At 36.5% G+C, this 144,179-nt stretch overlaps 1 protein-coding gene across 1 annotated transcript; it reads left to right on the top strand.

The window, feature by feature from the left end:
• Positions 1-5,690: 5,690 nt before the first annotated feature.
• CABCOCO1 (ciliary associated calcium binding coiled-coil 1) lies at positions 5,691-116,505 on the top strand. Its single transcript, XM_036265559.1, has 8 exons — positions 5,691-5,774; positions 14,312-14,415; positions 22,681-22,850; positions 37,041-37,185; positions 41,656-41,728; positions 109,642-109,764; positions 110,224-110,364; positions 115,861-116,505. The coding sequence occupies exons 1-8, from the start codon at positions 5,691-5,693 to the stop codon at positions 115,933-115,935; spliced, it is 915 nt and encodes a 304-aa protein (XP_036121452.1). The 3' UTR covers positions 115,936-116,505.
• Positions 116,506-144,179: the final 27,674 nt, after the last annotated feature.

Below are 144,179 nucleotides of genomic sequence, written 5' to 3' on the forward strand. Positions count from 1 at the left end.
TACTTCCCTACAATCATAAACCTGCATGTACATCAGAAATATTTAATAACAGTAATACTGTGTATTTGTCAAAGTGAACGTTTCTGACAATGAATGCTTTGGGAAATTATATTGTAATAGAATGTTCAGAGATAAAGTTTCCTTAGGGATTATCCAGTGGCTTTCAAACTTATTAGAACTCAAAATCGTTCCTTCTGACAAAATTTACAAGAAAGATATTATGCAAGGCGGGTGAATTGGACTTGCTGTATTTAAAAGTGGAGTGAGGTAGGAGGTGTACATAGACAGGGGCAATGCTTGCTCCATCACGGCACTTTCCAGAACACCCCAGGACAAGTGTTCTCAAAAATAGATTCAAAGAGCACGGGCATCCCCTGACATTAATTGTCACTCAGTCACTTTTAGGTAGTTTTAAAAGAAAAAAATATTAGTGAAACTCTTTTGATCACACATATTTCACCAATATAAAACACAGGATAAATTTTGATTTTTACAAAAATTTAAAAATTTATGGGTGACTCAAATCATGTTTCTAAAGATTCTGCTTGCACTTTAATTTGAGTCCGTCTGCCTTGGTTAATGTTCTGAAAACAAGGTACAATTTCTTTGTCAGCTGAAGCATTTCACTCAATATATATGACATTGGTTAGGTTTTCTTTAAACTTGTATTTTGCATTAAATTACCAGTCCACAAATCTGAATCGATGTCTCGACCGTAGTTCACTGAAGCATAAAAGGAATGATAAAAATACTACAGCAAATACTACAATGAAGAACACTTTCTAAATAAAAATAATTTGTGTGCAAATACAGATTGTAAATTTCAATGTGCTGGGACATGTGAATCTGTGAACAACACGCATTTTCACCAGCAACCTCCCCTGCCTGGTATTTCCTTCCTGGTTTCCAGGTGAATGCCACAACATCACATGGCATAGGGTAAAGTTTTACTGGGAAAGGTCAAAACTTCAAGTCCAGGATCAGCAAGAAAGAGAGGAGGAAGGCACTATTCCTTCCCCACACTCCTCATCATCCGTGGAGAGGCATGCCAGGGCCCAAGGGACCTGTTAATTTGTCGTTTTATAGGTCAAGTTGTAAAAATGTCTTGTCAACAGGATTAAATACAGGCTGCTTGGCATCAGAAAGTTAGGACTTGGGGAACCAGCAGCTTTCACAAGTTGTCTGGAACAGAGCTGCCCAGGACATGGCTAGCATAGGTCCCATGAGTAGTTCCCCTCTGCCTGCCATCAGTTCTGAGAGTAGTGCAACTTGGGTGCTGTGCCTCCAAGTGGAAAACAGGTGGGGGTGCGGAGCAGTTCTATCCAGATTATCGTTCAAGGTTACTTGAACTGCTCATTGCACACCAACTAAGTGGTGGACAACAATGGTGTTAAACAAGCCAGACTTTAATCGTCCATGTTAAATGTTCTGGAGTTCATTTTTGCTTATCAGTCAAGGTACCAGCAGGAAACAGATGGCATAAAGATGGGAACTGATGAACAGTTTAGTAAAGGAGCTATTTAAAAATGTGGGCAGACGTAAGAGAAACCAACAAGGGAAGGGGAAGCATCCCCAGGCTAGCAGCAGAAGGGACCATTACCTCTCCTAGGCCTGAAGGGGCAAGGGGGTGGTGATTACCAAAACCCAGAGAGAGCGGTGACTGTGGAGGAGCTGAGGGACCGGCAGTGGACTTCAAGAGCTTTGCTGTGGAAACTCGCTAATCTGAACCTACAAACCTGAATGAGGGAGCAGGGAGAATGTTGACCCTGACCTCACATGTCCACTCTCCAATCTCCTGCTGGTGTCCCCATTGACCAAACCCAACCACAAGTCAAGGGCAAGGAATGTGGCAAATCCAGCTAATGGAGTTCATAAGGCTCAGCCTTCCAGGGCACATTGTCAAGTGGAGAAGGTAGAGAGTGGATAAGAGGGGCAAACAGAATGTCCACACACCAGTGAAGACAGGGCCCAGTGGCAACCTTGAGAGAACAGCCTTTGGAGAGCAAAGGAAGAGACTGACAGCAGGGCATGGAGATTGCTGAATAAGAGACCACTCTGTCAATAACTTGTTCAGGAAGAAAAGGAACCAGTTACAAAACTATCTTAAAGAGGTATCTGGATTAGGAAAAGAGAGTCCTTTCTGATTTGTGGGATAAACGTTGAATTTTCATGTGAAGAGCATAAGGATTCAGTGTAAAAGGAATAATGAGAGAGAAAAACAGATATACCCTCAATCAAAGAGTCAAGTTTTAAAGATAAGTTGTAGTGTTACAAGAACACTCTCAAAAATTGTACCAACTGTTTATTGGAAATCATTACCTCCCTAATAATAATTAGTCTGAGAATGTATTCTGCTACAGTAGGTTTACCATGACATCTCCTGACAGTATTTTAATAAGATTAGACTTTAAATTGTTCTCACATATGACTTGAACAGATTAAGGCATTTGATGGAAACAAGAAGACCAGATTTAAGGATTACGTAAAGATTTAAGAAAACTAAATATATTTCAAAATTGATTAGCTATTAGAATACTTACTTTGCTAAAATTTAAATATGTAACAAGGAATAAATTTTAATTACAAATTAAAATGTTTTTTATTTTTTTCTACATCTAACAGTTTCAATGTATTTCAAGGCTAAGATACAATGTGTTATATAAATTCCAACTCCAGAACTTTGTGGTCTCTCAGTACCATTTAAAGGACAAATTGGAATTTTTCCAGCCTGATCCACTTGAGACTATCATGGGTGTTACTTAATAGATTAAAAACCTCAGGAATTACAATGTTTGAACTACTAATAGGTCATTAATCACATTAGGGACATTATTTCATGTACTGTTACAGAATTTCATTTATACTTAAAATGACCAGTAACATAAGAAACATGAAGAGCAGAGTAATGTCTCCTCACATTAAGAAGACAGCTGAAATCTCAGTGTTCATTGTTATCTATTGCCATACTAACCCATCCATATCCATCACAGGATTATCTAGCCCTTTCCTAGATGTTTCTCTGGTATTTAAAAGTATGGTCTTTTAATTTATTTATTTTTAAAATATGTTTTCACTCATTTTTTTTAGAGAGAGAGGAAGGGACGGATAAAAACATTGAAGTGAGAAACATCAATCATTTGTCTCCTGCATGCCCCCTACTGGGGATCCAGCCCTCAAACCCCAACATGTACCCTGACCATGAATCAAACCAGGACCTCTCAGTCCAAGGGACAGATGCTCAATCCACTGAGCCACACTGGCCAGGCAAAAGTATGGTCTTTTTAAACATCCAGTACTTGAATTGGTAAAATTATAAAAATACCCCTCTTCAAGAAAATCTGATCCCATTTGTAAAATGTGCTACTCAGAGGTATATAGGTGTATAGATTGGATTAATTTCATTTGTACATAGACCAATACAATTGATGAAACAATATTAAGCAACCTCATATTTTGCTGTGATGAGGTAAAAGTCAGAGTTCTTTTTAAAAAATAATTGTAAACCACAACACCCATATATTTCCTTTTCTCTTCCAGCCCTAAAACAATAAACTAAGATAACAGATGGAATTTTTCAGGCTTTGGTTAAAAGTCTTTATCTCCAGAGACCTGAGAAGGAAGATTTAACTGACCTTCCCACGTAAAAACGCATATCATCTTTTGAGATATGTCTTCCTTGCTGGCAAGTCCCTATGAAAGAAGTGGGAGACTAAAATCAACTTCAACTTGTGAAAATTAAAAGTAACCTTCAGGCTAATGGGTTTTCAACACCACTCCTTACTGGGCAAAAATTAATTGTGCCCCATAATATTAAATTGCCTCCTCAAAACTGACTTCTCCAATAAATTACAACATTAAATACAGTAAAATTGGAATTCCTACAAAACAACCCCTCCCCGCCTCCATCTTTATTAAAATTGACTTTATCTTTAATGAAGTACTCCATCTACTTCTGGGGTCCAAAAAAGGGGAGCAGAAATCTAAAAACTGTCAAGTAATGTCAAGGACAATTAAAGGCCAGAAAAATAAATTAGATCTTTGAGAAAATTAGAACTGTAGTTCAAAGAAGTAAATGCGTTAGCACTTTACCAAATGCTAAATTTAAGGAATGGAGAGAGTTCTTCACCTAGCAGAAGGTGACTTGCTATTTTTAATGTCTTTGAAGTAGCGATCAGAAGGACACAATAAAATAATTACACATTGTAATGAGTTTATAAGGTGGTAGCTCTTGTATAAACTCTAGTGATCACTAAAAATTCACTATATTTCCACTAATTGAGACAGTTCTGATGTAGTACTTTTTAAATGGGGTTGGGAGTCATAAATGCATTGTTGAATGAATACTGTGCATTAAGAACTAAATCAGATTCTTTAGTAGTGAAAATACCACTACAATCAACTTGAAAAATTAGCCAAACATACAAAACCAGAGACAATTCATGAACATAAGTTACGAGTACACACTGTGAGGCAATTTGAAAGAAAGGCACTATTATTGAGGTTTTGTAAAGTTAAAGTGTTCGATTTGGTCTGAAAGGCAATGGGAAAATATAAGAAGTGGTCCATGATGAAATATTATCCTGGCAGCTGTATAAAGGATGGACTAAAGTCAGCACGAACAACAAAACTAGTACTAATCCTAACAATATCTAACACTATAGGTGCCAGACACTGCTCCAAACATTCCCATATATTAACGTGTTAAATACTCACAGGAATGCTGTCAGAAGATTATTATCCCATTTTACAGATGGCAAAACTGAAGCACTTAATGTCTAATTTTTCTAGTAAGCTTCCTGCACAGTAACTCTCATGCAGGTAATTAAAAGCAAAGTACATTTTATTTTCAAAGCAAGTATTATCCAGAAAAGAATACTCATATGGCCACTAACTATATTGTTTTTGTTTGTTTGTTTGTTTTGTTTTGTTTTTGGTACATACCCCTAGCGGGAACCAAACCCGGGACACTCTGGTCCGCAGGCCGACGCTCCAACAGCTTAGCCAAACTAGCCAGGGCACTATATTGTTTTTTAAATGTTTTTATTATGGAAAATTTCAAACCTATCTACAGTAGAAAGAATAATATAATGACCACCTCCCCTCCACCATGTACGCGATCTTGATCCATCTACTGTACCTCCACCCTTTCCCCATGCTCCTCCCCTGTTATGTTGGAGTAAATCCATACATTATATCATTTCACCATCAAAAAATTTTCAGTCTGCACCTCTGAAAGGACACTATTATCTTTCTGAACATAGCCATAAATAACATCACAGCACCTTAAAACAGCAGTTATTCCGTAGTATCAAATGTCAATCAATGATAAAGTTCCAATAATATATTTCACTTAAATATTTAATGAGAACTTAATGTATTGGCATTAGAAAACTTCACATATCAGCTCATTTAAATTGCTGTTGTTTAAATGGATTATTTTCTTTCTCCTGGCTTTCATTCTTATTAAAAAAGCGTCTGTCTCTCCCCGAAGACTCGAGGACCTTCGGAGCACGTCCGCGGGCCTCGCCCCAGCCTCCCGTGCCCACCGCCAGGGCCCAGCCCTTTCCCAGGTGCGGCCCGGGCTCCGGCCCCGGAAGCTGCTGGGCGCTGGGATCCGCTCCACGGCCCTGGGACCCCGGCCCCGCCCCGGTTTCCTAGGCGACGAGGGGCCGCGGTGCCGGGGCAAGATCATGGCGACTGCTTTGGGGACCACTGTCCGGGGGACAACCTCCGCGGCAGCAGTGGACCCGGCGGGAAACTCGTCCGAGTCGGAGGTACGTCGCCCCTGCCCGGTACCCGCGACCCCGGAGCGCACGCCGCCGGCCAGTCCCGGGCAGCCGGCCCAGGCCCGGGTTGGGCGAGCGGAGGCCGGGAGGCCTCGGAGCTGGGGCTGCGCGGGGGGCCGGGAGGCACCGCCCGGCGCGCCGCCCTTGGAGCCCCGGGCTGTAAACTGCGGCGATGCCTCCATTGGATGCCTGGGGTTCAGGCCCAGACGACCCCACAACTGCGCGCTTCTCCCTGATTCTCTGCACCAGTGAAGGGTTCTTGGAATTTTAAGTGGACCAGTCAGTCCCTTTTGGAAATTTCTACCAATTCATTTTCAGGGATCACAGTTCTGACTGTTGAAAGGTGTCAGGGAATATAACTCTTCATTGATACTGGATTGATTACTGTTTGAAGGCTGGGCGTGGTTTTCTCCTTATTGTTTTACCATTTCCCTAAATAAATAAATACACGATAAGATAAAAGGTAGGACAAAGGAGGAACACCTGGAAGGTCGACCTTAGGGTAACGTTCATCACCAGCTTGTCTTCAGGAAAGTTATGTAACCCCCTTGGGCCCCAGTTTCCTGTACACAATAAAGATTTATTTTTAGGCTCCTCCCAACATCAGCTCTCAGTAATACATGGGCTTTAGGTAATTTTACTTGCTCATAAGCTTAGTATCCTGAGATATTTATTAAGGACATATCTGCTATGCCAGATAGTACTAAAAAATGTTTGTCTTCACACCCTGAGTCCACCATGTTGTTCCTATGAATTTTTTAAAGGCCCCAAAAGTAAAAGTTCTAATTAACACTGTATGCTCAACTCCCATATTTGCCTAAACAATGTCCTGTATGCAGAAGAGAAGTATGAGCTGCAATATTATAAATGAAGAAACACAGAGCCAATAATTCTGTTCCTTGCTCAGAGATATACAGTCGTTCCCAATCCAGAGTCTGCCATTACCATATGCAGACTGCTAAGGCATGCTGTCTCCTATGAGCCTTTCGAAATTAGCATATTTTAAAAACACATTTTAATGTGATAAACTGGTTACTAAGCCAGTTACTCCCTTGTGATCTCTAATGTAAGTAATACAATTTCAAAAGTGGCATAGGAAAATTTCCAATAAAACTGTGTTAAATATATACAAAAACTAAGTTGTGACAACACACAATACATTTACATATCCTTGTCCAGGTAGATATCTTTTCTGAGAAGACTGATAATTTGAGGTCTTAATGACTCTGTCTTTAAGAAAGGGGAAAGAAAGAAACACCCCACTATTTTTTTAAAGATGCAAAGAAGTGCCATGCTCCAGGGGGAAAATTCACTTTTTATAATGGGTGATGAGTCAGATGAATGAGCTAGTTATAGACCTTAGATGATTATCTACCATGTTAGCACTGTCAGTAGACACACTTGTTAACTTCATGGAGGAGCAGTTTTCCCTATGATAATTCAGGCTACACTAAATCTTTCAGTTAGTGACGAATGGGAGAAATCCAGTGGGACCTTGGACTCAGCTGTGCTCAGTTACTAAGATTAACATACGCTGCATGGTGGAAACTCCGTTTTTTTTGTTTTGGTTTGGTTTTTTTCCCTAATGAAAGCAGAGTTCCTGTAGTTCACAGAGGAGAGAGTTAATCCATAGAGCTGTGTCATTCATTAGAAGGACAAGTTCTGCCAGCCACCCATTTGTGCTGACTGGAGGGGTCAGGGGTTAGATGGAAAAGATGGCGAAAGCCTCTCTCTCTTGAAGTCTGTTCCCAAGGCCACGGCTTTTCAGTTAGATACTGAAAGGTTCTTCTCAGATCAGATTCTTTCCAGAGTTGATCCCTGGAGACCTGGTCCCTATGGTGTCATTTCTAATAAATTTGGTATCCAAATTGACTTAACCAGTAGACCATGTAGTCATTTCAGCCAAGCAGTAGTGAGAAATCTTTCTTTTCTTGCCAAGTCTATTGGAAATAAAACATAAGCTTCCAGTAGTCTCAGGTTTCCCATTTGTTGTTTGTTGCCAGTACCTAGAATAAAAACAACCAATTATCCCAATCACATAGTAGGCACTTAATAAAATATAACTAGTTAAAATTGTAGGTGGTCTGACGTGTGCCAGGAGAGGTAGTTATCGTAGACTAAAATCTACTCTGTGAGACACTGTGAACAAGCAGATGGGCAATGCAGGTCCAGAAAAATATTTTTCCTATAACATTGCATAAACTCTTCTTGCCAACTTTCTGAATTTAACATTCCAGGTACTTTAATAATCCTGGAGTAAATGCCTCCCTCTAAAAGGTAAGACTAAACATGTAGCAGGGATCTGTAGAAATGCACAAGAACAGAAAAATAACAGAACTCTGAAAATAAATATTTGCTGTAGACATATGTGTAAATGAAAGGAGTTTACAAGTAAATTTGTAAATGAATTTACAAATGAATACTAAGAATTCAGTCATCAGTCTATCATTAGTTTGCTTATAAACTGACTATTAATAGCTTCAAAAATACTATTTGGGAAATATAATTATTTAAGTAGTATACTTAAAAAGACTATACTCAACTTACATTAGAGACCTAAAAGAAAATGTAAATGGTTATTTCCCACCCAACTGCTTCTTCTGAATAATGTCTTTTGGCATCACCATATCCCCGATAGATGACATTTACTCAATGCATTCAGGGCCTTACCAACCCAGGAGACACTTACATAATCTTGAGTGGAAAAATGAATGTCATTTGTCTTAGAGCGTGTCATGGAGGAGGCCATCGGCAATTCTGTGTACCTTAGATGGTCTCGACAGACCTGGAAGACAGCCCCCGCTCTATTATTGGCAGGTTGGAGAGAAACACTTTGGGCTCAATTTGAACAGCAAAATGATGAAGTTTCCGCAATTTCAAAATTACTCCAGAAGTATTTATTGAAGCCATTCATAGCACATAGTGTAGATCAACCTGTGCGGGGCCAAGGAGAGGATGCCAAAATATTGCTTAAAATATTGTTGAGAAACGGTACTAATGTACTTCAAAATGTTAATATACAGTAGTATCAGACACTGAGAAGGTCAGGGCATACTGGCTGTGGGCGTGGAGCTCCTGACAAACATGTGGGCTTGCCTTCCTTCTTACAGCTGGTCTTTGGGTTTCCTGTCTTATTTAAAACGTTCTGTTTCTTCTCCCCCCTCCAGCCTCTCTTTCAGGTTGCACAAATAATCTCCAATATTTTTCTAATATTTAAAGTTTTAATATACTAAAGTTAGGTTTTTAACACAGCTAACATTAATGTTTGATAGATGTATTTTGTTTATTTGAAATGAGATCTCATTTTGTTTTCTTCTAGATATGAACCATCAATTAAGTTAGCGTCATTTACTACATAAACTGTCCTCTCTGTTCTTACAGAGAATGAACTGACTGCCGCTGTCACATTATAACGTTTTATATATATATACTTGAATGGGCACAAGAATGGACAAAATAGTCAATGGAACAGAATGGAGACTTTATATAATATAGAACAGGTATTGCTAGAATTCAGCGACAAAACTTCAGTAAAATACAAATAGAAAAAGAATAGCTTAACATGAAGACATTGTTTGCCAAATATCATATCGAATGGTGAAATACTGAAGCCATTCATATGAAAACCAGGAAATAAAAAAAAAAAATTCTGGCTAGTAACATTATTGTAATTCAACATACTATAGGGGTTCTAATTAATAAAGTAAGAAAACAAAATATGTGGCTTAAATATTAGAAATGAGGAAATAAAAAAAAACTTTGAAGATTATATGGTTGTATACCTAAGAAACTTGACATTGTATTAACATACTTTGAGCTAATAATAAATTTGATGAGGTGGTTACATATAAATATATAAGGCCAGTTCCTTTTCTCTATATTAGAAATTAATTAGAAATGAAAATGATAAAAACTTGATTAAACTGCATACTTGGTTATAAATATAATAAGAAAGGCATAGGACCTATGATAAACTATCAAAAGTTTGATAACAGGAGTTGATAAAAAAGATTTATTGGAAACCTTCAAATTCAAAAAATTAAATCCTTCCCACATTATAAATGCAATGCAATGGAACTAAAGATTTTTTAATGTAAAATTTTAAATATATTTTTATTGATTTTTTGGAGAGAGATAGAAACATCAATGTGAGAGAGAAACATCAATCAGCTGCCTCCTGCCCAGCCCCCACTGGGGATCGAGCCTGAAACCCGGGCATGTGCCCTGACCGGGAATCGAACCAGAAATGCAACCAGGACTTAAACCGGGACCCTCAGTCCATAGGATGACACTCAGTCCACTAAGCCACTCCAGCTGGGCTAAAGATTTAGTTCCTACATACGATTATATACATACAAGATTACATTAGAGTTTTTTATGATGATCCATCCTTGCAGTTCTGAACTTAACTAATGCGGTCACAATGACAGTTTATTGTTCTTTTAGTACATTTCTGGGTTCAATTTTCTAAGATAGTATTTCAATTAGAATTTTTGCATCTGAATGTATTAATGATTTTGGTTTACAATTTTCTTTTTATGCTAGTTCAGGTTTTTGTGTGTAGATTATGTTGGCTTCTTAAAAATGAATTATCAACAGTCTATAATTATTATACTTAACAGAATGTGTGTGTTCTTGTTAGGTAGAATTTCAAGCATAAAACTACTGAGCATGGTGTCTTTTTAATAAGTAGACTTCCAATTTAGTTCATGTTTGGTCAGTTCCATTTTCTCCCTTACTCCTGGTCAAGTTTGATAATTTATGTATTCGTACAAAATCACCCATTTTCTTGTAATTTCTTAATGTATTTCCACTTATATGGTATATGTTTTTTTCTTCATTTTAATCACATTTGCCAAAAATCTACCTATTTTATTAACCATCTAATTAATTACTGATTATTAATTAATTAATTAATTTTAAAGAATTAGCTATTGCTTTAACTTACCCTTCTTTCAACTTTTTTTTTCTTCTTTTTTTTAAATTGGCTCTTTAGCCTGGTCAGGACTATGGTAAGGTGAATGGGACACTCTCCTTGGATACAAAATTTAAGAGATGCCAAAAAATTCAGTAGTCAAGACATTTTAATACAATATTTTTTAAAAAAATCAAAGTTAATGCCAAAAAAATCTCTAATGGATCGAAGTTTTAAATAGACAGCATTAGTTTTACCGATTTTTCCCCCTTTTGCCTCAGGTTCAACACAGTGCTGCTCCTTAGTTCTTTTATTTTCAGGCTTGAAGAAAGTCTTTAAAAATGTGGAAATTGTAGATCATTCTATGACAGTGAAACCCCTCTGTAGTCATCTTTGGTGAGATCTATTTTTCTTTGAATGAACATTCATTAAGAATCTTTTCAGACACTACCAGGGATAGATACAAAGATTCTCCCAGAACCTTTAAATTCTAGAAGGAAGACATATATACAATGTGGAAGGTTTAGGTGACTTGAGAGAGAAAGATCACAGAAAAGATTATCTGGCAAATAATATCAGGCTTTCAATTTTATTGCTTCTGGAATAACTGCTAAAATCCACCAGGTGGTGGAGTAAAATGAGTTACAGTGCAGTTTAGCTTACAGCTTTTCCTGGTAAAAGCTGTAATTTTACAGAGAAGGCCACAATTACATATCCACATTTTTATTAGACTATTTGTGAATTTTCTATTATCTCTTCAATTTGTACAAATTAGAATGTATGTATTAAAAGATTAAGGATTTTTAACCACCCTATATCCTTTCTAGTGCAAGGCAATGTATAAACAAACAAACAAAAAGCGCTCTAGTTTAAAATAGGTCCAGGAATTCAATTTAAAACAAAGAAACAAGAAACCAGAGGCAAACCCTCCTACCAGATGATTATCGTAAGCTATCAAGTTTTAGTAAAAAATGAAGCACTAATCCTAGGCATTTTAGCTGGAATTATTGTTATACAAAAGGTTAAGATTATTGTATTCTTTTTCATATAGTTCCGTATGACCTATTTTTTTCCTCTCCAGAAAAATTTTAAATCTAATAAAATTGATCTGAATGTCTGTATAATGTACTTTTCATGTATATCTTTATTCATTATTAATAATGATAGCAATCTTGTGTGTATTAAAACATATCAAAATGATTTTTAGCATGAATCCAAATTTAGGTTCAAATGACTTGCTGTAAGTCACAAAATTAATCAGTAGTCGAACCGCCTGAGATTTCCAAATCCAAGCCCTGCTTTTCCTCATACTGCATCATCCAACAGTGTCACCATGTGATGGAGATGAATTCAGGCAGCCTATTAACAACCCATGTTGACATAACTAGGATCTGCAGAATTCTAAAAGGGAGTAAAAGATGGAATGACTGTCCCTGAGGAATTTATAATCTAATGGGCTTGACAGTGCAGGAATAATTATACTTTACTGCTACTAATAAAAAATATATATGACCAAAAAACATTTAAACAAATCTATAGCCATATATTGTGTACTAAAATACTATCCTACCTAAAAACTGAGTGCATTTAACTCAATTTCCAAGGATCAAAGTGCCTACTAGATGCAAGGTATTATGTATTAGGTAATAAGGTATTTTTATCTTACTGAGATTATAATCTAATAGAATGACCTAGTTTAGGTTAATTTGCTAACCTTAGATTGCAAAATGATAGCTAACAAAGTAACTTATTTTATTTCTAAATTACATCTTAAAAATAAAAATATAATAACCTAATTTAAATACAAACATTAAGCGTTTTACCATTACCAATAATGGTAGCTTTGGGATTTTTCTGCTCTGGGAAAAGAATAAGGAAAATTTGGGGACATGGTCTTGTTTACTATAACAAAACATTTCTTTGTTTTTGTTTTTTATTTAGTGAAGTCTACATACATGGAAGGATACATGACTATTTGTTGAATTGAAAACATTTGCCCCCTTCTCTCCCCAAAACCTCACAGCCCTTGATTTTTATGGAGCTGCTGCTGTTACTTTGTGTCTGTCTCCTCTTCTATCCCTGTTCATAGCTCTTGTCTTCCTGCTCTGGCTTTGGACAGTTTCATCCATTCTCAGACTTGCAGTGACTCCTAAACCAGGATCTTCAAACTTGACCTGTCTGACTGTAGCATTTCTAATTAACCTCTAAACATTTCTTCCTTAAAAGTCATATTCCATCTTAAACTCAACCACTGAAACCAAACTCATTATCTTGCCTTTCTAAAACTAGTATCATCTTGAAAAACTCCTATTTCTATTCTGTGTAATGAGAGAACCATGTATGGTTTTGCAGACTACTGCGAACCACAGAACTTGACTGAGAGGTGAGCAGGAGCTGAAACTAGACTGTCTTCACAGGTGCTGCACTGGGCCCAGTTGTGTCGGCCTCAAGACTTTTAGTACTTGCTGCATCTGGAGAGGATGCTTGGTCTAGGTCATACAGAGGGGCATTTGTACTATTGGAAGCCCTATTCTGCTAGGAGCCTATTTCAGAAACTCAGAGTCTCCATCCTTTTTCCCTGTTTTAGTTCCCCATACAGAGTATTTTGCCCCAATTCACCCATTTCTTTTCACTAACACTGCATGGAGCCCAGTACAGCCCAATGCCTCGTTCCTGAACTGTTTTAACAATATTTTCATTTAACTCCACCTATGTGCCTTTTCTCTGCTTCTGTCTTTCCTTCACCCTACTACAGATTACCATCCTTCAAGCATCGTTTTACCTTGCCATTTCACTACTCAAAAACTTCACACTGCCTCATTGACTCTATGAGCAAGAACAAACTCTGTAGCCTGCCCTTCTTTAATCAGCCAGGGTCTAAAATATTTATGGTTGTTTGCACAGTATCTTACATCTTATAATCACTCAATAAATATTTTTTGAATTATTAAATTTAAGATATCCCACAATAGGTTTCCATTGGCAACTTCCTAATTAGGTCCAAGTAGTCCCCCATTGTACCGTAGGCACCATTATGAATTACTTGATATTCACAGAACTGGTACCCAACTGCTGTGTCTTCATCGCGTTGGCATTGTTGACTCATTCACCTGGGCCACTACCTACGCCTAATCTCATGACGTCTATTCCTGGACCTTCTGTCTGCAGACTTTCCTTGTCCTACCCCTGCCCTTGCTCCTTTCTTTAGGCTGAATGCCACATTTTATGGTTCACCATTTTATTTTTTTGTTTTAAAGTCACCCTTGGTTTGTTCCTCCCACTAGATGATAAACTTCTTGAGGCTAGCAAGTCGTTCTTATTCGTCTTTGCCTCCTCTTGAGCCCCAAGTTCAGTGAGGAATACATAGATATTTTTAAAAATATGTTAATTGAAAACCATCACCCAGTTTTAAGTATGCACAAAAGATAGATCGACTAGCCATTCAACTTTTACTTAAAAATAAAATAAAAATGATCATCTAGGAGACTGTTGTTTAAAAAAAATTCTTAATAGCAATTAGACAATAGTAAGAACAAATTTTGATATTGTTGGGAATAATATGTAGAGCATATGACTGAAATAACTCATTTTCCAATTGTTTTTTTGGTAGAGAGATGCTGAATTTCAGGAGCATGAAAAGATTCTGTCTCCAGATTTTCTTTCAGTTGCTCAAATCATTGAAATGCTAGCAGAGGACGTAGATGGCGTTCAAAGGTAAGCACTTCGATATTATAAGCAAATATAGAACAGTTCTAGTTCTGCATCTGTAAACGACCATGATATTCTATTACATATTTTAAACGTTTTTCTAAATATTATACACACATATCTATATATAGAGAGAGAGCTGTTCAGACTGTGGAACACAATTCTCAAACAACTAACAGCACTGCTCAGCAGTCTTCTTTGTGGGAGAAATGCATTTCAAACCAACTTGCTAATATTAACTAAGAGTATGGATTTATTGTTAAAAGCAGCCTTTAGCATATGCTGTCTTCTACTTCTTTTCTCTTTCATTCATGAAACTATCAATATTCACAAGAACCTTTGGGTCTTCTGTCTCATCATGAAAAGAATAAGTTGTAATTTTCTGTAATATTAATAATCAATACATTTTATTAATTTGGAAATCCTGAATATTAGCCATCCATCTGTGATTTTTATTGGATATGAAGCTATACCGAGTACTCTTATTTCATATATTTGCTTAAAAATGTGAGTGTAACTGAATTTATAGGCAATAATTTTAATATATGTACAACTTATTTTTAAGACCATTGATTTCTATAGTAGAGCATTTACTTTGGACTCTAGTCACATATATCCAACACACAAATTCCTAAATGGTGTTTTTAGTAATCGCTCATTTTAAAAATCATCAGCTCTAATAATGGAGTCCTGAGTGGCTGTAATGTGTGGAGAGACGAGACAATGTGCTGTGCTGGGCCATAATGTCCCAGTGTAAGATTTCTGCAGGCCAGTCCTCCAGATTTTAGCAGGGCATTGTGGACTATAATGGACAAATAGAAAATGACTCTGTCAGGGGTTATCATTTGCAAATCTCACAAATATTATGGAATAGAGGCGATTTGCTACTGAGAAGGAAATATATGACAGATGTACTGGATGGAAGAGAAATCGGAGAAGGGAAGGCATATTAAGAGCAGGTGAATGACACTGACAGGCCTTTTCCCAAGATGCTGTTCACCTCCAGTGCCTGTAAATCCTACTGGAAATGCTAGTGATGTGTGATTTGGCGATACTGCTGGCTGTCTGCATCTTTATAAGTATGAGTCAGTACAAAATCTTACTGATTTTTAAACAAGTATTTCATGGGGATTTTACCATTTTTGTAGAAATGAATACTAAATTGGGAATTCTGACTTTTAGTGTCAGAACTGATTAGTAGAATCCATTAATTTTATTAGCATCTGTGATTATTTATGCTTTAAGTAAAATATAATTTTCCATTCCTAGGTAATCCCGAATATTGTTGGTTATTGAAATGCGAAAGTTTGGTATTTAATGCTAGGCAAAATAATGTGATGCTAATGGCAGATATTTCAATAGTTTACAATTTATTTTTATTAAATATTAAATAAAATATGTTATAGTAAATGGAATTAATATTAAATAAATGTTATTGCAACCAAATGCTTTTAGACTTATGTATTACCACATCCTAAGTTGTATTGTGTATCATACCTTCTGTGACAATTTTTTTTTTCAATTATTGGGTTTTTTTTGTTGTTAAGGATCTAAATTCTAAAATTATTTTAATCTTTAAGAGGTGAGGTTTAAGTCAAAGAAAATGATACAGAGGTTGATACAGAAGTTATCAGTTTTAGTATAGAAACAAGCAGGTTCAACAGTGGATCTTTTTAAAAAATATGTTATTATTTATTTTTAGAGAGAGAGGAAGGGAGAGGGAGAGAGAGAGAAACAGTGATGTGAGAGCAAAACAGATTGGCTGCCTCCTGCATGCCACCTATCTGGGTTGAGCCCACAACTGGGCATGTGCCCTGACCAAGATTCAAACTGACAACCTTTGATGCACAGAATGACACTCAACCCACAGAGCCACACTGGCTAGGGCTACATAGGTTGACCTTTTAAACTGTCTCATTAGTAGAATTCACCTGAAGTAATCTCAGATTTTAGGACATCAATTTTGGATAAATGACACCAACGTTTCTTGAGGGTTTTTGAAAAATGATTTTTGAAACAGTAATACTGAAATATCTGCAATCAATCATTCACTTTCCAGTTAAAATAACACTACAAATGGGGATTAAATATCTTTCAATGTAACAGAAATATAATTTAGGTATCCTGTCACTAAGTGACAGAAGTATGCGAAAATCATGCAGTCTGCAAAGCTATAAACCTATTAAAATAAATTATAGGAAATTAACACATTTCTCTACCTTTTAAAAAATTAAAAATTGTGCTCCATGAAAGCAGCCAACCAAATAAAACATTAAGGTATCATTAAAACATGTTTGTGGAGTACACTTCAAGTAAAGTTAAATGTCTGAGTACATTTCTCATGGTTCCCTAACTACTATCAATTATGTTTTAATGTAACCCTGATTTTATTTATAGACCCACTCAAATCTTGTTTGAAAAGTGATAGGAACAAAATTAAAAATAACTATTTAAACACAGAAATAACAGTAAGAGATCTTTTAATAACCTTTCTATAATGGGGTTTCCATGAGCTGTTCAATTTTTGCCTTAAGGCTTATATCTGCATATCATCATATTTAAAAAATAAAATTCACTCCAATTTCATGAGCATGCAAGAATAATATAATATTTTTACTGAAATTATTGGTGAGATAGTTACATCACCTATCACTGTAGCAAAACTTCCTAAGTCACTATTAAGCGTCTTTCTCTTTTCCTGCATTTTCTCATGCTAGCTGTGACCATTTCTCCCCTTTTCCCTGTTCATCTCTCCTTATCCCCAGAGGAAAAGCTTACAAATTTGCCAGTAGGTATGGAATCTGCATTCAAACCACAGTAGTATCTTGCTCCAAATGCTTCCTTGCACAATCTCCTTTGGGGTGAAATGACTGAACAAAGAATTGAAATGGTAAATATTTAGCCCTGTATTTCAAATTGAAAGTTAAGATCTAAATGGTACTAGGAGAAGAGGTGCAGGGGGTATGAGGGAGAGAGAAAAGGTAGAAGATGTCAAATAAATCTCCCAAAAATATTCTTACACAAGTAGTTACCTTCATTCACATATAATGAAACACTTAAAAAAATTAAAATAAAAAGCAAAGAACACAAAACTATACAGGCCAAATATTTATTTATTTTTAAATACATAGCATAGCCCAGCTGATATGGCTCAGTGGACTGAACATTGTCTTATGGACCGAGAGGTCCTGGTTTGATTTCTGGTCAGGGCACATGCCTGGGTTGTGGGCTTGATCCCCAGAAGGGGGCGTACAGGAGGCAGCCGTTAGATGTTTCTCTCATAAAACACATTAAAAGACCTAGCATGGAGATGGCAGATGAAAAGTACACTTAGACGGAAAATTAACTGCTAGTAACAGAAGAAAGCGTTAGATCAAAGATGATTTGGTTCTGTAAAAGACCAGGTTAAAGAAAAAAAATGATAAAATATGTAAATAAAAAACTCTTAGAACTAAGGTAAAAAACTAAAGACTAAAACCAAAGTAAATTAAACAAGTAATGTGGAAAATATATTTATGAAAACTCATACAAAATGCAGATTAAAGCAATTAGAAGATGCTTGAATATACATCCAACATAGTGAATCAGAAAAAATTTCAATTTCATAAAATATAAGCTATGATTAACCCTCAGAAGAGGGTGTGGTGGGGGGAGGAAGAGATAAACCACAGAACTTATGTGCATGTACACATAACCAATGGATGTGGACGACAAAGCCGGGGACTGGGTGGGGGAGATGGGGAGGAGGGTGTCAATGGGGAAAAAAAGGAGAAACATCTGTAACAAAAATAAAATAAAATAAAATAAATATATTTTAGTAGTATAAAGTTTCATATATTACCTTATAAGTTACCTGCTGAGGAAAATAATTAAGCAGACCTCAAACTTTTCCTTAGCAACATTAGGTAGCAGAAATCAGTGGAGTGACAAGTAACCAAATTCAGGGAGTGAAAATATAGTGATTCCAGAATAAAATATTAATTTGCATTGTTGCTTTAGTTAATCCACCTGGATTTTACTTTAGTGTATTGGGTGAGGTAGCATTTTTTTTCTATATAGCTAGCCAGTTCTCCCAGCACCATTTTTGAAATACATTCTGTCCTATACCAAATTCCCATCTGTTTCCGAGGTTTCTACCTGTTCCATTGGCCTATTTATTGATTCTAAAATACTACAAGGTGGTTTTTTTTTTTAATTTTTTTTTATCCTCACCCGAGGACATTTTTTTAAATTTTTTGTTCAGATAGAGTGGGAGGGAGAGAGAGGAAGAAAGAGAGAAACATCAACATGAACATCGAGTGGCTACCTCCCGCACGCACAACCCAACCAGGGCCGGGGACAAACTGCAACCGAGGTACGTGCCCTTAGCGGAAACCGAACCCGGGTCTCTCTGGACCTCAGGCCGACGCTCTAACCGCTGAGCAAAACCGGCCAGGGCAAATACTACAAGTTTTTATTACCATAGATGTTTCCTTACTGACTTTCACTAAATGATATTGTACCTTAAACATAGAAAAATATATCTTGCTGATAGACAATGTAAATTGAAGGTGATTGGCTACTAAGGTAACCTCCCCTCCTTCAGAATGCTCGCCTATTCATATCTGTATCCATTAACTGAGTTGCGTGCTTATTAAAATACATTAGCTAGGATGCTTTCAGTTGCATGTAACATGAAAAACTGGTCACTTTGACTTAAAAAATAAAGAAAACACACACACCATGCTTATGTATACTGTCACGTGATAGGACATTCAGAGATTGACTCCAGAGCTAATTAACTCAAGGCTTCAATAATATCAAGAAATGAGCCACTATCTTATGGTTATAAGGGAGCTGCCAATAGCAATGAAACCTACTCTTTACTCTTTTGCATTTTTGTTTTACAGAAGAAAATGGACTTCATCCATAGTTATGAATTAATTAGAACAATTTAGGAGAGTACCCAACATGGACCAGTAGTTATTATAAAGAATGGCATTATACAGCATTATGGGAAGGGGGATAAGACTATCATGATTAGCTTAGAAGAATCAGAACTCACTTTGGGTGTTGAGGTTTACCCTGATCCAACTATAGATGAAGTGGGAGTTAAGAGAGTAGTTAAACACAGTTTTGGCTTTATTTGTTCCAAGACTTGTTTACTCCTGCTGTATTTATTATTCTGATCATATAATTTATTTTAATATTATGATTAATAAGGACTTCCTTTTTTGCAAATAGCAGTATAAAGTTGTCACATACACACTGTCTGAGAAATCACATATAAGCAACATGGGAATACTAATTCCATCTTTGTTCTAACAAGGAGAATGCTGAAAGCTCAAACCACAAAATATGAGGATGAATGCCAGAAGCATTTAGATCAAGCTGAAATATAGGAGAAAGGACTTGAGATTATACATATATATATTATATATATATATATATACACATACATACATATTTGAAGATCCTAGAATGAGGTAAAAATATATTTTGCCTCCTAGGTGAAGAGAAAACCTGAAATGCCATTCCAGGATCCCTGTGTGCAGCAGCAGGACTAGGGCATACAGGCTTAGAGCAGGCATTTCCCATAGTCACAAGGAACAGATTGTTTATGTGATAGTAAAGAAAACCTATCCTACACCCCCCCCCAATTAAAAAAAGCAAAACTAGAGTCATTGACATAAATTTATTTCATACAGAAAATAGCTTGTAACATGGCCAGGTCTGAGTACTAAACAAGGAATATGCATACAAAGACATTGCAAGGGAAATAACTGAAGAAAAGGAAAAAGAACTCATAGACATATTAAATATACCAGAAAAATACAGCCATGAACAGATAAAAAATAAAGTCAAATATGTATCATGAATTAAAGAAAGAAAAAAAAACTTGGGAAGCAATCACAACAAGAGAATAAAACAGAGATATAAAAACCCAAGGAAGAGCTATTAAGAAAAAAGGTGATGAAATGTGTAAAATAGAGTAGGAAAGAAACAATCTTGTAGAGATAAAATTTATGAGCAGCCCAAGGGAGAATTAACACTCTGAAAACAAAGGAACATAGAAGATAGTAATGAGAAAAGTATGTAAAATGAAAAGGAAATTGATTTTGAAAAATATTTGAAGGTTAAATAAAAAGTTATAGCTATAGAAAAAAATGGGAAAAATACATGTAATTGGAATTCTTTTAAAAAACAAACAAACAAAAAAGAACAAATATTTAACAATCTAGTTCTTAAACATTGTCAGAAAAAAAAGAAACTTGATTGTATCATAGAAAAAGACACTGAATTTCAGAGAAAAAATAATAGTAAAGCTACTGTATTTCAAAGATGGAAGAAGAAATAGACAACCCAGAAATTGACTCAAGACAATATGCTCAATTAATATTTGACAAAGGTGTCAAGAGCATACAGTGGAGTCAAGACAGTCTCTTCAATAAATGGTGTTGGGAAAATTGGATATCTACTTGAAAAAAAATGAAGCTAGAACACCAACTTACACCATACACGAGAATAAACTCAAAATGGATAAAAGACTTAACATATAACTCATGAATCCATAAAAATTCTAGAAAAAAATGTAGGCAACAAAATCTCAGACATCATATGCAGCAGATTTTTTACCGATACAACACCTAATGGAACAGAAACAAAGGAAAAAAATGAACACATGGAACTACATCAAACTCAAAAGCTTCTGCACAGCAAAAGAAACAAACATCAGAACGGAAAGGGATCCCACTATATGGGAGACCATAATCACCAATGATGCATCAGATAAGGGGTTAATTTCCAAAATATATAGAGTGCTTATACAACTCAACAAAAGGAAGACAAAGAACCCAATAAAAAAATGGGCAGAAGACCTAAATAGACACCTCTCCAAAAGGACATACAAATGGCCAAGAGACATATGAAGAAATGCTCAACATCACTAATCATCAGAGAGATGCAAATTAAAACAACTATGAGGTATCACATTACACTTGTCAGAATGGCCGCCATTGACAAATCATCAAACAACAAGTGTTGGCGAGGATGTAGAGAAAAGGGAACTCTAGTACACTGCTGGTGGGAATGCAGACTGGTGCAGCCACTATGGCAAACACTATGGTGTTACCTCAAAAAGTTAAAAATTGAACTGCCATATGACCCAGTGATCCCACTTCTAGGAATATACCCTAAGAAACCTGAAACACCAATCAGAAAGAATATATGCACCCCTATGTTCATAGCAGCACTATTTACAATAGTTAAGATCTGGAAACAACCCAGGTGTCCATCAGTAGATGAATGGATCAAAAAGCTGTGGTACATATACACAGTGGAGTACTATGCAGCTGTAAGAAAGAAAGATCTCTTTTCCTTTGAGATGGCAGGGAAGGACCTGGAAAGTATTATGCTAAGTGAAACAAGCCAAGCAGAGAAAGACAAATATCACGTGATCTCACTTATTTGTGGAATATAATGAACTAAGGAAACTGCTGAACAAAATTAACCCAGAGACATAGAGGTGGGGTACAGACTGACAAGCCTCAGAGTGGGGGGGGAGATAAACCACAGAACTTACATACATGTATGCATGACCAGTGAACATAGATAACAAAGCTGGCCCTGGCCAGTTTGGCTCAGTGGTTAGAGCATCGGCCTGCGGTCCAGAGAGACCCGGGTTTGGTTCCCGCTAAGGGCATGTACCTCAGTTGCAGTTTGTCCCCGGCCCTGGTTGGTCGCGTGGGTGGCAGCCACTCGATGTGCCCTTTTCATGTCGATGTTTCTCTCTCTCTCTCTCTTCCTCTCTCTCCCTCCCACTCTTCTGAATAAAAAATGGAAAAAAAAAATGTTCTCCTGTGAGGATAAAAACAAACAAACAAACAAACAAAAAGCTGGGGATGGGGTGGGGGGAAGGGGAGGAGGATGTTAATGGGGGGGGAATGAGAAACATCTATAACAAAAACAAATTAAAAAAAAAAAAAAAAGACGGAAGAAGAGAAAGGAGGGCTGGGAGAAGGAGAATTAGAAATGAATAAAGAGGAAGAAGACCAAAAAGGGTTTGCGTGCTCTTTCTCTCTCTCTCCCTCCCTTCCTCCTTCCCTCTCTCTCCATTTCTTTGTTTCTCTTTTAAATGCCATTTTAGACTCAGAATTTAGATATGAACAATTTTTAGATTATGGAATTACAGAATTTTCATTCCAGAAAAATATTTATGTTTTCAAAACTTAGAAAAGGAACTGTTCAATATTTAATCTCATTTTAATACCTGAAATTTTCCTTTTGTTTCAGAAAGTTGGCCATGTTTTTGAATTTCAAAAATCTTAAAACCTGTTTACAAGAAGACATTTTACTGGATTATTATGTATCTGGATTTTTGTGGGCTAGAGGCATGGACTTTTCTGTTACTCAGTATTCAAAATTTATGACTTTACTAGATATGTTGCTTCATAATCTTAGAAGTAAGTATTCTTCTTTTTAAAAAAAAAATTTAATTCACTGTCTAAATTGTGGTAGTAAGCAAAAGTTTCTAATTGTATTTATAATTCCTTCAATGAAAATTATATTTTTTCCTGGGTGTAGAAAAAATATAGTTCATATCTTTATTACGTTGTAAAACTTCAAATAATACTTAACAATACCAAAGGTCTCTTAATACTGAATTTACCAAAGATATGTTGATTTTATTTTCAAATCTTACCAGTGCCATTCATCCCAAAAATGTCATGTAGTTGAGACCTAGTTAGGTATTTTTTCATTGATTGAGCTGTTTTTATTTCATCTTACCTAGAAGTGTTACTGCGATATCTCAGGATGACTGGAAGAGGAGGCACTTTGATCAATCTTAAACCCCTATTAAATAGACATTACTCACATACACTTAGGTTTTGTGACTTTTTTCTTATATAACACTGTAATCAGTTACTACAGTAAAATTGCAAATTCTTCCACGGAGCAATTTTAAATATGATAACTTTTGTTTGAGAATAAATAGAATTGCTTCTTCGAAGCAGGAAAAGAAGGAAATATAATTTATTTAATGCCAGCTTGTGTTCTAGGTACTGTATTTGGTCCTAACCTCTATCATACATTATTGAACCTCAGAGCATCTCCTACAGGTTAGTTGTTACAACCACTGTTTCAGAGTTGAGCAAGCAGTCCAGAGAACAAGGTCGAAGAGCAAGGAAATGGCAGAACTAAAATTTGGATCTCAGACTGTAAAACAAATTAATATAAAAGTGTTTGTGCCTCAACTGAAAAACAAGCTTGTGCCAGTTGGGAGACTTCAACTTTCTTCGTTCCTCTCTCCCTCCCTTCCTCCCCACCTCCCCTCCACTTCTCTCTCTTTCTCCTTCCTTCTCCCCTTCTTTCTTTTCTATTTTTTTTTCTTTTTTGGTTGTTTGCCTCTTTTTTTGGTTTTGTTTCTATTTTTTTGTGTTTTGTTTTTTTTCAACTGGACAGGTAGAGGACCTTGCTTCCCCTAAAGAATTGTCACCATCATCCCAGCAAAATTTGTGGATGCCTTGTGTTCATACAGCACCTAGTCTGTTCTGTGTATCAATTTCTAGCTACACGTGTACAGGGGACGTTTTTAGTGAGTTAGCAAGACTATAAAGAAGCCACTCATGCCCTGTGCACTCTTCCTTCTCCCTGTCACCCTCCGCAAGGGAAGAATTGGTATTTCTCATATGTGGGGAGAAGAAAATACTGTTTTCCTTCTCTGCAAGTGGGAGATTTTCATATTTGCTAGTACTTAAGTATATAGTGGCATGTAAAAGATAAATAACTATACCAATAGAAGATAAACAATTATACTTGATAATGAAAACAAATATGATAATAACTTACTGATTTTAAATTATTCTGCACATGGGAAATTGTATAAAGCAAAAACAAAACATGAAGTCTCAAGTGGCTAGTTTTGAGAATTCAGTCCTTTCTAACACAATTCAAGATACATATTTTGTAATTAAGAGACATGTTAAATAATATTATATTGTTCCAATTTTAATTGTTAAGCTACAACCTTCCAAAAATAGGAATGTTTAGTAAATCATCAAAAAGACAGTCTTTGGCTTTTTTCCCCCCTTGTAACACAAATATTTATAGAATCTTTGAGTACTACATTCCTCTAAATATGTTCTTTCAACAACGTTGCCAAAATTACTCAGTAAACAGAACCATGTAAATCTTAACTTGCATGGAAAATAATAAATAGATGCCAACAATAAGACAAAATGGATATTGAGATTATATGCCAAAGACTTCAACACAGCTATTATAAAAGTGCTTAAATGAACAATAGTGAACATTCTTGAAACAAATGTTAAAATATAATCATGAAAGAAATGGAAGACATAAAGAAGAAACAAATGGAAATTTTAGAACCGAAGTATATAATAACCATAATTAAAATCTCACTGGATGAAACCAATAGCAGAATGGAGAGGAGATGAAGAAAAAAGAAATCAATGATTTTGAAGATAGAGAGACAGAAATTATCCAGTGAACAACAGAGTGAACAATACAGAGAAAACATGAACAAAACCTCAGAAGCCTGTGGGACAATCAAAGTTCTAATATACATATTATCAGAGTCCCAGAAGGATAGCAGAAAGAGTACAATGCTGAAAAAACATTTGAAGAACTAATGGCTGAAAACTTCCCAAATTTGGCAAGACATAAACCTATAAATTCAAAAGGCTGGTTGGACCACAAACAAGCTAAACCAAAAGAAAAACATCATGAACTAACTGGATCCAATTGACATTTACAGAATAATACACCTGAAAACTATAAATATTTTGGAAGAAAACATTGGGAAATTCACAGCCTGTGGTTATACAAAAAGTTCTTAGCAATAACCACCCAAACATAACCCATAAAGGAAAAAAAATTCATAAACTGGATTGCATCAACTTTAAAAATTATTGTTTTATGAACATCAGTGTTAAGAGAATGAAATGACAAGCTACAGACAGGGAAAAACCATTTGCTAATCATATATCTGACAAAGAACTTGTGTTCATAATATATAAAGAACTCTCAAAACACAATAGTGAGAAAATAAACAGTCTTATTAAAACTAAGCAAAGCCATCAAAACCTGTAACGCTAGTTTAACCTTGAGGAAAACATCAGACAAATCCAAATTGAGGAACATTGTACAAATATCTAAGCAGTACTCCTCAAACTGACAAGGTTACCAAAAACAAGAAAAGTCTGAGAAACAATCAGTCTAGGGAAACCCCAGGAGACATGACTAGTAAATACAACGTGGTATCATAGATGGGATCCTAGAACAGAAACAGGACATTAATTAAAAATTAAGGAATTCTAATAAACATAAACTTTAGTTAATTGTAATAAATGTACCATATGTAAGATGTTAAAAATAAAAGAAATTTGTGTATAGGGACGCAAGAATTCTCAATACTATTTTTTATACTTTTTCTAGAAATATAAATTTATTCTACAATAAAGTTTATCTTTAAAAAATGAGTAAAGACTTTGAATAGGATTCATCAGCAAGGAATATAAAAGGATGTAAATAGCCACATAAAAATTTTCAATATCATTGGCCATTGGGGAAATGTAAATTAAAAGCCTTCTGATACACACATATTAAATCGCTAAAATAAAAATTACTGTCAGAACCAAATTCTAAGGAGGATACAGATTAACTAGAACAAGAGTTTTGCCAATGCAGGGTGGCACAGCCACTCTGGAAAATGGTTGGCAGTTTTTTATAAAATTATATGACCAGTCAGTCCCACTCCTAGGCATTATTCTAGTGAAAGAAAACATACGTTCACGCAAAAACCTGTACATGAATATTTTGTAGTTGCTCTATTCTTAAGTGTCCCAAACTGAAAACAATCCAAATGTCTGTCAATAGGTGAATAGTAAACAATGTTCATACAGTGAACATACAATGGAACACTACTTGGCAATAAAAGTGAATGAACCGTGATATATGCAACAGTGTGGATGAATCTCAATAGCATCATACTGTTGTAAAGAAGTCAGTCTCAAAAGGTAGGGGGTTCTCAAAATGATAACAGCTATAGTGATGGAGAACAAATTATTGGTTGCGAGAGATTGGGATGGGAAGAGGACATGAAAGGGAGGGCATAGGGAGTTTTTTGAGGTGATATAACTGTTCTATAACCTGATTGTGGTGGTGGTGGTGGTTACCTGACCTATACAAGTGTTTAATTTCATAAAAGTGTACAGCAAATGGAAAAGTCAATTTCACTATATAATAATTTTAAAAGATATGTATGTATAAAAATAAAGATAAAAGATTTAATTGTTAAAGATTTAGTTGTTAGAGTGTCGGCCTGTGGACCCAAGGGTCTTGGTTTCGATTCCTGGTCAAGGGCAAGTACCTGGGTTGCAGGTTTGATTCCCAGCCCTGGTTGGGGTTGTGCAGGAGGCAACCAATCCTCTCTCTCTCTCTTCCCCTCCTCTCTCCCTTCCTCCCTCCCTTCCACTCTATCTAAATAACAATGGAAAAATATTCTCAAGTGACGGTTAAAAAAAAAAGATTTAATGAAAGCAAATACATATATGTGCTCTAACAAGAAAGAGAAACGACCTAGGAATAAACTTAAACACACTATCACATGAACTCACTTATACGTGGAATCTAATGAACAAAATAAACTGATGAACAAAACAGGCCTGGAGACATGGATGGATGGATAGATGGAACAGACTGACAGATCTCAGAGGGAAGGGCGTCGGTGGGAGGGGGCGGTATGGGAAGAGATTAACCAAAGAACATATATGCATATATGCATAGCCCATGAACACAGACAATATTGTGATGAAGGCCTGGGTGTGGTGGGGGTTGGGTGGAGTGGGGCAAAGAGGGGAGGAATGGGAGACACTGTAATACTGTCAACAATAAAAAACCACACACACACACACACACGTATGCCCTGGCCAAGTGACTCAGTTGGTGGGAGCATTGTCCTGTGTACCAAAAGGTTGTTGGTGTGATTCCCGGTCAGAGCACACACCTAAGTTACAGGAATTATCCCCAGTTGGGGCACGAAGGAGAGGCAGCCCATTGATGTTTCTGTCTCACATTCCTATTTTCTCTCTCTCTCTCTCTCTCTCTCTCTCTCTCTCTCTCAATTCAATAAACATATTCTCAGGTGAAGATTAAAAAGAAAATGCAAATCATATAGAAAGAAAACTTCAAAGCATTTTCAAAGGTCACAAAGGAAGTTTTTAACATTTGAAAAAAAACTCGTAACATTCTTTAAAAGACTCAACATCATAAAGATGCTAAACCCCATCAAGTTAATTTAAAATATTAATAGTCTACAAAAATACCAACAGTTTTTTTGTTGTTTATATTTTTGCTTAGAAGTAGGTTACTAGGCATGGTGATTCTAACAAAAATATAGAAAATAAATACAAATAGCCAGAAAACGGTCTTTAAAAAGTGTAATAAGCTATAGTATACAGTGTATTTAGAAGTATTAGTATGTAGTGGTGTTTATAAAATCTCAAATATTTAAACATAGTGGTGAATGACTGAGCAGACAGACCACAAGTTTAGAAATAGACCCAAGCAAGCAAAGAAACTCAGTATTTGATAAAATGGCACCTCAAATCTGTGGTGAAAAAATATCCTATTTAGTAAATAATATTGGAACAACTAGGTATCCATCTTAAAGACAATAAAATGTAATCCAGACTCCTCTCTATCCATAAACCAGAATACATTCCAAATGGATCAAACACTTAAATGTAAAATAAGTGGAGCTATAAAAATGTTAGAAGAAAACGGTTTAATTTTGTTACAATGTTGAATGAGGAAGACATTTATAATTGTGCCTCTAAGCCATAAAGATAAAGGTAGTTAAATTTGATATATAAAAGTTAAAAGTCTGCAAAGAGAAAGTACCAAAAGAAGAATAAGAAACTGGGAAAATTATTGCACATCAACAAACAATTAAGTTCTGGATTATATATTTTTTAAAAAGCATGCAGAAGCAGGGAGAAAAACTCCCATAATGCAACAGAAGAATTTGCCAGGGATGTGATTGAATACATACAAATGATTCTTAAACAAATGAAAAGTCCAGCCTTGAAGTTAATAAGGAAAATGTTAATTAAACTACACAGAAATGTAATTTCTTATATATCAGATGGACAAAACTGCTAAATTTGGGTAACATTCTCAGTTGACAAAACTGGAAGAAAACAGACACACTCCTTTATTGCTAGTGGAAGTATACATTAAAACCCCCTGTAGCCCTGACCAGTGTGACTCAGTTGATTGAGCATTGTCCCATGCACCGAAGGGTTGCTGGTTCGATACCTGGTCAGGGCACATGTGGGAGGCAGCCGATCTATATGTTCACATCAGAGTTTCTCTCTTTCCCTTTCCAGTTCTCTCTCTCTCGTGTAGGTTACCAGCTGTCTATCAAATTTACAAATGTATTGTCCCTGTGACCCAACAATTCCATTTTTTAGGGAACTAATCCTGCTTATCCACTTGTACACATTTAATCTGATATATATGTAAAGTTATTAGTTGCAGTATGTTTATAAAAGCAAAAGATTAGAAACTTCATCTGGAGACATCAGTGTGAATGTATTTTTAACTTTTATAGATAGAGATGCATAATTATTTCATTAAGTGCACACACACACCCGTATTTCCTGGCTCTGTCCACAGAGAGGGCCCTGGAAGCCTCTCAGGAGCAGTGAGCATACCCAGGACCCAGGTCTCGGTTTATAATTTTATTCTTCAATAAAAGGAACCAGGCTCCTTAGAAAAATGGCTTGGGCAACTTGAGTGGCCAAAAGGAAGTACGTACTCAAAAAAGAAATGGCGGGGTGTGTCAAAGGAATAGAGAAGCCAACTGAAAAGCTCCCAATATCCAAAGTTGGAACAATTGACCAGAATAATACAGTATTGAATTATAATCCAAAGTATAAAATTAATAGCCATGAATCTATACTGATATAAATCAATGATTGAATAAATAATGGGGTACAATAGACAAATTTCCCACCCAGAATTTTCAGTGATTTATGTAGATAGTTCACCCTTAAGAAGTTGAAACAAACATCCCCACTTCTCAGGGTGCGCTGCACAGCGATTTCCCTGTAGAGAGGACAGTATGGAAAGGGGAAGGACAGTCACTGGACAAGAGAGAAAACTGACAAATACTACTACCTCAGCCAGGTAGTGAAGGCCCACATCATTAGTGATGAGCCGTGTCAAATAGCATAAACCCTTGACCTACTGTGATGAGAACGGCACTGTGGTCTTCCTTCCCGAAACCATTAACCCCTGCCTGATCATGATAAAAAATATCAGACAAATCCAAATGGAAGGACATACTACAAAATCCCTAACTAGGCCCTGGCCGGTTTGGCTCAGAGGTTAGAGCGTCGGCCTGCGGTCCTGAGAGACCCAGGTTCAGTTCCCGCTAAGGGTATGTACCTCGGTTGCAGTTTGTCCCCGGCCCTGGTCGGTTGTGCAGGTGGTAGCCACTCGATGTGTTCCTTTCACATCGATGTTTCTCTCTCTCTCTCTGTTCCTCTCTCTCCGTCCCACTCTTCCTGAACAAAAAATGGAGAAATGTCCTCGGGTGAGGATTAAAAAAAAAAAAAAATCCCTGACTAGTATTTCTTAAAACTGTCAAGGCCATAAAAACAAGGGAAGCCTGAGACACGGTCCAGTTCGGGGAGACATGACGACCCAGTGTAATGAGGTGTTCTGTATTGGGTCCTGGGAGAGAAAAAAAGGCTTCAATAAAAACTAAGAAATCCCCCAAAGTGTTTGTTTATTCATTGTACCAAGTGTACCACAGCAATGTTAACAAGAGGGAAAACTGATTGTAGGGTATATGGGAACTCTGTGATATTATTGCAACCTTTCTGTAAATCTAAAACTACTCTGAAATTAAAGTTAACTAGGTGGGATTAGTCTGCCTCTAAAATGAAATGTAAAGCAGCTATAAAAAAGAAAGAATGAGGACACTCTAAATATTGTATGGGAAACTATATAAAGCAATGTGCAGAATTGTGTATTTTTGTTTATAAAAGAGACAAAGTGAGAATATATGTGCTTTTGTTCATTATATGCACAAAGAAATGCTAGGATACTACACACAAAATTATCAAAATTTTCTATAGGGAAGGGTGTGGGAACTGAGTATGTGGGCAAAGGAATTGACAAAGTCTTTTCATAATATATTTTCACATGGTTTTTTTTGTTACTGTTTTTGTTTTCTTCTTTAATCCTCGCCAGAGGGTATGTTTTTATTGATTTTAAAAAGAGAGGAAGGGGTAGGGAGAGAGAGAGACATTGATGTGAGAAACTGGTTGCCTTCCAAATGTGCCGGGGTTGAACCTGCAACCTTTTGGTGTGCAGGACGGTGCTCCAGCCATCCACGCCACACAGGCCAGGCCCCACATGTGCTTTTTGAACCATATGAATATATCACCAATGCACAAATTAAATTGTAAAAATGACTGCATGACATGAACAGTCCTAACTTTTGCCAACTCTGAGCTGAGTATTTACCAACTAGAAACAGAATCAAGGAAAGTAAAAGTTTTCGTAAACCTCAATTCCAATTCTGACAAGAGATTTCCATTTTAAACTTTTTCCCATAACTTATAACTGACCCAAGAATATTTCTTTTGCATGAAACTTTATATTATTGATAGCAGTTCAAAATGAATTCTTAAACTTGAGTAGGGTCCATCCAACTACTCATAAGCTATGAGAGCGAAAGTACATTTGTAAAAACCAGAAAAAAAGCAAGGGATCCAGTTTTTCCTCCTGGCAAGAAAAAAAAAAAATCCTCCAACCTTTGAACCCAGCAAGGTTACAGGAATCATCAGGAAAGAATGTAATCTCAATCAAGTGTGCCAGGGAAGAGGGAAAGTGTGTTTATATTCAGACTAAGAGGTGGTGGAGTCCTGAACACCAGTGAGCATCCCCACCCAGCGACATCTTATTAGAAAAGCACAGAAGAGCCTAGTCTGGGCTGTTAGCTGTAGTGTGGTTGATCATTATTAAAATTCTAGTGTGGGAACTGCATTTTATACTCAATTTCTGATCTGTTTCTTGTCTCAAAACTGGTGCTGTTACCTACACGGCATTCTGCAGACAGTCCACCTGGAATCAAATTCGATCGGCTAAAAGATTATGAAACATATAGGATTTGTACAGTTGTCTTAACAATATGCATTTTGGCCCAGCCAGTGTGGCTCAGTGGTTGAGCGTTGACCCACGCACCTGGAGGTCACCTGTTCGATTCCCAGTCAGGACACATGCCCAGGTTGTGAGCCAAATTCCCAGTGGGGGATGTGCAGGAGATGGCCAATCGATGTTCTCTCTCATGGATGTTTCTATCTCTCTTCCTTTCCCCTCCTGTCTCTCTAAAAATCAATAAAGGGGGAAAAAAAGCAATTACATTTTGGGGTCTAGTTTTTGCAGGGCCTGGCCACACAAAGACAAGCTACAGAGTATTAGACAGACTGGGTATTTGGTCTCTCCTGGTGCGTGGACCTTGGTTGATCCCCTGTATATAATATGAATACTAGTAAATAACCATAGAATACTTCTGTTCTTAAAGTTGACTGAGGGGTGATAATGATGATAGTAACAGTTAAAATGGATGTATGATTAACTTATGCCAGTCACAGCGTCATTTGCCTTGTCTCATTTAATTCATACACAACCTTATGAGATAGTTCTATCATTCTCTCCATTTTGAAAATGAGAAAAATAAATGAGATTCAGAGAGGTAAAATAACTCCTTAAGGTCACAAGGGTCAACCCCAGTGAGTGAGAGCTCATCCTCCTGATTACTAAGTCAAATATGTCTGACTTTGTGCTGAATTTGCACTATACACATGTAATATATGAGTATATGTACCTTTTCAACTGACCGAGAGTTTCACATGCATCTCTTACTTGCCCCTCACAACAGCACTATAATTTTGAAAATTGATATTATTCTCATGTACAGATAAGGAAAATGAAACTCAGATCACCTAGCTAGTAAGTGGCAGTTATGAGGTTAGCATCTTAAGTCTTGCAACTAATTGCAAGTCTAGTGTGTTCTTTCATTACCCTAAATTTTCAAAGACAAATTTTATTTCAAACAACCTTTACTATTCAAATGGTTTAATCTGTCATATTTTAATCACATTACTAAATGTGATTTTTAAAAGAGCAAATATTTCAGTTTGGTGAAGTAACTTTCTTAATTTTTAAAGCCGTTATCTATAAAAAGACATTAAAAATCCAAAAACAGCTTTAAAGAGTCAATTATATTTCAACATAAGGAAATAGTCATATAAATATAAATGTAATTTTGTGTTTGATAAGTATAATTACATCTAGAATTATCACTTATCTAAGATTTTTTTCCTGTATTTGTAATACCATTTTATTAATGAAAAATTTATTTTTAAATTTTATTTTTGTTACAGATGTTTCTCCTTTTTTACCCCATTGGCACCCTCCTCCCCATCCCCCCAGCCCTGTCCCCAGTTTTGTTGTCCATGTCCATCGGTTATGCACAAAAATTCACATTTTTAATCCATTCTTTTCTGAATTGCTTTTATCCAAAAGACGTTTGCTGTGGAAAAAGAAATATACAATAAAATTGAGCTCCTCCTAGGATGATATAGAAAAGCCTAGTCATCCCGCAATAATATGTGTCTCTGACATACATATAAGATGATCTGGAGGGAGCCTATGAGAAATAGACCAATTGTCATTCATTAAACCAGATTTCAATTGTTATATAGTTTTTGCTTTTTTCTAATTTCTATATGTAATAAAGAATATAGATTTAAGAAGGTACAAGTTGATGTTTATAGTATCTTTATAAAATTTTTAATTACTTTACTGTTTTTTATTAGTAATTTGGGGGCATAACACTTACATCCCACAGAGAGAAGTATCTCCGTGACCCAGAAATGGCTTGAGTCCAACAATCAGCCTATGTTCTCATAACTCCTCTGCATTCTCCTTTCCTGCCGCCCTGAAAAATTCATGCCATTTGCAGAAAGTGGAAAGTTTGTTGATGGTTTCCTAAAGTAGCGATATCTAAATCTGGTTGGGATTCAGAAAGTTGGGTTCACTTTGAGCAACACGGTTCTCCCTAGAGCCTGTTAACCTCTGGGAAAGAGCCAGTGCAACCTCATTGACGCTAGACCTTTTCAGTCTCTACCTCAAGACTCTTCAGTTCTACTTCCATAAAACCAACCCTCACTTGTCAGCAAACGAAGGATACTCGGGATACTCCACTTACCTGGATTCATCCTTGGGACTCAAGGAGCAGCGGCTGTATACAGATTGTAATGATATTTACCTGCCACAAGTAAAAATGAGCATGACCAAACATGAAAAGAAGATAGAAGTTAATATATTTGTATTATTGACACTATAAAAGTTGTCTATAGCTTTCTTTTCTTAATTTATTTTTGTTACAGATGTTTCTCCTTTTTTTCCCATTGATACCCTCCTCCCCATCCCCCCGACCCCGTCCCCAGCTTTGTTGTCCATGTCCATTGGTTATGCGTACATGCATATAAGTTCTGTGGTTTATCTCTTCCCTCCCTTCCCACCTCTTCTGAGGATTGTCAGTTTGTACCCTACTTCCACGTCTCTGGGTCTGCCTTGTTCCTCAGACAGTTATGTTCATTATATTCCACAAATAAGTGAGATCATGTAATATTTGCCTTTCTTTGCTTGGCTGGTTTCACTTAGGATAATACTCTCCAGGTCACTCCATGTCGTCTCAAAGGATAAGAAATCTTTTTTTCTTACAGCTGCATAGTACTCCATTGTGTATATGTGCCACAACTATTTTATCCACTCATCTGCTGATGGACACTTGGGCTGTTTCCAGATCTTAGCTATTGTAAATAGTACTGCTATGAACATGGGGATACATATATTCTTTCTGATTAGTGTTTCAGGCTTCTTGGCGTATATTCCTAGAAGTGGGATCACTGGGTCAAATGGCAATTCAATTTTTAATTTTTTGAGGTAACACCATAGTGTTTTCCATAGTGGCTGCACCAGTCTGCATTCCCACCAGCAGTATACTAGAGTCCCCTTTTCTCCACACCCTTGCCAACACTTGTTGTTTGATTATTTGTTGATGGTGGCCATTCTGACAGGTGTGAGGTGATACCTCATTGTTGTTTTAATTTGCATCTCTCTGATGATTAGTGATGTTGAGCATTTCTTCATATGTCTCTTGGCCATTTGTGTGTCCTGTTTGGAGAAGTGTCTATTTAGCTCCTCTGCCCATTTTTCAATTGGGTTCTTTGTCTTCCTTTTGTTGAGTTATATGAGCGCTATATATTTTGGAAATTAACCCCTTATCTGATATATCATTGGCAATTATGCTCTCCTCTACAGTGGGTTACCTTTCCATTTTGATGATTGTATCTTTTGCTGTGCAGAAGCTTTTGAGTTTGATGTAGTCCCATGTGTTCATTTTCTTCTTTGTTTCTGTTGCCTTAGGTGATGAATCAGTGAAGATTCTGCTGTGTATGATGTCCGAAATTTTGTTGCCTACATTTTCTTCTAGGGTTTTTATGGATTCATGGGTCATATTTAAGTCTTTTATCCATTTGGAGTTTCTTCTTGTGTATAGTGTAAGTTGATGGTCTAGTTTCATTTTTTTGCATGTTGCTGTCCAATTTTCCCAGCACCATTTATTAAAGAGGCTGTCTTTACTCCACTGTATGCTCTTGCCACCTTTGTCAAATATTAATTGAGCATAATGTCTTGAGTCAGTTTCCAGGTTTTCTGTTCTGTTCCACTGGTCTAAAAGTCTGTTCTTGTGCCAGTACCAATCTGTTTTGATTACAGTAGCTTTGCACATGTGTACACCATCCTTCTCTTCCTTCTCTCTGTTTAAACCTGCTAGGTCTCTTTTGCAGAAGACATTTTAAAGCTAAAGTATAACCTGATATCCGGTATTGTGATCCCACCTACTTTGTCCTTCTTTTTCAAGATTACTGTGGCTATTTGAGATCTTTTTTGGTTCCATATGAACTTTTGAAGTGTTTGTTCTAGTTCTATGAAATATGTTATTGGTATTTTGATGGGGATTGCATTGATTGCTTTGGATAATGTGGACATTTTAATGATGTCAGTTCTTCCAATCCATGAACAAGATATGTGCTTCCACTTCTTTATATCTTCCTCAATTTCTTTTTTCAATGTCCTGTAGTTTTCTGAAAATAGGTCCTTTACTTCTTTAGTTAAGTTTATTCCTAGGTATCTTAATTTTTTTGCCATGATGGTAAATGGGATTGCTTTTTCTAGTTTCTCTTTCTGTGACTTCATCATTGCTGTATAAGAATGTCATTGATTTCTTGATGTTAATTTTGTATCCTCCTTCTTTGCCAAATTCATTTATTAAGTCGAGTCGATTTTTGATGGAGTCTTTAGGTTTTTCTACATATAATATGATGTCATCTGCAAATAATGACAGTTTCACTTCCTCCTTTCCAATTTGGATCCCTTTTATTTTTTCTTCCTGTCTGATTGCTGTGGCTAAGACTTCCAGTACTATGTTAAATAAGAGTGGCTAAAGTGGGCATCCCTGTCTTGTTCCTGTTCTTAAGGGAAATGCTTTTAGTTTTTACCCATTGAGTATGATGTTGGCTGTAGGTCTTTCATATACGGCCTTTATTATGTCTAGATATGATCCCTCTATTCCCAAATTGCTGAATGTTTTTTATCAGAAATGGGTGCTGGATTTTGTCAAATATTTTTGCGGCATTTTTTGATACAATCATGTGGTTTTTATCTTTCATTTTTTTTATGTGGTGTATCACATTTATTGATTTGCAAATATTGTACCTGCCTTGCATCCCTGGGATGAATCCCACTTGGTCATGGTGAATAATTTTTTTTTGATGTATTGCTGGATCTGATTTGTAGCATTTTGTTAAGGATTTTAGTAAAGGTGGCACAGTGGTGTCCGAGTCATGCTTTTGCACTGTCATGTGACTCTCTCCCCCACCACCATGCAAAATTTAAGGAACAGCTCACATAAGTTATAGCTTGAAAAAGAAAAAAAAAGCTTAATGTTTTACATAAAAATCCATATTTCTGGCATCCATTGAAAATCTTCAAGCCCAAATTTCCACATGGTAACAATCAACTAAAGCCAAGTGTTGGTCGACTGCTCATTTACATTTTCAGCTCCGAGTTCAGCTCTGCTGTCGACAGTGACTGACTGGATCTACCCGGGAGGCCTTCCTCACCAGCTAATCCAACCGACTTTTGTGTCATTTCCATTTGTGATGTTATTTTAAGATCATACAAAGATATTTTTTTTCCATTTTAATGTAATCTTTAGATATAGATTTTTTGTGTGTCTTCAAATGGAAACATAAATGTGAGACAATTGTGTAGAGCATTATAGAAATTTACAGTTAGGTGTGTCAGCTGCTATTATTGTACACAAACTGTAACTATTAATTTATCATAAAGAAACAACAGTAATTTTAAAATGTGTTCTCACCAATACTGAAAGTACATTTTTTCACATTAAGGACATCTTAGATTATTTTGTTCTAAAACATTTATCAAAGTAATGCTTAAAGCATCTCTGGATTTTATTTCAGCATTGCATGTGTCCTTAGAAGACAGCTTAAAGTGGGTTGGAGAAGTGATGGCTGAAATTGGACCATCCCATTTACAGAAAAATGAGAAATGGAATGTCTTTGACATAAAACAAGCCAACGCTATTATTGATTACTTAAAAATCAGGTGTGGATTTCTTTTTAGTCGCATTTATTTTTTGTTTCATATCTTCTAGAAAATGTCTACTAAGTAGAAACTAATTCAATTTTTAGCAAAGTTTGATATTTACAGAAGTTATATAGTAATTAAACCAACCAGTAATTAGATAATATTCAAATCATTCATTCAATAAATAAAAATCAGGACACTGAACAAGTTAGCTAGCCTTGTATTCTTAAAAATAGGTTTGTGTTTGATAAGTATAATTTTATTTAGAATTATAATAAATTAAGCATTTGTTTTCTCTAAATCTCTAATACCCTTTTATATATAAAGTGATTCTTTCAGTTTTTTTAGATTTAATTACAATAGAATCTATATTTTAGGTAGTTGGACTTGACATCAAAATTTTTTGTTTTAAAGAACAACATTCATTTTCACTTAAACATTTATTTTAAGTGCTTTGTACTAGAAATTAAAAAGATTTATGTATATACTTCCTCAAATTTATTATGTGTCCGGAAATATTTTGTAGTATTGACCAATTAAACTCAGTACGTTTTTCTTTCTGCTTAGAAAATGAAGGTATATGAAGGGAAAGTATTTTTATTACAGTGAGTCTTCATTGGTGAACTAAGAAATCTATCTTATTTAATCTGTCACAGGGTCAGCATTAGAGTCATGCATCTCTCCCAGGGGACATTTTTAGAGTTTGCAAATATTTAAACAAGAGTTGGTAAAAATCTTTCTTTTGTCTTACTAAAAGCTTCCACAGAATATCTTTGTTCCTCTATGACTGTATACTGCAGTGTTTTCCAACTTTAAATTTTAAAATTCCAAAATAAAGGGTGCTGCATGATGTCTCAGACATGCTCATGATTTGCTTGGCAAGGATCCTGGTTGTAGTCTGGAAGCTTTTTAAATATTAATGTGTTTAATATGATAAGGTTTATATACTGGTTTCTGGCATGAATTAATAATGGTACATGATATAATATGTTTTTTTATAATAGCATTTGATATAATATGATTTCTTAACATAAAAACATGCTTCTAATGTGTTTCCCCCACTAAAAGCCACAGTAGCCTTCATATCAGTTAGAGTAAAGCAAGGTCCTTGAATGGGGGGAAGGGGGAGAGTGGAAATCCAGAACTGAAGGAGAATCTGGTCCCCAAGCTCTTTCTGCCTCTCAGGGCTTGGGACTCACTGGGTGGGGGAATCCTCTGCACATGTGTATACCATCCTTCTCTCCCTTCTCTCTATTTAAACCTGCTAGGTCTCTTTTGCAGAAGACATTTTAAAGCTAAGTTCTGAACCCAGGAGGTTTCCAATGGGCCTTGGAACTCATCATTAACCATAGAAGCCAAACCCACACGGGTGCCATGAAGGCACCTTCTGGATTTGGAAAGAGGGCAGCTCTTCTCTCTGGCATCTCCTATCTCTCATCAGTGTACTTCTTAACATTTCATTTCAGAAAATAGGGAAGAGGAGATGTCATTGTCCGTCCCCGGTAGCTCCTAACCAGGGTAACCACACACCAAATATCCCTAGTCTTCTTTTAAAAAAAAAAGTAATATTTGACTGATTAGTTATGTAAAGTAAATCAGAACTATTTTTGATGCTGTTAAGTCTTTATACTGTGATTTCAAAGAAATTATACATTTTAAATGCACCTGTTACATAAATAAAATATCTGTTAGTATGATATCTAGAATTGATCCTAAAATTATATAAAGAGAAATGTGCTTTTCTGTAACACCTGTTTAGAATGCCTCATAGATCCGCAAATGTAAGTTTAGTGGTAATTAAATCATATAATACTTTTCATTTTAATGACTACAAAGAAATTTTATAAATATGAAGCTAACTCAATTATTGAAAGTATAAGCATGCTTCAATTTAACCTGATATTAAATTTATTCAACCATTGAAAGCCCTCGTCAATTTAGAGAGAGCAGTTTTTAGAACATGACCCCATAGCACATGAAACTTAATTGGCAATAAAATTGAAATCTCATTTGATACTGTTAATAGAGTCTAAATCAGTGATTTTTAACTGTTGTGCTGTGGCAGGCACAGTAGTGTACCACAAGAATTTTTAAAACATACAATACCTAACTTTTTAGCCAGGGGCACTGACCTCTTTTTCCTTATATTATCAAATTAAAAAATGACAACAGCCACCACAACAATAGCCATCCAGTGTAAATGAATCAAAATTATACCTTTGTGTGTGTGTGTGTGTGTGTGTGTGTCAAATTGGCAAAATCTATTTTTTGGTGTGCCGCAGAATTTTAGTTTATGTGCGCCACGAGATGAAAAAGGTTGAAAATTGCTGCTCTAAATTATACATTCTGCCATGTGTCTTTGATTGGAAAAAACTAATACCAAAATTCTTCCCCAACATTTCTGTAAGTACTGATGAATCTTCTTATGCAATATATACATTTAAATATTGTATAACATATGGATATAAACATAAATACTATTGCATCTCTTTAATATAAGACATGATTTAGATATATATCTGGTCCAAGTACACTTGTTGTTATGTATTCTACCTATTCCCTGGGAATTAGGAGAAGGTGATGGGCGCAGGCATATACTCAGTGTAGCACAAGCAACACTGCCCCTTTCTGCACAGCAAGGTATAGCAGTTTCTGACATGGAGCCAGAGTCTTGACCTATTTTCACTCTGGGTATTTTTCCTTTGATTTATGTCTAAGACAATGTTTAACAAAATAGTCCAGGGGCTTGAGTCAGCCAAAGTCTAAAGGAAGAGGGAGGAAGTGTTCTCTCATGGCGGCGGTATATCACTTTGCTCCCAGGGGAGACCAGCTCATATTCCTTGGTATAGTCAGAGAACTCCAACCAAGGTGGGGACCAGTGTGGGGCAATGGAAGCAACTTGATCAGCCCCTGAGTAAGATGCCTCCCTCACCTCCTCTGTCTCGTTCTAATCCTGGCCTTGCCCCAACCTTCTATCTTTGACCACTGCCTCCAAGTCATGAATTTCCCTTTGGCATGGAAAAATCTAGTTACTATATGCAATGAGGAGAATAACTGAAAGATTATGAAATTTCAGGAAGGAAGACATAAATTAACTTTGAGATGGAGAAAGAGAAATTTCACACTAATTTACTGAGAGGAAGCCAAACTACTTACAAAATAGTCTACAGTTTTTAATTTTTCTACTCAAAATCTGTTATTGCCAATGTAATCTTTTTAACCTTAAAGCTTTCTCTAAGTAAGCAATGTAAGGGAGGGAGAATTTGAATTTATTTTGCATCATTGAATCATCAAACTTCACTAATCCTGATGTATTTTCTAGCCAACAAATCAAAGTAATGTCAAAAGCTAAGTTAGTTTTCTGAATGTTGATGACTAATTTAAATGTATAAGGTTCCCTCCCAAAATAAAAATACCATGAGTGAGTCTGCACGCCCGTCACTTTTTAATGGATTGTGTTAGTAGTGAGATCAACTGCAAATATAACTCAGAGAGACCCAGCTGCCTGAGGATTTCTTCATTGATTTCAAATGAATTGAAACTTTGATCCATTACAGCATCCAGAAGAAGCCATTATTATACATGCTCTGTAGCTACATTTTCCAAATGTTAATTTCTCAGTTATATTAAAATCAATTTTCTTAAATAGCAAAAGGCACCAGAGTGAAAGAGAAACCACTAAGACAATTTTTTGTTCTTGGGCATTTTGCTGTATTATGAGTCTATTAATTTTCCCAACCAGCGGGAAGAGAATTAGAAAAATTCAAATATTATCACAAACAGGATATTAGAAGTCAGCCCTTCAGTAAAATTTTAACTTTTAATAATACATTGCTGAGATCTTTAAACTTACTAGAAATATATGTTTTAAGGAACTCCTATCCTTTTGGCTCTTTATAGTTTTTACTCACTATCCACTCGGTCTTTAGGGTAGGAATTGAAGAAATTATCTTCCTTAAATTAATTCCTCTCTTTGATGTTTGATCAAATATTCTACTAGAAAATCAGACACCTTCAAAATGGATTTCAGTTCACGTGGTATCATTTTTCAAGGGTTATCGGAGATTAATTTAATCTTGAAACAGTTTTAGAATGTGAGAAGTAATTGATATGGAAGTAGATTGTAGAATTTAGTGCCATTCATGCCAGAGGAAACTGATTCCAGTGTGAAGCAAAATATGAAAAATAATGTGAAGTTTGGTGTTAAGGGCAATGCATTATCTAGTTGTAAGCCAGAAAATATCAAGGTGTAACCCAAACCTGTCTACTCCTCACAGTTTATTTACTGATATTATTTTAGGTACTGTGTTATATTGCCAATGTCTCAAAAAGTAAACTTTCAATTGTTTAGTATTTATAAATAAAATAAATTTATTTCAAAATTATTTTGGTCAATATGAACAACTTTCCTTTAATAAAGACTCTACATATTTACCTTTGTTTACTGAAACAAATTCATCACAGTCACACATTTGTTTTATATTTCAGCTTATTTCAACACTACAAGCTGTATGAGTTTCTGTTCTACTCTGCCAGGGAAGAAATTGTGCTGGGAACCGAGGTAAGTTATTTGTCTGGATGGGACTCATTAAGCTGGATCACTGAGTGTGTGCAGATGAGTATCTGGGCTTTAACTGCTTAAAGCAACCACTGTCAAGATTACTTGGTGTTAATATAACCAACTAGTAGTTTACAAAAAGAATGATTACAGAAAGGAAGCTTTGGATTAAGGAAATAAGCTGTGTTTTGGCATTAAAAGGATTGTTAAACACGTTTACTTTATGTGTTTATGGATTATTTGACAAGTCTCAATTGGATAGGGTATGGATGTCTTCCTAGAAATAAAATCAGGAAAAGTGAGATAAATTAATTCAGTTAAATCTCTTCTAATTTCTCATTTATTTTCAGTCTACTCATTTAAGGCCTGATTCAAATTCTACTTCCTCAATGAAACGAACTTTCTTAATTGCATCATGTAGCAAAGGAAGGTTTAGGCAAACTCTTTAATCACATTCTGTTATTATATTCCAATTGATCTCTTTCTGCTGATTATTGACTACTTTTACCACACCAATTAGCACATAAATATGTACCATGTTATATGCTTTTCTATTTCCTGTGGATTCGTGTGGTCAATACAACTCGACTATAATTTCCTTGAAGAAAAGGATCACGTGCTGTATTCCCACCACAACATGCAGTATAATGAAGGACATAGTCATCCCTCAATTAACACAACTTAAGTGATTTCACAGAATAAAATTCTATGGCCCATGGTCTACCTGGAGATACTTTTGAACAGCCTTACATATAATCATATTATTTATAATGACTAGAAATGAATTTTGTGTAAGGGAAAATCTTAAGGAAGTTAAAAATGACATTTAAAAAATGCTTCTTAGGCCTTCTACTACTTCAGGAGGCCACACTGCCTAGAAGTATAAGGGAGAGGAGGGGCCATGTTCGAAAATAAACAGTGAATGAGGGGATATTTATATTATCTTTGTAATTTTCCTGATATTAAGAGCCAGGTGAAATGTGCCAACTATTGTCTCCCAGAGCATTGTTCTGGTGTTTATAATCACTTACTTCATAAACATTTCAGTCACCATTGCTCACCCTCCATTTGGGTACTTATTCTAATGGTGACCTTTTAAAAATGAGCTGGAAGAAAACAAGGAATCCTTTTGCTTTTGAGTATTCTTAAAATTTCTTCTTCGCAATATCCTTGTAGCTTAAATTAAATGTCACTTGACGGAGTTTCATTTCCATCTCAGAATTACATCATGTAGTGTGACAGTGTTGCAATAATCATCAGTTTGGAATACAATCCTATCTCATCTACTCGGCAAAACTTAGGGGAAATGATAGTGGCTTCGACAGCAGCGTAAGCAGATGTTCAGAATTCTCAAGAAAAATCTTTATAAAGAACCCCCTATTCCCTTTGTTAATTGTGCACTCATGCCTTCCATCTCTGTTGTAAAGATATATTTAGGTGACATTTTATGCTCACAGAAAGATAAAATTGAGAAAGTAGACAGCGATTGGCTCCTTTATTTGCCATTGTCTTTTGCATTTTCCCCAAGCTGACCTGAACTATAAAAATAATCTTTAAGGAAAAGATAGTGGGCCTTCAAGAATTAGATCACCCGTGGAATTTTAAAATGATTAACCCAAGCAGTGCTCATAGTACAATATGTTATGGCATTTTAGAATTGTCTCATAGCTCTTGGTGTAAATATCTGTTTTATAAATTAGCAACTTTTCATGGAGGAGGCAGGAGCCTGCCCCACTAATGTGATTAGTCATGCTGACCTCACTGCTCTGGGACCAAGCAAGGGCCACACAACAACCACATAAATGTTCCAAATTTTACTCAGGCAAGCATTCAAGTTAAATAACTGATGAAATTTAGTTTTTTAATTGTAGATGGAAGATTAGAACAAAACACATAAATCACTTCTAAGAATACTTGATACATACTCATTTTAATTATTAATAGAGAATATAAATAAATGATATTCCTACTTTTCTTTGGTTTTAGTTTAAAGAAAATTAATTTTTTTAAATTTAATGATTGTTTCTGGCTATTCCCACTCACTTTTTCAAAGAAATTTTATGTTTTTCTTAGATCATAGAAGGCATGTTTCAGTAAATTATTATTCTTGACCTGAATGTTTTTTTAAATAATCTAGAAATCTTTTTAATAGACATAATTTTATAAGCAATATGTTTTGTCATTTATTCAGTGGTTTACAGATTATATATGTTCAAAAAGACAGTAAACAACCGGAATAGAGCAGAAAATGGAAGCAGCAAATGCCTGTAGTTGTAGCCATATGAGTGGATGAAGTACATGAGTGTCACTCACTTTATTTAAAGAGCTGAGGACTGACTCCCTGTTAGTCAATAAAGGCAGGAGTTCTCCGAGTCTGTTGTTTTGACAATGCATTTAGCCCACAGACTCTCTGGCATAAGAATTGTTAAGGAAACCAGAATCTCTTTAGGGGATATATATTTTCCTTGGCCTAAGCCCCCACCCCGAAATCTGGAAACTGCTGTCTTTTGCTTTTGTTACCTAAAAACTACAAGAAATTTAATAACTTCACACAAGGAACTCTATTGGATATTAACAGTGGTGATCAAAAATGCATACCAGATACCCAGTCATTGTTGGTAGCCCAGTACCTACTGCCAGACATTAACTAAAGTTAGGTGGTGCAGCTATAAAATTGCTTATTCATTTTTTCAGCCTACATTACTGAGTTCCTACTATGTTCGGGCCTTATACTGAGTTTCAGGTATAAGAGTAATAAGCAAAAATTATTGTCCTCAAGGAGTTTACACTCTAATGAGGAGAGAGAAGAATAAATAAGTAATTACAATACGGGACCAAAAATGTTATCGTGTTGTGGGAACAAATAGAAGACAAAGAGGACCATTTAACCTGTAGATATGAGGCTCATGGGGGCTTCTAGGAATAAGTGAAATGTAGTAGGAAACCTAAAGGTTGTAAATGAGTTAGCCAGACAGTATATTATAATTTTGGGGTGAGAATGAAAGAAATTCCCCTCAAAACAACTGGTAAACAGGGAGTAAGCTAGCCTAAGGTCAGCCAGATCTAAGTAGCCAAACAATGTTATGAAGTGTGTATGGACATGTAAGTGGATGTAGTATGAATACATGTGTCTCAGCCTCTCGTTCTAGTTCACTTCTCTTCTCTGATTCTTTCTGATTTGGCCTCATTCCCTTCTACTGCAGACAGGCTTCCTACAACTGGCAGGAGACATGACACAGTCAGCTCTAGTTTAACAACTGCTGATGAAAGAGACATCCTTCCCCATGATGCTAACAGTACTGGCCATGCTTGTGTCATGTGTGCACACCCGATTAATCACCGTGGCCTGAGAAATGGAGTAGAGTTATTTGAAGACCTAAGTAGGTCATATTGAATGGGGAATGGGATGAATAGACACCCAAGAAAAGCAGAAAGAGATTTTGCGGGAGGAAAGAGTGACTTTTATCAAAAGAGTGAAGTAAACATATATGCACAACTCTTCTTCCACCCACAATCCCGTAAGAGACCAAAGTTTTCAAAATCCAGAATGCTATGGATAAGAGATTTTATGACATCTAAACCAAAGAACGTATATGCATATATGCATAACCACTGGACACAGACAATAGTGTGGTGAAGGCAGGGGGTGGTCAGGAATGGAGAACAGGGTGTAAGTGGGGGGAAAGGGAGGACATCTGTAATAGTTTCAACAATAAAGATAAATTTAAAAAGTAAAATAAAATAAAATTGTAGATTATTGATTAGATGAGACCACAGCCTCATATGTACAAATGTGATGCAGAGTTAGTGAGGGTTTCCTTGGCATCCTCAATTGATACAGAAATGGAAAAAAGTTTTAGGTGAAAAAATGAAAGAAAGTAGGAAACTGCCCTGAGAGCAACTGCACAGCCAGCCCCTTCACCCTCTGCTGCTCGACAGAGCACTGGGATCCGTAGCACCTGCTCCAAAGCTAAAGAAGCTAGTACAGGCATGGACATCCCAGTGAGGGCGGTTCTGTAGTGGCTACCGACCTTCTGGAGAGACAAAACATATACCCTAAATACAAGCTACTGGCACACCAAACTACCATCATCCTGTGCCCCTCCTATAGTCTCTAGAGGCGAGTTATGGCAAACATCCTCAGAAAAGTGAGCTGGAATTATCTAATGTGAAGATACCCTGGCAGCCCCAAGTCACCAAACAGTTGAGGAAAATGAAAACATACAGAGACATGAGACTCTACAAACAGATCAGATAACAGCTAAGGAAGAGTGAACAGAGCAGATGGTAGAAGACTGATTACATTTTTCAGAAAAGTTTGAAAATTTATTATATTCTTGAAAAAGAAACTAATAGTGATTTTAGAACTTTAAGATTCGAAAACTTTTAGTGAAATGTCAGGTACAATTTTCTGTTGATAGATTTAAAAATGTACAAAAGTGAAATTACCAGTATTTCCTTGAGAGGATGTAGAAAATCTTAATAGATTGATAACCATACAAAATACTGAAGAATCTGTGCAGAGAAACGGCATCACACCTAGAAGGTTCTATAGGCCAGTTTTACCAAAATTCCTAAAAGTAGCTGAGTCCCCTTTCTATAAATTGTGATGGAGGATAGAAGGAGATGGAAAGTTTTCAACTCATTTGAAGTTAGTATAATCCTGAGAAAGGCTATGAATTGATAATGAATTATAACAGAAATGGAAAAAATAATGCAAAGTTATGGGCAATCTTAGTTATGAAAATAGATGTAACAATCTTAAATAAAACATTAGGAAGTGAAACATAGCAGAGGATTGGATGTTCAAATAGGGTTTATTCCAGATGTGGAAGGATGGTTTAACACTGGGATATTTATTAATGTAATTCATTACATTGTTAAATTAAGGGAAGAAACATAAATGATCATCTCAGTAGATATGGTGAATCATTTAATAAAAGTAAACATCAATTTCTGATTTTTAAAAGACTCTAGTTAATCAATATATAGAATTACACTCTTGACTCATAAAATATACCAACCCTAGAAGCTCACTAAAAATGTTTTGATGAAAACCTTAAAATACCCACTTGGAACAAGACAATTATTATTATGTACCCAATATTGCTTTTTAGTTTCTAGCCACAGTAATAAAACAAACAAAAAAAAAATAAAGTAAAATAAAAAGAAAGTTACTAAAAACAACACACAAAGCTGTCATTGTTTACAGATATGAAACCAACATTAAGAAAATAATATTTTCCTGTATTTTAGTAGTAACTCATTAGAAAAGGATCACATAAAATATTTAGGTATGAACCTAACAAATTTCTGGAAGAATAACACAATGAAAATTAAGTAGTTTTAGTAAAGAAAAATTTTTTTTTAATTCTGAGTAAATGGCGAGACAAACATGTTCCCAGTTGAGAATACTTTACTATCAAATGTGCAACCAATGACCAAAAGTCCCTGATTATCTTATAACTGGCTTGTGATTGTGTTGTCAGGCCTGATATTTAGAAGTAGTTTCTACCAATAGGCAGCTACTAGTTTGTAAAAGGTGGCTGAGAATTTGAGAAACTTAGAAGTAGAGCTAGAAAAACAAAAATTGAAGGGGGCCAAGGGTAAAGTAAATTCCAAAAATTGCATGTTGGGACTCTAAGGGACTGTATTTTAAGAGTGACTGATGTGTCAATGGAGGTTTCTCAGTTGTAACAAATGTACATACCATTATGGTAGGGAAGTTTATAATGGAGCATGGTATGTCTGTGTGGGAGCAAGGGGTATTTGGGAAATTTCTGTATCTTTTCCTCAATTTTGCTGTGAAACTTAAACTTCTCTAATATAATAAAGTCTTAATGAAAATTTTTGATGAAAAAAAGTGAATAAAATGTCCTAAAACCAGCCATGGTAAGGACAACAATGTCTTTCTTTTTCCCTTCAAAGAATTATAGTAAGATTGACAACTGATTTCTCAACAGAAACATTGAGAGCCAGAAGACAATACGGAAACTTCAAATAGTACTAAGAAAATAACTGTCAATCTATAATTCTTTACCAAGCAGAAATTTTCTTCCAGAATGAAAAATATAAAAGAGGTATTTTCATACACAAGTAAGAGAATCCATTATAAACAGAAACACACTAAAGGGAATACTGAAAGGTATTCTCCAGGCATAAAGAAAACAATTCTACATGGAAAGTAGAAAAAAAGAAAAAATTAAAATAGCTAACATAATACAGGTAGATGAGATAATAATATACATAGATATATGATAGATCTAAATATATATTGAATGTACAACACAGCAATATTTTGTGTGGTTTTAAAATGCATAGAGGCCCAGCCAATGTGGCTCAGTGGATTGAGTGTCGTTCCATGAATTGAGAGGCTCCGGTTTGATTCCCAATCAGGGCACATGCCCAGGTTGTGGGCCTGATCCCCAGTAGGGGGTATGCGGGAGTCAGCCGATCCATGTTTCGCTCTCACATCCTTGTTTCTATCTCTCTCTCTCCCCTCTCTCTCTAAAAAAAATAAATAAAAACACATTTTTAAAAATGTATAGAGAATTAAAATAATGACAATAACATAAATTTAAAGGAAGGTAAATAAGTTATGTATTCTAAGTTTCTGACCTTGTGTAATAAAAGTAAAAGTACTGATTTATAAACATTTAACAAGTTGAGGATGCATATTGTAATCTCTAGGGTTAACATTGCATAAATGATCAATGCTAAGCTAGTAGAGGAGGAAAATAGACTAATACAGTCACTTTAAAATTTCTCATGTAAAAACACGAGAAAGAGGAGGAAGATATTTTTAATTGTGAGTAAATTTAGTTATAGGGTTGGCACCTAAAAATTGTTTAAAAGTTTAATGAAGATACTAGGAACAAAATTTTTTTAGAAGTAACTTGGAAAATATGTTTGAAAACCAACATATAAAAGTCAAGAATATTTTCTTCACAAATAATTCCTAGATAAAACGACCAAAGACAAACAAGACAGTAGAAATATGGGCAAAGAATATGAACAGAAAATATACATTATCATTAAACAGATAAAGCTATTCAATCTTGCTGGTTATCAAGGAACTTCAAGAGAAGAAACATATTTTTAAGTATAACATTGGCTAAGAGCAAAAATATTGATTAATACCCAGTATTAATGAGGATGTAAGAAAATACAACTTGCCCTGGCTGGTTTGGCTCAGTGGTTAGAGCGTTGGCCTGCGGTCCAGAGAGACCCGGGTTTGGTTCCCACTAAGGGCACGTATCTCAGTTGTAGTTTGCCCCCAGCCCTGATTGGTCAGGTGGGTGGCAGCCACTCACTGTGTCCCTTTCACGTCAATGTTTCTCTCTCTCTCTCTCTCTTCCTCTCTCTCCCACCCACTCTATCCGAACAAAATATGGAAAAATGTCCTCAGGTGAGGATAAAGAAAAAAAAAAGAAAATACAACTCATGTTGAGAAGTTGGTGAGAGGTTACATTTTAAAGCCCCATTGGATACCAGATAAACTCAAATGTGCATATACTTTGCCCCTCAAATTCTAATGATTGAATCTTGCCCATGGATATACCAATATTATATAAAGCTATTTACACACAAATTTTTATCTATGTGTGGTTTATAATGGCTAATAATTGTGGAAAGCCAATTAGAAGGAAAATGGTTAAATAAAATAAAATATAATTGCCCTATAGAAAATGATCCAGTCTTTAAAAGGAATTCAGTAGCTCCCAGTGCATGGTTATGTTGATCTCAAACATATTCTCACTTTTAAAAGTATAGAAGAACAACATTATGACTAGGGTTTCCATTTATTTTTAAATGCAGATAAACAGGAAAACACATAGATAGGTATATGTATTTAAGTAATAGTGAAGGGACTAGAAGGATTTATACTAACTGCTAACATGGCATACCTTTGGGCAATGGAGTGGAAGTAAGAGTTAGATAGGATGTGAAGAGGGACATTTTATCTGCACATTTCAGATTTATGTTAATCTTTTATAATGTGAATGTCTCCATGCATTACTTGTACAATAGTAAAATTGCTCCCTAGTTCATTCCCAGGAGTGTTGAGGTGCATTCTGTACATTAAGTGTAGGCATATAAACAAGCTTTCATACTAATATATTGACAGACAGACAGCGAGATATCATCTGGTGTTTACAAAATGAAAGACCAAATAGAAAAAAATAGGTGAAATCTCAAGCCATAAAATTAAATCCTTTACAACTATGTTGCTGCCATATTTTAATTTTAAGTATAAACTAGGTTTAGCTGAAAAGTCATTTATAGAATAAAAATCTGGTGTTGTGCTATAACATCCCAAATTTTCCCTTAAGAAAATAAGATTGATATCATGAATTATGTATACATAGCACATACAAAAATATTTATTCAGTTTAATTTCACTAGTGTGACAACACATCACGTCGAGGATCATTTGTAGATTCAAAGGTTATATTATATAAAAGTAGTTAAACACACGCACACTCACACATACACACATTTGTGTTTGAATGTAAAAAAACCCCTAAGATTGTCTTCTTTAACAGCTTCCTTAATTTACAAAGTGTAATAGATGTAGTTTTGTTTTTTTTTAAGCCAGCATACTTAACATGTTTCAGAATTTTACTTTATAACATGGGCATTTTCACACAAACCTCCTTGCACAATTCCAGTGGGCGCCGTCCACCCTGCAGTCCCTGTGATGAATGGCGTGAGCGGCCCATTGCACAGTCTGTGCGCCGTTAGTGGAGACCGTTTTCATAAGTGGTACTACAACAGAATGTGATTATTATAAATGTGATAAACTTAGATATTTAAAGAGAATGATAAATATACCTAAGTAGTACCTTGCCTAGAGTCATATTTTGGCAACCTTTCATAACCCAAAATAATACCACTTAAAGTCAGCAAATGTAGAGAATTCAGACCTCTCTAAAAGCAGTGGATGTCAATAGTATATAATTTCATGTTCTGAGCACTTATTCGTAAAGCAAAAACAAAATAAAGAAAACACTTTTTTTTTCCTGTTTCAAAACCAACACAGATTATGGGTGTTAATGACACCGTACTTAAAAATTGTTAGGTTTTGAGGAGAAAATAATTAGGTAGAAACATAGAAACATAAATTTTATTTTCTGTCTTTAAACTATAAAGTTATGGTTTCCTGAATAAACAAAATATGAGGCTTATGTAAGCACTCACCCTTTTATGAAAAAAAAAAGCAAAAACAACATTGCATGTCTGATCATATTTTGGTGAGGAGGAAGGCAATTGAAGCGTAGCTATAAAGATATCTTTTTCCTCTTCAGTTTACCCTTGAGATGTACCTATCAAGATAATCTAAACTTATCCAGATGATGTTTTTAATCTTGAAAAAGACTTTTTTTTTTTTTTCCTTGTTGGATGATTGTATTAGCAAACTGCTGGAAGGGAAAATCATACAGGACATAATTTGTAGTTTGACCTATCACATTGGGTGTTGCTAAAGAAAATGAATCACAAATTTTTGTGTTAAAATAACTCTATCTCTCTACCTGGCATGTGTAACTAACTGACTTTAGAATCTATCATTTAAAGAAAATGGTTGACACTTGGGTATACAATTTATCAAACTTTACCCTAGTCCTTTTTTCTCCAAAGCACAGAAAATAATCATCCCTCCCTAAATATAAATCTTTTAAGAGAAATTCAAGGAATCTGTCTCCAGTAAAATAATTGATAAATGGCAGGAACATAATTTTAAGATGGTTTCCATCATGGATCATATGGCACCTAAACTCTTGAACTTGTCACTCAAGTCTTTCCATTGTTGGCCCACTAGCATTAATCTTGGCTCCTCTGTGACCAGTTCTCTATGGGGTTTTATGTTGGTGTTTTCATAATTACGGGTTTACTACTTATTTCTGCCTTAAAGTAAGCTCTTCCTACTACATGAAAGGCTCTCCAACCTTTTATCTGCCAACCAAAATCTATTATTCCCTCACAGCATAGTTTAAGGAACCTCTGTTAAAGAAAGGAAGGAAGGGAGGGGGGGAGAGGAGTGAGGGGGGGGAGAAGAATGTAGGGGGGGAGGGAGGGAAAGGAAAGAAGGAAGAAGGGAGGGAGGGAGGAAGGAAAAAGTACTTTTTCTAACATTACTTTTTACTTATTTCTTCAGTATTAATTACCTTCTATTTATAGAGCTATATCTCGTGGAACTAATCAGAGGTCTGTGAGATCTGGGTAAATGGTAGTGTGTGTGTGTGTGTGTGTGTGTGTGTGTGTGTGTGTGTTTTCCTCAGTATAGGAAGTACAGTTGATCCTTGAACAGCATGGGTTTGAATTGCATGGGTCCATATACATGGATGGATATATATTACATATATATATTTTTTAATCCTCACCCTAGGATATTTTTCTACTGATTTTTAGATAGAGAGGGAGGGAGGGAGGGAGGGAGAGAGAAACATCAATGTGAGAGATAAACAGCAATTGGTGGCCTCCCGCACAACCCCTACCAGGCCTTGGGATGGAACCACAACTGAGGTTCATGCCCTTGACCAGAATCAAACCTACACAACTCTTTGATTCATGGCCAATACTCTAACCACTAAGCAAAACTAGCTAGGGCTACGTGTATATTTTAAAATAAATATATGGTCTCCCTCTGTATTTCTGGGTTTTGCATCCAAAGATTCAACTAATCACCAGTCAAAAAGAGTATGTTCCATTCATGGTTGGGAATCCCAAAGAAAGGGCAAACTATGTGCATTGGCTTTACCATTTTATATAAGGGACTTGAGCATCTCTGGATTTTGGTATCCTCAGGGGTCCTGGAACTAATCCCCCATGTTGTTCAAGGATCAACTGTATATACATCGCCTAATTTTCAATAATTGTCTACTAAATCAATGTGGAAAAAAAATAAAAATTTTATTTCATTGATTAATTACAAAACATTATATTTGGAGAATATTGTTTTGGTGTGTAGACCGAAAAAATCTAAATCAACCTTTTAAAATATCCATTATTAAACCTATTAATGGAAAATTAAAAGCTGATGTTAGAATAAAATATGTGTAGATTAGTCATTTTTAATTATGGTCCTATTTTATATGGACCACCTTGGGAATGTTTAATGTATAAAGGGTATGCCCATTATAAATTGAGACTAAGACACCAGAAGCCACTAATATTTTTGACCACATCAAAATTTAGAACCTCTATTTTTGATAAAGGGAATACTAAAAAACAAAAATCAACTATAAAAACAAAATTGACAGTATAAATGACAGAAAGGAATAATAGTCTTAATATTCTATGTAATGATTTCTTACAAATCAATGAGAAAAAGGTGACCATGCTACTGGAAAAGTTAACAAAGCATATTTAGGAGATAAGATATATAAATAGCCAATAAACTTGTACAAAGAATTTCACCCTTGCCCTGGCCGGTTTGGCTCAGCGGTTAGAGCGTCGGCCTGCAGTACAGAGAGACCCGGGTTCGGTTCCCGCTAAGGGCATGTACCTCGGTTGCAGTTTGTCCCCGGCCCTGGTTGGTCGTGCGGGTGGCAGCCACTCGATGTGTCCCTTCACATCGATGTTTCTCTCTCTCTCTGTTCCTCTCTCTCCCTCCTGCTCCATCTGAACAAAAAATGGAAAAATGTCCTCGGGTGAGGATAAAAAATAAAATAAAAAATAAAAATAAAAAAAATAAAAGAATTTCATCCTTTGTAGTACTCAAAGGAATGCAGACTAAATTAATATGGTCAGATTCTTAAAAATTAAAATGCTGACTCATTGTCTTGGGAGAATGTGGTTAACTGTCACCCTCTTACCCCAATTGCAGGGAATGTGGTCTACTTCCCAGGAAACTGTTTGGCATGATATATCAAATTTAAAATGTATTTATCTTTTGAGCCCAAAATTACATTTCTTTTGAGTTTATCCTGAGGAGATAGTAAAAAAAATAGAACTATGGGTGCATATATTTGTTAATAATAGGAAAACCTTTAAATGGTGAAGTACCTAAATGTCTATCATTGGGAGGAAGTTTAAAAAAATTATGGTGCCTGATTATAATTCTGTCATCATGAAGAGTACTCATATAGTGTTGAACTTATGATGGAAAGTTATTCGCACTATGTTAATTAAGTGAAAAACAGACTATTAAGTGTTTTCATTTTTATTGCAATTTATAATTTTGCATTCATATCTATGTATAATATACATAGAGACTAGGTCCTGAAGGACATGTATCAGAATGTTAGCAGCAGTCATTTGATGTTGATAGTATACCAGATAATCATTGCTTTCTCTTTCTATTTGTCTGTATGTCCTGAAATTACTTTTGGCAATCAGCATGTATTATAGAATGTAGTTGTTTTTTAAGATAAAATTTAAACTATCAAAGTTTTATCCCATTTCCTTTTATTTTTCTTATTCGGCACTATTGTTTTTCTTGCTTATTTAACTTGCAAAGATTGCGTAACATTATGAAAATGTCTGTTTTATTTTGAAGACATGCATTTCACATGTATGTGATTAGGTAGTGCTCTTTTCCCCTGAAGCAAAAGGTTATATTGCAAACTAAGATTTAGTTGTTACTCAAGGATGAGCATTTTATTATTCATGAGTTATATAAATCACCAAAATGTCCAGGGTGTTCACAATAAGACCTAAAAAACAAGGACTCTAGCTACAGGGGTTTACTCTATTATTTAAGATACTATCTAGCTAATAGATGGTGAGAAATAGGGGAATGAATGGAGTCTAAGAAAAATCAATATGTCTCTAGTCTGTGATTACATACTCAGCAGAATCCATTAATAACCCAAGTTTCTGGTTTAAAGAAAAAGTTCAGACATGTCTAAAATAGACTAAATGAGGTTCAGCAACCCACATTTGGAAAGGGACATATTCAAACCAACATGTGTTCAGAGGAAAGTAACCTGGATTTTCCAGGACCAGAGGCCTCCAAAGAAGAAAATATTCAGAGAAAATTTAATAGCCGTCTACAAATTTAAAGGTCTGGCAAAATAAAAAAGATTTGTCTTGTCTGTGAAACTCCCAGATGGCAGACCAAATACCAGTGGCTAGCTCTCCAGGGGAACATTTTGACTAGTATATGCAATCGCTATCTAAATAACGGATAGGTCCGGACATGGAAGGTAAGAAGTACCTTCCTCACTTTTATACTATCAACACTGAGCACAGGTCCTGGCGAGCAAGGGGCACTTAATACATTCTGTTGAATGAATTGAGAGGTAATAAGTTATATCTTCATTGACTACCATCCCAAATCTGTGATTTTTGTTAAAAGATATTTTGTAAAGTTGTTTAAACATTGGATAGGATATTGAGCCGGGTCATCTATTAGTATGTGACCATCTAACCCAGATTCTTCGAGGGTTTTCTAGGCCAGTTCCAATTTAAACTATCTGGTCTTATTATTCCTATAAGTATACTTCCAGATGTTCCTCTTGGTAGTCAGGTCCACAATTTATGATGAGCCTGTCTTACTCTGGGTAGCATAACTAATAAAATGACAAAATAGATTCCATTCTACAGGCTGGAAATCCTGTTGGACTGCTACTGTGGTGTAGACAGACAACTACAGTTGTTTACAACTAGGAAGTCATTTACTATATATATATATATATATATACTAGCTCTGTCTTGGTGAATGCAGACTTAAATGTTAAAAAATTTATGTAATCAAATGTAAGTCAAGCAAGACTGTAGGGTGATATATTTTTATTGATTACTTTCTTTAAAAAGAATTTTGGTCACAGTTTTATAATAGTGGGCCATATACAAATGTTTCCATAGTGTTCAAGTTTGATCATTAGGCCAGCCTTAAGGCTCCGTGAGTGTTTGACATATGGCTGAGAAGATGAAGTACGTGTGCATTGTGCAGAAAAGCATGCAAGTGAAGAGTTGATCAAGAGAATATGAACGTGCTTAGAAACAGGCCACCTTATTGCTATTCTGACTACAGAATCCAGCAACTTCCTATGCAAATTTTGCAGCTGCATCAGCACCATTGATGCTACAGGAGTGAGGAGAGGAGAAAAGTCTTCTGTGGCAACTAGCTCTGTGCCTGATCAAGGAAAGAAGATAAGGGTGGAGGAGGTAGATTTTGTCTTGTTTTGTTTGTTTTTAAGTTGCTTATTTCTTCTGTTTGCTTAACGTGCTAATGACCACAGCAAACGCGGTAAGTGAACTGATAAATATGGAGTTTCATAGCACCCAGAGCATGGCTTTGGACTAAAACGAATTTAGATGGGAGCAGCAACCTACTTTCCCTTATTTCAAGATTGGCATGCCTGCTGGTACACACAGAATCACATACATCTGCTAGTGCTTGTGGGGAGATACTGTCCATTATTCAGAGAATGTTTTTCTGCCCTACATAGTTAATGTGTAGAAACTTAAAGGATTAGAGGCTTTCAACTAAAGAGATAAAATATTTTAGATGGGAAAAAAAATGACACTTGAAAGTAACAATGAATGCAGATATTTTTTCTCCATTTAAGCAGTGAAAATCTGATTTGAATGATCTTTTGTCAATAAAATGCAAAATATATTAAATAAATATCACATAGTAATATTTAAAATCTAGAGCAACTCGTGTTTCTTCTATGAAGCCATTCCTGACTTCCCCAGACCATACTGATTTCTTCCTTCTGTAAACCACTGTTGGGATTTGACATTAAAGCATATGCCCTGCAGTGCCAGTTTGTATGTCATCTGACTATAGCTGGGTTACCTTGAAGTTGCCCCCTGCCTCTTGAAACACACACACACACACACACACACACACACACACACACTGTTAATTCCTAGGAACTAGAATCAACTGTGACTCTTTATATCTTTCATTAGACGTTATATAGAAAGCATCACAGAGATCTGTATATTTCCATGTCCCTCTATGGTTCCTCTATCGCTTTTAAAAATATGTTTATAAATTTAATGCTTCTCCTCTCAAGAGATGGAGCTTAATTCCCCTCCCCTTGAATGTGAGCTGGACTTAGTTTCTAACAAATAGAATATGGCGGAAATGATGGGATCTCACTGCTAAGATTAAGCTATGAACAAACTGACTTGTGGTTACCTCGTGGCTCGTGCTCTTTGCTATCTCTCTCTCTCTTTCTTGAATCATTTGCACTGGGGGAAGACAGCGGCTGTGTGGTGAGGACGTACAGGAAGCTTCCGGAGAGGCCCACCAGCAGGTCCTGAAGCCTGCCAATAGCCACAGGAGCGAGCTAGGAAGATCTTCCCCAAGCTGAGCCTGACCAGTTGCAGCCAGACCAACAGCTTGACTGCAACCTGGGGAGAGAACCTCAGCCCGAACCCCCAGTTGAGCCTTTCCCAGGTTACCGACACACACAATGGTGTGATTCTTAACACTTGTTTTCATTGCCAAATTTGGGGGAATTTGTTACATAGCAACTGATAACTAATACAATTGCCATTCACAACAATAGCTGAAATCGCTCTCTCTTTAACCCCATATTTCAGTCACCCTTTGACTGAAATATGTGTTCACTTCTTTGTCAACTGTTTTCTCCTCCCCTGTGTCAGGCTGCTTCTATACAACACTCTGGCCTGCTCATCACTCCCAAAGAAGCCCCCTGTAATTCTAGTAAAAGATGAAATTCTCCACATGAATGACTCATCTCCTAGATTTCTCAATATAGGTGCTAAATGAATATCTGTTATCATATAACCAAATTTTAATTTCTTTTGAGTTGTGCAAATAAAAATTATTTATTTGAAAAATAATATTTTCTTATCAACTCATACCAGCGTTATAGAGACGTGTTTAAGCGTTTGAAGCTAAGTCTTTTATAAGCAAAGCTTACTACTGATAAGTATACAAGTCAAGGTCACCTGGTGCTGAGCCAGACAGATGTTGGACTCAGCACACTCTTTGCCTTCAGGAACAGGAATAGGTATGCATCTGAGTTCCAGATGGGCAAAGATACCATGCAGTTAATGTTCAGCAAGCTTCGCCCTAAGGAACAATTACAGGTTCAAGATCACTGTCTTCTAAATGCAGGTCTAGTTCTAGGTGTCGCCTGTAATAGTCAAGTTGGTGTCTGTTGGCACCTTTAATAATCAAGATGTTTATTAAACAAATGTGGATGTACCATGCTCTGAGAACTTACTGTTAATCAGTTTGTTTATAAATATTACTTTTGCTGCCTGTATGTGACATTGGGTAGAAAAACAAACATAGTTACAAATAATGCTAAACAGTCTATTGAGAGAAATGGGCATTGATAAACCCACAGGAATATAATTACAAGCCAAATATTGTAAAGAAAAAATATAGGTTACTGTAAAGAGGTGTATTAGAAAGCTTTCTCTAATCTGGGGATTAGTGGGTCACAGAAGACTCCTCTGAGCTAGCTGTGGAGATCTGGGGACTACAGAAGTTACCTGGGCACAGGGTGGGGGAAAGGGAATTTAAATTAGCTCAGCATTTGCTGTATGCCAGGATCTGTCAAAGCACTTTAAGTATCAACATGTGTCATCTTCGCAGCCATAGGAGGTCGGCACCTGTGAACCACATTTTAAAGACGTGAAACCTGAGGCCTAAGGTCCACATGCTTAATTAACTACTGTCCCAAATTTCCTCTGCAAAGACTTTGCATTCATCCCTAGAGGCACCAAAGAAAGTCTTGAAAGAGACTGTTCCGATCATTTTTAAGTGAAGCAGCATGTTATAATACTGATTACCCACAGAAGTTTCAACAATTAAAACACAAACATGGTTTAACTTTATTACCCTCCAAACATGCTCTCTAAAAAAAATAAAGGATGATATAAATAATAATATAACTAAGTGACTTTAAATTATTTGTCACTTTTACGTTTTCAAATTCTTTATGCTTTCTACCCAAGAACCTCATGATGTCTTTTTTTATGTAATAAATACTGCTAACCAGATATGTATGCTTCCTCTTCTATAGTTTATGACAATGGACACTCTACTGTATATTAAATTACAGCCAAGATTGAGAAAAGAGAAAGGAATGTACTTCGTTATTCTTTGTTAAATAATGAATGTTTTGAAGTAATGTGGTCATTAAATACAAATGAGTATAAATGTGATATAAATGTAAATTTTTTAAAACTTGAAATGTTTAAGATAAACTCTTTGGCTGAAGTTCTGAATTTTTAATGTTACATTTACACAAAAATGTGTGCAGTCACCTATTCAGCATAATTAGTTATCTAGGTAAAAACAATGATAATTAAACATAGCTATTTCCTAAATATATTTTAAATACCACAAGCAATCCTACATTAAATAGTTGGCCTATTGCTTAGATGTTTGTTTGTTTTTTCATTTATTTTTCAATTAGAGTTGATATACAATATTATATTAGTTTCAGGTATACAACATAGTTATTAGATATTTATATATGCCTTATGAAGCGATCATCCTGATAAGCCTAGTACCCATCTGGCACCATACATGGTTATTACGGTGTTATTGATTATATGCCCTGTGCTGTACTTTACACTGAATGTCTTCCGTTTGCCCCTTTAGATCCACTTTCTACCCTACCCTGTGTTCAGAAGGCCAAAGTTTATGGAAATCACCAGTAGGATCCTTTACCTTCTGACATCTGGGCCACTTGGGGACATGGGTGATAAAAGAGTGCAGCTGAGGTGTGTATACTCCCAGCTCCCTCCCAATTGGGTCACTGCTTTTAGGTGTGTCCTCTACAGAAGGTTAGTTCCTGTCCTGTTTATATAGCTCTTCCCTCTTTATTCAGGACACTGCTCCCTCACCTTCCTGTGAGGCCCAGGGATGAGAACAGGGTGTCAAACCATCCTTGTTACTTTCTCCTGAACCCGCCTGCATATTTGTAAATAGCCCCTTTATGAAGCAACCTCCCAATTACCCAGCATCGATGTACTATTTTCCTTGTAGAACCCTGACTATGTAGTAATTGACAACAGGAATGGCCTCAGGAAACTCACCCTCAAATGGGATTCTGAACTGGGCTGTCCACATATGTGTGTAACTTACTGGGCAGGAGTGGGGGGAAGTGGAGATGCAACACAAAGGGACATGGTTGAGTTGACCTGAAGGGTATCAGACAGTGGAAGATGAAACAAATGAGGAGATCATAGAGATTGAGCAGGATGAGTGTGCTCATGTAGGGGCACTCAGAATTCAGGCCTTGAAAGAGTAGCTTTATCAGTCTGCTAGGCTGGATAACTGGAGGCTGAACTCAGTGGTGACCTGCAGTCAATTAGGACGATGTGCCAGAGCTCCCCTGCCATATGCAGAAGAAGGTCTCAGATAGTTCAGGAAGATGAGCAACCTGTTTAATAATGCACAACCTGTTTACACTTGCTGACCATTACACCCGGAGTGTCCAGAAGACACACTCCTTTCATCAAGGCATTCAGAAATGAACTGGTAAAGGTCACCACCAACACTGGTCAGTTGTTGGTGGCTGTTCTCTACAGGTTGACTTCTGAGCATGGGAGTGGGATGCTGGCCACCATGTGTGGGATATAGATTGCATTTGCCATTCCTGTGACATGTTTATACTTTCTTAATCACTAAATGAATTGTCCAATAATAATAGTGAGAAAAGAGTGCTGAATGAAAATCTTTTTAAAAATCTCCAGTAAAATCTATACTGGACACTAATGCTTTAATGAATATAGTCTGTGTAACTGATATTAGCTTACTGAGTCCTGCTACAGGTTTAGTACAAGGGGAAAACAAAAGCTGACACATGAGCTTGGTTCAAAGAAAGCCCTCCCTGCTTACTAGTTGGGTTATCACTGACAATTCTTTTCATCTCTATGAAGGTCAATCTCTTCATCTATAAAATGAGGGGATAATATCTGCCTCCCATGGTTGTAAGGATAAGCAAGAGAGAGGAGAGCAACCCCACTGACACGCTCATTAAGTTCCCCTTCTTCTCGGCTCAGCATCTTGGGCCCCCTCTCGTAGCACGTTCAGTTTGGTGCCACACACTGTGCTGCAACCCCTTGGGTGCAGACCCATGTCCACGTGTTTGTATCCCCAGGGCTCCGCACATGGACAGGCACATACCAGATGCCAACTGTGTGAGTAATTGAATGAATGAGTAAATGTTTTATTTTGATAATGAAATGGAAGTGGTCAGTTTATGATTTACCTTCCTCTTCATTCATTCCTCTACCAGGATTTAAATTCTGTCTCCATCTGCTGCCTTTATAGTTGTGGACAAATTACTTACCCCTACTGAGCTGTGGGCTCCTCATTTTTAAAACTGAGTTAACACCTCCTGTCCTTATAAGAGTGCTGTAAGAAATAAATTAGATAACAGTGAAAATATCTGGAAAATAGGGAGTACTCCATAAATTTTATTTCCCTTTCCCTTGTCCCCTTTGTATCTCAAATGCCTGTCACATTATAGGCCCTGAAATAATGTTGTCTATGATGAATCACACATGGAGTTCTAATTTTGAAAGCTTATATTCCATTAATTCCTTTAAAAAAAAAAAAAAAAGCCTTCTAAATATCAGATTACTGCCCATGGATTGCAAAACATTTTTAGCCTTTTATGGTTAAAATGCTCTAAGTATTTGGAAGCGGTCCCACTTTTGAAATTTATTTCAATAAATCCAAAATAGATGTGGAAAATATTTAACATCCAACAGTTAATTTTGAATGGAAGACATAGTTAATTTTATCCCTCTTATTTCTACCATCATAAGAAGAAACAGTTTGGATAGGTTACTCAAAAGAGGCTCCCCAAATCATTTCTAATGGGATACATCAACTCAAGTGTTGCCAGAGATTATTTTTAACAAATGTGCATATTGTTTGACTTTACTTGGAATAAACAAAAAGCTTAAAATTAGATTAGTACTTAGACATAGACCCATTAAGTTAAAATAAGGCCAGACATTTGGAATTAAGTTAGTTTAAGATAGTCACCTTTGATTAAAACATGGCTAAAATATTTGGATGGTTTTATTAGCTATATGCCATAAGCATAAAAACTCAGTTAAATTTTCACAGTAAATATATGGTGCATTTGCAGAAATTCACAAATACGCAAAATCAGTGCCTTTACACAAATTCAGTTTACATACTAAAAGGGACTTCAACAACCACTAAAAACAGACAAAAAGAGGAAAGATTTTTTTTTAAGTTATTTAAGTCACTATTGGCAAGATGTCCCTTCTTCTCTACAAATAGAAAAAATATATACATAACTGACAAAACTGAATACTAGTCTCTCATTTTTCTCAGGGCTCCAGCACTGTGTCACTATCTCAAATGTAACTAATTTAAACTGATTTGGAGAAAGAAGCTTTACTTACGGCCTTATTTGAGTTGAGTGGCTTTTCAAAAAACATATTTTTCAGATTAAAGGAAATGTTTGTGGTCACATAAGCTTCACTTGCTATTTCAAAAGTATAAAAGGAATTAAAGGGTGAAGGTCATGAATTAAAGCATGAGTGACTTCATAAAATAAGCATTTTACATAATTGGAAAGTTTAATTTTGTATATAAAATGAAGACAATGATATACGAATATAATGCACTCATTTGCCAAAAAAAAAGAAGAAGAAGAAACTTACCTAATTACTCTTTTAAATAAATACTTTGTGAGCTTTTTTGTGTATAGTCCATGGAAACCTTTTCCTCTGTGCAAAGATGTCTAGTTCCTAACACAGCATTGTGACTGGGGGCTTGCGATGCTGAATTCATGTGTGTGTGCGCATGTGCGTGTGTGTAGCCATAGGGAAAAAGATAATGATAGAGACTTCATTATAATAGCTTCTTTAAGGAGCTCTTCGAGTTAACTAAAGAAATACTGTGTTTCTGTTGAACACAGTTTGGATCCTAAAAGCAATTATGGTGCTATTGATATTCCCTAGAATATACAGTGAACTCTAAAATATTATCATTGTTCAAAACAATGGAAATATGTTTTGGAGGGTCATTAAACAATAAAGCATAAAATTTACAAATAATTACATATCTTTCCAATGTGAAAAATACTTCATTTAAAAAAACAGCCGTTCTGCACATCTGTTTCCAGCTCTGACGAAGTATCTTATAACAGACCAAGCTTTAATCAAGAGCAAATAGAAAAGTGGTTACATTTTTAAAAATCCATTTGAAGGCTTTGGAGATCTTCCAAGGCAGTAAGGATTTAAGAGGCCATGGTCCCAGAGAGAAGTGAGCCCAATATTTTAAAACTAAGGCCAGTGTTTGTATGCTGCTTTCCCCTAGAGGCGTTTGTTTTAGGGAGTACCGGGCAAGAAGTCCAGAGGCTGGCAGAGGCTGCCCCTAAGAAGCAGAGAAGCCAGCCAAACTTTTGGCAGTTTCATAAAACCAGGAAAACACAATTAGAGTATGGACATGCCAAGGCTGCCGGGATTAAGAGATCAGGATCACGGGAGAAGGTGGGTATACAGAAGTGAGCCGGACACTCTGACAGCCATCGACTCCAGCACAGGCGGATTCTTACGGCACCACTAAACTTTCTACAAATATTGGAAGGAAAATAAGGGAGCATTATTGTCGAGAACTGCAAAGAGTCTGAGATTTTACATACTTTACACGTTAGCATTCACAGTTTTACAGATGCTGGAAAAATACCTGATTCCTGAGTCAGAGACCAAGTTAGAGAAATAAAAATTTAAAAAATGCCAAATTACACTCAAAGGAATAGAAAGAAAATGAAAAAGATAAGAGCAGAAATTAATGAAATAGAAAATATGTAACCAATAGAGAACATGAAGAAGCTTATGAAGTGATTCTTTAGAAAGACTAATAAAATTGATAATCTCCTAGAAAAAAATTTAAGAGAAAGGAGCGATATGACAAAATGCAATGTCAGTGATAAATTGGGGCGCCTAGAAAGATCATACAGACATTAAAAGATAAGAAGATAATATAAGCAACATTATGTCTAAATGTTATACTAGATAAAATGATAAAACTTGGAAAATTCTAATAGCTCTATGTCAAAGAAATTGAATTTAATTAAAATATTTTTAAATAAATTTAAAATATTATCCACAAGGATATTTTCAAGGCCATATATCTTCATGTTTAAGAAGGAAATAAAACTAATCATATATAAACTTTTCAGGTTTAGACAAATATCAACATAGCGTTAATACCTAACCTTGACAAGGACCTTACAAGAAAGGAAAATTCTTGATGTATCTCCCTTATGAACATGCACGTAAAATTTCTAAGCAAGATGTTAACAAATCAAATCCAATGGTAAATGAATATAAGTTAAGTTTATTTCAGGAATTCAAGGTTTGTTTAATATTTCAGAATCAATAAATGCAATCTACCACATTAGAATAAAGGAGGGCAATCATATGACCCTCTCATTAGAAGCAGAAAAATTATTTCATAAATTGAAAACCAATCATTACAAAATCTGTTAGCACACCTGGAATAGAAGAATTAATGGTTGTAATTACCACAATTAATGGTCAAATATTGAAACCTTTCCTCCTGAGAATGGGAATAAGGATGTCTGTAATCACCACTTTTATTCACTATACACTGGCAATCTTAGCCAGTAAGATATGGCAGGAAAAAAAATGGGAGTATAGATATGGGAAAGTAAGATTTAAAACTCTCAATTTTCACATTTGATCTTATTATACATTTAGAATGCAAAAGAATCTATAGAAAGATTATGCAAACATGTAAAACACTTTTGTAGACCAGTGGACAAATGACCAATATAAAAAATAAGTTCTTCTGTACACCAACAAGAAACAATTAGGAAATAAAAGGTAATAAAATGAAAACATTTATAATAACATCAAAAAGCATGAGATATCTAACTGGAAATGTGTAAATCATGTATATACAAACCATTATTGAATGACAGTAAAGAACATCTAAACAGTGGAGGAATACATAATAGACGTGGATTGGAGGATACAATAAAAATTTTAATTCTTTCCAAATTGATCTACAGATTTAACACAATCTCAATAAAAATCCCAGCATATTTTGTGCATGTAATTGACACCCCGATTCTAAAATACATAAAGAATTGCAAAAGGTAAAAGAAAGCTAAAACAATCTGAAGTAAAATTGAAGGGTTTATACTACCATACTTCAAGATTTATAAATTTACAGCAATTAAAAACAATATGTGTTTGACTTAATGATGTACAAATAGACCAATGGAAGAAAATAAGAGACTGTAGAATGAGACCCACACTGACATGGTCATTTCGTCTATGACAAAAGTGGCAATGTGGTACAGAGGGGAAGCATGGCCTTTTCAATAAGCGATGCTGCGTCAAGTGTATATTTCATAAGGAATATAATGAATCTGGACTCAACTCACAGTGTAAACAGATCAATTCCAAATGCACTGTAGATCTGAATATGAAGGCAAAACTTTTAAGCTCATAGAAGAAATCCGAAAAATATCATCATGGCCTTAAATAGGTCACAAAAAAATATACTGATTATAAAAGAAAATGCTGATAAACTGTACTACATTAACATTAAGAAGTTCTTTTCAACCAAAGACACAATTAGGGCAAAATTTCAAGTAGATTGGGAGAAAAATCTCTGCCATAAAATGTATGTGACAAAAGATATATCCACAATAGATAAAGAACTACAAATCTGTAAGACGTGAAGCAGATACACCAATAGGGAAAAAATTGTTAAAAACCCGAATATACGCTTTATAGAAGAAAATACCCAAATTAAAAGGTGTGTCCAACTCTATTAGTCGTCAAGAAAATGCGAAGCACTAGAAGCTGACCTCTCTCATATGGTTAGCTGGACTAATTACACTGCTTGGGTCCTAAAAGTGAGGGTTGAGGGAGGAAGAAGGCTCTAGTCCCCTCAGATGTGAGGATCAGAACTGGCACAGTGTCACTTCAACCACGCCCACATTGCATCCATAAAAGTAATCACAGAACCAGCTAGCGTTCAAGGGGTGAAAATAAATGCCACCTCTCAATACGGGGAGTGACAGATTTGCAGCCATCAGTATTCCACACCTTCCCACCTCCCTCAGATGTATGCTACTCCAAAACTAGCTCTATCTTCAATGTTCATTTCAACTCCTCTCTCTTTTATGAATTATTAACCCCCTAAACTAAAAATAGTTCTTCCATTTCCCTCTATGAACTCTCGTTTTATCTCTACCTTTCTTGGGGCACTGTTAACTTTCAACCTTGAATTATTTATGTTTTATCTCCTCTACATTTTAAATAACATTATTTCTAGTTGCTCAAGTAAGATATTCATATTGTAGAAAATTATCAGGATCTATTTCTGAATAATGTGAGCCTCCCCACACATCTACACATATGAGATGATTAATAAACATGTATTGAGGAAGGTAGGAATAAAATCAAAACTTTCTTATAGGCAAATAGTAGGTACTTCTGAGGGCATTTAGCTTGCTACTTTCTTCTTATCCTTAGTCATATATTTTAGATACAAACAGGCAAATTAATATTAAATAATTCTTTTGTATATTTTACAGGCTTGTGTTGGGGGTTGGGGAATGTCATAATAAGAGAAACAAAAAGAAAATAACACAATGGCTAACACTTATTGAGCTGTTAACTCTGTGCCAGGCACAGCTCTGAGAACTTCATCCTCTAACAGCCCGACAAGGTTCTGAAGAAATGGAAGAAATAACCAAGAAAGGAGGAACAAAGGAAACAAAAGAGCCAGAAAAAATGTATCCTATAGAACCCTGAACAGTTCCAAGACTTCTGAAAATCTGACATAAGTTGGCTACATGACGAGGAAACACAGACTCTAAGAACATATTCAGGAAATGACTTTGGGGATTAAAAAAAAAAAAAAAAAGTGTCTTTCCTCTGAATTAGAATCTACATTTCCCATGTTTATATAGAGTATAGTCTATCTGGTGAATTCTTATTTAAAAAAATAAATCATTGATTTTCTACCTTATTGGAACTTCGAGGGCTTCAAATTACCTTAATGTTGTTTTTAATGTAAAGTTAAATCCTTTAAGCACTTATACAGGAAAAGCAAAGCCTAGTAATAACTTAGTTTTTTGGTTTTTTTAATTGTGCTCTACCTAGAGGTAAAATCCACTGTTATAATTAGAGAAAATTAAACACATTTCTGACACTTTTGCTTAACAACCAAAAACTATTAAGTGCTCAGTGCTATGCTTTATGACTGTTAAAAATAAGAAAGGTTTGGTCCTGGTTGGGTGGTTTAGTTGGTTGGAGTGTCATCCGGAGCACCTAAAGGTTGCGGGTTCGATTCCTGGTCAGGGCATATACCTTGGTTTCTGGTTTGATCCTTATTCGGGGCACCTACAGGAGGCAACGATTGATATTCCTCTCTCACATCGACGTTTCTCTCCCTCTACCTTCCTCTTTCTCTAAAATCAATAAAAGAAAAACCATATCCTTGGGTGAGGATTTAAAAAAATGAAAGGTGTGCCCTATGGTAACGCATCAGAGAATATGCAATCCATCTGAAAAGTTAAAATTAAATATTTAAGGAATTAACAGGAAAGCTTTAGTTTAAAAAAAATAAGATAAAAGATCAGAAAAGGGACGAATCACTGTGGAATTTGACAACAAAATAAAACTTTGTTTCAGGAGTTGGGAATGGAAGTGAGCCTGCAAAGCAGGGCAGAATGTAGAAAAGGTAACAAAGAACATTTCAGACTTGAGAAGAAGGAAATTAATAACAGTATGAGCAAGGTCATGAAGACAAGATTGCTACGTTTTAATCAGAGAACAGGGAAGAGACTACTCACCTTAAGCAGGGCTATGTGTTGGAGAGTATTGGAAAAGATAATGTAATGGGTAAAAGGCTAGATTATGACAGGCTTTAGATGGATGCTAGTCGATGTGGTTCAGGCCTGATGCAGTGAACAACCTGAAACTGTTTATACACTTAATGAGCTAAAGGAACTGGACTGAGTTTTAACATAGGAAAATACTTCCTGAAACACAGTTGGAATGAAATCTTCCTACTTGTTTGGCATAAATGCAGCATGATTTTCCATAAGAGATTATTATTTTTGACATGAAGCAAAGGTTAGTGTTTGGGTGTGTATTTGTGCCCATGAACATGATGATGTTTATAGGTGTTTTAATTTCCAAAGTCAGGGTCAGGTTAGGGCTGTGCACTGTCGTGGCAACTAAGCAAGCTGCTCGATTCAATCCAAAAAGTAGTCAGTTCACTGGAAAACATGGAATCAACTAAGTTTGAATTAAAATAGTTACAAATCATTTATGAAAAGCAACCTTGGTTTGTTTAAGGAAAGGTACAAAAATAAGCATGTTTTTCCATAAGAAAATTATTTAAACATGAAGCAAAGGTCGGAGTTTGGGTGTGTAGTGTGTGTGTGTGTGTGTGTGTGTGTGTGTGTGTGTGTGTTTTAATCTTCAAAGTGGGTAGTCAGAAGGCAGATTAGTACTAGAAGTGAAGCCAACCAGTCAAGTAGGTCATTTCAGCTCACAAATAGAAAATGTACTGGAAAAAGTAAAAAAAAAAAAAAAAACTACGTTTAAAAATAAACATTTACTAATTCATTATGAAAAACCATCGTAAGTTTAATGAAAAGTAATAATACAGATATTAAATCTAATTGCTTGTCAAATTTATTTTAGAAATAAATTTGATTAATCTCATGGGGTATATTTCTCAGAAAAAAAAAAAAAAAGTTAATTTTTACCAAATGCCTATATCATCTAGGTGCTTAGAAATTGATTTCCAATCAATAATAAAAAGTCCAGCATAATTGCCAAATGGAAAACTTTTATCAATTACTTTTCATAAATATGCTTTGAAAACACTTTGTTAATTTTACAGAAAGTCATTAGGTCAAATAAATTACCTAGTAGATATGCTTATTAATGGAGTGAAATAACTCCAATATATAATTTGCTTCTAAATGCCTAGAGTTTCAGAAACTATTAATAAAGCCCTGACTTTCTGTATCTTAAACCAAACATGTAGTCTGATCATTGCTTTCCTGGTTCTCAGTAAAATAGGTTATGAAAGTCACAGTGGACTTCTTGAAAAGGTAATGATACATGGGCATGTTTACAAAACTTCTTTCTTTGATTTCCAACTTAAACTTAGAAAAGTTAGGCCTGTTATGTACAATACTATTTAGACTACGTTGAGAGAAGACACTGAGAGCCACAGTTACATTCTCCAGTTTATGAACACAATGCAGAGTCGTAGGTGACATATGACAGTAAATCTAAAGATTCTCACTTTTTTGTTGTTGTTGTTAGCTTTAAAAGCCTAGAAAATAATATAGGGTCTACTCTTTTAACACTGATGAGCAAGATTAGCAAATAGATGGAAAATCACTTCTCCAAGCAGCATGCTGTTATCTGTGACCTTCCTTTTAACCAAAAGTGGTGCCATCTTGGGGCAAACATTAAGCTGTAGAATATGAGAGCCATCATTCTACGCTGTTCTCTAGATTTTTTGAAACTCTAAGCTGGAAGTGCCTGTCTGTGTTAGGAGTTTGTCCTCTTGTGTGGTTTGCTATCTTGGTTTCCAGTTATTATTTTGGGAGGATGTTAATGAGCACCAGAAAGAGATTTCTTTAATCAAAAATAAGTAAGTTTTGCCCTGGCAGGTTTTTCTCAGTGGTTAGAGCGTTGGCCCACAGACCAAGGAGTTGCGGGTTTAATTTTGGCCAATGGCATATACCTTGGTTGCGGTTTGGTCCCCAGCCCTGGTCAGGGTTGTGCGGGAGGCAACCAGTCAATGTGTCTCTCTCACGTCTCTCTCTCCCTCTCTCTCTCTCCCTGACACTCTATCTGAAGATAAATGAAAAATTATCCCTGGATAAGGATTAAAAATAATAATAAGTTTTTAAAAAATGAATCTATGATTTAAAACAACATTTTAAAAATGCAGAAAGAAGGAAGAGAAAAAGGAAGGGAAGGAAGGAAGAGAAAGAAGAGGAAAGAGAAGGCAAGGAGGAAAAAATATATAGACCCACTAAAGATAAATGACAATTTAGTTGAGAAAAAGATTTTAAATTATAAATGCTATGTATCCCTAAAGAAATTAAGGAACCACATGTGACATGTAAAGATATAAAACAGAATAACATGAAAAGGAAACTGATAGTCTAAAGAGAGAGAAAAATTGACATTGAAGAACTTTAAAATACTTAGACATAGTGACGAGTAGAAAATGACACTAGAGAAACCAACCCACGACAGGTAGAACGAGCTTTAAATAATCACACACAAAACTGTGAGCAGAAGGACACGGCAGAGTGGATGGAGTAAAAAAAATCATCAAAGATCTCATTGAAATAACATTTCTGAAGTGAGGGGAGACCAGATATGAAGAACAAGAGTCACTGCTCTGGAAGAGAAAGGTAAAAACGTATAAGCTCTGACACAGATCCAAGTGAAGTTATTGAACTTCAAGGTGAAAGCATTCAAGCAGTAAAAATAAGCTACCAACAAAGGAAGAGATAAAAACAAAGAAAAAATACAAACTTAAGAATTGTCCTCAGCACCTTGAGATGCAGGAAAAGTGTGGAATGATGTCAGTGGAGTTTTGGGCGAAAAGAGATTTGAATTGCATACTCAGCCTAATTGTATTCAAATGTCCAGACAATATGAAATAATCTCAAATGTCAAATTCTGAGGAAGTATATCTCCCAGTTATTTAGTTAACGTTTTTGAAAAATGTATTTGTCAACACAATCTAACCAATATAGAGAGATTCACTCAAATAAAAACTAAAAAAATGGCAAAGTCACAGGTGAGAGTTGTTTGGTGAGCACTGAATTCAGTTGAGCATAAAATTAAGGCCAAATTACTAATTAACAAAGTATAAAACAATGTAATTATTCTAATTCCTGAGAGAAAAACTACATGATGTTGAAAGGAAATGGTAATAAAAGACTCAGTGAACACCATTGTATCTATCCGGATTCTGTACACGATACAGACAGCATCCTTGAAAGATCTTAAAGATATATTTACACACGCACAAGAACCTCCACAGCCATTGAGTACCCATGTACAACAACATTGGGGAAGGCATTAATACCTTTGCTAGATTATATTACTGTTCACCTATTTCTGTTTTGTCCTGAAGAGGCTTATACTTCCCTACTCACTGAAGTTAGACTTGGCCATTACCCGTCCGAGCCAATAAAATGTGAGCTGAAATGTCATAAACTAGATGGGAAGCAACTTTTCAAGCCACTTTGTGCTTCTCATCACCTGGATCCCAGATTGGACATTAGGAACCAGCACCACAACCAACGACCAATAAATAATCTTTGTAGTTGTAAGTTACTAAGATTTTGGAGTAATTTTTTATAGAAGTATATCTAGCCTTTACTCACTGGTAAGCTGGAAGGGGAAGGGAATGGCAAGGTGTCACTATAGGCTAATAAAGGATGGAGTCATGGAAGAGGAGCCACAAGCTTGAACTGAAGTAATAAAGAAGCACAGTATAGGCCAGAACCATAACAAAGCAATAGAAAATGGGGCAATAAATACCCTGACTTCTCTTTCCTCCTGCCCTCTCTCTTACATCCTGCTTCTGTTCCATTTGACCAAATCTAACCGGAAGCAGAGGAGTAAGGACTGATGCATTTCATAGAATTCAGCATCCCAAGTTGGGTTTTCCATAATCAGATGATAAGGTAAAGATTGAATACAAAATCTTTACTAGGATCAACACCTGTGAAGGAAAGAGGGATGAAGCAAGATTAGACAGAGAAAGGCATTGCATAACAATGTAGACAATGAGCTACAAAACCTCTGGCAACTCATCAGAGAGCACTGGAGTGAGAATCATCCATCATGTTATCCCACAATGGGCCAGAATGGCCAGCTATGTGCCCATCATGCCAACATTGAGAAGTTTGATGGCTAAAGTTAGTTGACGTCAACTCGCTGGGTCATTTGTCTGCTTGGTTTGTTCATCTGTGGTGGCTGAGACCTCTGGTGGTCATTAACACGTCTCACACACACACACACACATCTGTTTATATTTCATCTATTGTCTGTAGAGAAGACATTATTTTAAACAGTCATCAAAAATTTAAATGTTACATTTTAGTTCCCCCAAAAAGCCTCAACAAATTCCTATATTAATAGTACATAATAAATATACCATCTGACAATAACTCATTAAAATTAGGAATGAAAAACAAGCATATAAAGAAATAATACATCAATTGCTGCTTACAGATGTTAAAATTTCTCTGGAATTACTCTAGCCAAAGAATAAATCTAAACTAAAGTTTCTAGAAAAATAGCAATCTAAACATTAATTGCCAAAACTATGAGAGTTTAGAATATAAATAGTAGCAGCAAAAAATTTAGAAGAAAATTATTAAAATAAAAGCAGAAATAAAGTTTTTAAAATAAAAGCAGTAGAATTAATAAGTTTAATAATTGCTTCTTTAAAAAGAAAATATACTAGGTAAAATACTAGCTAGCTTAAAATTTAAAAACAAAGGAAAGTAACTGACATAAAAATAAATATAAATTAGAAAGCAGAAATGGTCATACATCACTGTGGAAAATGTGGTTCAAAGGGAAGAAAAAATAGACACAAGATAATCTTGAAAGCTTAAACCAACCAATAAACTATAAGGTGAAAACTAAAACAAGTCTTCAGAGGTAAAGTTTTTTAACCTTCAAGTGATAGTTGACATGTATTTAAACTTACAGGGCTATAGAAAGAAGAAAGGCTGTTCATATTCATTATCGTGTCAGAATAATGATTCCAAATCTTTTTAAAAGTATTCTAAAAGAGGAAAACTACAAAGCAATTCACTCATGAATATTGATGCAAATGACCTAAATATAATTTTAGCAAGCTGAATTCAGTGATTCATTTAAAAATATATATCAAACTATGATCAAGTAGAGTTGTTGTAGGAATGCAAGGATGGTCCATTAACATTAGTCATCCCTGAATAGAAAAGGAGAAAAAAAGTATGTTATCTTCTGATAAATATTGAAAAGCATTTGATAAAATTTAATATTCACACATATTGCTGTTGCTGAACTTGTTAAAATAATAATAGAAGAATGGATAAAGAAAATGTTACATACATATATATATAATCAAATATCATATATATATAATGGAGTACTACTCATCCATAAAAAAGATGAAATATTGCCATTTATGATGACATGAATGGACCTTGAGAGTATTATGTTATGTGAAATAAGGAAAAAGGCAAAATCATATTTAACTCATATGTGGACTATAAAACAAAACGTTTAGTGACTACCAGAGGGGAAGGGAAGTGGGGAAGGGCAAAATGGGCAAAGGGGCCTAAATGAATGGTGACAGATGGAAACTAGACTTTTGGTGTATAGATATCAAATTATAATGTTTTAAACCTGAAACTTATATAATGTTACAAACCAATGTTACTTCAATTTAAAAAATGTAAGATAATAATATAACAGTATGCATTTCCCAAAACAAACCCTAAAATATGAAATACTACAAATATTGCCATTAAAAATAGTGACGAGACAAAGATTTCTACAATTATTTAACATTGTATGACTTATAATGAACAATATAATTAGAAAATATAATTAGACAAAGATTTCTACAATTATTTAACATTGTATGACTTATAATGAACAATATAATTAGAAAATATATTTGAATAAAAACTATTTGAATCATTGATTTGAATAAAAACTCTATTCACAAAAGTAAGAAACCTTTTAGACATGTATGAAAAAGTCAAAATAATATGCAAAATCCAAATAAATAAACTATAAACTTTACTGAAGAACACAAAGGAAAGCTTGGACAAAAGAAAAGGCATAGTTTCTTCTTTGATAGAAATACTAAATATTGTGAAAATTTAAGCTCTTAATGTTTAAATCCAATGCAGTGCCATTCAAAATCCTATTAAAATGGGTGGCTAACATACCCTCAACGTGGGATATGTAGACTGAAGAGAGAATAAAACAAAACTATTCTTCTACTTGGAACACTAAAAATATAATGATGAAAATCTTATCAGACCAGATACAATGCTACAGGATCTGGAAGAGACCAACAGACCAATGTGGCATAATAAAAAAGTTTAGAAATAGCTGTGAGCCTCTATAGGATCTTAATAGATGATATATATAACATTCAAATCAAGGATTCAAATAGAAAAATGCTCATTATTAGTTCACTCTTTATATCAAAGAAAATGCCAGATAAATATATAAATTTTTAAAATTAAACCATATTCAAATGAAAATATGACTGAATTTATTTCTAATTTGTTCATAATTTTGTATGGGACAGCCTTTCCGAGCATGTCAACTAAACTATGACAGAAAAGATTGATCATTGTAAAACATCAAAATTACATTTTTTGTTGTTGTTACTCCTCACCTAAGGATATTTTTCCATTGATTTTTTTTTAATAGAATGGAAGGGAGGGAGGGAGAGAGAGAGAAAAACATCGATGTGAGAGTGACACATTGATTGATGGCCTCCTGCACAACCCCAAACAGGGCCCAGGATTGAACCTACAAACCAGGTATGCACCTTTGATCAGGAATTGAACCCATGACCCTTCAGTCAGTGGGCCAATGCTGTAACCACTGAGCCAAATCTGCCAGGGCTCAAAATTACATTTTTAATAGAGGCACCAAAAACAAGTTTGAAAACATTTTTTTTGAACAGAAATATTTGTAATGCGTGTCAAACAAAGGATTAATAATATCCCTAACATTTCACAGGTGAATAAGAAAAATAAAAACACTCCAACAACAAAATAAACAACATAAATAATATTTTATAACAGAAGAAACAAAATGGTCAATGAAATATATTTAGGCTCACTACTAATAATCCAATACAAATAAGATAATTTTATACCAGTGTCTATTAGATTGACAGCTCTGAGTGTTAGCCTATGTGTGAGACTCTTGACTGCGCTGTTGGTGGAAATTTAAATTGGTATTCTTTTAGAGTGTAATTTGTTAAGATGTATCAGCATTTTACAAAAGCATACTTTTGACCTGGCAATTCTAACTTTAAGGCTTTATTCCAAGAAGATAATTCAGCATGTGGAGAGATATGTCAGTTTCATCCTCATGTTATTTTTTACAATCATGAAAATTTGAAAAGTAGTGTTCTTCAATAAGAAATTGATTAAGTACATCCATCCAATTTAAGACCACATACCCATTGAAAATGATGAGCTTATTAATTTTTACATGAGATTGAAAAGAAAAAAAATTACAAAATACCTATATCATATTTTCTGTTTTTAAAATAAATATATACATATATGATATTAAATGTAACAATATATATGCATACTTGATTACATAGAAAAATATCTGGGGAAATGTTTAAATGCTAATGGTTTGTGGAATTTGGATGATTTTTTGTTTTTTCCTTTCATATTCTTGCTATTTTATTGATTGTTTGACTTCTTTTACAATGATTCTGTTTGTTTTTATGATCAAAAAGCAAAAACAAAATAGCCCTGGCCGGTTTGGCTTAGTGGCTAGAGTGTCGGCCCGTGGACCAATGAGTCTCAGGTTCGATTCCAGTCAAGGGTATGTATAGTACCTCGGTTTCAGTTCATCCCCGGCCCTAGTCAGGGTCATGTGGGAGGCAACTAGTTGATGTGTCTCTCTCACATTGATGTATTCCTCTCTCTCTCCTGCTCTCTGCTTCCCTCCCACTCTATCTGAAGATACATAGAAAAAAAAGTCTCCTCGGGTGAGAATTGGGGGGAAAAAATCAATAAAATAATTTTCATTGGTGGGGAAATACTATGATAGAGGATATGATATTCATAATTGTTAGAAAAGACTATTTTTAAATTGGATGACTTCCTTTGAACTCCCACATCATTTATGACACTTGTATAAATCATAAAAATAAAAGACAAAGTATGATTTTTAAGTTATTACCTTTTATGAGATTATAAACTTCTTGAAGTTAGGACTACTTTTTATTTAATTGACTCTCCTACAGATCTTAACATAGGGAAGTACTTAGTAAACATTTATTTAGTTGAACAAACTGAATTTCTGAAACTGTTTCAAAAAGCATAATATTATACTTATATTAATACAACTGAATTTTCAAAGATTTAAAATTTTCAAATTATTTTAGTGTTAAAAAACAAACTCTGCATACTGAATAAAACAAAGCAGAAAGTTGAGTTTATTACAAGGTTTTGTCCTGCAAGCTTGGAAACTCAAGGCTACAGGAACAATGAGTTACAAGTTGGTCACATCACAGACTAAGGGGTTTGTATCAGATAAATAAAGATGTTATTTGGCTTTTTCAGCTGATTGTTTACCTAGTGGACCTCTTTCTTATTTGGATCAAGGTAGCTGAGTCATGGGAACAAGGAAGTCCAGAGATTACTTGATGTTTGGGAATTAACTATTGTCCTCTTGATTTCTGAGAAGAGCTGTAAATTCCTGTAATGTTACATTAAGCTTCCTTTATGAACCTACATTGACCATCTCCATTTTGTCCTTGACATAAGTGACTCCATTTTAGTTTGGTTCTAGGCGAGTTACAGAGGAAAAGACTTATAAATTGGCCAATGTATAAATCTCAAAATAATTTTTACAATAATAAGATTTTTCATTGGTGTTCTCAGAATATTGAAGAAAGAGACTTAAACTATGTCAAGCTAATTAATATGCATCTGAAAGAGCATTGGAGTTCAAAGAATGTACAGTCAAACCCCTTAATACAGTATTTCTCTCAAATAAAACTAGAAATTCTGTTTTCATCCATAATTGTCTTCAAATAGCACAAACTCTGTTTTTTAAAAAAATGATTTTTATTGTATTTAGAATAAAAGAAAAACAGAAATGCTTTCTTGCCATTCTGTTCCTTTTCTGTATTTTCTGTAATGTGCATGTATGATGATCCAGAACATTTTCTAATTTTGTAAATGATCAGTGTGACTCAATAAAAAATAAATCAAAATAATTTTGAACACCTAACTGGTAATATTTTTAAATATTCCTTGAGCTGGAACAATTAGATGTCTGAATTACTTACTCTGAATGCTAATGTATGAATATTTTTCTCCTGTTCCACATTCATCTCTCTATATATAAACTGTTTAAATCACAGTATAATTATGGAATATGTTAGTAGAAGGAAGGCAAAGTGTTTTATCAATGCCTGTAAGCATCATTTACATTAGCATCTGTTTCAGAATTGGTTTAAATTGTACTTCTAGAACCTAAAAATCTGAAGCTCACAAACATTAGTGTTTTTAGACTATAATAATGTCATAGGACTAAAACTTTTTTCAACCTTCCTTAGTTTCAACATGCTTTTGAGTGCACCTGAAGATACAGGCATTTTTTAATAAAACATTTTATTATTTTTTATTTTTAATTAAAGTTGACATACATTATTATATTAGTTTCAGGTGTACACCCTAGTGATTACACATTGGATAACTTAATAAGTGATCATCCCAATAAATCTCACACCCATCTGACACCATACATAGTTACTAGACTATTACTGACTATATTTCCTATGCTGTACTTTGCATCCCTGTGCCAATTCTGTAACAACCAATTGGTACTTCTCAACCCCTTCACCTTTTTTGCTCACCACCCAACCACCCTGCTATCTGGCATCTGTAAAGACATTCTCTATATCTATGATTCTGTATCTATGAGTTTCTGTTCTGCTTTTTTGTTTGTTTTGTTTTTAGACTCAATTGTTGATAGATATATATTTACTGCCATTTTACAGTTCACATATTTTATCTTCTTCTTCCTCTTTAAGAAAACCCTTTAACATTTCATATAATACTGGTTTGGTGGTGATGAACTCCTTTAGCTTTTTCTTATCTGGGAAACTCTTTATCTGTCCTTCCATTATAAATGATATCTTTGCAGGGTAGACTATTATTGGTTATAGGCCCTTGCTTTTCATCACTTTGAATATTTTTTGCCACTCCCTCTGGCCTGCAGTTTCTGTTGAGAAATCAACTGACAGTTTTATGAGATCTCCCTTGTAGATAACTAACTGCTTTTCTCTTGCTGCTTTTAAGATTCTCTTTGTCTTTAACCTTTTGCATTTTAATCATGATGTATGTTGGTGTGGACGTCTTTGGGTTCATCTTGTTCGGGACTCTGTGATTCCTGGACTTGTATGTCTATTTCTTTCACCAAGTTAAAGAAGTTTTCTGTCATTATTTTTTTCAAATATGTTTTCAATTATTTGCTTTCTCTCTTCTCCTTCTGACTCCCCCATGATGCTAATGTCAGTACCACTTGAAGTTGTCCCAGGGGCTCCTTACACTATCCTCATTTTTTTGGATTCTTTTTTCCTTTTGCTGTTCTGAATGGGTGTTTTTTTGTTTTCTTATGTTCCAAATCGCTGATTTTATTCTTGGCTTCATCTACTCTGTAAACTATTCTTTATTTCAGTTAGTGTGTCCTTCATTTCTGACTGGTTCTTGTTTATGCTGTTGAGGTTCTCACTAAGTTCATTGAGCATTCTTATAACCAGTGTTTTGAACTCTACATACATCTAGTAGATTGGGATTGTTTGTCTCCATTTTTTTTTTTAGTTCTTCTGGAGTTTTGTTCTGTTCTTTCATTTGGGCCATGTTCCTTTGTCTCCTCATTGTGGTGGCCTCCTGTGTTTGTTTCTATGTATTAGGTAAAGCTGCTATGTGTCCCAGGCTTTGTAGTGTGGCTTAATGTAGTAGCTGTCCTGTAGGGTCCAGTGTCACAGCCTCCCCTATCACCCAAGTTGGGCACTCAAGTTACACCACACACACACACACACACACACACACACACACACTGTGTGTGGGCTGTACACTCTTCTATTGTAATTGGGCCTTGATTATTGTTGGCATGTCAACTGGAGGGATTTACTCAGGCCAATCACCTGCAAAGACTGGTTCTGACCATGACCACTGACCTCTGACTACTGTGGACAATCAGTTATGCAGGGGTCCACCCCACAGAGCAGGACTCATTTCAGCAGAGCACTGGTATCCATGAGTCCACCCCTTGAGTGTATTGCTTATAGAGGTGGTTGGATGGTGGTTCTTCAACATGGTCTGAAATTGTCCACTGGGTGCTCTGGCTCTGGGGCCTCCAAGGTTAGCCACTGCTTATGTTCTGCTCAGGGCCAACAGGCATAAACTGCAAAGCAATATGAGGATGGCTGCATCAAGTGTTGGGCATGGAGGTGCCCAGGCAAGGCTAAGCTATGAACCAAGGCCAGCTGCTGCTAGTGCTGGGCCTGGGGCCACTTAGTGAGAAGTACAGGGCTCACTGAGGCCTGATGCTGCTTATTTGAGAGATTGTCAGAGAATCTGAAGCATGAGCTTTGACAAGCCATTTGTATGAAAAAGCCACTGGAAACAGCTTGGATGAGCCTGAAAGTTCAGTTGGGCAGGACCTCAGGGAATCACCCAAGTGGGGCAAACAGTGTGAGCCAGGTTGATGGAGACTCAAAGATGGCACTGATCTGCTGGCTCTGTGGGATCACCAAAGGAATAATGATGGTCTCTGCCAGCACTTCTGTCTGGGAGAAAGCTGCCCCTCCAGCTCTTGCCCTGATGCCAAACAATTCAGTTCTTCCCTGTATGTCTCTGGTGCCTTTCGAGCTGCTGCCCCAGCACTGGAGTTCAGAGCAGGTGAGACAGAGTAAGTCCATGTGTGGCCGTTTAAGAGGAACTGCCTGTGACTCTAGAAACCTCTGTCTCCCTCAGCCACAACCCTGCTGGGTTTTTACAGCCAGAGTTATGGGGACTTCTCTTCCTGGCACTAGAACCCTGGACTGGGGAGCCTGGTGTGGGGCTTGGACTCATCACTCCTCAGGGGGAACATCTGCATCTGAGATATCCCTACTGATTTTTATCCACCACACGTGGGTGTGGGACCAGCCCGTTCCTCATTTGCACCCCTCCTACCAGTTTCAATGTGGCTTCTTCTTTAATTCCACAGTTGTAGGACTTCCATTTAGCTTGATTTCAGGCTGTTCTGAATGATAATGGTTCTGTTGTTTAGTTGTAATTTTGATGTGGTTGTGGGAGGAGGCAAGTATCATGTTTACTTATGGCCATCTTGACCAGAAGTCCAAGATACAGGTATTTTATCTTTCTATCCAATTTGTTTACATTATTTTACCTCTTCGAGTTTTCTTTTCTCTGTAAGTTGTTGGGAGTTTTTATTTTTCTATTTTCATTGTTTATATTTCTTTTAAATATAGAGATATAGTTTTACTCATGTTTATATTCTGGGTCTATAACACTTGGCATATCAATTTTTAGATATTTGGAAATAAAAATATCTTTCTTGAAATATGGGAGTATGAGACAGATTTAGATTTGCCAGTATTGCGATTGGCCTGTCAGCATTTTCAAGGCAGCATCAAATGTTACCAGGTGATTGCAAATCTCTGAGTAAAAATATCAACAGGGAGCCAGTCTCATAAGTAAATTCATTAGCTATCTCCTTTTTAGTTAAAAAGAAAGAATAAGCTATAATATTTGTGCATCTTTCTTCCAAGGCAAAAAAAATATATATATATATATATATATATATATATATATATATATATATATCCCTTGAGATTACAAGGGAAAAGGATTATAACAATATTAGTTTGTTTTATACGCTTATATAGCTAACCTAGTTGTTTCAATTAATATTGAATAGACTCCAAAAGATGACTTCAGAATTTGGGTTTTCAAAATTTTGACAGAACTAAGCTTCTGTCACACACCCAGCAGGGGGCTGGAGAGATACGGTGTGTCTATCCAGGGCCCATCTTTCAGCCCACACAACTAGGGTGGTAAAGGGGCTGGCATGGCCTGAGCCAAGATTCTTAAGCCTTTCCTCCTCCTTCCTTTCTTATTCCACTTCCCATTCCCCTACTTGGAGCCTGGCTGGGGGCATTGGGTTGGAGGAAGGGCAGCAGGGCAACATGTGTCTGGGGTTGAACTTTACTGGCACAGCTTTGAAAATTGGTTACATATTGGGGTTGAGGAACTGAGCAAGTAAGTAACTATATCAGGAACAATGAATGGGTTTTTTCACTATAGAAGGGAGTTACATATTTGGTAAGGGAGAAGACTACAATAAACTACACGGTGTTGGAGTTATCAGTGTGAAGTAATGGGTTTTAAGATAGATAGATAGATAGATAGATAATTATAATCATTATAAAATGTAATGTAAACTTTTTTTCTAATTTTGTCTACTGAAATGACTCATAGCAATGATACCTTGGTAACAAGCACACTAAGCATGAGCACTCAGCTTTCTAAATGCCATTGTCCAATAGATAAAACTAGGGCTCCATAAGAAATGACTGATCTAGGTTTGGGGAAGGTAAAAGTTAGATGGGTCTGGGACATGTTATTTTGAAGAAGTACACAAAGAGTGATGGGATCTTATCCAAAGGACACAGGATCAGCTAGTAGCCAAGTGTCTCCTTCTAGCCAATTTGAACATCAAAATACATTATGACTGTAATGAGCTATAATATTTGAGTAAAATACATATCCATGAAGCATTACTATTATAAATACATGAATCTAAAAAATAAATATATGGGAGAAATAGGAAATAAAGTATTTCAAAAAGAGTAATAAAATTAGAATATTGCCATTTGATAACCATTACAATAATAATTGATTTAGGTGTAAATGGTTAAAGAATGCTAAAACTGAATATTTACATAGTTTCATTATATATTCTCAGAGAAATTATTATTTTTTATTAAATAAGTAAAACATACTGAATAATTAACTTCACGGCAGAGAAAATTGACTGATTTAATCTTATTCATGTAAGAAACATAAATATAAGAAATGATGCAAATTAACATTGGTGCCTTCTGATATGGTGGAGTGGGGAGAAGGTGACATCACTTCTGGGTTACTTCTGCCAAGAATGCATGAATCATGAGGAACATCAGATAAACTCCAAAAGAAGAATATTCTAAAAAGTAACTCTTCTAGCCTCCTCAAAAAAGTCAAGGTCAAGGAAAAGAAGAAAAGACTGAAGAACTCTTATAAATGGAAAGAGACTAAAGAAACATTTAAATACAAAACATGCTTCTGGATTGGATCCTGAACCTATAAGCAACATAGGATAATTGGCAAACCTCTATTGGAGTCTGGGGATTGTATGGCAATATTAGATCAAAGTTAATTTTAGTAGCTGTTCTGTGGTTAGTGTCATTGTACTTAAATGCACATTAAAGTCTGATGAGAAATGCATTAGTCTGCAATTTAATCTCAATGGTTATATAGGAACGCTGTATTATGTCTATAACACATGTAAATTAGAAGTTATTTCAAATTTTAAAAAGTTAAACAAACAATAGAAAAACTCAATTTGACCAAAATTCTTTGTAATCTTTTTAAATTTCTAAGGTCTGAATCATTAGGGATGCTGGCAATGTTCATGTGGGCCTTTAGGAGAAGCTACTTCCACCTTTTCTGGATCCTGTTTCTACTGGATTTTGTTACATGATCCTGCATAACAAATCTGAAGGTGCTCAACATCACTAATCATCAGAGATGTGCAAATCAAAACCACAATGAGTTGTCACCTCACACTTCTTAGTATGCTTATTATTTGAAAAAAAAAGAAAGAAAAAGAAAAAAGAAAAGAGTTGGTGAGGATGTAGAGAAATTGGAACTCTTGTGCACTGTTGGTGGGACAATAAAAAATTTTAAGGAAGTTCCTCAAAAAAATCAAAAATAGAACTCCAGTATGATCCAGCAATCCCATTGCTGGATATATAACCAAAAGAATTGAAATCAGGATCTCAAAAAGATATCTGCATTCACATATTTATTGTAGCATTATTCACAATAGCCAAGATAAGGAAACAATCTAAATGTCCATCAACAAACAAGTAAATAAAGAAAATGTGATGATAGATAGATAGATAGATAGATAGATAGATAGATAGATAGATAGATAGATATAATGGAATGTTATTATTCAGTCTTTAAATAAAGAAGGAAATCCGACTAAATGGTAAATCAGCAACATATGGATGGACCTGGAAGACATGCTAAGTGAAATAAGTCAGTCACAGAAGGACAAATACTACATGATTCCACTTATATGGGGCATATAAAATAGTCAAACCAAAAATAGAATGATGGTTGCCAGGGGATGAAGTTGTTCACCAGGTGTACAGTTTCAGGTATGCAAGATGAGTAAGTTCTACAGATCTGTTGTATAGTGTCTGTAGTTAGCAATATGGTGTCACGCACTTACAAGCTGGTTAAAAAGGTAGATCTCAAGCTAAGTGTTATTACCACAAAAATAAATAAATAAAAGAAATGAGGGAAACAAAATCTTTTGGAGGTGATGAATATGTTTATTACCTTCATTGTAGTGATGGTGTAATGGCCGAACTCATCAAAATTTGTACATTAGCCTGGCCAGTGTGGCTCACTTGGTAAGACATAGTTCCATGGACCAAGAGGTCATAAGGTCAATTCTGGTCAGGGCACATGCCCGGGTTTCAGGCTTGGTCCCCAGTGGAGGGGGTGCAGGAGGTAGCCAATGGATGTTTCTCTCTCATCGATGTTTCTATCTCTCCCTCTCCCTTTCTTCTCTCTCTAAAATAATCAATAAAAAAGGAAAGAAAAATGTGTATATTAAATATGTGCAATTTTTTTCTTTTTTTGGTACATACCCCTAGCGGGAACCGAACCCGGGACTCTCCAGTCCGCAGGCTTACACTCCAACCGCTGAGCCAAATCGGCGAGGGTTGTGCAATTTTTTGTATATAAAAGAATATACCTCAATAAAGCTGAGAAAACATTTTAAATATAGAAATTCTAAAAAAAAAAAAAAACCAGAAAATTGAATGTTTTTGTTAGCTTGATTCCAGATTAGAAAGCAAAGGAAAACTTAGATTGTGTATGATTCTATTATTTAAGTATCTGACTATATAATTTGCCAATTTTACATAAGAATATTTTAAAGTAATTTTTATTATGTGCAAGCAGATTATCCAAGTCTTACATTGTTATTTTTTATTACTTTTAAATCTACTTTTTGAATTCTTTATTGGCTAAAGAATCTGTAAGTATGAGCTAAAAGAAAAGATATTTAAATTAGAACCATCTGCCTGAAATCCCCGGGGGAGTGATGAACTAGTATTTTAATCATCAACAAATTTAATTATTCAACCCAGGTGTGAACCATCAAAAGTTTAGAGAACTCCTCTGTTTTAAGTAAGCACTTTGCATTCGTATGAAAATATGATGCCATCAATAGAGAGTGCAGATTCGGGAAGCTGTCAGATTTGTACAGTGGTTACGTTATTTTGATTTTACTACAAAGTCCAGAATAGTAAAGCTATCAGTATTAGACTGTAAAGAGGCATATGTACCTCCCCAAAGTTAAGCCCTGTTGACATAGGGATTTTCACTTTTTACCAGTACTTTCCTCCATTATTAGAATTTACCTAAATACCAGTTTTTGGCAAAACTGTAATGAAATGAGTAATTTCCTTAATGGAAACAGATTTGTTATGTAAAGTTATAGAACTGTGTATCTAGATCTATAACCACTGCTCTTATTACTCTTCAAATTTAATGAAACTGTCTATTTAATACAGCTTCCATGGACTTTTACAGCTTCTCTTAGTCCTCAGAAAATAAGGCGAGGCCCACAAAGACACACACCTGGCAAGTGACGAGATTACAATTACAAAACATTGTATCTCCTGAAGAACAACTTGAAAATACACTGGTGAAATTAAAAGTTAGGACCAAGGGCATTTTAAAAACCTTAATTTGGACCAAATATCCATCTTAATCATTACAGCAAATGTTTTTTAGAACATTATTGGAACAAGGTGAATCAACTTGGAAATGCTTTGGTATATATGTTTTAACTATATTTCTACATTCACTAAGATTGACTAACCTAACTACTATCTAGTTATCTAGGCATACCATTATAAGTAATATTATCATTATAAGTGATATTTTTATAGCATTTACATATACTATTTATAAATGCATACTACTTATGCATAATACTATAAATGCATTTATCAGTTGTACTATTGTTCAGTTTTGATTGCTTACCATGATAGTTCTAAAATATTCCTGTTATCTGTTAAAATGTTACCTAATTTTAAACTATTTAGATTTTGTTTCATCCAGACCATGGATTTTTTTTAAATGTTGTTGTATTTTGAAAGATTTTATGTTGAATATATGTCACAAAAGAAAGATTAAATTACTTATATTCCTTTTTTTTACTAAATAAAAAATATTTACCACATGTGACCCATCTTGAGTTTTGAAAACCAGAATTTTCTAATTCAGGAGGACTCACTGTTTTCGATGTATAATCAAGGTCCGGATAATGACAGAATGGGTCGCTGCAGTTGCAATTTATACCAGTCACACTATAGTGCCCTCCTGTGGAGGTTCGGTTAAAACTTCATTTTTGTGCCCAGGACAAGGATTTTCAAGCTAAGTGACAAATTACTAAATTCCATCTAGTTTGGTCACTTTTTTATTTGTAACTAGATGTTAAATTACTTTTACAATGTAAAGGCATTGACAGTTCAGAAGAGTTGTAGTTCAAAATGCACACTGAGGCCTGTTGTCTTTTTATCTACATTTCTAATGATTTTATTAAAATGGATTTCTTTCCTTACTTTTTTCCCTAAACAATTAATTAATAAAGAGAAAGAAGCATAATCAATCCTTAACTAGAAAGATAAATTCTTCAGCTAAGGCATTTTCAGATTTATGTAATGAAAACAGAGGTTTATTGTGGGAGCATAAAGACTATATTTTTAAATTATAAAAGAAAATGACAAAGTTTAATCTAGAATATACACTCATCTATATTTGCTAATCAAATACGCAAAAGGTGACTTTTTCCCCAAACTTAAGCTTTTTTTCCAGTTCCAGATTTAAACTTTCTAGGGATAAGTTAATGTTACATACTAGGTATTTATTTCAGAGCATTGATTTGTTTCTTTTTCCTCTCAGCTCTGAACTTTCTTTTACTTATAGTTTCAGTGATGCACAAATGTGAAGATAATTCCCACATGTGGCATGCACACATGCACAGACACTCACAACCACACATGCACAACTTTTTTACTCTTGGTGCACATTCATAACCAAGTTCAGTGTGCTTAAAATTCTCAGATGGGTGGACTGAAGTGTCCAACAGTTCCTGCTGGGTCGAGTCTTTTCCCCAGCAGCCCACTGTTTACTACCCAGCCTTTCCATTTGCTAAGGCTACAGATGCCTGCTAACTACTCAAAGCCCAAAGGCCACCTTCCCTCTTAAATGACACATTAAACCGGTGTTAAGAACCACCAGAACCTAATTAAGACTTTCTTGAAGTAGGAGGGGAAAAAAAAAACCACGAAAAAGAGTTGAGATAAAAACCAGAAAGCTATCTAGCATTTTATGTGCACGACAAATACAATGGATTTTTGTCTCTTCACATAAATCTCTTTCAGTCTGTCTCTTGTGAGTGGGAAGGGAAAAACACTGGTTTTTGAAAGTTTAAATGCCTGTAATTACAGACTATTAGGTCACTGGCAACGTTCATAACTAGAGAAGTAAGAAGAGCTCTTTCTGAAGCAATAGCCATGACCAAAGAGATCATGAGTAAGCTCATCCAAACTAGAAGTGTTGAAAAATATCTTAAAGCAAAAATAGGATGAGATGATGTGAAACAGAGTGGGGAACAATGTTAGTTTTCTTCAGTAGAAATAGTTTAATTGGTTAGACCAGCTGAGATTAGATCCATAGTTGGGACACTAATTCTAACCCTAATATTATAGATGCAGCATGCTTAGCACTGAGCACCCTTGTTCTTCTGTGTTCTAAAAAGAATCCAGAAGAATAGAATTTTCTAAGACCACGAATATAGGGATTTCCATTGACAGGTAATGGTGAACTCTAAGGTATCTTTGTAAAACAATAAAATCAATGGAATAAAATGGGGGTCCAGCCAGAAAATTTCCCTCAAAGGGATCCAGGATAAATCCCAAAAAACATTTTACAAAATGAGCATCATATGGTCCATAGTCAAAATGGACACGCAGGACTCCCACACCACCTCCTCCGAAAGCTAGTTCAGAGTCAGCAGGAGCTCGGTATCTTTCTAGACTCCCGGCAGACCTGAGAGCAGTTTTCTGTCCATGAGATCAGACAAAGTCAGGGAGGTAAAATCATCTAATACTAGGTAATGGTAATCCTTAAATCTCAAGTCTTAGCTTCCTACCAAAAGGCCCAGAGCAGCCATCCTTAGACAGAGAGCTAAATCCATCTGGTGCCAGCAGAGCTCAGGTAGTCCCCTGACCCTGACGTTTCTTGGGCTTCTGCCATAGACCCTAGAGTTCCTCTTGAAAAGGTGAAGGCCTTGCCTGCCAGTATCACTTTACAGCTGTCCATGTTATCATTATCTATTACCTAAGTTCTTTGCCGGAAACTTTTCTTTTTTTTTAATCCTCGATTTTCCCCCCTCTTTACTTCATCATGTGAGCTGTAGCCCAACTGCTCTGAAGAGTTAGTCAAAGGTGGGAAGGAGAAGAAAGGTCGACCAAGTCAGATAAGTGAGGGAAGAAAGGACCATTTAAAGAGATGCTAACAATTCCGACTCAGTCTTTCCTTCAGCCCCTTCCTCTTCCAGTTCTGAATTTTGGATTTTTCTGCTAAATGCTAACCAAATACACCAATGTCACTATTTTATATCATGAAAAAATATTCTCTACTTTTAATTTTAAAACTTACATTAAAGTATTTTTAATAATAGCTCCAGAATCAAATATTATGTCATAGTTTCTCCTCTCAAAATATTTATATTTTTATGTACTACATAAAAATTATTGTAGTATACATTGTATTACATGTGAACTATTATACTGGACAATAGATGTTGTCACAGTTTGAATATTTTTGCAAATTATAAACAGTAAAAATATCATTGATTCAAACGCAAATAACTCAGAATTTTATACATATCAGTCTGGTCTGCACTAACAGTGAAACTTTAGTCTGTGGAAGAACAGAGACATATAATGTAGACAATATCACATGAAGGCTGTTTATAAGCAGTTTTTGGCTCTCTGGAGGAGGAAAGGGTTTGAATTTGGCAGCATGCACTGGTGTTGTTGTTGTTGTTATTGTTGTTGTTGTTGTTATTTTGGTACGTGCCCCTAGTGGGAACCGAACCCGGGACTCTCTGGTCCACAGGCTGAGCCAAACGGGCCAGGGCAGCATGCACTGTTTATAGGCAAATGGAAATTGCTGATTATAAAAGAAGTGGGGGGGGGGGTTAGTCATTAAAGTAGATCCAGAGTTTCTACTTGTAACATTTTATTAACAGTTTATTCCAGTTACTACACCAGTGTTTTCAACAGGGGTCCCGCAAGAGAACTGAGACATGCAGAAAATTATATAGATGTCTCTTTTCTTAACTTTCTCAACAGCATATGATTCTAAACGCTGAGGAGAGAAGTTAATTCCTTATAAACAGAGGATGCCTTGGGCATGCAGGCTAAGTCCTCTGGGAAACTGGATTGAGAGTCTGTGAACTGCCACTTGAAAGGAAAATTCTATTTAGGAATATTCTATAGTTCAGGCTGCTGTCAATTCATCCAAATTAATACTATTTGATAGATTTATAAGTAACTTGAATTCTTCAGAAACTTGAGCTTATTTTTTAAACTTCACTTTAGGTAAAATCACTTATCTAAATGTTATATAAAGCAATTCTAGACTGTCATTTCTAAGCATAAGACTGATATGACAAAAGTAGAATTTTAAGCAAAGTAACTTGGCAATGTTATATACAACATTCATTTTGAAATGAAAAGTGATTAAGAACAGAAAGATAAATTAGGAAATTAAGAAATTATTAAAAATAGGACCAGGATACAGCAATGAAAATGGAAAGGAATGGACATATGTTAGATATATTATAGAGAAAATGTAACAAATTAACAAATTATGACCATTTGGAAAAGAAAGACTGATCAGTTAAGATCAATCAGAACTCACAGATTTGAACAAGAGGATCTATAAGTAATTGTGCCATTGACATACTTAGAAAAGACAGTTTTCATAAGGATAGTAAGAGTTGTGGCAATGACTTAGTGTTATATACATTATGTTTAATGTGCTACTGGAATGACAAAATAGAAACTTCCTATACATAGTTGGACATATAGGGCTAGATAAGTATACTAGAAAGATCGCTGAATAAATTTGACGAGAAAAATCTTATACAATAAACTATATTTAGCCGTTTTTGTGCAGTAATGGCTTCTACCATTCACTGTGATATCATGATACAAAGGTGCAAGGTCCAAGGTCACACTAGATGTGAGTGTGTCTTCAGGGCCAGACTCTGGACATGGCTAAGTGATGGAGGAGAAGCCAGGTGTGAAATGTATGGAGCTAGAAGCTAATCTATGGAAAATTCTAATAGTCATCAGCTGTGTAAAATGTTACTTGAATCTTGCAGTAGGAGCTAAATGACATTTTAGGAACTCTAAAATATATTTTTGAAGGCTTGGAATAAAAAGCCAAGTGCAAATGAAATGCAAACATTTTATTCAATAAATTTTGAATATGCCATTTTAACTCCAATTTGGGCAGACTTTTGGAATGTCTTAGTTCAACAAGTGAGAAATTACAACTTCTGATTTGGATATTCAGAGTACCTTCTTTTGTCAACTTTAAGTGGATTTATTAAAGAACTGAGAAAAATTCAAAATATAGTGGAATATAAAACAAGAGCAATAGAGATGGGAAATTAAATTCAATAGAAATTATTCTGACATAAATGAGTAAATTGTAACTTCAGGAATTCAGATCATAACAAAAGTAGTAATTTAATAATAAGAAGAAATACATTTTAAATAGAAGCAATAATAGGCTTCTAGATTGCTTTATAGTCCAATTAGTGAAGAAGAGTGAATCATATGAACACTGTGTAAGGAGAGATAAATTTCTTACATTTTTATTAAAAAAAATGCTAATATCGATGAATAATATGCCTCTACAATGAAGACATCGACACAAATTGGTTAATTAGTGCCATCTATTCAAGGAGAGAAGAATATTTTAAATTGTTTGCTGCATAAAAGAACCTGAAAAGAACCTTAAATTTTGCAGTTCATATATGACAGAAAATTGCTACAAGTGCTCTGAAATTTGACATTAATTCTAAAATGTATAGGATGCTACCGATAATGAGTTGTGAGGCTGACATTTTTTAAACCTACACCACTAATAAAAACAATTTCACTTAACCAAGCTAGAGGAAAGACTAAATGATCTTTCTATTCTTTGAGTGAAAGTAATATTACAAAATAGTTTGTATCTGAAGAGCTGATTAGAGTATAAAGCCCAAAAAGTAGATTAAAATATATTATAGATCAAGCAGTTAATAATTTTTTATTTATTTTTTATTATATTTGTGGAATTTGTCAGCTTTTTAATATATGCAATTTTTGTTCATTTATTATTCTATATATTCACTTTTTCAATCTATATATTCACTTTTATATGTAATATTTTAATCATAATTTAGTTTCAGGCTCCACAAAAACTGCTCTGACTGTTCTTTGTACATGGTTCTTACTGGAGAGAGGAAGAAAGGAAACTAGTTAGAAGGTGATGGCTTTGGTAGGGAGGTTTAGAAAGGGTGGTGGTGTGGAAGGTAGAAAGAAATAGATTTCAGATACACATTTCAGAGCCGATTGGACAGAAGTTGATCAAGAATTATATGAGATTGTCCACGCGGTGTAGCTCAGTGGCTGAGCATCGACCCATGCACCAAGAAGTCGCCAGTTCAATTCCTGGTCAGGACACATGCCCACGTTGTGGGCCTGATCCCCAGTGGGGGCATGCAGGAGGCGGCCCGTCAGTTCTCTCTCATTGATGTTTCTACCTCTCTCTCCCTCTCCAATCCTTTCTCTCTCTCTCAATTCAATAAAGGGGAAAAGATTAAAAGTAAGAAAAAATTATATGTGAGGCAAAGGGAGTAATCAAAGATGTCTCCCAGGATTCTGATTTGAACAGCTGTGTGGGTATTAGCACCATTGCCTGAAAGACTGGAAAAGGAACAGTTTTAAGAGAAGAAACAGTCTCTTTGATCATACTGAGTTTTTCATGATTCCCCCACTGTACTACATTGCCTTCCATGCTTCCCTATTACGTCTTCTGTTATAGTCATACCCACATTAGACTCTGAACTCATAGAGGGCAACTGACTGCTCCTTGCACTCATGCACATAAAATTTCATTCAATTGAATTTAACGTGCGTTGCACCAACTATATATAAGATACTCTACCAGAACTAGATTTAAACCCTTTGAATCAAACACTACCTACAAAAAATGCAACTGGAGAATAACCCAGGTTTAGAGTTAAACAGACGGTGAAATACAGAATGAAATATCACATTAGCACCTTAGGTCTGTCACCTGCTAATTGTAGAGTTTTGAAACAATAACATAACCTCTCAGAGCCTCTTCTTCCTCATCTAAAAATAAGAATGACTGCCCTTATTCCATAGGATTATCACAAAGTAAAAAATAAAACAATGTATTTAAAATGCCTATCACAGCTCCTAGCACACATGAGCACTCAATAAACGGTAGGATGCACTTGCATTGGGCTTTCATGCCAATGCAGATAATATCTATAGCACAGACATCACAAAATCAGTGTACCAGAAAATGTTGAGAGAGGAGTTACATTTCTGGCATAAGAACATATCTTAAATAATTTCAGGAGAAGATAATAGATTTCTGCACTCCTCAAGTCCTGAAAAGGGGGAGGAGGACTAAAATGCGCTATGAGCAAAAATAGAATGAATTTACCCGATTCTTTACTCCACTATTTAACCTCTGCTTTCTTAATCATATGCACAGCAGGGGAAAGGATGTGCTAAAACAATTCATGTGTCATGAACAAAGCAGCCACAGATTGTAGCTCAAAAATCACACTAGGAAAACCACCAGTTGGAGGTAAAGTAATAAGGCCAAATTTATTTTTTTAATTGAGTCTTGAGTTACAAGCAACCCTTTAATTACATTAATCAAATAGGCTTCCTCTCAGCAAATGATGAGGGAAATGCATTGTTCTAACTTCTGCTAAACTTGTTTGTAAAATTGCTGAATATTATTTGGACATATGGAAAGTAAATCTCCTGAATTATTTATTTATTTTTTTATCATTTCTATGTAGCTACAGTAAATGGCAAACATGTACTTCTAGACATAACTTACTCTAAAAGACTCTAAATCACATTTTACACTTAAAATATTCACAACATTTAAATATTTAAAACATTAGCACTCTTAAAACAAATTTTGTTTTTTGCTGTTAGACTTTAACACCATAATTTTTATTTCTGTTATTTTTTTATTTTTGATATACATTCCCACAAAATGTCCAAGAAAATGGGCTCTACCAATCTGATAGTTGTCAGGTTACTTGACCCATTTGACAGGTGAAAAAACCTGATGCTTATAGGAAAATAAATGACTTGTACAAAGGTTGTGCAGTTATTAAGTAAATACCAGAGCTGGGACTAAGCCCAGGCCTGTCTGATCCCAGGTCTTCACCAACACCATGTGCATCTCTGGTCCGGGAATGCTCTCCTTGCGTCTCTGCTTTGTACACCCACTTCCCCTCTCTGTCTTTCTGTCTGGGATGTTTTTCTCCCTTAAACCTTATCTGCATGCTAACCCCTATTTATCCTTGAAGATTCAACTCAAGCACCATCTCCCCTTTATGCTCTCCCTGAATCCCTTCCTGTATTCTTTCCTACATAGAATGAAATGGCTGTCTTTCCTCTATATTTCTCAGACACCCTACTTATAATTCTAATGATTATTTTATTCTGCATATTACCTCATGTGCCATCCCTACCACCTCCACACCCCCCACACACACACTGTGTTGGTGCCCTCCTTGAAAGTCTGATGTTCTTGTGACTCCCCAGGACCTAGACAGTGCTGGGCTTGAGAGCATGCTCAGTCAAGATACCCTGAAAATGACTATATAAATGGGGGTTTTAAAAATAGAGTGTTTGCTGAAAAGTTTGTGAAAGCTTTAAGGAGGAGCGTGGAGTTAGGCTGAACTTTTTAAGACATATAGGATTTACAGAGAGGAGGGCATGTTAAAACTTAAGGTATTTATACTAAGCCCCGGATTGAAAATTTCCAAACGATAACATCATTATAGGAAATGTACAGAAACTTAAATTTTATTTCTGTCATTGCTAGTCATACTGTGAGAATAAAATAAAATAATTAATATTTTACAGTAAGAGCCGTAAGAGTGTACATTAAACATTTTATGTTTTCTGGCCTTTACATGTGATTATTGCCATGTAATTTACACTTTGTTCAAGCAAGTCCAACAAACATGGCATTTTTATTGTTGCTGTTAATCCTCACCTGAGGACATTTTTCTATTGATATTTTAAGAGAGAGTGGGAGGGAGGGAAGGAAAGAGAGAGAGAGAGAGAAACATCAGTATGAGAGAGACACATCCATAGGTTGCCTCCCGCAACCTGTGGGAAATTGTGTAGGGCCAGTGCTCTAAGCGCTACTCCAAGCCGGCCAGGGCAAACATGGCATCTTTTTCATCAGTGTCACCAAGCAGTCCAGCAACAACTCAATTGATGTAATATTTCATAAATGAAACTTGTTTGAGCCAGATGGTTTTTCCCCAGTAACTTGGTTCATGATGAAACAACTAGTTTGCAGCAGGAGGCACTCCAGAGTTGTGCCGGCACATCAACCCTCCTCCTGCTAGGAGGCGCTAAGGAGCCCGCGCGGATGTCCTCAGAGAGGGGGCGCCATCAGCCCTGGTGCTTACTCACTGCCGCCCAGCTATGGGAAACCAGCTCAGAACCCACCTAAGAAAAAAATACAAACATCGTAGTTGTCTTAGTAAGAGAATGGAGTTAGACAAGACCAGTTATTCAATAAAGTTAAAATATGGCAAGCACTTTGAGAGGGAGGTGCTACCGTGTGTTTTCGTTTCCAAATGCATGCCTATGTCTGCAGACTTGTATTTAAGCAGATCAGCCATGTGCTACTCTTTTCTTGGATTAATGTCTAGTCCTTTGAGAGAGGAGCAGCATCTCACTGCTTGCTATTCCTGTGTGTATATAGTCAGTAATGTTTGTCAAGAGCTTTGGGAGAAAAAAAAGACTACATAAATGTCAGTAGTTATTAATATTTGGATTTTTTATATTTAGCTATCAAATGTGTTTTCCATAATCTATGACCAGAGGTCTATTTGTGTCTCTCCAACTATAAATATTTTAAGTAAAAATAACCATTAACCAACAACATTTCTCCTCTTTTTCTTTATAATAAAGCAATATTTATCAGCAATTAACACTTATGCTTAACTGATTTATTTTAGCATGTTTTTATATTCAAATGATTAAATGTCACCTATTCCTCTGGCTTTCAATAATTATTATAAAAATTAGCTAGCTGCCCTGGCCAGGTGGCTCAGTTGGCTGGAGCGTCATCCCATACGTCACAAGGTTGTGGGTTCGATTCCCAGTTAGGGCATATACCTCGGTTGTGGGTTCTACCCCTGTTCAGGGTCCATACAGGCGGCAACTGGTTGACGTTTCTCTCTCTCTCTTTCTCCCTTCCTTTATCTCTGAAATCAATAAAAACATATTCTCGAGTGAGAACTAAAATAAAAATTAGCTAGCTGACACATACCCCACCATGCTTTTCCCTTCCTAGCTCTTCTCCTTGTCTGTCTGATTCTCTAATTGGTACATCAGTTGTCAGCTAAATAAAGTGTGACTGACCCAATAGTAGCCTATTCTGGCCCACTTGTAGCCATTTGCACATATTGTTTTAATTGATTGTACAGGTATTTGTATCCCCTGCCTTCTAACTTCACTTCCAGGCTGTAACCCCTGTGAAGGCAGAAATCCTGCCTATCACGTGTCTGCCTCAAGGGAATGCACCCAGACCAATTAAATTTAACTGATACCTAAATCTTACAGAAGAGGCAAACTCTTCTTTTAAATATGTGATCTGGTACAACATAAAGTTTACTAGCTCACAGCAAATCCAGCAAAAATGTTTTTTACTTTTACTTTTTTTAAAATGGTATTTCTACCCTGTGTCCTTTGAAAATCCCAATGAATGTATTTAAAAAAAAAAAAAAAAAAAGTGGTGAAGGGGTGTGTGTGAAGTAGTTGAATTGACCTACAACTGGTTCTTGAGATTAGAGCTCAAATTCTAGTTTAGATTTAAAAACAAAATGAATCTGAGGGCTTCTTGCCACATGCCCAATCCACTAATGTATTTTTTAAGAATCATACAAATTCCCATGTTTGGCATTGACTCATAAGAACAAGCATAGGTCAAAAGTTATTGGCAGAGCTACATAAAGCAGTCTACAAATATAGGCCTATACTCTTTCTGGCTCAAGCTAGCAACATTAGCCCTTCACTTTTATGGCCACTAAATTTCACTCTAGTTTTAATAATAAGAAGAATAAATATAATAATAAAATCTTGTTTATATAAGAGGTTCAACTTGTTAAAGTGCATTGAGACTTATGGTACTTTATAGAACGCAACTTATACTCTCTTTGATGATTTAAAGGTGATAACTTCATGTGATTCATTGCCACCTGGTTCTGAATTTTAATAATATAATGACTCATCACGGTTTTTACATTTCTTAGCTAACCAGCTTGGTTAAAACCACTGCAGTTGTTTTTACTGGGGTCATCTGAGCTACGGTTCCCAGAATGTTCATGAAAGGGACATGCTTATGTGTTCTGAACAGCTGTAATCTATCATGGCTGGTGCCAGGTCGACACATTATGAGTTTACAGTGTCAGCCCAGTGAATTAAAGCTTTGTTGTAGACCAGCTTGCTATGCAATTATTTCCAGTTCATATCCTATAAATCATCACTCTTCACATGACAATCAGCCATTTCCATCCAGCATTCTAAACATGCATGTTTTGTCTTCATTGTGCTGCCTGGTTCTGCACCTAGAACAGTGTGACAAGACTGGTACCAATAGCTTAGAAAATAAATTTCACTGTCACTAGAACCTACTTAAGGAATATCCTCTGTTCTCACTTATTTTTCTTTCTTTCTCTTTTTTTTTTTTTTTTTTTTTGGTCGAGCTGTTTGGTATTTATGTTGAAATAATAGGAAATGAATTTAAAAGAGAAACACTTCATGTCTTATATCTGCAAACAAAAAAACATAATTTACAATAAATTAGCACAGCAGTTGTTAGTGTAGCTCAGCTTTATTTTGCAATTCTCACACCTAAGCTCACAAGATGACACTTTTTCTGATAAGGTAATCTTTATAAGGTAGTTCTGTGGGTGATTAAATCTGACAGATGCTAGTGAGATGGTGAAGTTCCAAGATGTAACAGCAAGCGCTTAAAGAAAAATTCTTGTTAAAATAATATTTTATGATCTACCAATAGAAAAATCAGTCTCATAAAGGAGTAAATCAGTTACAATATTGTACTTCTGTGTCTACAATCAAAGTAAAATTATTTACCAATAAGAAAATAAATAAACTAAATGCAGTAAAATAAACTGTAAGGAAAGGAGTTTTGTTTTTTTTAGAATAAAGAATTACTGTAAAATATTATCTTCCCAGTCATTTCTTAGTGTTTACCATCATTGCTGAGCAGAACAAAATAAAATGTTTCAGATAGAAACAAACGAAAGAAATTGAGTGTGTCTTTTCATAATATTGTGATACTCTATCTGTTCTTCAAAACATGCCTTGAATACTGATCCTTCAAAGGTAAAAAAACCTTCATCTTCTCCTAGGGCAATGATGACAATCAGGTGACTGATGTCTCCAATGCTATTTCGGTCTGAAATCTGTTAAGGCTTTGTTGTAGTTTGTGTAATTGGATAAACCCAATTAATCTTATGGCTTAATTTTGCAATGTACCTTTGTTATTTGCATGGTTTTAGTCCTGGTTTCTTATTTCTAGCAGAAGAATTTCAAAACAGTAGCTCATTGTCCTTGTTTGTTTTTGCTTACTTAAATGATGTTAGCTTTGCTAGAATGGGTTGATATTATAATTCGTTGAAGCACTAGATTACAGCATGTGCTGTTTTCTGATTTTCTTATCTAAATATCAATTGCCTAATGTACGGAATTCATTTATAAATACCGAGAAGTTCCCTGTATTGAAATTAACCTGCTGGGCCAGATTCTCTGGCTTCATTAGCAACCCTTCATACCAAGGCTGTTTTCGTACAAGTGTGAAAATCATAATGATTCTTCAAGGGTTTTCCTGGCCTGAATAATTTCATCTGGAAACAGGCTACACTCGTCCTAATATCCCATTCTTACCACCAAAATCTATTCATTTTGCATAACCTTATCTAGCATGGACTGGAAGAACCTGACCATTAGCAGGGGAGAAATGGGTAAAGGCAGGAGCTGGGCTGGACCCCCAGATGAAGAGCATCCTGAGTTATAGCCTGTAATTGGGGGAGAGGGGAAGAATGAAAAAAAAATTTTTAAATGTAGTGCAATGTATCTCATTAGACTTATAACAGGGTGAAAAGTAGTGGTAAAATGATCTATTGACCATATGAGACCACAATAATTTCTTACATTTAATTATTCAATAAATATTTATCACTTTCCCATATTTATCAGCCACCTGCCAGGCAGTGAAGTGGGAAATAAAAGAGACCAAGTTCCTATCCTTGGAGAGTTTTGTTTAGCATTGTTATAGACATAAATATGTGACATAAAAATATGAAGAGAAACAAACTTCACATTCTTCCTACATGCCAGGCACTGAATTAAGAGGTTAATGCATAGCGATTTAATTCTCACAAAAATTAATGTGGTGGGTAACTGTTGTTACCCCCATATACTAGAAGGGGGAACAGCGGTCCTTGCTGTGGGACCACACGTGAAGAAGTATCCCCAGACACCTGCAGTTATGCCTTCTACTTGAGACAATGACAGTGTTTCAGAATAGCAGATGATAAAGGTTCTTTGGTGCAAATAATTTTCAAATAATTCTTGTGCACTCTATTCCCCCATTAAAGAAATGAATGATTCAAACTATGAAAAGAGATGCCTAAAATTTGTAGGATAGATGCAACACGATAGTCCCTGTAGGAAAACTGTTGAGGTAAAGTCAAAACACTACTAGGTTTCTTCTAGAAGAGTAACTTGGTACCACTGTGTAATTCCTTTTATAAATGGATGGGAGTGATCAAGAATTACAGCTGTAAGATGGACAATGAAACTCAGCCACAGCAGAACTAATAAAGTCATACCCAGGTTTGACTTTAAAATTATATCAGCCATGAAAATTATTTCATTGTCCTCTGTCATGAGTAATTGGGCTATATTTAATTTTAATCATTAAAATGTAAAAATAATAAAAACCACCAAAATAGTCTATAGTCAATTTTCTGATAAAGTAAATTCGTTTTTCCCCCATATTTGTGATTTTAATGGCCTCCAGAAAGTTTTTGGGAACTAAGCGTTAATTAAAAATGTGGAAATGAATTTAGAGCACATGGCAGTGCAGTGGAAGAATAACCACCAGAGACTTCTTCCCACAACCATACCCATTTCAATGTGTTTTTTAACTTTCTAGATTATTGGTTGTTTTCTACATGCCTGTTCCTAGGAAAACAAAAAACAAAAAAACAAAAACAAAAAACCCTGTGATTCCAATGAAAATAGTAATTACAATTACAACAAATAGGACAAATTGCTATTTGAGCAGGAACATGTAGTTTCAGTCACCAAAAGCAAGCTGATGCTCCTATATTTCCTGCTTACATAAATGAATTAAGCATATTCTCAGATTTTTCTACAAACCAAATGCTTTTTATATCTTGCCATCTTAAAAAAAAAAAAAAAAAAAAAACTGAAAACAAACAAAACCTCCATCGTCCATGCCTTACTTTCACTGGTCTCCTTTGGAACAATGCACTGTAATGCTGTGAGGAACCAGGGAGCACATTCTCCTTCTGAAATTCCCAGAAAAGTTATGCCTCCAGATCCCTAGTGTGCATCTATCGTTTTACTTTCCTGAACCTCTATTTCCCCACCTGTAAACTGGGGAGAAATATTTTGGGAAATCATAAAGGACCAGTGGGGTTCCATTTGCCCCTAAGTTTGATGAGCTTTGGAGTGACCTGGGTTCGAGTTCCGACTGAATTCTCTGTTCCCTACTGTGTGATCTTGACCAAGTTACTTAACCTCTTCAGCTTAGGTTCTTCATTCAAAAAATGAGATCACTAAAACCTCTCCTCACAATGCAGTATGAATGAAAGGACCTAATATTTATAATGTGCTTTCGTTCTAACTGCCCCAGTGCCAAACTTAGAGTAGATTCTCCGTAAATAAAAGCTGGGTTTTGCTTTGAGTTTTTTTGGTTTTTTTTCCCAACATCAATGTCCATTTTCCTGGATGGAGAGAGCTGCCACAAATTCAGTGGGTACTATTCCATCGTTTGGGGGTGGGGGTGCCAGGGTGGAGGGGATGGCCCATTGGAAACAATGTGAATCATGGCCCCCGGACCAGGCAACTCAGAAAATCTAGAGATTTTCAATGTGAGGCCTTCCATCAGGGTCTATGGGGAGTGGTATCTCTGGGGAAGTCCTCAGAATTTTAACCTACATTGTGTCTATAAAACAAATGTTAGTCAGTTTGAGCAATGCAACCAAATCAGTAAGAAACTAGTTAGTTGTTTGGCATTGTGCTAATTACACAAACACTTCAGAACTCCATTCATAACTAAGAAATATAGGTATTGCACTGATGCAGTAACCAACCGTTAGATTTTCTCCTCCAAGTGGTACTGTTTTTAATGGTAGACTTTTTTTTCTTATTGATTCTTTTCAGAGAGAGAAAAAGGAAGAGGTTGCGTGAGAGAGAGAAACATTGATGTGAGAGAGAAACATTGATTGGTTGCTTCCTACATGCACCCCAACTGGAAATTGAACCAGCAACCTGGGGATGTGCCCTAACTGGGAATCAAACCCGGCGACCTTTCAGTGCACCCAACCGAGTCACACTGACCAGGGCTTGCAATAAACTTTTTTTTTTTTAATCCTCACTCGAGGACATTTTTCCATTTTTTATTCAGATAGAGCGAGAGGGAGAGAGAGGAAGAGAGAGAGAGAGAGAAACATTGACGTGAAAGGGACACATCAAGTGACTGCCACCCGCATGAGCCAACCAGGGCCAGGGACAAACTGCAACTGAGGTACGTGCCCTGAGCGGGAACCAAACCCTGGCCCCTCCGGACCACAGGCCGACACTCTAACCGCTGAGCCAAACCGGCCAGGGCTAAACTTTTAAACTGAATCATAGCTGAACAAACAGGCCGCCCTGAAACTTTTTAAATGAATGATTATGGAATACTCAGTGCCTAATGAATGCCTCCTGTGTACAGAGACCTGAGCGAGGGATGTTCAAGATGAATAAGACATGGTCACTGCTCAAACGTTGTTCCCACAAAGTGGTGGGAGACCACTCATGCATGGCTATAACTCAGGGTTCAATATGAAAAGTCCCACACAAGAGGAACAAGCAAAATACTCTGAAGCACAGAGTGATCAAGAAACACTTCACTGAGGTGAGTGAGCTGGCCTGGAAGGCCAAATGGAATATTGACTGGCAGGGATGAGGGAGCAATGCCCCCTCAGCAAAGGGAGTAGCACAGGGCAGGCCCAGGGCTGGGGCAGCACCTCCATCCCTGCTTGCTTACTTTTTCATTTCTTTTTTTCACATAACAAATGTTTATTGAGCACCCACTACGTTCCAAGCACTGTGCATATTGGGCATGAGTAAGTAGCCCAGTATGACTAGAGCACAAGGCAAGAACTTGGATCTGAAGAGTATACAATGGGCATTTGATGAAAAAGAAGGGGAAGGGTGTGACAGACATCACAGAGATGCGCCCCCCCCCCACCCCAGTTTTTTGTGGCTGACAAGATTAGAGACAAGGGAAAAGGAAAAACTGAAAACAACCTCAAGGTTTTGAGTCTGGTCACCAAGAAGCTGCTGATACTATTGAGATATAAGGAAACAGAAGAGGAACAGGTTTGAAGAACATAATTAAGTAAAAATAAATGGACAAGCTTCAGCCTGTCTGAAATTCCAGTAGGCACTGGGTGTGTAATCCAAATATTCTACATCACAACAGAAGAAAACTGAATCTGAGGATCTTCACAGACCAGCGACTTTGAGTCTTGTATAAATAGAGAAAAAGCCACTTGAAATTTAGTAAATTAGGATATAACATCTGTAACTAGACTAGAGATGACCTAGTCCAACCCCCTAATTTTACAAATAAAGATACCACATGCCAGACATACTCTCTATTGAGTAGCAGGGACAGTGCAGGACTCTGCACATTTAAGAAAAAAAAAAAATCCAGATTTCTAAAACATTCAGATCTAGAGTAAAGATACCATCTAAATTTTTCAGAGTTGTTATGTTGGTCTGTTTGTTTTTAACTAACCTAACATGATTTACAGGTTATAAATGAAAGGTCTTTTTTGAGAAAATTTATTGTTGTATAAACCATTGTCTACAAAATCACTTTTGAAGTTCATTTCCAAGAATTCAGATTCCATGAAAAGCCTCAGGAGTTTGGAGTCCCGAGATCTGTTTCTTGCTTGGGAAGACATGACTTTTTCGAGGTCATTAGAATAATGACACCCCCGTGTGTACAACATGGGGCGGCCGAAGGAAAGGGTTGGGTGCTTCCTGAAAGAGTGCTGTTTCTAGGATGCCAGGCTCATAAAAGTAACTGACAGCAGTTTCCTCCTCTGAAGGAAGAGAATCATGCCCTGCTGACCGAGAGAAAGTGCCTGATACAGTTACAGAACCAGTTCGGGGAGATTTGAAAAAGGAGGGGGAGGAATGGTGGAGGGAGCTAAGCAGAGAGGGAAATATTTATAACTGTGACAACATGTTTCCTGGTAATAATTTATGAGCCTCCTGGAGAAAAAGGAAACACACAAACTATGAGTAAAATATCCAAAATGTAAACATCAGGCCTTCTGCAAAGTTTCTTTAGTTAAAAATTAAGGTTGAGGTTCACTAAAGCAAATGACTATATTTTCGTGGTCTCTTATTTCCTTTATGCTAAGGGTTACCAACTGATTTACAACTTCCTGTGTTGTTTTTTAATCTATATTTGTCAGCACATTTTTAATGTCAAATTACTTAAAATAGACATCTTGGGTCTAAGGGGACAGGAATAATAATATTATGTCGACTTCTCTAAAAGTTTCATAGCACTTTACAAACATTCTCATTTTGCCTTAAAAAGCTTTATATTTCTAAATGAAATTAGTTTCAATATGGTTTTAGGAAGTTTTTGTTTGTTTGTTTTGTTTTGTTTTTGTTGTTTTTTTGTTTGTTTTTTTATTTCCACTGATGACTTCAAGCCTGAAATGAAGTTCCCTCAGTGTGCTTTGAAATTAAGCAAATTACACATACACTTCATCGAAAAGGTTTCAGCCTCCTCTTAAGTAGTTTAAACTAGAAAAGAATAGGAAGCCCATGAAAAGGGAAATACTAGAATCACGGACATAGGATTCTTCCATTGTAGCTTCTCTTTTAACCATGTGATTTATTGTCTCATGTAACTTCTGCAAATAATAGATACTTGTTCAAAAAGAATATTCTCAAATATACAGGCCATGAAATAGTTTCATCTTCATGTAAGCTATTTTAGAATTTAATTAAAATGCAATGTATATAAAATAAAATTTATATTTGATAATTCAAAACAGGCTTTCCACAAAGATAATTGCATAACTCATCTTTATTATTCTGGCTAATTGATACTGATACTTAGTTTCCAATTCTTAAAACAAGCAATAATTTAGAGTACTTCCTATTAATATTTTAAATATTTAAAAACTCAAATTTAAATAGAACACTCTAAATGAAACCAAATAAAAATTTATCCATGATCAGAACTATTTGAAATAGTTTACAACTGAGGTCAAGGATATGCCTTTTAGAGTATAATTTAGTAAGCTAAACAAATATACTCTGAGTGGCTTCTAAAAATATTTTTGAAAAGCACTAGTTATTTTCTAACTATTTATAATGGAGCCAACCATAGTTTCCGTCTCTCACACTGAGGAAGTTGGAGGATAAGGTCAATCTGAGAATCAAAAATACAATTTTGAATTTAGTAATTTCAAGAGCTCTGGTATTTCAGTTTTCAAAAGAAAGACTTGTTGAAAGTGCCCGATGTGCCCTAACTCTTCACTTCTGATGAAATCTGTGGAAAGAAATTGTTTTGAAAATGAACTCAATCTGGGCAACACTGGATGCTGAAAAACAAAAGATAAAAAGAGTAATAAATTGAGCTGGGGAAGGGGAGAGGCAGATTTTCTAATTTAAATGTTAGATGTAAACACTCTCCTTTTCTAAAGAGGTGATTTGCCTTTGTCCTGCTATCCATGCCATATAACTACCTAACTATGCCGCACTATCTAGGTCTCAAAAGAGAAGTTGTTTGGCCCGGCCCCGCCGGTGTGGCTCACTGGTTGAGCGTAAACCCACGCACTAAGAGATCTCTGGTTCGATTCCCAGTCAGGACACATACCCAGGTTGTGGGCCCCATCCCCAGTAGGGGGCATACAGGAGATGGCCGGCCGATGTTCTCTCTCATCACTGTTTCTCTCTCTCTCTCTTTCTCACCCCCCTTCTTCTCTCTAAAATCAATAAAGAAAAAAATGTAAAAATAAATAAAATCAATAAAAAATATTTTTTTAAAAAAGAGAAGTTGTTTGAATCCACAGAATTCTTCAAATGAGATGGCATTGGATATGTGTTTGATATGATCAAGGCCATAACTGTACGGAAACAGGGTGATGGCATGTCCTCATTAACAAACTCTCCAGAGTTCATTAGAAGGCTCGGGCATTGTTAACAATTACATACAGAACGAACATGGGCCAGTGTCCTGATATGGCTACTGTAACCTGTCTTCTAATGTTCACATGAGAGAGAGAAGACCTTTTCAATAATAACCATTATTATAAATAATAATAATACACCTTTGGGTTTAATAATACTTTCCCTTTGAAGAACTTTCATTATTTTCATTCACATTATCTAATTTGTGCTTGAAACAATTCGATGAAATAGCCAGGTAGCAATTATTATTATTATTCTTTTACAGATAAATAAACTGAGGCCTAGGGAATTTCTTAGCATCACACAATTAGGAACAGAGCCAAAGCTTGCGCCTATAATTCAGTGGTCTATCTTCCATATTATTGCCATCTTTAGAAAGTATCTGGGTATCTGAAGAATTGTTCTACCCCTTAGGAAATGTTTGCACCAGAGCCAGATATTTTCCTTTTACGTTGCATTTACTGTGAGAAGTTACTCTTTTTCAAATTCATTAGAGAGGATTTTGTTTTCTGAGGCCATTAAGATAGGAGTACTCAGATTTCTTTTCCAATTGTGTTGGCCTGAAGTAGAAGTACACTTGAAACACTAAAGATGTCTAAAATAATCTGGAATCAGTTTCTTTAATTATCTAATTATAATTTTTTAAAATTTCAAGCCCAAGTTAAACAAGATCAAATCAAGACATATAAATAAAAATGGGCACGAGGTGTTAACCGGAGTGTCCTAGCCAGGTTGCAAATTGGTTTACCGTGGCCTGCCAACATAAATTCCTCCTTGGAGCTTCAGCTGGAATGGGTAGTCTTCATTTCCTGTCCCAACTTACACTGTGTTACCGTTCACTGTTTAGGTGATTAGCATGTGGATCTGATGGTCTCTAAGCTCTATTAAGTTATAAATGTTCAAACTACCAGTATGCTGTGAGTAAAAATAGAAGTTGCTATTAGATGTCTATTCATACCCTGCAGAAGCCTGGCAACATTCTGAACCTTCTCAAAATGTAAATACTGCATATTAAGCATAGGAAAGAAAATTAATGTGCTGCATTTGCAAATTTATTTCCAAGTCAGAAATGCAAAGGTGGGGGGGAATCTCATAGCAGAATTGATATTCTACATTTACAGGATATATTAAGAAGTTTGTAATGGCCTGAACACAAAAGAAAAACACTTTAGCAATGAATTAATTTGGTTTCCCTGACAATCGTAGCTTTTGAATTTATTCCCTTTTGATTGTAAATGTCTGGCCTCAGTATGACATTACCAGAGTTTATTGCATTTTGCAGGTGGCATTCATATGTTGTTATTTTACATGCAGTATATTGTGGGCAATGGGTTACAATTTTTTTTGTTAAAAATTTCCAGAACCACACAAGTACTTCTTAATTAGACTTGCAAATCAGTAATGCCTTTCTGTTTGGGGAGAAAAAAATACTTAAAACATTACAGGAATTTTTTGTCTCTTTTTCCTTAGTTAGTACTGGGGAAAGTTTGCAATAAAGTTTGCTATTTGAAACTTTGACATTTTTTAGTACGTTCTGATTTACATATGAAGTCATCCTTTGACAATTCCAAACAAATGTCTTTTTAAAGCAAACCAGTGTTTTGTATGTGTGCCTGTAGCTCCAAAAGGGTTTAACAGATTTATCTTGCTTGCTGCCATTCAGAACCGTGGAAAGTTGTCATCTCAATGACATTTTTAATATCTTGAATAATTTAGTAATTGACACCTTCATCATAGATTTCAGCAGTACAAACACTACCCACAAATCACCTGCACTTTCTCCAGAGAAAATAACCAACAAATAAAATAAATAGCAATCAACAAAAACAAATAATAAAAAATAACAACAAAGAGAAAAATAAATCAGAGTTAATACTATTAATAATGTTATCACATAAAGTAGAAAAAGCATGAAGTACCATTTTTCAGATAAAATCTTTATAGTTCTCAGACACAGTAAGATCTGAAAGCAGATTTTAATTCCTATAACTATGTTTTTAGACCTAAACTGACCCTTTACTTAGTTCCAGGAGGGCTCAAGATTCTTAACATTTATTTCCATGATAGAGGTCCATGTCATACTGAGTATATAAATTCTTAAAAGATTTCTAGTGATTGTATTTGGCTTGTAAGTAAAGATCTTGGATTTTTTTAAAGCTACATAATGGTTGAGGATGAAATTTTGTTCTTATGAGTATTAAATTATGCCAAAAAAGCCATTTACTTGATATTCTTTAAATACCATAGCATGATTCAACTAAAGCTCAGAATGTAAACCGTCTTAAATAACACTAATGAAATATACATGTAATGAACAATATAACTTAAGTTAATTTTCATGTAACAGATAACATCTGGGGGAAATGTATATTGGTAAGCTATATAAAACTAATTTTCTAGCGACCACATCTGTAGATGTTATTTATTGTACGTTCACTTAACAGTCGATTATTCAGTTTAGAAATCTATTCTCTTCTTTATTAGAGCTTTTAATGTACTCACCTTGGTTCAAATGGTCTGCTCATTATCTGAAAAAATATAAATGGCATTCACATGGAACAACATGATTGTTTTTATTATATCCATTTGTGTGCAAGCATTCAAAAATGGCAAGAGAAACACATTTATTGCTTTACATTCAAAGTAATATTTAGGGGGTATTTGAAAGTCAAGCAAAACCAATCATTTGGCCAAATGGATGTATGTGTATAATCAGAAACTCCTGAGTTTTAATCTCAGCATTAGGCCTCAGGCAAGTCACTTAAAGTCTTTCCCTTTGTTTTTTGATCTGAAGATTATGGGTGCTATTCTCTTATAGAAGAAAGGGGGTTGCTAAATCAGGGTACCAACTATGAGTGTTTTTTTAATAAACATACTTGATCCTTTTTCTGTTTTTATTTTTCCAGATTTAAGAGGTAACATATTAGACTTTTGAGGAAAAAAATATGAGACAATTACAATTCTACAGGAATGTATAAAAATAGTTATAAAACTAGCTTTATTTAATTTGCTTCAACTATTCATAGACTTGAGGAAATTATAATGTTCTTTCAGAAAATCTAACTTAATAAAGCTGACCATGTCTCTCTGTTTTAAATAGATTTTATTACAGAGCCAGTGATGTTGTAAAACATGAGGTTTTGTTAAAAAAAAATACAAAGGCCTAATTGTATTTTTTTAAAGAAAGTATTGCATCAGACGGTTTCATTTAAACATATTTGCTGGCTCTGAGCTCTCACTACAATTATTGATTCTAATTTTTCTTAAACATGTTTTTAAAAAAATGCTACTTAATGGGAAAAAAAAAATTCTGTGATGCTTCTGGGAACTATGTTTATTTCAAACTATCTATTTGACTGTATAGCTTATTATTATTAGTGAAATGACTTTATATTTACCCTCATCTGAAATTAGAATATTATTTCCCTTGCAGTATCTTACTAACACAGCCAAATGTAACTCTTCATGAAAAAGAAGGGTGTAACTATGGTTTGGTTCACTGATAGAATGCCAAACACCATGAAGAAAAGAAAAATGCTCAGCCCCAGCTTTGTGCACAAATTAAATCCAGTGACTAGTTGTATAAGCTATACTCATAAAGATCAAGGACAAGAAAAGCCCAACTCCCAGTCAGAGCTTCAGGTTCTTGGGATAAATGGGAGCTTCATTCCACAAGAGAAATAATGTGGACTTGAGGAGTTCCAAGTTTCCAAGTGTGTGCCCAGTACACAAACACACACACACACACTCACACACTCAGTGCCAAAGACCAGGAGAACTGGGGAAATGGCAAGTAGTTCAGATTAGCCTCATAAAGAAATCCAGACCACAGGGAGAGGTGTGAGGGATAAAATGAGAGGTTTGAGCACAGATATCTGCTTACATTTAAGTGTATATAATTTGATGGAAGACAGGGAACAGGTGGGCAGGTGGTAGGATCTGCTCCTAACAGTATGAAGAGGGAATCTATTGAGAATTTCCACCTAGAGGGGAGAGCAAATCAGCAGAAAGGACTAGCCCTTGTATGGAAAGCATAGCAGGAAAACAAAGATGGTGACAGCACAAATACAATTCGGCTCGATTGAAAGGACATCCTGCACCTCACAGGTTAGCTCGTGCTTACTTTCTCCGTGCCTGCAGTTAATCCAGTAACTTCCATTCAGTTCCTTTCTCTTTTCTCAGTGTCTCACCCACCACCACTCCCCCTAAGGTTCTATTTCTCACCCTGTATTAAAGTCTCTACCACTCATCATCTTCCTTGTCTCTGTATTCCCATGTGCAGCTTTTTCTGTTTTTCCTATAATGTTTCAGAGGACACCAAAATATGGGTAGCTGTTTCATTTTCCTGGCTTAGTAAAATCAAGAGCAATAAAAAGTATTGGAGGATGAAGAAACAAGCTTGGTGAAAAAGGTACAAATAATTTTGTAGGAAGCTGAAAATGCTTGTATGTCCCATTTAGGGAAAAAACAAAGAATCATTCTGATATGTTTTCCTGATATTCTATTTTGATTAACATTTAGTCAACTTAAGATGACAATCTGGAATGATGTCATCTAACAGAATAGCGATTAAGTGCTTGATAATATCAATAATTTCCAAGTATAGCAACATGATGACATTGCAGTTTGCAGAAAACGGGACAGGCCAACAACTTGGCACACCAGGGCTTAACTCCCAGACCTGTCACTAAGCAATTATTTGACTAATCCAGTCATTTAATCTCTGGGTTTCCAAATTTACTTAACTATAAAATTAGGACTCTTCAGTCATTCTATACATGTATACTAAACAGCAGCTTCCTATAAAATTGTATTAAAATTTAAAATATGAATTCAATGTAAAATACTTTGGTATGACCAAGCAATAACTTAGTCTCTGATACATCTCAAAACCTATATAATAAAATAAATATTTACATCTAAGTAATGAATATGTAATATATAAATTTATGTGAAATTAGAATTGAATGTATGATGATTTCCAGGCCTCATGGGATGGTAATTATTTGGTGAATTTATGTATTTCAGAGTATAGTCTTCTAACTTGTAGGCTCGGGGTCTGATTTTGTCAGCATATAGTGGGTGGCCTCATCCCCAGGCCACAAAAACAACCTCGTGGAGCTTAACTATATAAACTGGAACCTCAACTTACTGATTTATAGTAAGGAATGTGATAAGCATGAGATTCAGAGCACTGGAATGGACATGTCTTCATAGGTCACTTGAGAGATGAAAAGTCAAATTATGCTCAAAATGTTGGTTGTCCAACACAGAATCATAACAAGAGGAACTAATAAAATGATTCAGAAGTTTAATGCTATTGGCACCCTCATGTCCCCTTTCTCTTCCCCCAAGCTGTGGTGGGATGGACACCACTTCAATTGACTTCTTGAACTCCTGTTTCTTCATTTCCACTGTTGACCAACCATCATCGCCCATCCTCTGACACATTCTTGCTACAGAATTATTAAATGCTCACAATGAAATCTCGCCCTGCCCTCTGTGTTCTTGGTTGATTTTGCAAACATCTCTGGTTTACTGTGTACTGGCTTTATATAGTACCCTTTAGGGCCTTTATCAAGTTTATGATCAAGTCCTTGATGGCCACTTTACTCTTAACCCAAGTAACGTCAGTTACCATCAGATTGTTACCGAGTATTTTAAGCATCTAACCCTCTGCCAAAACTGTAGAAGATACACAGGGGATCTCAATCGTGGTCTCTACATACAGAGAGCTTATAAACAGGAGGAAGGGGACACCAACCCATGAGCAATTAAAGCTCAAAGAAGTATAAAACAAAGTCTTAAACCACATAGTATAGAAAGAGAATTAGACAGTGGGTAGAATAAAGTGCTAATTATTAGATACAGAGCTGAAATTGTAAATTGTGGTTACACACAAAAGGCTTTATCATAACACAGCTCTTTTCTTCCCCTCCAGCAAATAATAGAGGTTGTCAAGCCATCAGGTGGCCTTTTCCCCAACCCTCTAGAAGAAGGAATCTCATTTGATATTTATTCAACATTCATAGAACCACCCCCAATATTGCATACAGAAATAAAGGTAAGTTTCTTTTTGTCTCTTAATTCACTCTATCTCAGCATGGGATTCTGGATGGGTGGGAGAGAAAGAAAGCAAATGTTCTTCCATTTTCTCTCACTCTGATTTTTCCCAGCTAAATATAAATATATTTTACCGTTATTTTATATTTATTTATAATAAATGTTTTATCATGGATTCATAGGTGGCCAGCTGAGGGTGGTTCAGCAATTTTAATCTTGTCCTCTCCATCCTCCCCAGTCTCCACTTTCACTTTCCCCAAAAGTAAGCACTGTTAGCACCATGACTTGATCTGTCCTGATGCTCATAAATGATGAAAATGCAGGATGATTTCAAATTACAATTTCCTGGCAGATGGACGTAATTCTTGGTAGAAAAATGCCCAGGAGAAGTTTGAGGCTACATCTACATACCTGGATACTCCAGATATCACCTGAGTATTGTTTACTCTTAATATTCTAGAGACTGGATCAAGAACAAGGCCCGATGGAGTCCCAGCCAGAAGCCAGCCCTTCAGACACGGATGCTTTGGTTGGTTTCACCATTGAAGACGTAAAATCAGTGCTGGCTCAAGTCACAGATGACATTTTAATCAGCATTCAGGTACTCAGCCTTGATAGTGTGCTCCATTACTTCATTACTGGTTAATTAGCCAACCTCATCCTTAACGTCTGTAAACACTACCCACACTCAGCGAGCAGGAGCGATGCTTATGATGGAGGAGTTCAGTTTAACATCTCCACATACTTCTCAGCTGAGTCATCTGAGACTCAATAAGATCACAAAATAAATTTGCCAACAGCACATAGTGTGGTGAGTGTTATCAGTTTAAAAAATCATTCAGCATCGGAACCCAAAAAATAACATGGTAAAGACTTCATGTCTTGTCGCACCGACATCGCTCATGTGAGAGTAATTAGAGGACATTTCTAAAGACAGTCAACACCGAAGATCAAAACAGAATTCTCAGCGAAGTGTTTGCACCAAATCTCTGAAAAGAGGTTTTTAAATCATGGAACTCCCTCTCAGACAGTTTGTTCCTTTTCACGTGTTGTGAAAGCTCCGTAGTCGACACCAGCAGCCGCATGGAAACCGTGATGGCCGCAGCCAGCTCAGCAGCGACTGCCTGACGGATCAGTCAGCCGAGCTTTATGCTTAATGTTTCTTCCCCCAAAAAAACCCAAAAACCATTTCTACCTCTGCACAAAGGCTTGCATCATTGCCCAGGGAAAATGATTAAATAAGTGAATTGCATATTTTGAGACGATTTATAATTTCTTGTGGAAATGACCATGAATCAATAAGACAGTCTACTGCATGTTTAAAATATTAATGCATCTTTGGGAAAGATTTAGTTGATATCTGAGCATGAGCCTGTATATAAAAAGCACACTGTATTAACAACTAATTTAGAAAGAGCAAAAGATTAGCTTGGCATAAGCATACCTTGTTACTGTTTAATCATCAAATGTTAATGCACTATTTACATGAACATTTAATGATTTGATGCCAACAGAATCAGCCAAAGTCCTTGGCTTAATAAAGAGTATTTAGTGTTTACCAGAAATAGTGGAAGAACACGTTTTACACAAAGCTTTATTGTTAACAACCCCATGAATGTAATAACTGGTTACTGTGTGGAAGGGCAGAGTGCAGTTGCATTAAGCTGAGTTCAGAATATATCTCCTTTTTAGATTTGATAACATTTCATCTAAATATAGTTTATGTATAATCATGGCCCTGGGCTCCTTTGCGATCCTGTGGCTCTGAAATTATTGCCGAGGAACTACTAGACAGTAATAGAATTGTTTGCAGGCCCCCAAAATTGAAAACATCTTTACCAAGGCCATATTCCATGTAGTGAGTGTGTTTTTAGCTATTCATTGATTTTTTTTTTTTTTAATATGAAAGTCTGCAGCATTTATAACACTGCTCTGTAACAGGAAGAATATGATTGCGGCATGTGTGCGTGATTGTCCCCTTGGCCTTCAGCTGTCCTTAGCTGGGCTTAGAAGTTCATTAGCTAGTTCATCTCAATAAGACATGGAAAGAACTTGGACCAGAGGTGAGGGACGCAGATCCTTTAGGTGCTACAATCATTTCTGTATTAAGTGGATTCATGGATTAGCCTGGGCCAAATTACTGCCAATTTTTCAATAAAATGACATAATGATGTGGATTCATACAATGTTTCAAGATAGCAAACGCTTCTCTGTATTTTCTTCCAATAATCCTAGTAAACTGTAGGCAAATTAGGCAGGCACTTCTCTGACAAATAAACTGAAAAATGAGAGGCACAGGAAGACTGAGTCATTTGTCCAGAGTGTCCAAGGTCAGAAACTGATGAAAGACTTGGAATGGGAGCTGTAAACTGGGTTCTAGTTTGCATTCCAGAGTTACCCACAAAAACCACATAACCTCTAATATCACGACCAGACTACTTTGGATTTTAATACTCCCGTGGTGTGGCACTTTTTCAGTGTTTGCCCTTGTGTCTTGGTGCGATTCCAAGTTGGGTAATTGCTCCTCTCTGCTCACCTAAATTTCTCCCCTGTTTTGGATGGGTAAGTTATCTTTCAATTCTGAAACCTGCCTCCCAAAGCTCCTGGCTTTTGAAACGGCTGCATCCCTGTTCAAAGGCAGCCACATGCCAGTGGTCAGTGCGTATGAGCCCTCTGAATACACTGGCCTGCCCTGCTGTAGAAACATTTAATGAATTATATTTGTAAGATGCTTAAAATTTTCCAAAAGTTTTTCTTCTCATTGATTTCAAAACCGTACTGTTACTGTATTTTTCAGAGGAAAAGGCAGTAGAGAAACTGTTGTAAGTACCGTTTTTTCAGCGCTTCCTTCGGTGTGGTCACAGGCACATTTCACTCCCTGTAACTCAGAACTCCCTGAGAATGTGGTGTGAATCCTCAAACGTTTTACATTAATCCACTTACTCTCCCATTGACTTTATAGTCTCAGAGATTTATTAAGAATGAAGTTATCTTGGCCCTGAGATGTTAATTAAAATTATACTGACTAGAACAAACATTTTAAGGCTATATAGTTTAGTTATTTTAATTTTAAAGATACATTCAAAATGAAATTATTTTGGCCCTGAATTATATAATAAAAGATTATACCCAATGGAGCAAACTTTAATATATTTAAAGAATTACATTTCAGAGAAATATGAATGCAAACACTAACTTCTGTTAAATGTTGGCTGTTGGCCCTTGTCTAAGCAATAGGGTAAAATAAAGTGAAAACCTTGGGGGAAGTTTGCCATCTTGGGACTGAAGCTATTTTTAGGTCAACTTCAGTTTTCAGATTAGAAAACCTGAGAGTGAGATCTTCTTAACATAGTGATCACTGAGAGGCTATTGAACCCAGGTCAAAGGAAACGGAACATCCCCAGTCCTAGTGGCGTGGGATAGTCGGTCTGTTCAGCAGGGCTCTAAGGAATAACAAGAAGGGACAGTAGGCTAACGCCAACCTGTTCTTGCCCAGACAAGGAGTCTTTTCATCCAGCTCTGCTGGTTGTACCTGAACTGAAGTCCTGATCACCATGGTGGTCTAGAGATCTTAAACATAACCCCTCTGTCAGCACACTGCTCCGCTAGGAGTACACCTTACCTTCACGAATCTTTCCCCCGAAGCCCGCACTTGTGTAGATGAATTCAGTTTCAGTGAAATACCAGAAAGGTCTCCAGGTTAATGTGAAAAAACCCTGGTGAGACAGTTAAACAGAAGCTGGAAGATGATAGTACATCTCCCCTTCGTATTGATGAGCATAGAACACATTATAGGTATGTACTGCTTACTGATGGAGATACATTCTGAGAAAGGTGTCATTAGGCGATATTGTACAAACATCTTAGAATGTACTTAACATCAAACATCACAGAGCCTACTGTACACCAAGGCTATACCCAATGTAGACTATTGCTCTTAGGCTACAAGCATCTACAACATATTACTGTGCAAAATGACATGAGGTAAATGAAGCACAAGGAAGAAAGATACAGTTGAGAAACAGCAATCATGAGTGTGCGAGTCTGCTGCCCCCATAACACAGAACACTGGCTTACAGCAAACCTTTTTATAAGTAGAAAGAGCACACTCTAAAATAATGATAAAAAGTGCAGTATACATAAAGCAGTAATGTAGTTGTTAATTACCATTATCAAATAGTACCTACTGTACATTATTGTATGTGCAGTACTTTTATATATAACTGGTGGCCCAATGTGTCTGTTCACACCAGCATCACTACAGACGAGTGAGGAATGTGCTGTGCTACATCACAATGGCTACGAAGTCACTAGGCCATGGGAATTCTTCAGCTCCATTATAATTTTATGAAGCTACTGTCCTATATATGGTCTGTCTTGGACCAAAACATCTTTATGTGCACAAGTAGGAGGAGTCACTTTAGAGCAGTGCTTCCCAGTCCTTTGGAATTCTGACAAGACTATTGCTTCTAACCATTTTATCCCTAGATTGTCTAATATGTTGCATGACATAAAGAAATAGAAGTAACATATTTTTACAACATTTCATAACATCATATCACTGAAATATAACTTTGGTGAATGTATCACAAAGTTAGGAGTTGGAATTATGAATTTAAAAGCTAGCATGTAATATTAACTTAATACTTCATTTTTAACTGCTTAATATTTCAGGTAAGAACTAAAACCCTAGGTGGTTAAGTGTCTTGCCCAAGGCTACATAGCAAAACTAATCCCTAGGTATCCACACTCCTAGACTGGTGTGCTCCTTTTAGCTCTACCCTAATCATGCCTGAGGGATTAGAGGTTCCTAAAAAATGACAGAGTTCCTTCCCAACCTGGGGGACCATTTTTATCCCTCCTTGCCTCCACCCAACCACCAAGAAAGGAAAAAATAAAAAACCAGAGGACAGAGCTCGATCCAAGGCTTGATAAAACTTGAACAACAACAACAACAAAAAAAACCTGATACTCACTTGAGAATCTAGAATTATTGATATCAATGTGATCTTTTTAGGAATATCAATTCTTACTGTGAAGGTAAAGCAAAATCTCATCATCTAAGGCAACCAAATATACATTTCAAAACTATCTGTTATAGTTACACTCATAAAGAAATCAATAAGAATGAAAAGTTATATCTGGACCAAAACAGTATTTGATTTTTTTAAAATTTTATATAAATTAAAATAATAAGAGATCCTCAAAATACAGTTACCTTGAAAACTTCAAATTATGTTATAGACATGGACATTCTAAACTTCAAATTAGTTATTAACACAGGTATAAACTACTCTTCATAGACTTGCAGATTTTTTTAAATCATCACCAATTTTACCACATCGCCCACCACTGGCTTCTGTACAAGTAATTTTATTATCCATCATGAAAAAGAGAAGACACTTCCAGGGCTACCAATGTTCAGTTAACATGAAGGTATTCCTGGACATGCGCAGGTAGCAAGGTTAGTCCACAGAACACCCCGCCAGAGGCTAAACGCTATCACAGCTGGACCAACGCTGGAGCCTGCCAGCAATCACTTACTTTTTTCTACCAAAACTATACCACAAAGTGGCATAGTTCCAACAGTTATAATACATGATGAATACTTTTGATCGTGAAAATTGTTCTAATCGTGAGATTATTTGTGTTGCTATTTCACAACAGAAGCTTTCTGGGATCCCATTTAGAATGTACTACACAGGAAACAAAAACATTTATTGCAAAGGGGTGGGGAGACCAACAGCATTGCAGTAACTGAGCCCTGAGCAGTTATTCTGATTCCCTGCTTATTGGTAAAGTCCGTCTGAAAATACAGATAAATTAGCCTATCTTCCAACACAAGGCTATGTGAAAAATGGCTGTCCAAATACCACTTCCTGTTCATAGCAGACATGCTATACATTGGGAGTGTGCAGAGAAATATGATAAAGTGTTATCACATCACTACAGGCTGAAACACGGCTATGTCTGCAAAACAGGAAGGTGTGTGAGGGATAATGTCTGTCTTTAGGCACTATAGTGTGTCAAAACCACAAAGACAATGTGCAGCGAAAGATAGCTCCATCATAACCACTTTTTATGATTGTCTTCACAGACTGAGATCAACGAAAAGCTGCAAATACAGGAAGAGGCCTTTAATGCTCGAATAGAAAAATTGAAAAAGGCCTGAGGACTCGGTACAAAGAGAGTGATGCTAAACTTCACAGACACAAACAAAAACCGTTGAAATAATAGACTCTCTAGAGCATCGTTTTGCCTTTATTTACTGGGGAGAGGAAAACCAAGCCCCACTCTTTATTATCCTAAGTAATTAGAAAAGTATTGGCCCCAATTTTGCTATCTCCTGTCCCATAACAGCCTCTGAATTTATTGCACTGAGTGTAACAAGAACATTTTGTATACAAGAGTTTGGAGAATTATATATAAAAATACAATTACTTTTACAATACTCCTTTGACATTTTGACTAATAAATTTTATTCATCTTCAAGGAGAATGAAGCCAACATTTTTAAATAAAGACAAATAATAATAATTTTATCCATATTGACCCACATGGGCTGCCACACAAATGGATACTACTACCAGACTACTGAGGATGAAACTTGTTCAATGATAGCTATTCAAATGCATACACTAGGGGTTTTTTTTCTCTAAATCATTTGGTTTTCTTATTTAAATGTTTCAGTGTAAAACCAATTTTCTGAAATTATATAATGCAGTTTGAAGCACTTTAATTTATTCTGTACTGTATTTGTTATTTCTAATCTTGTTACTCTCCCAGGAGAATACATGACCTATATAAAAAGAAGCAATGTATAAATGGTTATTAAAGACCAACCTATATATAGACTGTAAAAATCTTAAATACAAATCAGACTCACAGAGCTCTTAAAATTAACCATTATATTGCAGTAGGATGATTGAAAACATCTCAAGCCTTTAAATACCTTTATTAAAATATAATTTCAAAATAAAAATATCTATTTACCAATGGATTGTCCTTAGTTGGAGAAATTAAATTAATTACTACTTAGGCCCTTTCCAAACGTCTTAGACTTCGGAGAATTGTAGACTGGAGAGTGTTACCAGGAAGGGGTAATTCCTTCGAAAAGTTTCCAGTTTATACTGGAACCAGACGTGCTTGCATCTGGGCGGCACTTGGTTGAACGTGCTCTATCTGTGCTCTCACCTTCGGTTATAACCTTCCCTTCCCCATCAGTACCAAAGAGATTACCCAAAATGTGTTGATTTGGGGCAGAAACAGATCTGACAGCATTTGGTAATTTTCTAAGTACACTGATCAGCAAGGTAAACAAAGTCCTTAAGACGAAACCACATTCATTGGTCATGGAGTTCCAAGTCTAGAAGGCCTGGAGATGAGCTCGATGTGTTTTTTCCTTGAGCTGTCCTTGCTCAGTGGTTGAGCGTTGACCCGTGCATCAAGAGGTCGCTGGTTTGATTCCCGGTCAGGGCCCAGTTTGTGGGCTTGATCCCCAGTGGGAGGCATGCAGGAGGTGGCTAATTGATGTTCTCCATCATCGATGTTTCTGTCTTTCTTTCCCTCTCCCCCCCGCCCCCCTCACAATATCAATAATGAAGAAAAAACAAGTTAAAAAAAAAAAAGAAAGAAAGAAAAGAACATGTTCATGGCCGTAGCAGACCACTAGGAGGGCTCACATGTCTTCATTCCATCAAGCAGTCTTTTTCTCCTGGGAAAACAGAGGTATAACTGGAGAAACCACAAACTGGGAGTAAAGGAACTTCTAGAAATCATCAAACAGCTTCAAATGCAGTCTTTGGCACACAGTGGGCCTGCATTTCTAACAAAAGGTGCTTATTTTGAGCAAAGGTACCAAGAGTCCAAAACTGATTAAAAAATACAGTAGGAGCCCTGGCCGTTTTGGCTCAGCGGTTAGAGCATCAGCCTGTGGTCCAGAGAGACCCGGGTTCCTTCCGCTAAGGGCACGTACCTCGGTTGCAGTTTGTCCCGGCTCTGGTTGGTCGTGTGGGTGGCAGCCACTTGATGTGTCCCTTTCATATCGATGTTTCTCTCTCTCTCTTCCTCTCTCTCCCTCCCACTCTGTCTGAACAAAAAATGGAAAGATGTCCTCGGGTGAGGATTAAAAAAAAAATACAGTAGGATCCCTAAACACTACACAGAGACAATATTCTGTAAGTGTGCTGAGAGCACGTGAGCATGCCTAAAGCATGCCAAGAGCATGAGCATACCAAGAGCATGCCGAGAGCACCTGAGCATGCCGAGAGAACATGAGCACACCTGAGAGCACACCGAGAGCACGTGAGCACGCCGAGAGCATGCTGAGAGCACGTGAGCACGCAGAGAGCACATCTCTGGAGTAAGACTCCTGGAGTCTGATACAGGCTTCACCAATGGCTAGTGTGTGACTTTGGACAGGCTACTCAACCTCTATTTGCTCGCCTATTAAATGGGCATAATACTTATTTTTGAGGTAGTTACAATAATTCAATAAATACATATTAAAAGAATGTTTATTGTAAGGTTTGGTTTCTATTTACCTCTGAGGATACCCCAAAAGCCACTGTTCATCTCTAACCCCCGCTGCCCAGTTGTTTCATCAGCCTCTGTGACGGAATTCCCTGCCTTGTCGACCTCGCCACTGTCACCTGGTCCTCCCAAGGGAACCGTGTTGCCACCCTGCTGGCCTACACCTTTCATATTGGAGCAGCCCCGGGCTCTCTGTGGGACCCTAACTTTAACACCTAATAAATAAAAAGAGAAAGAGCAATCATAGTAGCAGTAGCTACAAATTTTATTTCATACTCTCTGCTCTTTTAAATTAATTTCAAATTGATAAAGAAATATATGCACTTGCAGTCAGTTATAAAGGAAAAGTGTAGACAGTGAAAAATAACTTTCACCCTAGCCAGGTACCCTCATTTCTCTCCCTCTGAGCAACTACAGCTTCCAGTAAGTTCTTGGAAAAGTATTGTTGTGCACTTAAACAATAGAATGCTTCTATACTGTGGTCTTTTTTTTTTTTTTTTTAATACCATTTGCATTGTTCTTTACATTGCCTTTTTTCTCTATCAGTACATGAGTGACCATCTAGTATTTTATTTTAGCAATTCCACAACTTTTTTCCTTTTTTATTGTTGACAGTATTACAGATGTCCTCCAATCCCCTCCTTCAGCCCGCCTCCGTCCATCCCTGCCCCACCCTTCCTTCATCACACTGTTGTCTGTGTCCATTGGCTAGCAATTCCACAACTTCGTTTTTTCTTTATTGATTTTTAGAGAGGGAGGAAGAAAGAGGGAGAGAGAGATCAAAACACCGATGAGAGAGGACATCGATTGGCCGCCAGCTGCATGCTTCCACGGGGGATTTGGCCCACACCCTGGGCATGTGCCCTGACTGGGAATCAAACCGGCGACCTCTTGGTGCGTGGGTTGATGCACAGCCACTGAGCTACGCTGGCCGGGCGCAATTTCATAACTTTTAAAACTAGTCCTATTGATGAAAATTTTATTGATTCCTGTACTTTGTCATCACAGTGCTGCTTAGCCATCTTTGTGAACATTATTATCCTATACAATGAATTCCTGGAGGAATAAATTTCGAGGTCAAATTTTATTTGCATTTCCAATTTTGATAGATATTGTCAAAGTGCCTTCCAAAGATATTTCACCAATGTGTGAAAAAAACCTTTCTCTACATTGTTACCAATAGCATACATTGCTTGATTTTTTTATCTTTGATATTCTGACAGATAAAAAATAATGTCACACTATTGCTTTAATTTGCTTTTATTGTTTTACTCTATATGGACTGAGCACCTTTCAGATGTTTATAAGTAAATGTTATATATATACTTGGGTTATAAATATATGTGTATTAATTTTCCTAATAACTCTGAGACAGATATTATTAGCCTCATTTTGTTTACAAGTTATGGAGCCTGAGATTATTAACTTGACCCAAGTTATGCAATTAATAATTAATGGATCAGGGCTTCAAACCCAGGTCTGACCTATTTCACAGATGAGGAAACTGGAACACAGAAATTTTAACTAATTTTCCCATGATCACACAGCCAGTAAATGCTAGAACCAGGTTTTGAACTTAGACTTGTATGATTATAAAATTCACGTACTTTTATCTTCATCTAGCTACCTCATAGCCAATATGAAACAAAGTGAAAAGTGACCTTTTTTGTTATTAGTTATAGTAAGGGAACAAACTTGTTTATGTTGATAGCATATTAAATATATAAAATGTGTGCAAGGATGAAATGTATCATTGAGCCTCATTCATTCATTCATTCATTTTTACACTATATACTCATTGAGCAGTGAGCAAATGGACATGATCTTTACCTAATAATCTAGTGGGAGTGACAGTTAATACTGACTGTGAAAAAGACAAGCTTCAGGGAATTATGTGTTGGACAAAGGAACTTGATCAAATCTAGGAGGTTAGGGAAGCAACCCATGAGTTTTGACATTTGGGCTGGGATCTGAGGATCAAGTAGAATTTAACTATACAGAAGAAGATGAAGGAAGACAGATTTTAGGCAGAGAGAAAAGCATGTGCAAAGTCCCTGGGCCACAAATGACGCTGAACAATTGCCCACAGCCAGAGCTCTCGCAGGGTTCCATAGACCACACAGATTTTTATGTTTGACCTAAAAGCAGTGGGAAATTGTTGATAAGTTTTAAGTAGCAAGTGACATCAGATTAGTATTTTTATAAAGGCCATCTCCCTGGTACCAGGACTTCTATCCATAGAAATGTGGAAAAAAATATTCTCATGAAAGGATTCCTACTGTTAATGGTGCTGTAGCTCTACTTCTTAGCAATTTCCAAGAGTGGGAGAAATAAAGAAAAATTTTGACTTTTTTAAAGTCACAGGGTCCACCTACTCTAAGCAGTCTCTGGCACCAAGGCAACCCTCTAAAGAACCAATTAAAAAATAATGCCAACCCATCACTCGGACAAGCAGCAACCTTTCTCTTATCATCCACAGTAAGTTATCTTTCTTCCATTTGCAGGAATAATTTGGGGTAGTTTTTCCTCACACCCATAATAAATTTCAAAGAGACAATATATTCATTATGTTATGGAAAAAGCCACAGCCTGCCACTATTACAGGTATTTGCAGGCACTATTGTGCCTAAATACAACTGTGGAGTCATTTTTCCAAAATCCGAATATAAAGCCCCTATTTCTACCCTCCATTTGATTGGAACCATTCAACCGTCTGGTAGATAATAAGTTTGCATGTTCTTAGATTGCATTTCATTATGCTTCAGTTGTCCTAGAGAATAAACGTGGTCCCTTTCCCAACAATTGTGGAGGAGAAGTACTTCTGACATCTCAAGTTTCAGAGTCTAGAGAAGATGTCCCTCTTTTGGACATCAAAGTCTTTCTTTTTTTTTCTGGACAATGATTTGTTAAATAAGAGAAGTCAGGACCCCTTTGTGGCAGCCAAGATACCTATTAATTTAAGTTTCTTAAGCAAAAATAATCTAGATCCAAAGAATACCATCTTGTTGGAAATCAAATTACAAAACAGAGAAAGAATACTAAAAATCTCCTTGCTTTTAGAATTCCACCCCTCTACATAGAAATACCAGCAGTGGGGATTGGTTTCACAGTTTTTGTCAGAGCTGCTGAAGAGTTTTGTATTATTTTATTTTATTTTTGGCTTCAGACAGTGTTCAGTGCAGATGTTTCCAATGGTCATTTTGGTGTTTGTTTCTTCTTTTTAATTTAGTGTGTGGTTTATTCTGGATGCTTTCTAGGCACTAAGATGAAATAAGACAGATAAGGTCCTTGATTTCATGAAGTTCATAGAATTAAAGTTTATCATCTAGGATCAGATGATAAGCAAATGAACAAATAAGGTGATCTTAGATAACAATAAATAATGCCAATAATTAATACAAAGCCAATGGATTAAAGGTTCTGGGATGTGGGAGAGCTACTTTACCTGGAACCCGTCTTGTAAGGGATGACTTTTGAGCTGACCGGAATGGAAGGAACCAGCCATAGGCCACACCATGGAACTTTTGTTCCAGTGAAGATTGACATTACCAAGTAGAACTTTTGATCACTCAAAGCAGCTTCAGGGGAAAAGGGTATACCTAGGGCCTGACTCATGGGAAATAACCAGGCTGGTTTTTAACCTCATACCCTCTCATTCCTAATTTGGTGCTTTTGCCATTCCATCATGTTGGTATGGTTGGCTATATGGCTTCTGTTTTTTTTTTGTTTGTTTGTTTTTGTGGTACGTGCCCCTAGCAGGAACCGAACCCGGGACTCTGGTCCGCAGGCCTACGCTGAACCACTGACAATCCCAAATAAGCCCACCTACTTAAAAAGAATTTTGGTCCAAATCTCCTTTACGGAAGAACTCCAAACAAATTATATAGGTTCTCCACTCCAGAATAGGAAGAGTATAACTCCCACTCTTCGTGTGTGGGCTGTGCATGGTGACTTCTCTCCAAAGAACATAGTTAGGAAAGGGAGGGAAAGAGTACCTTTACAGTGAAGAAACTGACCAATACTACTTTTGCCAGATGGTCAAGGTCAACGTCAGTAGTCATAAATCATGTTGATGACACTTGATATAAGATAATGAAAATAGTACTTCACCTCTGTGCTCGTCCTACCAGCCTAATCATTTTTTTTAAATGTGGAAAATTCCAATAGAGGAGCATCCTACAATATACCAGATCAGTACTCCTCAACACTGTCAAGGTCATTAAAAACAGGTAAAGTATGAGAAAATGTTGCAGCCAAAAGAAGCTTAAGGGTACCTGACAAGTAATGTAATAGGGAATTCTGGCTGTGATTCTGGGGCAGAAAAGGAAGTATGTATAAATTATGAACATCGGTTAATAAAAATGTATTAAAACTGGTTCATCAATGATACCAAATGTATTATATTAATGTATGATTAGTAATGGTAATTAGTAATAACAGAGGAAACTGTAGTGGGGGCAGGGAGACAGTATATAGGAATTTTGTACTATCTACTCAGTCTTTCTGTAAATCTAAAACTCTTCTAAAAAATAGTTATGAATTTCAAAGAATCGTGATGAAAACAAACCAAAATTATTTAGAAGGAAAGATGCCCACTGTCAGGTTTCGCCACTGGGTGAATGACACCCCCTAATAAACGCCTCATGAAAAATCAGATATAGCCATTTTGAACACTAGAGAGGCAAAGATATGCTTACAGAGGATAAACAGATAAATAATCCCACTGTAAAGAGGAAACTGCTAACATTATGAGTCCTGGACCACTCCTTACTTTCTCAGTTCCATGGTAGAATTTGAAACTTTCTATAAGTGTGTATAGCTCATAAAAGCAGAGAGTAGATTGATTTCTTTTAACTACCTAACTCTCTAAAATATAACTTGATAGTAGGGTCTATCAACTGAATAAAAGAGATAGATCACTTATGGAATAGTCCCAAGTCTCTCAAGCTGCTCTCCTCAGTGAGGTAAGTCTCCGGATCCTGCTAAAACTTCTCTAAATGAGCATCCCTTATCTAATTTACATTGATAGTGCTATTGTTAAATAGATAAGTGGGTGGGTGGGTGGGTGGGAAGAAAGAAAGAAAGAAAGAAAGAAAGAAAGAAAGAAAGAAAGAAAGAAAGAAAGAAAGAAAGAAAGAAAGAAAGGAAAGAAAGTCCAGCAACTAGAAATCAGGCTGGGTAATAATCCTCTGCCATCTTATCACAAAAAAAAAAAAAAAAAAAAGAGTTAAAATAGCCTGCATATTAATCTTATTAATCTTTTTAATTGAATATAAATCTCAAAATCAAATGGAGAAAAAAATAGCCTCTGTTCTTGTACCAGTAAAATTTTATGTTAATTCACTATCAATCCATGGTCTTTATAATACCAAGGCCCAAACTTAACCAGAATAAAAGGAACACAGTATTCATCTTCCAGCCCCTACAGGAGTTAATCCCTTCCAATGACCAACAAAATTGGTTGTGAATTTTATTTCCTTATCTTTATCTTTATCTTTATAATAATTGATGCTATTTTTTTTTATGAACCTTATTCAATCTTCTTTTTGGTTATAATTGGACCTATGGATTAGTATAAAGTTCAAGTTTGCAGTGAATCTGTAATAGTCAAAAATTCAAAATTAAAGAATAAAAAGTGTTCTTACTCTGCCCTGCCTGATCCACACCTTGTTACATCTGCTTATGGAACATAATTGAGTGATTGAACAAATGTAATGACCCAAAGGATTCAATTTTAAAATAGAATCATGGTGCTGAAGGTTTGAAATATTATTTAATCGAATCCTTTCACAATGAAGAAACTGAGGCCCAGAAAAATGAAGACTTCATGATCACAGGGTTAGTTTGTGGCAGGAAGTAGAATCCAGATCTTCCTCCCTCCCTTCTTCCCTCCCTTCCTTCTTTCTTTATTCATTTATTCAAATGTGCTTATATTCAACAAATGTTTACTGAGCATCTTCTGTGGGTCAGAAGCTATACTAAAAGTTTATAAGCAAAAACAGACATAATCACTGACCTCATAGAGTCTAGTGGGAGACAGAGATTTTAATCAATCAGACAATATAAAAGAAAAAGTGTGATTGTTGCTATGGTGAGAACAAATGTATGTTCTGCAACGAGAGCTTATTTAGAGGAACCTTCCACTGGGAGAGTCATACTTAAAGGATGAATAGGCAGCAACTAGGCACAGAAGGGAGAAAAGAGTTTCCGGGCACAGGATCAGCACATGCAAAATCCCTGTGGAAAGAGAAGGTGGAGCCCTGGCCAGTTTGGTTCAGCAGTAGGAGCTTTGGCCCGCGGACCAGAGAGTCCTGGGTTCGGTTCCCACTAAGGACACGTACCTCGGTTGCAGTTTGTCCCTGGCCCCAGTTGGGGTCATGTGGGTGGCAGCCACTCACTGTCTCTCTCTCTCTCATATCAATGTTTCTCTCTCTCTCTCTCTCTCTCTCTCTCTCTCTCTCTTCCTCCCTTTCTCCCTCCCACTCTATCTGAAGATAAATGCAGAAAAATGTCCCGAGTGAGGATTTAAAAAAAAAGAAGAAGAAAAGAAAGAGAAGGTGGAGAGTAGAGAAGGTGGAAAAGGGGCGGGCGGCTGGAGCCTCGAAAGTGAGAAGGAACACGTCCCAAAATTGAAATAGGTAAATGGATATTAGATTATGCAGAGACTTGTGTGTCAGGCTAAAGAGTTTGGTCTTTGTCCTAAACACAGTGAAAAGTCATTGAAACGTTTTAAGCAGAGACGTGAGGGTGACTGGTGAAAAACAGGCACATTTGCACTCTGCAGAGATGACTCTAATGGCAGTGGGGAGAACGGAGAAGAGAGCAGAGGGGCTGGGGTGACCCCAGTTTGGAGACTTTTCCAGCCCAGTACTCTTTCTGTTACACACATACGTGTCAGAAGCTGTCCATCAAAGTCCAGGCTCCCATTATTCCTCAGCACATGCCTGGACTACATTTCCCAGATCCCTTTGCAATGAGGTATGATCATGTGACCTAGTTTCAGCCAGAGAAATATGAGCAGAAGTGAAATGTGCTACTGAAAGGGTGTTGCTCAAGACCATGCAGCACCTCTTTCATGTTCTGCCTTTCTCTCTGCTGGCTGGACGGCAGTGAAGAGAATGGCAATTTGCAGCTCATAGAACAACTGTCTGCCCAGGTACCTGTGTGACCACATGATAGGAGACATCAACCTGTATGACTCTTCCAGACTGTCTCATGCAGGAGAAATAAGCTTCATTTCTTAGAGTGACTTCATTCTTGGGTCTATCTGTTACAGCTATATAGCCTGCTCTAATTAATGCAATGAATATGTCTGTCTGTGTTTATGCATGTGTAATATGTCTCATATGGGTCAATGTCTATAAACTTGGAAAACAACTAGCAAATTCATTTACTAGGGACCTACTTATAGTTTTATTGCATAAGGTAATTACTTCTTAGTTTATATAAGCCTACAGTCCCTCCTAAACTGACATTCTGCGAAATAATTGACTGAGTCACATAAGTATGATGAATTGTACACTCAGGAATTTCCCACGAGAGGGCACACCTTAAATACTTTCTACTTTAAGTGAGGCTAGTAATTTTTTAAATGTCTATGGTTGGCTTGGGATTTCTCTAATAGAATAAGAAAAGTATAAACAAGGTTCTAAATTATTAATTTGCTAATAGTTTTTCCCCAAGACCAAGGCTATTTCCTCAGCTGAAATACTCCTTAATTCACAAAAAATTATTTACTAAATTCCAAGGCAGAGAGAAAATATTGATATGCTATCTACTATTGATATTAACTATATGTAATTCTATAAGGACCAATATATTATTAGTAGTATTAATATAGTATTATTGTAGTTTGGATAGTATACAGTTCCATAGGTTAAAATAAACGGTACAGTCAGATCATAGATAGAGTTGGAAATAAAAACAGAACTTAGTTTTTCCCTCCCTCAAACATGCTCAGTCACTAATTCACTTGTTGTCAGGGACCACTGGAATCAGTTAGAATGCTTTTGGCTGTACGCAAGTAAAATTTTAAACCCAAAATGGTTCAAGCAATAACAAAAAATATACTATATTATCTCACTAAAGGACCAAAAGCTTTAAGAAAAGTTTTTTTTTTCTCCTACATTTCTCTTTGAGAACAAGAAAAGCGTTCCCCAGAGCCTGCCAGAAGACTCCTTAGCACTTGGCCAGTCTTGAACCAGACACTGTGGAGGGAAAAACTATCAGGATTGTTAGTGAGTCTGGATTCAGCAGCTGGAGCTGGGGCGAGGCTCTGAAAAACATCATTGGCCAACAGCTGAACAAAACTGGGATTCTGTCAGATAGAAAGAAAAAGGATAGAATGGCTATTGGGTAGGCAGCTGCCATTTCCAGGGATTTTGCTGCATCACATTTATACTTTGGACTGGCCTAGGCTTCTCAGCATTCTTCAATTTCACATTTAGATAGATAGATGGTTTTCAAAGACTCTGCTACTGGTGCTGATTATTACCTCTATGTGTGGGTGTGGGGTTTGTTTGTTTGTTTGTTTGTTTGTTGTATTAATACAGCTGGGTTTGCCATAGAAGAAGCTACTGCATTCCAACATGTCTATGAAAAATAGCTAGAAATTTTTGAAACCAAAGCTATTCTGTTCTTAAGGTGCTAAACTCATATTGAATTATTATTACCATTTTCTCTCTGCTGAAATTTTGATGACATGGTCATCATTCATTCAGCCAAGCGTGGCCATTTCAGACTCAGGTAAGTGTCTTTATTCAAGGCGTCCTCATGGGCTCCGTTATTTGTTACAACGATTTCAAAATTAACAGCCGGATGAGTCAGCAGAACACTACAAAGCAAAACTCATGGACCAGGATTAAACTGAGGAAACCAGATGAGGCCATTATAGTGTGGGGAACTGTTCATGATGTAATATTAAATGAAAAGAGGGGGGAATCTATTATTTAATATGTGTGTTTTGTGGGAGGAAAATTGAAAGGAAAGAAAAGACATTCAAACAAAATGGGGATTCTCTCTTAATGATGAAATTACAGGTGATTTCACTGTTTTCTGTGTTTTCATACATTCTATATTAATTTTTCTTTTTAATAAGAAACCAGCACTGGTTTCTTATATGCTGCGCCCTAGCCTCCAGTGTGAGCACCCGTCCACCAGCTTCTGGACCACTGGAAGTTTGGGGATCTTCCCAGCCCTCTCTAGGGTGGGTAGGATGCCTTTACAGCAGCAGCTGCTGGTGCAGCAGGTACTGTTTGGACCCCCAGAAGCACAAAGAGCTTCCCAGAAACGGCTCCTGTTCTGAAGAAGCTCCCAGTCTAAACTGGGTACTCTGACAAGCCCATAGCACTGGGTGAAGAGACACATTACCTTGATTTATAGTTTCGAGACAACTAGAGCTGGATTCCATAGAGGCTTCTGTTTCAACATCTGTGTTGTGTGGGGTATGTTGCACCCCCCACTGAGCCTCAGGTTTATTGTGTATGAAATGGTTAGGTTGGCAATAGGTAAAAGGAGGCAAAGTTGAGATGCCTTTTCCTAAAACTCAACGGATATCTCTGACTTTAAAAAACTAGAGACTAGCCTTAAAGTAACACAGCATGTAAAAGAATATCTCAAATTGGCTTAAAATTGAAACACCAGATGCATTCCCATTAAAGTCAAGAATGGATTCTAATTAATGAAACAATTGTGTAAATACCTTTCTAACGTCTGTCTCACAGCCATGGCTTAGCTCTAGGAGGGCAGGGACTGTCTTGTCCATGTGTCTAGCACAGTCCATGGTACAGAGTAGACACCTCATAAATATTTTTGCAGAAGAAAGAGCAGAAGGCAAGCAGACACACTGGCTGGTTGGCTGTTTTCACCAGTAGTATTTAATTGTTCTTACACTGCAATAAGCAATACCTAGAAATTTAAAGTATAATTAACAAAGAGCTACAATCATTATGTGTAGATTAGTAGGTTATGTACACTGAAAACCTATGAGAAAAACTACTCTTAAAAATCAATAAGAAAGATACAAAAATAAATGTTTTAAAAAATAGATTCTTATATAAATTAATAATGGTTAAAAATGTAATAGAAAAATCTCTTACCATAGTAACATACAACATACCTAAGATGAAAACAGAAAATGTAAAGGACTAGTCTGAAGAAAAATATAAAACTTTCTTAAAGGGCATTTTGCTAGATGCAAAATTTAAATAGTGAAGATGTCATTGTAAGTGTAATTCCATTGAAAATCGCAGGACTTCTATGTGCTCATTTTAGCATGAGGTCAACATAAATACTGAAAAAGTAATAAATGGCAAAGGCTTTCTTATTTAAAAACATCAAAAAGCTAAAGTACTTAAAAGTATATCAGTTGCAAAAAATAGCAGCCAGATGTGCGAAACAATAGATAACCCAAAAAAGGCCTTAAACTAAGAATGTGTTTTACAGTGAAATCTACTGGGGTGACTGAATCTGTGAACTTTAGAGCCACTCAATCCTGAGCCCCCCTCTCAGATCTGCCCCGTGTAGATAAGCAATTTAAGCTATCCAACCTCGGTTCACTCACCTGTAAAATGAGGACAAACAGAACTACACTAGAATGTTGTAAGAATCAAATTCATTAACATTGAAAATTCATTAAAAATATTTAGCCCAGTACCAAAGTATACAATAAATGGTAGTAATCAAACCAAAGGAAAGTAAAGAAATCTATAAGAAGTTATGCTGGGACAATTAATTTTTTGAAGAAAACTGTTTATAAGTTATACATTTATGTTTTATACATTACATTTTGCAGAATATGTCAGCAAGTGAAAGCATAAAACATAAATATTAAAATTACAAAACAGCAAGAAGAACGTATGAGAGATCTTTTTCCCAGTTTAGTGATGGGAGGACTTTAATAAATAAAAGTAATGAAACAACACTCCAGAGAACAGGCAGAAAGAATAATTTTAACTGCAGAAAAAATTCGAGCTGCTCCATGTGAAAGAAAATTCACCTTATGTAAAAATAAAAGAAAATAAAAATCTGATTTAAAAAAACTCTCAGCAAGATGTATAACAGACATGGAGTTGATATGTAATATATAAATAGCTTTTTAAAGTCAATAAAAAAAATGCTAACCACTCAGTAGAAAAATCACAGTGGACCTAAACAAATAACTCACACATTAAAGAATAAATACAAATTGTCAGCAATATTGGAAAAGTGTTTAATTAATTCTGCAATTTCTAAATTCTATGTTTGGTATATTTAAAGCCAAATAAATCCATTAAGAAAAACACAGACATGAAAGTATTTTGTATATCTTTATGTCAGCAACTGCCCCCAAATTGGCTAAAATATGACAAACAGTGTGCAGTTCTCACTTCATCCCTATATGCTGAGTACGTCACTTTTTTTTTTTAATCCTCACCTGAGGACATTTTTGCAATTATCTTCAGATAGAGCAGGAGGGAAAGGGGAGGGAGAGAGAGAGAGAGAGAGACATCGACGTGAAAGGGACACATCGAGTGGTTGCCACCCACACGATCCCAACCAGGGCCGGGTACAAACTGCAACCGAGGTACATGCCCTTAGCGGGAACTGAACTTGGGTCTCTCTGGTCCTCAGGCCGACACTCTAACCGCTGGGCCAAACTGGCCAGGGCAGTACTTCAATTTTTAAATGAGATATTGGAATTCATTTTTGGTAAATTGCGAAATGCCATTCAATCACCCTCTCTGCCACCCCATGTTCTTCTCTACTTTTCTAATATGGCCCATGTAGCTTTCCCATCTGACAATTTCCACGTCAAAATATAGATGAGCATGAACTAAGCAGATGATGAAAGATCCTTGAGGAAAACATTAAGAGACCTAGCTCTGAGTCTTTCTCTCTAACCACTAGCTGTGAGCCAGGCCAGGGATGAAGCACGTCACCTCTCCAAATTTGAAATTGTTAAATCGGTGTTTCTCCCAGAAAGGTCTATCATTCCTGCACACCATTCCAGCCCTTCAGAATCAGAAGGCAGGACCTAGAAACTGGCATTATGAACAGGCACCCCAATTAATGCCTTGATACTTAAAATTTGAAAACCATGTAATGGCAGACCACCAAGTCCTTCTAATGCCAAAAATAGAGTATTCTAAAGGAAAAATATGCATGTTGAAGAACAGCTCTACTCTGTACATTTGAGAGTGACCACCCACCTCAACTCTCAAATGTGGGTTCTCAGATCCTTGTTATATTTGAGATATCCTTTATATCTCTTTAGGTTTATTCTTTCAATCCCATGCATCAAATTACATTCATCAAAGCTGCCAGTCTTGAAAGTGCTTTCAGAAGGCACATAAATTCAACCCTGAGCCCTTATGATTCAGACAGTTAATCACACCATAAAGTTAATGGAATCCAATTTGAATGTAGACACCTCAACAGCTACATTGCATTGAATTCACAGCATTCATAAAATGTTGATCTCAAAATGAATCACCAGCCTAATGGAAAGTTCAGAAGAGAATGCTGCCCTCTCATTGGTCACTGTCCAAATCTTCAGTTGCCAGGAAAAGGACCAGAGCTGTCAGCACAACCCTGTAGCCTAGGCAACCAGCCATGCCACTGGGAACTTTCAACACTTAAAAACATAAAAGTTACAGGGAAACTTTCAGATGCTCTTTAGATTGTTTGGAAAGCCCATGGTTTATAACAGTAATGGTGCCCAGGGTCATACTTCACCTGTCAATTTAGGACTTCCTGTCATTAACAGCCCTAAAATGGGGTGCCTTTGGGGTGCTCCAGACCCTCGCTTGATTGCCATAAAGTGTGCTGCGTTAGTGATGCAAAATCTCTGGGGTAAGAGGAAACAGATACTGTTAATCCAAAACCCAAAAAATCCATTACTTAAACAACAGGAAATAAAAATGCCACTGGCCCTCCAAGCATCTAGATGTGGTCTCAGTGATGTTTGTCTTGTGCTAGGTGAAGACATCAGGTTGATTGATTCTGAGCTTTCCATCCAGACATTTAACCGTAGTGGCAACTCAACTTTAAACTGAAGCTGGGTGGGGTTTGCAGATATTATGGAGTTCCATGTGAACTCCTTTTATTAGGAATGTATTTTTCACATTAGTGTTTTCACCTTGGATAGGGTGGTTTTTCCCAAAAGAGCCTCATAATCGGCAGAACCATTCTGATCTAAGCCTTAGATCAACCTTCTCAACTCCACTTTCTGTTCTTCAAGTTTCATTGTCACTGCTAAGCTAAGTGGAAAGGAAACTAAATCTTTTCTTAATTTTTTTTAAAAAGACACTTGCTGGTATCCACCTAGTCTTAATCAGTTATTTATCTGTTGTAGGAACTCTGCACATGAAGGAACGAGGCCGGGGTCTCAAAATGTCTTCCATACTTTTTGAGTCTAATATGCTGAACTGCAAATTTAATCCACTGAAGTGGTTTCATGCAAACGCTCCTCTCAAATTCCTTTTGTACAGAATCTCAATGCATAATGTATAGAGTCTGAAAATGGATTAAGCTACATTTGGAGATGGTTTGAATTGCTGTTTTTTTAAGCAAGCAAAAAAAAAAATCGAGCAGGTTTTGTTGTTGTTGCCTTTTTTAACCCTTCTTACTCAAGCAGCCACACATGGCTTCTGTCTTCCACACAATGTTTCCTGTCTTTTTTTCTGTCAAAAGCTTAAAATGTCAAAAATTTTCATAAAAAATGTAAAGGGTGAATTAGGCTTGTTTCTCTCAGGTTTTCCAACTAAAGCAAGCAAATAGAATGGTAAAACCTTCTCATTGACTCCTGGAAGACAACTCAGTAACCAAATAAGTGTGAGTGGGATCGTACTGAAGACTGTGACCACAGATAAAATGCCAGTCTGTGTGTTGCGGGGAGTGGGTGTGGCAAGTGCCCAGAGACACACTCCTATCAGGGCCAACCAAGGCCAGAAAGGTGAAAACGGAGGTGGCCAGGGTGAATTGTCAAAGGCTCCAAAAGAAACCAGAGACTTGGCTACAATCTCATTTATAGCTCAATGGGTCAACATACTTGTAATGTTCTGTTTCATCCTTTGCTTATTTTTACATATCATTTAAATACAATATAAATTATATTGGCAAGAGAATTGCAGCTAGAATGAAATCTGGGCTCAAATTCTAAGACTGACCCTACATAGTCATGTGATTTAAACTCATTTGCTCTCACTGGTTTCAGTTTCATCATCTGTTAAGTAAGAAGATCCATTTCCCTCTAGTTACCATCTGCATCTGGGGCCACTGTGGGAACAAATGAGGTGGGTGGAAAGTACTTTATAAAATCTCCAGCTCCATGGACCCTATTGAATTCTTCTCTCAGTTGATTAACTGTTGTTTCCTCCTGAGAAAATGGTGGCATCTTTGGCTCTTTCCCATATCCTTCTTCATCCAGGTGAACAAAGGGTTCTGACGCACAGCCGGCCACTTCCCATGGACACCCAAGAGCTTTTAACCAGACGAAGCCCTACACATGATGCATAAAATCATGGCTTCAAATAAATACAGAGAAACAATACCCTCGGCCCAACATTTCTCATGGCCTCTGTTCTGAATCCTCCTTTGACTCACCTTGTTCCTGACCTTGTGCTTAAACTCTTTGCTGTGGTTTGCCTCACCTCTTCTGCTTCATAGATAGTTTCACTTTTCTGGTTTGGGCCTTTTGATTCTCTTCTCCATCATGATTCCAATGATTCCCTTAATCACATGCCCTTCACCCACTCCACCATGGTCCTAGCACCTTTCACCGCAGCCCTACACATAGGACACAGACAAAAAGAAGAGTTACGTGAGGGTGTAGGAGCTAAGATGTATGTCCCTCCCCAAATAAGAGGTGTAAGGATTTTTGTCAGCATTGGGGACATTTCTTTATTGGGAGCTACACACTTAAAACAATTGGATGATTTCGAATTCTTTAAAACAGGTACCTTGGGAGAAGGGGAAAAGGGGTAGTTCCCCCCCTCACTCACCTCACCTTCCTACTTTAAGTGTTACCACAACCAGCATATGTCAAAGCATAGACCCTGTTTGTGCCTCCCCACGTAGACCTTGATTGACGGATGGAGTGTTGAATGGGAAAAGAAGACTAAATCAAATTCAAATTTATTCCCCATGATTTCACAAAATACACACTTTACTAAACTTTTTTTTTTTAATTTCTACAATGTAGGGATAGAAAGACCATGCCTGCCTTGTTCATTGCACTATTTCTAGAACCCAGCACACAGAAGGTGTTTTAAAAAGATTTGTTGCCTGAATAAATACATAAGAAGAAGAAAAAAAACAAAGTAATATTTGAAATATTCCTTTTTATCTGATGCTGATAGAGAGTAAAATTAATGATTTAGAGAATGAGTATTCAGCAGTACAGCTCACTAATACCTTTTAAAATGTGTTGATGCTCATAAATCCAAAATAAACGACCTGTAAAATCACTTAAGAAGAAATAATACGCATTTAATCAGGCTTCCAGAGGAAAGTCTGAGGAAAAAGCTGAGAATTTTAAGAAGAATTATTAAATCCCTTCAAATTCAATCACTGGCCGATCACAGACGCGCCACATGTCCCTTTGCCCACAGGACTGTCACTTTAGGCAATCTCGCTCAGCCCTTCATTGTGAAACTCCTAAATTACAGCCACCTCCTGGAGCCAGAGGGAAAGGCTTTGGATCATCTGAAAAGGGTAAGTCCTCTTACAGGTCTACCCAGCATGCTTTTCCACATTCCACAGAGGCACCTTAAATAAAGGGGGAGAAATAGAACACATCCCCTGCATCCTGAAGCCAGCATCTTCAAAGTCTTACACACAGCTTTAGCTTCAAGTCAAAAGGGCTCTTCTTCTGGCAAATAAAATTCAAAACACTGTGAAATGCCAGTCTGTGCCTCTGCTTTATAATCCTGTTGAAGTTTTTGGAATTTAACAATGTTCTAGTACCTTCCATTCCACCCTGGATTTTACCTTTTAGTCTCCTAATGAGAGTTACTTTACCTTTCCCAGAGTTTGATTAAGGTCCTGAGGGTGGTAGTAAAATAGATCCATCTTTTTGTTACAAACTCAATTAGCAGAAGTTGGAATTGCTCTCTTCAACAAAGTTAAATAAATTGTTAATGAGAAATTTACCTTCCCTTGATTCACTAGTTGCCTTATTAGCTTGAAGTCAACACTATTAAAGGAGAAGGTGTTTATTAAAGCTTAACGTGTTTGCTGGATTGAATGTTAAAAAGAAGATGTCAGGAGAGCACCACTGACTGTCTACTTCCAAAACCCAGAGGGGCTCCCATGCTCCTTCCCAAATGAGCAACTCAGAGCCCTCATTTGGGGTCTCCTCATCAGGGAAATAGCGATTTACCCAGTACGTCAAAGTGCCCACAGTCCTGAGTAGCACGTAAACCTTCTCTTTTCAGCCACTGTCATGAGAACATTTTCTAAGCCAATGGACACTGGCCTGAAGACAGGTCACTCAGTTACAGGTGAGTCTGAACATTGTTCCTTCTCTGGGAAGGAATGAACTTAATACATGTTGGAGGAAGTCATCAAGAGCACATGATGACTGTTTGACCCTTGAACTGGACTCGGGCAATTAGTGTTTCTTTATCTCCTCCCCTGACCTTAAAATACATGTTCTGCCCATCGTTCCCACAGAGGGAACTGTTTTCAAGTATGCAGCCTAGAGAAAGCAATGTGTTGTGAAGACCACATCTGGACAGTGTATGTTACTGACCCAGTTAGGGCCTCTATATAAACTTTTAAGATTCTGGTGAGTGGATATAGAGATCTATTCAACTTGTAGTCACCCAAGAAAAGTCTCCTATATAAGTTTCCTTTGCTTGTTAAAACTACCACCTACCAATCTACAGTGGTCTACCTCTTTCTTCAATCTCTCCTTGCCCTCCATGTACAGGAGCCAGTTTGCAGGGCAATAAAATGCCACCCCCATAAATGTCAGGGGAATAGGAAAAGGAATCTATTAACTCAAGAAAGTTTACATCCAGACCCCAAAATCACCACCCAAAATAAAACCCATAATGTCTTTCTGATGTGGCATTCCTAAAATACCTCATTTTAATAGCCAGGACCAGGTAAAGTTGTGAGGTCAGTCAAGATTGTTTTGAGCCCCTTCTCCATTTCTCTCTCAAAAATGCTGTCCTGCACCCCCACTATGTACCCCTGTGGTAGAACCTGCAGTCTAGTTAAGTCTAGTCCATCATCTCAACCTCTCCACAGTCACTGTATGGCCCTGCAGATGCTGAAAAGCTAACTGGTCTCATTCCCCAGAGTGCCCTACAGCTTAGGTTCCATGTGAGACCAAGTGTCAGCCAAGTAGACACTGTCCAGGAGATTCAGATGGTGGAGGTAGACATCAAGGTGGAGGCTGTACTCCACTCCTTCTGCTAACCAGCAGTGTGGAGACCTGTGGGGACTCTAACAGAGGTCCCAAGGTCCAGACTCCAGCACTGTGGCTTCGAGAAGCAAGTGGAGGTACCTGTTTTGTTGGTGCCAGCTGGGATGGATGTGGTGAGGTACAAGAGCCAGCAGTGATAGAGGTGACCTCCTTCTTCTCAACTTGATCATAGCTGTCTCAGTGAGCCAGTTCTGAAGTATTGTTCTAAGGTGTGGTTCCTGGACATTCCTAGGATGTTTGTAAGCTTCCTACTCCTTGTATGAAACCCATATCTCCTAAAAATACCTAGACTGAATTCTGTCATCTACCACTAAACTCTGACAGAAACACTTCTTCCTACACAAGCAACCAAGTTCTTTAATGATGTTCCTCCCCCAATCTTCTCAAATGAAATGAGCTGATAAACTGATTTACAATAAGGACACAGTTAATAACTAATAAAGTAACCTCTTATGGGTACTTGTCTTAAACTAAGCAAAACGATTCTAATGGTGAATTTCCAACCATGAATCGCTTACAATGTTGATGGAAATTTTTTTTTCCTGGATGGGGAGGCAAATGTTTTTTAAACTGTAAAGCAGTTGTTGTTAGTTGATAATGATGATGGAGATGATAATGGTGCTGGTGATTTTTAAAAGCCTGAGAGAGCTGTTCCAACTTGTAAAGCTCACTAGGCTGACATTGCCAACTCCCTCCTCCTGCCCTACTATACCCTCTAACCAGGGCTAAAAACACCGTAGTCATCACCCAGTTTCTCACCTCTCACTGCTGACCTCTCCTATGGAGCTCTCTGTGAAATCATAAGATCCTTCCAGGAAAGAGGAAACTTGAATCAAATAGAGATGGACAGGGGTTCCAGAATCTCCCTGAAAGTCAATAACATACTCTCAGAGAGAAGACAAAGAAACAGGCAGATGAAAAAGGCGATTGGATGGAGAGGTGATTAATGATGTCCATCTGCACATCCACAGACATTCCTGGACCAGCTCCATCCTGACACTTGGACAGAGACCTCCAAAAGCTCAAATCACAGGGGAATAATAGAAATTGTAATTTTTTTTTTATCACTTCTGTATGACAAACTTTATCTCCACTAATTTCATCCACTCAATAAACAGTTTGTGGTTGTGTTGTAGTTGTAGACAGGGATGTATGAGCTAGCTTTTCTCATCCCTTATAAAGGGAGCCAGCCTGAATTCTGCAAAGTGAATTCAGTGCAGAATGTTCTCAATTATAATTGAGGCACATGCTACAAAGGAAGACCATAGCACACTGTCTGATGGGGGAAGAGGAGTCGGCATTATGTAGTCTGAGAGTTCATGGAATGCTTTCCAGAAGAAAAGTCATTCTGGCTGAATCTTGGGGACGGAGCACAAGTTAGCCAGGCTGAAGGAACAACATGAGCAAAGCTCTGAGGTTGAAAGGAGCTTCAGCCAGTGAGGTATATTGTGTTATCCCCACTTTACACATGAAGCAGTAGAGACCTAAAGAGATTAGCTAACTTCCTAAAGTTATGCAGATCATAAGGCAGTGTGAACCCAGTGATAGCCTCCTTGCCTATAATCCAGCCTTCCTGAGAGGTAGAAACAAAGACACTCAGCAGACTTTAAAGATAATTATCAGGAGACCCTGTTGTGCCCATTAAGGACATACTTCCTCTTGAAGGAGCTGAGGACAGATTTTCATTTTCTCACTCTACTGGACCCAAGACTAAATTAAATGAAAAATCTGCTATTTCTGACGCAAAAGTCCTGGGTACTTTTTGGGAATGAAACCTTCTTCCCTCCTCCCTGGGGCCTTTCATACCATTATAGTACAGTCCCAAGCTATCAATGATAGTGAAAAAAAATGAGGCTTTGCGGTAAAGAGCCTATTCAAACAGCTCCTGATTTCTATAAAAGAGAGATGTTTTGATCTTTGAAACAGCCAAAAGAGCAGTTTGATCTTCCTCAAACTCATTTATTTTAGATTCTTGCAAATTTCTTTTCTGTAGGTTTACTTCCTTAAAAAACTCAATATTCAATTGAACAGTGACTTTTATATATTGAAATGCAATATTGAATAGCTGAAGCCTAATAAATGCCATCTCGGCTATATAGGATATTTTAAAAATCATAAAAGGGCCGATTGAGCCCGATCCAGGCAAAGATGACAAAGCGAATTCAATGCTTCTTTTGAAAATGAGTCATGGTCAGAAATACTCACTTTGACCAAAAAGCACTTCTTTGAATGCCGGGGGTAAATTTGCTCACTTTCATTTTCTGCCTGGGTTTCAAGTCGGCCCTGCAGAACTGAACAAAATCACCTGCAAGAGGCCCCAGCAGCTGTTCCAGATGTGAGTGTGAGCAGGATAGTGAGGTTGGGCCTATTCCCTTCAATGTGTTACTTTCAAATTATGCGCATGATGCTCAGCGATGGATTGATCAGGCTTTGCATATTTTTTTCAGGCAGGAGTAAATCATTGCTCTTCTGTGCTGCCTTAACATTCCCCAGGACCACCCTTTCATTTACTTAGAAAAAGGATGTTTTATTATCATGAACCTCCAAATTACTGGCAAAGGGAGAATCTGACTTATGTTCCCAGTCGCGGGGGGCTCGGGGGAGGACAGGCACAACATACTCAATCGATTAGCCAAAAGGAACAGCCTTTGATGTCAGGGAAACTTTCCAAATTTCATTTAAGACGCAAACAATCTGTGGGAAATCAAAGTTCTCAATCAGAACCTCTGCTCCGCTCCTCTGGGCACAGCTGGGCTGGAGCAACTTGGTTTTAACTATTTAGAGATGATTACTCAGCTCGAGAATGTGTTCTCGTGGCCCTTTCAACGTGAGGCTCTTGAAGGAGATGAAGAACTTGGTTCTCCATCTTCTTGTCACGTGGACTTTCCCCCTCACATTTAAGTTTTAGGAAAATGCAGATTAACACTGTCAAAAATCCAGTTATCTTGTAAAAGATCTCTCCTCGGTGTGAGCTCAGAAGAAGGTCTGATTGTATAGTGTTACAAGAATGTTTTGCACACTCCAGGATCAGCTAGAATGTGCACTGGAATTGGGAAGGGAACTGGGGCCAAGAACAGAAATGATAACCATTTGGAAGAAGGTGCTGGAGGAAAAGGAGGAGTCAGAGACACACAGAAGAATGTGAGTCCCATTCTCAGAAACAGCAAAGTCAAGAGGAGGAACCAAACGTGGTGTCATGGTTTGGATTTTGAATAAACTTGATTTTACGTGTTTCCTTGGGTATCCAAGGAGAAATGTCAACTTTTAGGTATTGCCTTAAGAGCCTGGATTACTTTGGTATTTCATGGCAGATGTTTCTCCTATAAACAGGAACATGAGAATGTTCCAAAAAGGTATACTTCAACAAACAAGTGCTGGCGAGGATGTGGGGAACAGGTGACCCTCGTACACTGCTGGTAGAAATGCAGACTGGTGTAGACACTGTGGAAAACAGTATAGAGAGTCCTCAAAAAAATTTAAAATGGAACTACATGCCCTGGCCGGTTTGGCTCAGTGGTTGGAACATTGGCCTACGGACCAGAGAGTTCCGGGTTCGGTTCCTGCTAGGGGCACATACCAAAAATAAATAAATAAATAAATAAATAAATAAATAAATAAATAAATAAATAAATAAAATGGAACTACAGTTTGACCCAGAGATCCCCCTTCTGGGAACATATCTTAAGAAGCCTGTAACACCAATCGGAAAGAATATATGCACCCCTGTGTTCATAGCAGCACTATGTACAAAAGCTAAGATCTGAGAACAGCCCAAGTGTCCATCAGTTGATGAGTGGATAAAAAAGCTGTGGTACATATACACAATGGAGCACTATGCAGCTATATAAAGAAGAATCTCTTACCGTTTGCAACAGCATGGATGGGCCTGGAAACCATTATGCTAAGTGAAATAAGCCAGTCAGAGAAAGACAGATGTTACATGATCTCATTTATATGTGGAATCTAATGAACAAAATAAACTGTTGAACAAATACATCCAGAGACATGGAAGCATGGAACACACTGACAGATCTCAGAGGGAAGGTGGGTGTGGGCAGGAAGACATTAACCAAAGAATTTATATGCAAATATGCATAGCCCAAGGACACAGACAATTGTGTGGTAAAGGCCTAGGGTAGGGCAGGAGCTGGGTGGAAGGGAGAAGTGGGGAGAAAATAAGAAACATCTGTAATAATATCAACAATAAAAAATAAACTTAAAAAAAATAGGGATTCCTGAACCCTGGCATGCTCTGCACTGGTTAGACCACATCTAGGAAACCGCGCCACCTTCAGCGTGGCTACTATACTATTCTTCTGTTTACCTGAGCACTGTCAGTTTTTCATGTTGTTTTCTCATATAGACGCTGACTAAGTTGGCATTTCTACAGACAAGGGTAGTTAAGATGATAAAACGTTTGGAAAGCAGTTAACACCCTAGAGATGTTCCACCCAGAAAATAACAACTTAGAGAATATATGTCACACTGAAGATCTGTCATGGGAAAAGGGTTTGATGGGCCCTTTTTGCTCCAGAAGAGAGGTTCCATGGGAGTTAGAAGGGGCAGGGAGATAAGAGTCACAACTACAGAAACTCCAAATAATGCCTGCTAAAGTAATGAGCTTCCTGTGATGGAAGCCACTTAGGCAATTGCTGGATGTCCTCCCCCTGGAAGGGAAGTTGTGGGAGAGGGAACTTCCACATTCCTGGATAATATCAGAACTGGAAGGGACTCTCAGAGTCACCCGTTCAATTGGCCATGGGGTATAAGGAAACTCTGACAATCCCGCCCAGCACTTGCTGCCCGACCAGCAAATACACACTTTCCTTATGACGCCAGGATTTCAAAAACATTCTTTGGGAGCCAGTTACAAAAGTAGCTTCAGTGTCTCAGAGACTTTTGAGTCATTTTTCATCTTGAGACCATCAAAAACAATTCTACAGAAAAATGTTTCTTTATCCAGCAATTGCATGCTGGGTGTATATCTCAAGGAAATAAATCTGCATCTCAAAGAGATACATGCACTTCCCTGTTTATTGCAGCATTTTTCACAATAGCCAAGATATGAAAACAACCTAAGTGTTCATAAACAGATGAATGAATAAATGTGAGATAGATAGATAGATAGATAGATAGATAGATAGATAGATAGAAAGATAGATAGATAGATAATGGAATATTATTCAACCATTAAAAGAAAGGAAATTCTGCCAGTTGTGACAACATGGATAACCTGGAGAACATTACGCTAAGTGAAATAAGCAAGACACAAAAAGACAAATATGATCTCATTTATATGTGAACTCCACAAAAGTTGAACTCATAGAACCAAATGGTAGAATGGTGGTTGTCAGAAGCTGGGGTGAGGGAGGATAGAAAGATGTTGGTCAAAGTTTACAAACATCCAGTTATGAGTAAGTTTCTGGGGTTCTGGGAATCTAATGTACACCATTTTGACTATAGTTAATAATGCTACAATGGGTATTTGAAATTTGCTAAGACAGTAGATCTTAAGCATTCTTACCCCCCCCCCCACACACACACACACACACTCACACAAAGGCAACTATGTGAGATGATGGATGTGTTAATTGACTTGATTGTGGCAATCATTTCACAACGTATACAATATATCAAACCATCCCCTGTACACCTTAAATTTACACAATTTTATTTGTCAATTATACTTCAATAACCCAGGAAACAATAAAAGAAAGTCTCTCTTCGGAGTGAGTAAACTATCCACAGTTTTAAAAAGAACAGTTGATAATTAATGCTCATAAAATAATTTGAGATAAAGGATACCAAGCAACTCAAGGACAAAATTCTGAGCTGAGATAACTAAATACACAAAGACATGTTAACAACTATTTTTAGGGATGTTAGCTCTGTAATAGGTATTTGGGGAAAGAGACTAATATTTTTTTAGAAGCAAATGGGGACTTCATTTTCTTTCCTTAAAAGACATTTTAAAACAAGTAAAACATACCTAGGTTTCTCGACACTCTCAAATAGGTTTCTTATATTCTAAGGCCTAGAACGTAAGTCAACCTGTTCCAAGAAGAACATAAGATATGCAACAGGTAATTTTAGTCAAGGCACAGTACTACAAATCAAAAACAAACAGCAGCACACACATCTCGGAACAGGCTGACGTCGGTTTGGATAACACTACTGTGACAAGATTGCCTTTGTCACACAGTTAGCTGCTCTTGTCTCCTTTTATTCACTTTGCTGTTTTCCAGTTGTAATTTTTTTCAGGAGATTGAATCAAGCTGTAGACTTCTTATGGAACAACACCCCCAGATACTCACCCAAGAGCAGTGTGGGCAAAGTTTTCAGTGCCGGGAACAAGAATGTGGAACTGAAAAGGTAGAACCAGTGGACATATATAAATGGTGAACAGAGACTGCGCATCTAATTAGAGTGGATAAAAAACTATAAGGCAAGATGCTTAAATACCCACTCTCCTTTCAGCATTCCCCCATTCCGCGGCAGCCCTCTGCAAGACAGGCCATCTGCCAACTGCTCTGTCGAGAGTGTGTCAGCAAGCAGAATGGGTTTATTGGCACAGCTGTTTGTTGTACTCATTAATTCTAGGACAAAGTTAAAGAAAAACCCTCCAGTGCGGAAGTCAACACTAACCTCAGTGGCTGCAACCCCTCAATATCCAGAGATCTTCTAGGTAAGCGAAAGAGAGAACGCAGCAATAAAATTCCAAAGTAAAAAAATAATTTTGTTAAACACCATTTGGAAATAAAGCAACAGGGTACAGCTTGGGGACATGTTCACTGATAATAAACCAAATGCTACCCATTTGCTCCCTCAAACCCTTCTCCTCAAACTTCCTATAAGTAAAATGCTATCAAAACAGGCAAGTACCAATACGTTCCTATTTCAATTTCTATTTCCTTGCAAAATAGAGACCTCAAAATGTCAGCATCATCTAGTTTGGCCTTTCCAAGAATGTGCACAGTTAAACTTCAATAAACTGAAGTGATTGGAGGAGGCCATTTAATTAAATTTTCAGGTTAACTGGGGGCTCAGCAGAAAACTTTTTTTTCTCTTTTGGTTCTTTTAGGAATCTGTAGAAGATATTGATGGAATGGAGATGATTTTATCCTAGAGATTCAGAAACCTAGATCCATAGACAGTTTCTTGGGGAGTCAAATGCACAAGAAACTGACAAAAGTAAATAAACAATCCCTCACTGTCAGTAGTGCTTGTGTCCTAAGCTCGTGGGTAGAGCTTTCTGAGAGCATCAGCTGGAGTGCATGCCACAGGTCAGGACTGCTGGGTCTTCTCCCTGCCCATCAGCCTAAACCCAAATCTTATCATTAGGACAAAAGAGAAGAGGAAAGAACACGCATGATGATAAGAGAGGGCAAAAGGACCTGGCAATGTCCCATGTGGAGCCCTAAACCTTGCTTACTTCAGCCTGAGAAGAAAGGAAGATTTTTGCCTCTCAATGATAAATGTGGTTTCACAGCAAAAATGGACTTCATTTAATAGATAGTTTTATACTTTTTGTTAATGGAAACTTTGCTATTTGCAGGTGACAATTTGCCTGTCACCTCTCCATGTCTCGAGTAAGTTCAGGGAATATAACATCACCACCATCACTACTATCAGCAGCATCATAAATAAGAATTTTTAAAATACAGTTGGTTATACAATAGACTGGCACATCCATGCTTACCATCGGGAAACATAAAAGAAAAGACCAGCTCAAAGGTCGTAGGGCAGTGGTTTAGAGATCTAAGTCATCCAGAACATCCTCCTAAAAACCCTTCAAGGTTCTAAGAAGACAAGCAGAATTAATTCCTCTGGAAAGAAAGAAAACTTTTTCATAATTAGCACGTCTCCCTATTGTTGACATTGTAATAGATAGGTGTTTATATAATGTATGAATACTTCACAAATAAATTTTTATGTGAAGCACTTACAGAAACAAGGGGTAAAAAAACAGCAACACATATTTCATTTAAAACCTCTGATTTTACTCTTTTTTTTTTTCAATTCAAGAGGAATTAGAGCCTAATCTCATGAACTTAGGATTTTGCTGTTTGTATCTTGAATTTGGTAACGATGAAAGGTCATCCTGATATATTTGAAGCTGTGGCCTTGCTCAGGAACACAACTCCCAAATATAACATTGTTTTATGGAAAGTATTGTTCATCATACAGTGATGCACTCAATGCTACAGTTTCCAGGAATATGTTTTGACAGAAAGCTATGACTGAATCTCTGCCCCCTTGCTTTAATTACTAATATGCTGTCCATGAATCAGAAAGAGAAAGCAACTGATGAGTTTACTGATTATGGTAAACTATCACCATAGGAATCGTCATTGTTACTTTATCGAGGGCTTCTAGAAAAGAGAGGTGTTTCTACCCTTCCATCCACAGGACAAAAAAGCCCACAGTGGAGTCCCCACAGTACTTAGAGACCAGTGTCCACCACCCATGGCC

This window comes from Molossus molossus, unplaced genomic scaffold (genome assembly GCF_014108415.1).
Source record: "Molossus molossus isolate mMolMol1 unplaced genomic scaffold, mMolMol1.p scaffold_m16_p_17, whole genome shotgun sequence".
NCBI lineage: Eukaryota > Metazoa > Chordata > Mammalia > Chiroptera > Molossidae > Molossus > Molossus molossus.

Excerpts from the sequence above, each read along its gene's own strand:
- CABCOCO1 (XM_036265559.1), top strand. The coding sequence starts at position 5,691 with ATGGCGACTGCTTTGGGGACCACTGTCCGGGGGACAACCTCCGCGGCA. Across the intron at positions 14,416-22,680 it reads GACGTAGATGGCGTTCAAAG|AAAGTTGGCCATGTTTTTGA; the intron begins GTAAGCACTTCG and ends CTTTTGTTTCAG. Across the intron at positions 37,186-41,655 it reads ATTGATTACTTAAAAATCAG|CTTATTTCAACACTACAAGC; the intron begins GTGTGGATTTCT and ends TTTATATTTCAG.